The sequence below is a fragment of the Gorilla gorilla genome, chromosome 11 (genome assembly GCF_029281585.2).
Source record: "Gorilla gorilla gorilla isolate KB3781 chromosome 11, NHGRI_mGorGor1-v2.1_pri, whole genome shotgun sequence".
NCBI lineage: Eukaryota > Metazoa > Chordata > Mammalia > Primates > Hominidae > Gorilla > Gorilla gorilla.
This window is the reverse complement of record NC_073235.2, coordinates 126108438-126252616: the sequence shown is the minus strand read 5'-3', so window position 1 is coordinate 126252616 and position 144179 is coordinate 126108438. Positions and strand designations below refer to the sequence as shown.

The window sequence follows — 144179 nt, the reverse complement described above, 5'->3', positions numbered from 1 at the left end:
AACTTCTGACCTCAGGTGATCCACCTACCTTGGCCTCCCAAAGTGCTGGGATTACAGGTATGAGTCACTGCGCCCGGCTTGAACTGTTTTAAATAATGCTGCAATGAATATGGGCATGAAGACATCTCTTTAACATACTGATTTCATTTCCTTTGGATATATATGCAAAAGTGGGATGGCTGAATCCTAAGGTACTTCTTACTATTTCTTACATGTTTTTCCTCTTTAGATTATCTTAGGTCTTGTAGGTAGAGGATCATATCTAAGATAATTAGTTTTTGATTTCATTGTTCCCAAAATGAATTTATACCTTTATATTTTTCCATATTTTTTCCTCTGGCCAGGACTGCCCAGAGCAAAGGTGACAATGGCCATCTTTATTGCCTTACTGATTTTTATGAACGTGCTTCAAATGTTTTACCTAGGTAAAGTGTTTGCTCTCAACTTCCATTAGGTGACATTTATAAAATAAATTTATTTATTTCTTACTTACTGATACCTTTGAAAGATAGAAACAGGTGTTGAATTTTATCAAATACTAAGTAACATGTCTTAAGATCTGTTAAAACAATTATTTGGGTGTCTCCTTTATCTTATTAAGGAATGCAATTTAATTGATTGTCTATAGTTTAATAAATTGATTGTAATTTAATTCATTGTTTATAGTTTTCTTCTTTATGTTTTCTTTTTTCTGTCTGGTTTTGGTACCAGGGTTATAGTTAGTTTCACTGAATGAGTTGGAAAGTATTCTATCAATTATTTTATATTCTGGAATAGGACATAGAAATTTATATAACATAGGTATATTATCTATTCAGATTTGGAAAAAATCTGCCTATGGAATCTAAGTGTGATGTCTTTTTTTGTTTTTTTTTTTTTGAGATGGAACCTCGCTCTGTCACCCAGGCTGGAGTGCAATGGTGTGATCTCAGCTCACTGCAACCTCCGCCTCCCGGGTTCAAGTGATTCTCCTGCCTCAGCTTCCTGAGTAGCTAGGACTACAGGCACGTGCCACCACACCCAGCTAATTTTTATATTTTTAGTAGAGATGAGTTTTCACCATGTTGGCGAGGATGGTCTTGATCTCTTGACCTCATCATCTGCCCACCTCAGCTTCCCAAAGTGCTGGGATTACAGGTGTGAGCCACTGTGCCCTGTCTAAGTGTGATGTCTTTAAAAAATTTTAGTAGTCATTTGACCAAATTGTTACTTTTGCCAGTGTCTATTCATCTTTCCATGTCTTCTACTGCTTATTGAGTGAAATACACATATTTTTAAACTTTCTGAAAAATGCATCCATTTCATGTATATTTTCAAGATTTTTGGCATACATCTGTACAGAGCATTCTCTTATAGCTTAAGAAATCTCTCTCATGTCTACAGTTACAGTACTGAGACCTTTTGTTATTCTGGGATTCTGATGAAAAAACTCCCTTGTTGGTCTGCATGGAGTTTCTTCAAATGTCAACCACCCCATGAGGATGGGAACTCTTTTCCACAAGAATGCAAATGCATTAACAGCAGGAACTTCTGCCTGCCTAACACAGAGTGTGCACTCATTAATATTTGTTGATGAGTAAAAGTTGTAGATCAATATCGATTGTTTCATCTTTGACAACTTTTCTGCATTTTTAGAGCTGTAGTGACTGTATTTTTATATTTCTTCTGGAATTGTAATGGGACTTGGGACAGAGAATACTTATTTAGTTAGCAACCTTGAGCCGGCCGTCTGTGAACATCACTCCGTCGTGTGTGCGGTGGAGCACCATGAGCTCCTTCAGGTGGCATTAATGCCTAGGGATAATGACACACTCTTCCCTCAAGCAGTATTTGCCTTTTCTTTTTCGTTTATTCTTTCCCCTCCCCACAGTTCTTAGATAGTTACATACAAAAAAGGTGACTCCATTGAAAGGTTTAACACTCATTATTACTTAATTCTTTATAGCCCCTAATTGTCTCAGCTTTTCTTGATGATCTTATTCTCACTCCTTTGCAGTAGGACTCTCCTCACTTTCAGTGTTGTCCAATAAGTTTCCTCTGCCCCCAACTTCTCACATCATTCTTCATCCATGTCTTCAAATGTCATGCCCCTTTACAGTGTGATCAGATCTGGATTCCAAACTGAAAAGTGCACGTTACTGATTGGTCAGAACTTCCTGAAGCATTATTCTGTTATTTTTATTGATTTTTATTTTTTTTAACTCCTGGGTCAGAAACAACATAGCTTTATTCTAATCATTAAAGAAAAAACCCCAAATTCACAAATTAGGGAATGAGGACACCAAAAGATTGCATTATTTGAAAAGAAACAACTAACCAAGCCAGTAAGTAAACACACAGACCAAAACCAAATACACAGAAATATAAATGGGTAATGAATTTGGGTATAGTGTATACAGGTGTTCTTTATACATTCTTGCAAATTTTCTGTTCATTTGAAATTACATCTCAGTAAAAAGTTAAAAAACAAGCAAACAAAAATCGTGTAAGCGCATGCATACAGATAATCTTGAGTATATTAGTTATTCTGGAAGAGCTTTTCTTCCTCACCACTCATCCCCATCTTCCTGGAATGTGTTACCAGCTGTTGTTATGTGGTAAGATAGAGGTTGGCCCCGGGCTTCCCAGGTGCAACCACCAGGGAAGCGATCAGGAGACACAGAAAGCTTTCTTGAGAATAACAAGGTTAATACTCCCTGGTAAAAACACTTCCCTTTTTATCTGACCTCAGAAGCATTTCCCTTCAGTAAAAGGAGGTTCTGTGATGAAATGAGAATCATCTGAAATAACAGAATGCATTATATTTTCCCACATATTGTTATTTTTGTGTTACGGATTCCCTGGGTATCACAATACATTCCCAACTCTTCCCATTTAATCTTCCTATTTCCAAAGCGATGAAGCTGTGCCAGAGCTAATGGCTTCCTATGAAGTGCTGCAGCAGCAATTGCTTCCTCAGAGACAAAGCTGTTGGTGGAGACTTGAAGTGGATCTTTTCTGAACTCTTAGCTATATCAAGGAGAAGGCGGAGGTATACATCTTCCAGCACACTCGAAATGTGCCGTACGTGTCTACCCATAGCCTGGGTGGATGTGTACATGTGAAGAATAATCTTGCAAAAGGGCTTTGTGCAAAAATAAAGAAACGGGGATGAGAAGCCACTGGCTGCTAGGTGGCCTTATCTATGGCAGCCGTTCCATGGATCAAGTATCAAGCCACTGGGAAGGGACAGCAGGCACAACCACGCCATCCTTAGAGGTCCAGCAGCAAGGAAAAATGAGATGAATCAACCATAGCTATGGTTCTCAGAGGAACAAAGACAGCTACCTGGGGCTATAAGCAAAGGGTGGCTAAAGAAAACTAAAAGATGGCAGAGGTCGACATGATATCTGAAAGAACGCCAGGGAAAGAAAACAGATGGATGCCAGGTGGTGACAAGGATAACGCAAAGACACCAGGACAGTGAGGCACAATCCAAAATGGCAGGAAAAAGATGGTTTCTTCTGAAAACAAAACAAAGCATAAAACAGAGGTGGCATGGTTCCACAGTCACCTTATCTGAAGTCTAGAAATGAGGAATGAGAAAAGTAAACACGTGGGACTGGCACGTGGTATCCTGTTAGCATCTCTTTCCAACTCTGCATTCAGTGGTGGCAGGTTGGTAGCTTAAAATCGACCACAGTGAGGGTATTTACACCACAGTAATCAGTAAATGTTACAAATCAGGGCTCTCCCACTCCAGAGTTGGTGGTTAAACTTTTACCAGCACACCATGGTGGCAGGGAGGGAGATTAGGTTCAATGAGACGGCTGAATACCGACGTGAAGGGAAAGAAGACCTGTTAAGTGATGACGATTCCTAAGAGGATGTGGGTGAAGTAGAAATTCAATGTCCGTGGGAGAGAAGCAGGGGCTGCCCTTCTCTGAGGCTAAGCCCAAACCTCCAACTCCTTCTGTCACATCCTAAATCGGAGGGCTGAGCTGGAGACAACCAGGGGAACAGAGCCAAGTCCAGCTCTGAGCACGTTGCTTGCCCATCAAATTTCACTGAATTCCCCCTTTGAAGCTCACAAAGTACTGACGGTAGGGCACAGGCCGAATATTGGTTAGAAGATTACTTTCCAGGGAAAATCAGGCTCCAAGTGAAAACTTTCATGAAAAAAATTATTTATTCTTTGAAGCCAATCTAAATGCTGATGTTCTGTTGAGAGTTTTATTTTGACCTTTTTAAAAAAAAAAAAAACAAAAAACTATCCATCAGCAATGAAGAGCTTTCTTTTTTCATAGCAAAAGCAGTCTGATAAACAGGACTTCAAATGAAGAAGGAAAAGATCGGTTGAATGCGTATCACTTGCAGAAACAGCAAAACAAAACACCAAAGCAAGTAGTTAGAAGCTTTTCTTTTTACAGGAGTTTTGGAAGCTAGTTGCCCAAGGGGGTGAACTAATATATGCCTCAATGGCATAGATTTATCCACAATTCACTTGGAGCATTCCCCCAAATCCAATCTTTATGAATGATCACCATTTAAATTTGGATAGCAGAACGCAAAGTCATTGGTTCTCATGAAATTGTATGCTCTATGGTGGTGTTGCCTCATTTGCCTTCTTCATTGCTATATCCCCGGCTCTTTGTACAGTAGTGACTTGCACAAAGTAGGCACCCAATAAATATGTGCTGAATGAGCCAATAGGTTAAGGAGGTTTTCCAGGCTGGAGTTTGACATCAATTGTCTGTGTTTCCCAACTTCAGGGGCATGTGTCAAATGCTCTTGGTAGTCCCACTGAAACTCTTCTCTCTAGATTTAAGGTGATAGACAAAGACTCCCCTTACAGCTCCCTAATGGAGAAGGACACAGGAAATTAGTAGCTTTCGAGCAACACTCGTCTGAAATCCTCCCTCAATCTCCAGTGTTCTAGCCCTTTTTCCCTCCTTATTATGGATGAAAGGTTTAAAAGATGGCTGATCTGGATCTTTAAATTGGAAAGTTTAACAGTGTGGTCTCCTTTGAATTTAATGTTTTCCTGCCTCAGCTAAAACTGACACAGAAACGGTCTCATTATAACATCCTCTTAGGTAATAGCTTAGAAATTTAATTTGCATTTCTCTAATTATGAGTGGATTGAACACTAAAAAATATTGATAGGATTTGTGTGGGTGTGTGTATGTGTATGTGTTTGTGTGGATCACATCCTTGCTCAAATTTTATGTTTTTTCACTTATTGATTTGTAAAAGCTCTTTGTATATTAAGGAATAAGCTCTTTGTCTTATGTCCAGAAGGTATGGAAACTGTATTTTATTCATGTATTCCCAGACATATATGCTGCACAGATGAATGAACAAATTAGTAAGTATTAGAAATATCTTTCCACAGGGAGACTTTCATACAATTCTCCTTCATTGGCATCATAAAACCAGGGTAATAGGGCTATTGGCAATGTGAAAATAGAGATAAAGCCTGTATGTACATTTGAATCAATAATCATTTACAACACTCACAAGACAAACATGGACCTTCTGGTTGCCTTTAGTATCAATAAAGGCAAATTCAACTGACACATGAACATATAGATTTTTTTTTTTCTGGGATGGAGTCTCTCTCTGTTGCCCAGGCTGGAGTGCAGTGGTGCGATCTCGGCTCACTTCAACCTCTGCCTCCCAGGTTCAAGCAGTTCTCCTGTCTCAGCCTCCCAAGTAGCTGAGAATACAGATGCACACCACCACACCTGGCTAATTTTTGCATTTTTAGTAGAGACAGGGGTTTCACCATATTGGACTTGAACTCCTGACCTCAGGTGATCCACCTGCCTCGACCTCCCAAAGTTCTGGGCTTACAGGCATGAGCAACTGCATCCAGACTTAGATTTTTCATAATTTGACTTAGTTTGAAAAAGTGTGGGGAAGGAGAGCCTTCCTCGAACAAATACAGAATATTATTATTAGTACTAGCTGCCATTATTGAGCACGTTCTGTGCCAGACACAGTGCTAAATGCTGTACATAAATAACAAAGAAACTCTACTTTGGAACTTCCCTTATCAGTAAACTGGTTCCTTTCTTGTTCCCCATGCACTTTTATGGCCTCAGAGAAGTGGGCCTGTTGGATGCCACTACCAGAAGAAGGATATGACATTGCAACGTTCCTTCCAGACAAAGAAAAGAGCCTGTGTGAAGACAGCATTGTTGGAAAACAACAAACGTTTGTGTTTTTTTTTTATTTGTTTGTTTTGTGTGGGCATCTTTTTTTTTATTTTTAAAAAACTTTAATTTTAAGTTTGGGGTCTAATGCAAGTTTGCTGCCTAGATAAACTTGTGTTACGGGGGTTTGTTGTACAGATTATTTCATCACCCAGATGTTAAGCCTAGTACACATTTGTTATTTTTTCCTGATCCTCTCCCTCCTCCCATCCTCCACCTTCCAAACGGCCCCAGTGTGTCTTGTTCCCTACCATGTGTCCATGTGTTCTTATCATTCAGCTCCCACTTATAAGTGAGAACATGTTGGTATTTGGTTTTCTGTTTCTGTGTTAGTTTGCTAGGGATAATGGCCTCCAGCTCCATCCATGACCCTGCAAAGGACATGATCTCATTCCTTTTTATGGCTGCATAGTATTCCGTGGTGTATATGAACCACATTTTATTTATCCAGTCTATTATTGATGGGCATTTAGGTTGATTCCATGTCTTTGCTATTGTGAATAGTAGTGCTGCAATGAACATACACGGGCATGTGTCTTTATAATATAATGATTTATATTCCTCTGGGTATATACCCAGTAATGGGATTGCTGGGTCGAATGGTATTCCTGTGTTCAGGTCTTTGAGGAATTGCCACACTGTCTTCCACAATGGATGAACTAATTTACACTCCCACCAACAGTGTATAAGCATTCTTTTTTTTTCTCCACCATCTCACCAGCATCTGTTATTTTTTGACTTTTTAATAATAGTCATTCTGGCTGTTGTGAAATGGTATCTCATTGTGGTTTTGATTTGCATTTCTTTAAAGATCAGTGATGCTGAGCTTTTTTCATATGATTACAACAAATATTTTGATACCTCTTTTTGAACCAAAGTTCCAGGGAGGGCCAGAGTAAGGAGAGTGTTATTGCAGAACGAGATATATTGGAAGCAATGGTTCTGATCCCATTCCCTCTTTGAAACCCTGAGAGACAACTGCTAATGCTATTGGCTCCAGTGTTCAGGGGAGTGATAGCATAAAAAGGGAGTAGAGAGGTGGCCACACATGCTAGCTTTGTTGAGCTGCACTTATCTCCATTGGGATATCAAGGGACCCAGCAGTTCCTAAAAGCCTTTTCTGGTGGCAGAAAGGAGAGTAGCTAAGAATTCTCTGGGGGTAGAATTGCCAGGGACAGGGAAGGACAGGAGTCCTGGCACACCTGCACACTTAATTGGGACCCAGTGGGCAAGGCAAGTCTTGATCGAGCCAAATAAATAGATCATCATTATGTCAGCTGCTGGCTTGAGCAGTGGGCAGCATAGAATGACCACTCCCAACCAGGTACAACCCTGTCACTTGGACCTTCACAGAGCCCAGGCCAGGGCAGAACCAGACCAGCCACTCTGCAGTAGAGATCAGTGAATACCAGAGTTGGCACCTGGAGTTGTAACCCTTTTCCCTGCAACCGTTAAGTCATCCTAGCAATCCTCCTTGCAGAAGAGAAGTAGGGTGGAAGATTTGACAAGGTGAATGTGTACATGAAATACGCGGTGTTACCCCAAGGATACTCTTAACTGGAAGGAATTGAGAGCTCTTAAACGGCAGAGTTTAGGGTTTTGTTGTTTGTGTTGTTTCTTTTTTCTACTCTTGGTGGGTTGGGTGGGAATTCTTAGGGAGAAGATGTCATCAGTTAGAAATAAGAACTAATTTTTCTCAGTACATTGACTAGGGGGCCAGAATACTTATTTGCAACCCTAGTACCTATCAAGTACCTCATTTAAATTTTTACCAAAAAAATTGTTACCTGGGTGTCTAACAAATGAGGACACTGAAATTTAGTGAGAGTAAGTGATTTTTCCTATGGCCCTTCACCAAACCAGGTGGTGAAATCTATATCCAAATAAAACTTGGAATTTGGAGTCTTAAGCCCTATAGTATTAATATTTTGTTAACTGTTAGATGAAGCATTGCAACAGTAGGAAATCCCTTTCTTAAGTTTTGGGGTGCTTTCAGGGTTAGCATGGTAGGAGCAGAGAACCCAGAAATGGTCTGTTCAGCTTAGAGTGAATGTTCTGAGCTTGAGATCCATTGCTGATGCGGCACTGCACTGTGGGGTTATGAATTGCTTCTGGCTTGGCATCAAAGCGGAAATGCGTGGGAATGCACACTGGGTTGGCTGGGCTCCTTCCCTGGGTGAATGTGGTGCAGATGGTCCTACTGAGGATGAAAAGCCCGGTGGAGAGATGTTCAATAGGTTAATTGTGCACGTTCTTGGATGAGTCAGCCTGTAATTGCTGATACCAATATGTTCGCCTTTGCTGCCTCAGGGGCTTGGTGTGTGAGTCAGATGATGGAAATGAGGATAACGTTGGCCTTGTTTCCTGAAATCTTAGAAACTGAATAATAAGTTTTTGAACTTGGTATGTGATCAAAATCACTTTGGGAGAAAGATGAAAAGACAGAATGAAAAACTTGTGAGTAATATTTCTCTATGCATTGTGAAGGTAATGGAATTGAGCAGCTAATTATAATGTAACTGGCTATTAGTCTTTATGAAGGTGAATGCAATCAGCCTAACCTAATTTTAAATCTTAATTCTCCTTCCCCAAGCCATATTTTCTATTCACAGCCTCAGAATGCACCTTAGAAAGCCAAGGAAGTCCTTAAGACTGTATGTAATTGCATAGGTCAATGGTTGCAGAAAAGGTGGGTAAATTCAACCTGCTGATATTTTGCGTTTGTCTGACATGAATTTTTTTGTCCTTTTGATTTAATTTTACTTTTTGAATATGTGATTCAAAAGGTGTACTCATAGAATTCTCATTTCTATCCCTATTCCCCTGACCCTGTTGCTACTCAGCCCTGTAAGTAACAATTTTCATTTGTTTTATCAGTTTTTAAAACATATATACACAAAAGTATCATATTATGCCATATGCACTGTTTTGCATCTTATGCTTATAACTTTGCAATATATATGGAATTTTGAAATTCATTCCATACCCATTTATGAAGCTCTTTCTCATTCTTTTTTATAGCTGCAAAGTACCCCATTGTGAGGATGAACCATAGTTTATTCAATAGGTCTCTAGTTGTTGAATATTTGGATGGTTTTCAATCTTTTACAGCTATCAATGATGCCTACGTGAATAACCTTGTGCCTATGTTGTTTCCTTTTGTGGGAAATAGTTTCAGGTAGGTTTCTAGAAATGGGATTGCTAGGTCATAGGATAAAAATGCATATAATTTTGTAAGATATTTCCAATTGTCCAGCTTAGATTTGTACGATTTTGTACATTCACCAGGAATGACCATAGTGTCTGCTACCTCACGACCTTGCCGGCAGCATGTTTTCTCAAGCATTTGGTTTTCGTCAATCTGTGAGACATGGTATTTCGGTGTTGTACTTTGCATTTATTTTATTATGAGAAAAATTGAGCCTCTTTTCTTGCTTACATGTCAATTTATATGTGTCTTTTTTTCTGAACTATGTGTTCAAGTCTTTTTTCATTTTTTAGGTGCAATGTAATTAATTTTTACTTGTTTATTTTTAATTTTTAACACAGCTTTATTGAGGTATAATTGGTACATAAAAATGCACATACTTAATGTGTACATAAAAATTGATGAGTTTAGGCTGGGCATGGTAGCCCATGGCTGTAATGCCAGCAGTTTGGGAGGCCAAGGCAGGTGGATCACTTGAGGTCAAGAGTTTGAGACCAGTGCAGACAACATGGCGAAACCCTGTCTCTATTAAAAGAGAGACGGGCTAAAGATTAGCTGGATGTGGTGGTGCATGTCTGTAGTCCAGCTACTCAGGAGGCTGAGGCAAGAGAATCACTTGAACCCTGGAGGCAGGGGTTGCAGTGAGCCAAGATCACCCCACTGCACTCCAGCCTGGGCCACAGAGCAAGGCTCTGTCTCAAAAAAAAAAAAAAAAATTGATGAGTTTAGATGTATGTAAACATCCCTGATACCGTCAACTACAATCAAGGTAATAGACATATCCAACATCTATCTCCCAAAGTTTCCCTGTGTGCTTTTGTTTTGTTTTGTTTTTGTAAGAACACATAACATGAGATCCATTCTCCTAACAAATTTTGATGTGCACAAACAATATTGTCAACTACAGCACTGTACTGTACAGGAGATCTCTAGAACTTATTCATCTAGCATAACAGAGACTAGATCCATTGAACAGCATCTCCTCATCTTCCCTTCTCCCCAGCTCCTGGCAAGCAGCATTCTATTCTCTGCTTCTATGAGTGTGACTATTTTAGATGCTTCATATAATAGGAAATATGCAGTATTTTTCCTTCTTTGACTGGTCTTGTTTTAGTTAGCATAATATCATCTAGATTCATCCATGTTGTCTCAAATGGAAGAATTTCCTTATTGTTTAAGTCTGATTAATTTCATTGTATGTCTATACCACATTTTCTGTATTCATTCATTCATTCATTCTTTCATTCATAGACATTTGGGTTGTTTCCATGTACTGGCTATTGTGAATAATGCTGCATGAACTTGGGAGTGCAGTTATCTCTCTGAGATAAAAATTTTATTTCCTTCAGACATATAACTGGCAGTGGAATTACTGGATGGTCATTCTTTTTTTAATTTTTTTGAGAAATTGGAACCCTTGTGCACTGTTGATGGAAATGTAAATGCTGCAGCTGTGGACAACAATACAGAGCTTCCCCTTTTGTCCATTTTTGTATTAGGTTTTTGGTGCTTCTTTTTTCTTATTTTTAGGGACTTATTTACAAATTAACAAGGTTAGTACTTTGTCTAACCAAATTTGTCTAAGCAAATATTTTCTCCCAGTTTATAATTTACCTTCCTACTTTTCTGACAGCATTTTTTTTCCATGCAAAAAGTTTTATTTTACACTGCTATAGTTGAATGTATCAATCTTTTTCTTTCTATTTGTGTACTTTCTATTTCATTTAATTGGGCCCCAGGACCACTCTGTTTTAATTATGCAGCCTGCATACTGAGTTTTAATCTGGCAGAATTCGTCTCTACTCATTTCTCCTTTTTAGGGTTTTCCTAGATTTTCTCGAATGGTTAAAATGCATGTAATCTTTACAATCAACTTATTTAGTTCCAGAAAAGCAAACACCTTAGTTTTTAAAATTGGGGTCTCATTAAATTTATATAATGGGGATACCTGACAAGTTTATGATGTTGAATTGTTTTGTTCAAGAATAAGGATGTCTTTGCATTTGTCCCAATCTAATTTTGTCTTTTGGGGGAAATACTTGAAAGCCTTCTTCATTTGACTGTTTCAAATTTTTCATCTTTTCTTTTTTTGCATGTGTGGTTATAAATAGGGTTATGTTCTAGCTGATTAAAGTTTGTATATATAAGATTACTAATTTTTGTATGCTGGTATTCTATCTAGCTTACTAATTTTTTTTCCTGTTTTTACTAATTTTAGCATTGATCCTCTTGGCCTTTTTTCCAGGGCACTATTTCATCATCTGCAAACATAGATAGTGTAATGTCTTCTCTTCTAATTTCTGTGCCTGCAATTGCCACAGAGTGTTTATTTATTGATATTTGAATTGCTTTCTGTGGTAGAGCATATGTTCTCCATCTGCCTTATCTCTTCCACTGCCTCCTGTTCCTCTCAGCCTGCTTCATTCATTTACGTGGCTTGCATGGCTCCTGAAGGCATTGAAATTCATGACCCCTGTCAAAGGTTCACAACACTGACCTAACCTGAACAGCTGCTGCTGCCCTTATGGTGCAGTTCTTTCATTCCATTGGAGGTTGGTTTGGTCAGCATCATGAGGATGGGTCAGCCCCATAAACTTGAATTGGTTTGGAGAAACTGACTATTTACTGTACTCTTTTGGGATGGATACCCCAGAAAAGTAGAGAAGGAATCCAGAATTGAAGTCAGAGAGGTTAGGTGCATAGGTCATGCTAAAAGGAGCAAGAACAAGATAATAAACAGAAACAGTCGTGAGTAAGGACCCAGAAAAGGGTGGATCAATATAGGATCAGGCCAGAAGTGTGTAGAATGATTTCATTACTCATGGGTAGATGTATGTACCTTACTTTTACGAGGCAGTGGATGCCTGGGTATTTGGGCTTATAGGGCTGACTAAGAGTCTCAAGATCAAAACAGATAATAGTGATCATAACAAATTTTTAATATTGAGTTGTAAAAGGGTTCTAGGATTTTTTTTCCAGGTTGTTTGTTGAGAAGGGCAAGGGCATAGTATCTGCCCTTTTGATCAGCACCATCTACAACTTTCCGTAATGAAAGAAATGTTTTATAGTCTGCATTGTCCAGTGAGGTAGTCACTAGCCCCATGAGGCTACAGAGCACCTGAAATGCAGCTAGTGCAACTGAGGACCTGAATCTCTAACTCTATTTAATTTTAATTAATTTAAATTTAAATGATGTGGCTAGTGGCTGCTGTATTACATACAGCAACCCTAGAATCTTTAAAAGGACAAAGGGTACAAATGCATGGCGGAGGGTGCCTGTGACTTCAGTTTTGTGTCAACCACATTCAACATGCATCATAACACAACAGTGACCTCTCATTTGTAATAGATTTGTAACAAAATGTAATAATAATGTAATATAATCGTAATTTATAATAGAGTTTAATAATTTACATTTTATAAGGCTCTCCCATAGTTAGCTTATGTTACACTGAAATGACTCTGTGAATGATGATAATCCATGTTCATAGACAAGGAAAGGAGTTAAAAAATAATGACAGAATTTATCTAAAGCTGTGAAAATTATTAGTTTCAAATGTGTGCCTTGAATTCCAGGTTTAATCTTCATTCCATTAACATAAAAATGCACTTTCTAGCTCCAAAAATAGTCATTGGCCAGGCATGGTGGCTCACGCCTGTAATCCCAGCACTTTGGGAGGCCGAGGCAGGTGGATCACAAGGCCAGGAGATCAAGACCATCCTGGCCAACATGGCGAAACCTCATCTCTACTAAAAATACAAAAAAATTAGCCAGGTGTGGTGATGCGCACCTGTAGTCCCAGCTACTTGGGGGGCTGAGGCAGGGGGACCGCTTGAACCCAGGAGGCGGAGGTTGCAGCAAGCCAAGATCGTGCCACTGCACTCCAGCCTGGTGATAGAGCAAGACTCTGTCTCAAAAAAAAAAAAAAAAGTGATTAAAAATATGTTAGTTTTATAACACTAAGCACACATTTGCCGTATGGCCTGGAAATCCCTTGCCTGTATATTTACCCAAGAGAAATAAAGCCACATATTCACACAGAAACCTGTACATGAATATTTACAGCAGCTTTAGTCACAATTGCTAAAAACTGGAATGAACCCGTGTCGTGTGATTACCAAATGGGAAAATAAATGGTGGTACGTACACATAATGAAGTACTATTTGGCAATAAAAAAGATCTATTGATACATGCAACCTCATGGAGAAATTTCAAATGCGTTATGCTAAGTGATAGAAACCAGACTCAAAAAGTTACATGCCTTTTGATTCCATTGATCGGATTTGAAACTATAAGCTATAGTTTTGGTTTTTCCAGAATATCAGATTCCAAGCCGAAACTATAGGGAAATAGAACAGATCAGTGGTTTACAGAGGCTGGGGGTAGGGCTGACTACAAAAGGAGCATGAGAATATTTTAGTGGTTAATGAAAATGCACTATATCTTTATTATGGTGATGATTATGTGACTATATGCATGTTATTAAACCCAGAAGTATTCACTAAATTGAGTGAATTTTATTGCAAAATATACCTCAATAAACCCTTACATATTTGGGCTTATTGAGCTTTGTATGCATATATGTATATGCCTTCTTTCATTCCATTGGAGGTTAGTTTGGTCAGCGTGATGAGGATGGGTGAGCACCATAAACTTGAATTGGTTTGGAGAAACTGACTATTTACTGTACTCATTTTCACTGTACACAATTTCATACATTTCTTTCACTGATTCTAGAAGCCATGTACACATTGGCCGGATAACCTTTTATTTTGCACAGAAATTGACGCTAATCTCAATGCATATATGTATATGCAAACAAAGCTCAATAAACAAAATAGATAAATATATATATGCATACGAACCTCAGTAAACAAAATAGATACAAAATATCTGTATAATATGTTAGAACTGTATCCTTGGCTGGTGGGAAAGGGGGAAGAAGATTTGACCAGACATGCTCAGGACTGTAGTAATGGATCAGGAGCAGTTGGCCAGCAATCTAAAAAGTGATAACTAAAGAGATGTAATCAGATTTCTGAGAAATTGATCAGGTGGGTTGTGGGCTTAGCACGGGACCTCCAGGGCAGTGAGAACACGTTGGTGGAAACTTCTGAAGGGGGGAGTAGGAATAGCTACAGTTGTTGGCTAAAATAGGATACAACCAGCATTAGGGACCATTAGAACAGTGTCTGACCCTGTGGATCCTACCTGTCTCATTCACTACTGAATCCTCAGCCCCTAGCTGAATGCCGGGCATTAGTTGGTGCTCACTATAGGAACCACCTCACTATGAATTAAGGATATCGAAATATCATGTTGTACACCTTACATATATGTAGTGAAAATAATTGTTGAAAGAAGAAATAAATTATCTTAGAAACTGGATAGGACTGAGTTAGTTGGTTGCAGCTTATGGTCAGAAGCTGGCAGGGCTGAGTAGGAAGGGTCTGAGGAACTCCTATAATTGTAATTCCAGTTACCTCAATTGGTGAGCTCTTTAGACTGGGACGTTTATTCTGGCTCTCTATGCCAAAAACCAAGCATGATGGCAAAAGGCTGGAATAGCATTTGGTTCCATCATGTTCCTGTTTATGTAACCAGTACTTGTTTCTCAAGTTTTCACACACAGAAGCTGTTCCTCTCAAGACTGGGGTGTTTTGCAGAGGGGTTTCTGTCCTTCCAAATATGTGCTCATCTTCCCGCTGGTGTTCATCGTGTTTGCTAAGACAGTTTCTATGGCAAAGGCCCACCAGCCAAGTGATAATTACATACAGTAAATATTTCAAACAGATAAACTTGACATAGAAGCAGCTGCTTCTCACCAAACACAAGGCAGGAGTGTGCAGGGATCAGATCAGCGATTTGAGCGGCATTTTGCACCTCCGTTCCTGGAACGCGATGGCTGGCTTTTGCTATTGGCCTTTGTGGCCAAAAAGATCTGAAATCCATCCACAGTGTATATACATTTAGGAATATTCTGAAGTACTGAAAGTAGTATAGAAGATATTTTACAAAATGGAAGGTTAGCAGACATGTTACAATAAAAAGATGATTTTGGAATCAGCTGGAGTCCTGCTACTGATTGCTTGTAAAGTGATATTCCTGTTAGATTTTATATATATTTTTAAGCTGTTACAGGAAAGAAATGTGGGCAGGCTTAGCTTGGCTTGATGGCTTATCATGAAGACCAAAGGTTAGCTTCTTTCTACATCGCACAGGGACCTTAAAACCTTTTGAACGATTTTTTTTGTTTGTTTTTGACAGGACTGGTCATCATTCACTCTTTAGAGGCACACATGTGCCTACCTATTTTTCTTTATGAAATAGAAATTGCAGTCTTCACCTGCCAATTTCATACATTTCTTTCATTGATTCTGGAAACCATGTACACATTGGCCAGATAACCTTTTTATTTTGCACAGAAATTGAAGCTAATCTCAATTAACATTTAAAGCATGGAACTTAAATGTTTAAGTACTCAGGCCTTATGATCTCCTCAGCTGTGGCTTGTTCACACTAAGCCAAATCTCACCTTCTCTCCAATATCTTTCCTTACAGTATTGAGAGAGAAGTTGCTTTCCTTGTTTTACGGTTTCTTAAGGAGTTTCCATCTAGTAATGCCTGAGGCCTCCTGTTTTCCCCTTTGTCTTCCTTCAAGAGAACTATGCTTTACCCCCAGCTATATGAGGATATAAAGAGCAATTGCTGAAGTGCAGAGCTCTCCAGCTCATGGTAAAGATCACATGTGTCCTCTCTTCCTTCATTCCTTTAAAATCAACAAATGCTTTTGAAAATCAACTATGTGCAAAAACAACAGTGGTAGGGGTTACAGCAGGCAAAGACATCTACAGTGGTTTATAGTGAATCCATGCTCCATCAAATTTGGAAAAATGCTGCAAGCATTTAGCCCAGTTTTTAAATTCTTCCAGGATTTCTATAACTTCCCAGGTTCACTTCAGCCTTCTCTAATACTATATTATGAGACAAAATGCATGGCTGTGTGTGCATGGATGCATGCCAAACGACATTTTGAGTAGAGTATCCAGGGAAGTTGGGACTTGTAGTTTTATTTCAGACATGTCTCTGATTTTGGTGTTAAATAATTAATGGTTATCTATACTAGAAAACACAGTGCAGTTATTTAGAATGAAGATGCAAATGTATATTTAATAACATGAAAAGATGTACATGTGTGTTAGGCCATTCTTGCATTGCTATAAAGAGATAGCCGAGGCTAGGTAATTTATAAAGAAAAGAGGTTTAATTGGCTTATAGTTCTGTAGGTTGTACCAGAAGCATGGCACTGGCATCTGCTTGGCTTCTGGTGAGGTCTCAGGAAACTTAAATCATGGTGGAGGGTGAAGGGGGAGTAGGCATCTCACACGGCAGAGTGGGAGCAAGAAGAGGGGAGAGGGGAAGTGCCACACACTTTTAAACAACCAGCTCTCACGAGAACTCACTCAGTATCTGGAGGACAGCACCAGGTGGTTGGCACTAAACCATTCGTGAGATGTCTACCCCCATGATTCAATCACCTCCCATCACACCCTGCCTCCAACACTGGGAATTACATTTCAACATGAGGTTTAGTACATTTCAAACTACACCAACATACTTCATTGTTGAGTGAAGAAAAGCACATTACAAAATATTTAATACATTTCAAGATGATTCCCTTTGTGAAAAGAATATAAGTAGGTGTATACACATTTATAGGTTTATAGGTACAAGTATATATTGACAAAAGAAAGTCCAGAAGATTATAGCTAAAGCATGAATGATGTGATTACTGATAGGTAGCATCACAGGAGATTAAGCTCTCATTGACTTTTTTTTCCCCAAGTAATTTCTATAACAAACATGTGGTCTTGTGTATAGAGGCATAACCAATAAAAATGGTTAAAGTAAAGGAACATGCAATGGTGTGAGAGGGATTCCATGCCACTGTCAGTCTTTGCACACATGAGTCCTCCTCGGGACACTTTCCCTCAAGGAAATAAAGAGACTGGCATTTGGAAACTTGATTTTCTTTCTCTCTTTCTTCTTTGTTTCTTTCTTTCTTTTCCTTCTTTCTTTCTTTCTTTTCTTTCCTTCTTTTCTTTTCGTTTCTTTCCTTCCTTCCTTCCTTCTCTTTTCTTTTTTTTTTCTCCGTCCTTCCTTCCTTCTTTCTTTTCTCTTTTCTTTTCTTTCTGATGGAGTATTGCTCTTTCTCCCAGGCTGGAGTGCAGTGGTGCGATCTCGGCTCACTGCAATCTCCACCTCCCAGGTTCAAGTGATTCTTTTGCCTCAGCCTCCCAAGTAGCTGGGATTACAGGCACTCACCACCACCCTTGGTTAATTTTTTTTTGTATTTTTAGTAGAGACAGGGTTTCCTCATATTAGCTAGGCTGGTTTCAAACTCCTGACCTCAAGTGATCCACCTGCCTCGGCCTCCCAAAGTGCTAGGATCACAGGCGTGAGCCACCATGCCTGGTCAGAAACTTGATTTTCTTTAATGAAACAATGATATATACAGCCTTTTTAAGAGTAATTACTTTTTTTTTTTTTTTTTAGATGGAGTCTAACTCTTTTCACCCAGGCTGGAGTACAGCGGTGAGATCTCAGCTCACTGCAATCTCCACCTCCCAGATTCAAGTGCTTCTCGGGCCTCAGCCTCCTTAGTAGCTTGGATTACAGGCATGCACCACCACACTCAGCTAATTTTTGTGTTTTTAGTGGAGACAAGGTTTCACCATGTTGGCCAGGCTGGTCTCGAACTCCTGACCTCAGGTGATCTGCCCACTTCTGCCTCCCAAAGTGTTGGGATTACAGGAGTGAGCCACCGCACCTGGCCTAATTACCTCTGTTCTTAAATGGATTTACTTAAATTCAGAGAATATCCACAGTTCTTTCATACTGAAACTTACACAGAAAAAAAAAAATAACAGGATGTGAAATGGGTAAGACAAAGAAATAATCTCTCAAGCTCTTCATACAAAGTTTGATTAAGAGAGAGTGTCTGCAACTCTCTGCTTTGCTCCCAGCTGGGTCTGCTGTTCTAGTGAGCGCCAGCAGTTATTCTCGTTTTCTGCAGTATTCCCAGGCTGCCAAAAGGCTCTGCTCTGTAAGCTGAGAAAGACTCAACAGCTACAACACTGGTGTTCGCAGCAGCAAGGTTTATTTCCTCACAAGATGATATTCCTGGGTTTGCATACGTTTGCTCTTTTCAGTGAACCATGTCCTCTAAATGTCACCTTGCTTCCATTCAGCATGGTCTGTGTTCTGACTGTCCAGGGGCCTCCAGGAACAGCCCACAGATTGATGGCTTGCTGAAAGCTCCCTCGTTATCTTTCACTGTAAATTCCTTTCATCAGTAATCTCTTGTGCCCTGGATGCAGCACTTCTTTGTACGCGTGCTGTGAAATAAAATCTCAGATAATGTGTGTGCTAATTTTCTTTCTTCCCTCCCTACCCCCATTATCCCCACAATGTGACCTCAGAGCTAATTGTTTGTTTGATTGTGAAGAACTAGTTTGGGCCCTGGCATGGGTTTCATGATTTATGATAGAACTCAAGAGACGTTGGTCTGTGAAGAAAAAAATGTCCTCTGTTAACTCACAAAAGGGGCTGTCTTGGCCCATATACCCCTTTTAGTTTAAAAAGCACAGGAAGAATAGGAAATAGAGAATTCTTACCACATACTTACAGAGGGATAGGTAATGTTATGTTTTTCTGTTAGGAGGAAGAGACTTGGTTATCTAGCAAGCTCACAGTCACTGTTGGGAGCCAGCTAGGGCTGCTTTTAAAATACACTTGGGATGTTGGGAACTGGAGGACCCTAAAGGTAGCAAGGATGCAACTATTTTAATACTTTGGCTTCAAACCTTGGATATGTGTGGAAGTTTGTGAAGTATAATTAGCTATTCTAAACACAAACATTTCACTTTATATTTTGCCTTTTTCATATCAGGGCATGCAGGTAAAAGCAGAATTCAGGAACCAGGAAAACAAGAAGTGCTGTAATGTAATACAACCCTCTATTCTGTTATGACTCAGCAGAATCGCAAGATTTGAGCTCTGGAGGTGTTTTCTGTCCATCAAACAAATGAAGCCCACTCCACCAAGGTAGTATGTATATAACAATTATCTTCAGCTTCTCAAACAGTCACACACAAGGCAAAAAAACAAACAACTCCCCTCCCCATGAAACAGGGGCCAAGGTCTGAGAATACACATGACAATTGAATGGCTGCCAACACTGCTTCTTTCTCGGAGTTTGCCTGAAAGTCTTTTTCTCTTTTTGTGTGTGAATAACTAAAGGAGAGGCAGCTGCCACAGCGAATAGGATTCAAAACCCCATTAATATTGGTGACTCATCAGCCAGATTCTTTTCTCCATGTCTGAAAATGTCAGGAAATTAAAAAGGCACCATGGCATCTCCAGGAGACGAATCCCAAATCAGAGCTGTAACCACTTCTAAATATTCTTGGCCTCATTTGGAAATTGGTTGTCACCTGAGACATGGCCTGGTTTGTAGTCCCATCTGTGGGGGGCAGGACAGACTATCAACTCACTGAGTGAGCCACTTAGCCCACCTTCCAGCAGTGCTGGAATTATGGCGTTGGAGGTATTGCTTGTTATTTGTGGAGTAGATAAGGTAACTAGGTGTGGCCTGGGTACTCAGTGAGGCTTCCTTTAGAGAAGGAAAGACAGTGGTAGTCAAAAGCTGAAGCCACATGCACCCTTCACTTAACTAAATGACCAGCTGAATAAGACATAGGTAGAGATAGATATTCAGAAACATCTGGATAATGGCTCTTTAATTTGTAGTCTTTCTCTGAAGATTTAATCCTAACATTTGAATTCCCAGTCACTTAAAACAGACCCTATGATCTCATTTTAATTCAATGAGCTTCCTTAATCTACAATATGGAGACCAGCCACTTTTTGTGTATATAATGAGCAAAAAATGTATCTTCAGAAAAATAAAATTTCAAATCCTTCTTACAACACTGGAATGAGAAAAATATCTAGAAACCATAATGTTGTTTGTAAGTTTGTCAGGTTCTTGGCTAAAGTGAATCTTGGCTAGAATTCATTTATTTAATGAGCTCATTTTTAAGTGGAGTTCCAGCTCTGAGCATGGATGACACAAGTAGCTAAGAAGAGTCTCTGTTCAAAAAGGAAAACATGTCTATGAACATCTGTACTACAGCATGGGCTATGGGAATCAGGGAAGGTTCGAGGGAGTTTATAGCAGGTGAGCCATGCTTTGATGGACAGGTAGCAAGGGGCATGTTGAGATGGTGAGGAACCATCTGGGTAGAGTGCAGGAGGAGAGGCTTAGAGTTCGGAAAATAGCCAGGCTGAGGTTTGGTGTCTAGTGGGAAAAAAAATGAAATTGGAACGGTAAATTATGGAAAGCCTTGAAAGCTAAAAGGAACAGTTTGGATGTCATTTTGTGGTCAATGAAAAGTCACTGAAAGTTTCTCATCAGGAATAAGAGGATTCTTTTGTTTATTTACTTTACTAATATTTATTGAGTACTTACTATGTGCATTAATCACAGGCATGCTTGACTTAGCAGTGTAAAAAGAAGCCCTTGTTGGCCTGTACTCAAGGAGAGAGGAGAGGAGACAGCTAAGAAGCAAAGAGAAAATAGACACAACACAGTAGAGTGAAGAAGTGTGCTATTTTAGATAGGATTGTGGTAAGGGAAGGCCTTTCAGAGTCAATGTCATTTGGTGAACGAGCTGAAACAAGTGACAGAGTGAGTGAATCATGTATGTCTGAGGGAAAGTCAGTCCAGCCAATGTCATTCCAGCAAATGCCAAGGCCCTGAGGCAGGAACCCATGCAAGGAAGACCAAGGAGGCCAGTACAGTAGAACAGAATGAGCAGGAATAAATTAGAAGAGAGTGAGGTCAGAGATGATTGGGAGCTGGACCCTTTCCAGCCATTTGATGGACTTTGGGTTTTACTCTTCATGAGATAAGAGCCATTGGAGGGTTTTGAGTACGAAAGTCACTACGTCTCAGTTATGTTTCTAAGACATCTCTCTAGAGAATAGATTTTAGAAAGACAAGGACAGAATCACGAAGAGCAGTCAGGAGGTTTTTGCAATAATACAAGGGGGAAGTGAAGGTGGGTTAAACCTGGGTGGCAGTGATGAAGGCGGTGAGTAGGGGTCAGATTCTGGACACACTTTGAAGGTAGAGCCAGTGGGATTGCTGATAGGCTGGATAGGGCAAGTGAGAGAAACAAAAAGACCAACAATTGCTGCAAAGCTTTTGCCTTGAATAATAACAGAATGTAGGTGACATAACTCAGTTGGGAAAAACTGTGTAAGGAATGGGTGTGGAGGGATCAGGAGTTTGGCCTGAGCAAATTGGGTATAAGCAGATTAGTAGCTATCTACTAATATTGAATAGATATTAAGTAGAGAGCAGAGGATTTGAATCAGGAGTTTAAGGGGGAAGCCAAGGCTGTACATATACATCTAAGAATTATTAGTATATAGATGACATTTCAAACATGAATGTTGTGAGCTCACTTACTGATTGAAGGAAGATGTAGAAGTTTCCAGAATGGAACTAACAGTACTCTAATGTCTTAAGGCTAAAAAATGAGGAATATCCTTTTATTAATTCTAAGAAGGAGAAGTAGCCATGTAGCAGAGGAACCAAGAAGAGATTGGAGTCCTCACAAATTCCTTGAGGACAGCATCATTGTTACCATCATCACCTCTTTAAAAAGTGGATCCATGTTTCCATAGCTGGTATGTAGCAGTGCCCATGCTACTAACCATTATACATACTGTCTGTCATGAAGAGGTAAGGGTTACCTTCATGAGGTGGAAACACACAAAAGCATTTTGTTTTATAACCGGGTTTTTGAGCTCCATAGTCCAAAGCTATGTCTGACTCATGAATCTACTCCAGTATTTCTGGAAAGGAGGAAACTCAATTATCCTGGTGCTACATCAAGGAGGGAAGAATCGATTTTGAGACTACACGGTAAGATTTTTAACAGCAGAAGGCATTGCAGTATTTTTTATAGACATTAGCTAAATAGTTTACTATTAATGGTTGAACAAAAGAATAATTTACAGTTAATTGTTGAACAAATGAAAATGCTATAGTAGGAAATTCTAGTAGTAAACAGAGATTAATTTTATTCTGATTGAGACAACGAAGATATTGTGCTGCTAATTATATTGGGGAGTGAATTGATGTATCTCATTTTGCTTTTATCATATAGAATAACTGGCTCTATACCTTGTTTTTCTAACAACCTAAGCTACGTTGTTTCCAGTTCTGGCCCTGGATTATTGGACTCACTGAGTGACTTTGGCAAGTCACTAAACATCTCTGGACTCCAGTTTACCCGTCCAAACCTCAGGGGTCACGTGAGTGAGATCCCTTTCAAGACCCCTTTCTATTAGGTTAGTGCAAAAGTAGTTGCAGTGTTTGCTATTAAAAGTAACTTCAAAACCACAATTACTTTTGCACCAACCTATATTTCTAGCATCTAGCATCCATACCTCACTATTTATGGCAAATTTATTCCTATATTGAATTCCTACAATGCAATGCACAACTCCCGAATGCTACATCTTTTGAGCCCTCTAAATTACTTTAAAATAGAAATGCTGAAGGTGGCAGCCCTGTAGATAAAAATGTTAAATACTCCAAGTCAGGTTGAACAATTCCTGAAAACTCATGTTCTTTGTAATTTTTCCTTTTGGCTTTAATTTTCTGGGTAAAGGAAAAATGCCAACCTTTCCCTCCTCTAAACTCTCACAGCACTTTATTTTTGTCCGTCTTAGAACATTGATTGCTTAAAAACTTATTTGCACCTACACACCTTAAGTGTTTCCGTTATAAAGCTGTGGTTGAATCAACCATCTCCTCAGTGTATTCTTTCAAACTCAGTGTATTCTTTTGCAGGGGCTGCCAGAACAAAGTACCAATGGGTGGTTTAAACAACAGACATTTATTTTCTTGCAGTTCTGGATTGCTAGAAATCTGAGATTAAAGTGTTAGCAGGATTGATTTCTTTTGAGGCCTTTGTCCTTGGCTTATAGATGGCCAACTTCTGCTGTGTCCTTATTTGATTTTCCTTTTGTATGTCAATGTCCTATTCTCCTCTTTTCATGACACCAGTCATATTGGATAGGCCCATCATAATGACCTCATTTTAACTTAATCCCCTTGTTAAAGGACCCATCTCCAGATAAAATCACATTTTGAGATACTGGAGTTAGGATGACAACGTATGACTTTTCAGGGGACACAATTCAGTCTATAAGATTCAGGAAGCACAAGTCTCCAATTCCCAACTTGATCTTGTTTCTGTGCACCACTGTGCTTACTGCTCACCCTCCATTCCTGAGAAGTTGCATCTGTACTCAGCTGATTTATAGGTAAGGTGGGATTCAAAAGTGATATTAGTAATACAAGAAATAGAAGCTAATCTTTGCAGTTTAGTCAGTACTTATGCCTACCTACCAAGATGTGCTTCACTCCAACTTTATAGACTTTCTAAACTTTATGGACTTTACTCTGACTTTATATAGACTTCCACTCAATCTTTATGGAACTTTGAGGCTCTAACCTAAAAAACAGATAGTGTGTTTTTGATGAGCAAAATCATTCTTGGCCTTATGGCAACATTTTGCTCTGAATAGGATTCTGTCGGTTTGAAACACAGCATTTCACTTGCTCTTTTGGAAGTATATTCCATATTGTTTACCTGATGCTCAGAGGTAAATGTATAAAAACGCTCGACCCTTCTCATACCTGGAGAAAGCCATGATCCATTCAACATGGTATTTAATTTCTGATAACTATGACAAAAGAAGGCAGAAAATATTGCCTTAACAGCTGTGTTTCCCTGAACAACCCATTATAGCTCTCCCATCTAAGGTTCTTTAAATCATTTTGGAGTCTCTTAGAGAATTTTAAGCCCAAGGAAACTGTTAAGAAAAAGGCTTCCATATTTTGAGTTAAAGGTATTATTTCAATGGCATTCGGGAAACAGCAAATGAGTTTAGTGTGTTCATGTTTCAACTTAGGTCCTACTCTTGGAGCTAGAAGATCAGAGCTTAAGTCACAGGTAGGCTCAGACCTTGGGAAATTAACTCCACCACTTCTGAGTCTTAATTCTTGAAGTCAGCAATTAGTGTAATGATTTTCTGCCATTCTTAACTCTTGGATAGTGTGAAATACAAACCGACAGAATTTGTTATTTTTAATAAGTTTAAGAGTGGGCTGGTCAGCTGCTGTCACCTAGGCTTGCTCATGGGTCTATGGTCAGCTGTGAAAGGTCTAGGATGATCTCAGGTGGACAACTCAGCTCTGTTCCTTGTGTGATCTTGTGTTCCAACAGGCTAGTTTCCTCAAAGACACAGGAACAAGAAGGAGAGAATAGAATCAAGGTATTTGGAGGCCTTGGCTCAGAACTAGTGCCCTATCACTTCTTCCTCATTGCATTGGGCAAAACATGTGACAAGCCAGCCCAGATTCTCCAGCCAGTGTTATGTTGAAATCTCAACTCCAACCCTAAGCCTACCTCTTCCTGGTCATGATCACTTCTGCTGGTTGTAGCCTTTATCACTACTGCCTACCAAAATTCAAATTCAAATATGGGCCCTCCCCTTCTGCTATGTCACTTTCCATCTCTTCTTCTTCCGTTATCTCTACAGCCACTTGCTTCCCTACCACTTTCCCTGTCTTGGAGGAATAGGAAGAGAAGACTCCATTCTTGACTAGAGAAGCTTCAAAATCATTTGAAACTGAGTGTTGACACAAGGCAAAATCAGATTGGGGCCATTTTGCAAACCATCTACTACCACAAAAATAACTGAAAAATTAGGCCATTGTTCCCATACAATTTGTGACCACTGTCTTTCTTAGGATCTCCATGTACACAGTAAAACATTTTCCCATGATTTGATTCTAGTTTCTTGCCCTTTTTAGACGTGGAAACCACGCAGATAAGCTTCTTACTCTGTAAGGTTACTATTTGGTGTTTTCTATCACTTCTAATTGAAAAGATACTGCATTTTTAAAAGTATAAAGTTTGGGATGACTCAGGGGAAATTTTAAGAGTTCCATTAGAAGCCACATGTGGCATACTTCACAGTTGCAATATAAACACAATGAAAAGTGTACACTTTATTCTTTCCCTTCTTGAGAAGGCCATTATTATTTCCATTTCATTGTTTTCAAAATAATTGAAAATGGTCAATTTTATGTTCCTCTATGGTAAACATATTGAGTGGAAAATTTCAAATTTAGCTATTTCTCCTACTTGAGAACATGACTTGCATTGTAAGTCATTTGCAATAAATGAACTGCTTGGACTATTAAACTGGAGGATCTCAGAATATATATATTTGTCAGCTATGATTTAAATCCCACCTTTTTTCAAAAAGAGATCCTAGTCATTTATAATAAAATGAATATATAGTAAATTGTTTAAAATAGTTACAGAAGCGTGAAGAAGAGGGAAAAGTGAAAACAGAAAAAAGTTCAAGCCAACAAAATTACTGTAATTTAGCATTAAATTAGGCTTTATGCCTCCTAATTAGAAAGAAACAATTGAACTTCCAAGTCAGGAAAGTTCAATTTATTCTCTAGAGTAATGCTTTTATCCCAGGGTTAATAACACAATACTGCCACAAATAATTTGCTGTTAATAACTGTTAAAGTTGTTGTGAAGTATTTCTTTTTTAAAATATAGATAGAATGGTGTTTGGAAAAAACTCTCAAATGTTTTTTTCTTTGCCCTCACACCACACAATAAACACAGACTTTTGTGACCAAATGTGTGTGTGTGGGAGGGTTTCTCTCCACCACCAAGTGAGCAATTGATCCTGCATCAGATACCAACTGGATGTCCTCCAATTCAGTGCCAACACTATCTACCTGGAGATAGCATCAGGTCCCACAAATTGAGGGTTCAGTCCCACGAAACTGCTCTCTTCACTTCAGACACCAGTCTGAAGTCTGGGCCTTCAGAATTTCTGACCCACTGGCTTCAAGTTGGGGTTCCCATGACTCCTCTTTGGGTTTCATTAATTTACTGGAACAAATCTCAGGCAAATGCTTATGTTTTACTGTTTTGTTATAAAGGATATTACAAAGGATATAGATGAAGTGTTGCACACGGAGAGGTAGTAATGCATGATTTTTCTCAACCCCTTTATTGGACTTGTGATGGGGATACCCCGTCTATATGGCCCATCATGCTCAACCTCTTGCAGGAGGGAGCTCATGAGTGAGTGTGGGATCTAGCTGGCTGCTTTGGGCACCAGCAGAAGCAAGCTCCATGCAGGCCCCATGGTGGCACCCAGGTGGAGGTGTCTGCAACCCCCGAAACCCCAGAGCGCATGTACAATGTTCTCTTAGCTCCACCATCTGTGGACAGCAGTGTGTTACCAGCTCAGTGGGCCCCTTGCCTTATCACATGAGGCAGCTGGCCTCTGCCAGTGAGGGCAAAGGGCCAGTGCGACTGCCTTTTTTTGGTACCTGAACTTGGTGGGTCCTGAGCTCTTGTCCAGTGTCCAAGAAGAATGAGGTTGCTGGAACACTTGAAGGATGGTGAAGGTGGAGAATTTTATTAAGCAATGGAAATGGCTTTCAGAGGAGAGGAGAGCTGGAGAGAGGATGGGATGGGCAGGTAATCTTCCCCCAAAGTCCAGCCGGCTCTGGCTGGCTCTTCCCTGACATCAAGCCACCTCTCCAAAGTTAAACCATCTCTCCTCTGAAGTCCAGTTGCCCCTCTGAAGTCAAGTTACCTCTCTCCAGTCAAGTGGCTTCTGTCTCTCTACTGACTGAATTTGGGGTCTTTATAAGCACAGGATGGGGAATGCGGAAGGCTGTAGGTAGTTTTGGAAAAGACAACGTTTGATTGGTAAAAAGACATCATTTGGAAAGAACCAATCAGGAGACAGCAGGCAAACAGTGATAGAAGTTCTCACTTTGGGCCACGGGTTTCAGGCTTTTCGGCTTGAAGGTGGGGTCTCACCAGGGATCTGCCCCTGTCTGCCTAGGATTTCTCTGCATCCTGCCTTTCTCAGTAGAAGTGAAAGAGTATGTTAAGGAGCTTCCGTGTCCTCCCTGGAAGCGCCACCCTCCAATAACCTCCACGTGTTCAGCTATTTAGAAGCTCTCTGAACCCTGTTCTCTTGAGTTCTTAAAGAGGATTCATTAGTTAGGCATTGATTAAACCATTGGCCATAGGTGACCAACTTGACTTTCAGCTCCTCCCCTATCCCCAGAGGAGAGATTGGGGAGGGGACTGTCAGTCCCACCCCCCATTCATATTCTTGTTTTTCCTGTGACCAGCCCTCATCTTAAAGCTGTCAGTCAACATTAGCATACAAAAAGATAGCACTTGAGGGATTCCAAGGATTTTAGAAGCTGTATGCCAGGAAATAAGAAAGAAGACCAAATATATATTTCACAATATCACGGATGGATTCATTTTCACCCACTTACTTTTTGAAGTGGGAAAGAAAGGCATGTGTGTACAACTAGGTTGCTGTTTTATATCTATAGGAATCTAGCTATGTGTAAAATGTAAAAGTCATCTGATACACACATCGGAGTGGTGAAAAGATTGAAAGCTGCTGCCCACAAAGATTCTTTGCCTGTGACCAGTTAACGCATATTGGTTCTTTACCTGAATTTGCAACCTTGGGAGAATATAATGAATTTTCAAAATCCACAGCTGTCCAGGGATCACCTATAAGGGGATGGTCATCAGCAGCAAATAGACAAATACTAATGATGTCACCACCACCTAGAATAAAGCACTTTCAAAGGTGTTTCCCGCTTATTATTTCATCTTAGCCTCCTAAATTCATAAGAGGTTTAAGAAGGTATTTTTTTCATTTCACTGATGAGCAATCAGGACCCAGAGAGATGAAATACCTTGCAGAAGTTCACGTCTTTTAGGAACTAGAGCTAGCCTGATTATTTTTGCCCCTGAAATTGCTGGACTGCTCTGAATGACCTGAATTTATCTTGGTAGAGACCAGAGATCTCCATTGAAGGTTCTTCTTGATTGGATAAAACCAACCTTGGCTTGAGAGAGTCTCACACTCACTTTGAACTGTGAGTTATAACCTTACAGCTGGCCAGGGCAAAGACCCCCTGGCTCAAGCTGTCTCTGTGCTCAGTGCATCGAACCATTTATGTGAATATCCCAAGGAGTTGCCAGGACTGAACTGGAAGAGTTAAGGTCTTCCCCAAAATGCTCGGTCTTGCCAGAGCAACTGACTCTAAAGGCTGGCTTGTTACTGCCCCTGGGTTCTTGGACCTTCAATGCAATATAAGTTGACATGAGGCCCAAAGAGTTTTCCCAGACAAGTCTTTATTGGAACTTACACCAGGGCATAAAGGAGGCAGCACGAGAGAGAGAGAATTTTCTGGCTGGCTCCCCAGAGGGAGATGAAAAAGCAGTTTTAAAAGGGCTGCAGAGGGAAAGGAGTGGTGTTTGGGTATGCAGAGGCAGGGAACTGTTAGCACTTGGGCAGTTTGATAACATGCTTCTTCATATGTTGCTTGTCTCATTTGCATGTTAAGTCTCTACCCCTGGGTGTGATTTTTAGTATGTGATTTTTAGTAATGAAGCTGAGGTTAAGGGTTGGTCATCTCCTGGTCTTGTGCATATGTGGGAGTTAGGGTGGACTCTCTTGAGTAAGATTTATGGTGGAAATTGCTTATTTTAGCTTCTTCAAGGTCCTGTAGTCAGTGGCTATGGCACTGTGCACAAGATTATGATGCAGGGTCTGAATGATCTGATTGGGGTCTCTGCTGGCCAGGAGCCCTTCCCCTCACCAGCTTGCAGTCCTTGATGGGACATGGTTGGGGGAAAGTCCCATTCTTATTCTGTCTCAGGCTGATAATTAAAAGGAATACCTGTTATGTCACCATGTATCTAGACCTCATTACTGAAATACCATTAGACAAGAAGAGACTAGAAGACAAAGCATTATGCTGTCTCTGTCTTGTTTTTTTTCACATGATTCACTAGTTAGATAATTATTGAATTTAAAGCATTTTTAAATCCTGAAATAAAAAATTTTATCTAAAGCAACAGAAAGCAGATGGTGTACGTGAATAAGAGAACCAGCTCAGAGTTATACACAGCTGTATTCTCTTCTCTGCTGCCAGAAGTGGAATTTGATTATGTCCGTGATTCACTTCCAAAATGACACATCCTTAACATCCTAATGTAACACCAAGCTTTTGGCAGCGATGAAGCTAATCCTTGTCCTGAAAATAATACTGCCTTCTCCTCCTTACTCAGGAAATTAATTCAGTGACGAATTAGAGTGCAGTGTTCTTCATTAGCATCTAGATTGTCTTTAATAACTAGGAAAAAGCAGTGAAAATAATAAAAGTGTTTACAAAGATAATAATGTCAGAATGCAATAACTGAGATTCTATCAATATCAGGTTCATTTTGGGGTAGAGGTCTAGTGTACTGCTTTAGAGGGTAGCCTCTGGCATCTGACAACTCTGAGTTTAAATTCCTAATTACTGTGTGAGATCAGAAAGTTGTCTCACTTTTCTCCTTTAAAATCAGATAATAATCCCTGGTGTATGATGTTCCCCTTCCTGTGTCCATGTGTTCTCATTGTTCAATTCCCACCTATGAGTGAGAACATGTGGTGTTTGGTTTTTTGTCCTTGCGATAGTTTGCTGAGAATGATGGTTTCCAGCTTCATCCATGTCCCTACAAAGAATATGAACTCATCATTTTTTATGGCTGCATAGTATTCCATGGTATATATGTGCCACATTTTCGGGGGAGGGATAGCATTAGGAGATATATCTAATGCTAAATGATAAGTTAATGGGTGCAGCACACCAACATAGCACATGTATGCATATGTAACAAACCTGCACATTGTGCACATGTACCCTAAAACTTAAAGTATAATAAAAAAAATCTGATAATAGGCCGGGTGCAGTGGCTCACGCCTGTAATCCCAGCACTTTGGGAGGCCGAGGTGGGCGGATCATGAGGTCAGGAGATCGAGACCATCCTGGCTAACACAGTGAAAAACCCCGTCTCTACTAAAAAAAAAATACAAAAAAAAAATTAGCCGGGCGTGGTGGCGGGTGCCTGTAGTCCCAGCTACTCGGGAGGCTGAGGCAGGAGAATGGTGTGAACTCGGGAGGCAGAGCTTGCAGTGAGCCAAGATCGCGCCACTGAACTCCAGCCTGGGCAACAGAGCGAGACTCTGTCTCAAAAAAAAAAAAATTAGATAATAATATTTATCTTAAATAATTGTTGTGAGGATTAGGTAAGATTATGGAAATAAATTTCTCACCACAGTACTAGGCATGTAGTGAGCACTTAATAACTGATACTTGTAAACAAAAACTAATGGACTAAAAGATGGGTATCTTATTGGGCTTTTTTGATAATCACTTGTATAATTCTGAAGACGTCAAGTGAAACACAAGATATCCAGAATACTGTGGTACTTACACTTGGAAATTATATTTCTAACATCAGTACATGGTTGACTTTTTGGTACTTTCTATGGTGCTACCAATTAATGTCAGGAAATATAAATAGTAAGCTCAAACAGCAATTACTTCTCTTTCCAATCTCTCTCTCTCTCCTTTTTTTTTTTTTTATCTCTCTCAATCTTTCTCTGATGACAAGTGGCATTTAATCTACTAGGGCTGCCTGAACAAACTACACAATCTCTAAGCTCTCAGTAGCCAACAGCTAAGTCTAAAAACAGGTGATTAAGCTGCTGGACTTAGAATTTAAAGTATAATTAAGAGTTTATAAGACTTGGATGTCAATAAGGACTCAATCTCATGATTTTCTTTTTAATAAATAAGAGTTTACAAGACTTGGATGTTAATAATGACTCAATCTCATGATTTTCTTTTTAAGGTCACTGTTCATATGGGGATAGAAGGCTGGGATTTTAACATAATGCTCCATACCAAGATTTTGTGCCCCAATTCTTCCACCATCAGGGACTGTTGTTTCTTGGTACTGGAGGTGGTGTTTCAAATGATTACCAGGCAGTTGACAAGAAAACCCAGGTGCCCGATGTTTTATTCCAGCCTGTCTGACTCATTGCTCTGTGAGTGTTAAATGTCAGGTAACAAGAGAGCTGGTGACATCTTATGGAAAGCACAGATATGGAAGTCAGGGACTGATTTATACACTGGGTCTTGCCACTCATGATTTCTTGGACTCCAGTTTTATAATTTCACATCATTGAATAACAGTAAGGAGAGGCTTCTTCCTGAAGAACACTTCTTATCATGAATCAGCCATGTGGCCCAGGTTGAACTTCTTTGCTGGTAAATTGAGACTCTTGGCAGGAAAGTTAGGGGAGGGGAATACCTGCACTCTGGGTGTGTGTTGAGGGGATGCCTTCAGTGCCTACCTTATGACAGACACCAAACATTAGTGGGTAGGAATCCTCACATCTCAAGACTTTGGGATTAAGCAGAATTTTCACTGGGGGACAGGGCCCAGATATACCTCCTGAGGTGTCAGAGAAGGTCAGGTGGATGGGTCAATGGGTGAATGGGTCTCCACAACCCTTCCCTCCTTGACAAGCACAGTTCAGTCACTCTAAGAACACACTAGCATTTCAACCCTGGCTGTTGCCACCACTATCTATTAATGCACTTCATCTGTGTTGGTTCTTGGACTTTCCAAACAATCTGAGACCAACTAACAAGCTGCCTAGGAAGGGATTTCCAGGGTAAACAAGAAAAGCAATTTGTACTTCATTAGTTACCTTTACTGGTATGAATAACCATGTGGCCTTCTCGAGAGTTTCTGCCTCTGACCTAGAGATTTGTGTGTGTCCTACTATTTTATTTGCCTGTACTAAACCAAAAGTGAGATCAAGCCAGATATTGGCAGATAGATTTGAAGAACCACCTCCCATTTCTAATGATAACACCTCCTGTTGGATCTGGAAAGAATGTCTCTTTATTTCCATCATCTGGGCATCTTTTATATTCTAAGTCAGTAAACTAAATATACTTCACCAAAATGGGCTGAAAGAAATGACAGCAGCACACAAGCTACGAAGGCCCAGCATGTCCTGAGAGGGCATATGTTCAAATTAGCCATCTTTTACAGATGAGGGACCTGAGGCTCAGATCATCATGGCTAAGCATGTTCCTACAATGCACTTGGTTATAATTTCTTATTTAAAAAAAAACCCAACAGTTATGTTGGAATAGTTGAAAAAAATGTCACAACATGTGAAAATACTACAGATAGAATATATGATCATCACGAGACCTCAGTGAGATTATTTTCACTATTTTATTGTTAAGGATTGGATTCCAATCTTGGCTCTCATACTTATGCACCTTGAGTCGTTGTTCAAATCACTAACTTCTCTGGGATTCAGTATGAGGAGGTTAGACCATATTATATCTAAAGTTTCTCCCTGGGCTAAAATCATATGATTTGAGGGTATCATATAGCATAAAGTCTGTGAAAAGCATGGTGAATTATAAAGCAATATTCAAATATTGGTTGGCGTTATTATCTCTCCATGTTCCCATCACAATGTAACCTCAAATGCCTTCAACAGAACATCATTTGTCTGAGTTTAAGTTTGGGGCACAAGCAGGGAATTAGATTATTCAGCAGAAATAATGAACCTGAAGATACCCTTATTGAGTGAGGAAAGACACATTTTCACAGTGTAGTTAGGACAAAACAATACTAGTGTTTATTTTTATAGGTAATTCATTTGCTGAGCAATCCTATAGAAACGTTTTGATATATTTTATTCTCCATTGGCTATGATGGCATTAAGTCCGACTACATAATATTATTCTCAGAAATGGAACCAGATATCTGAATACTAAAATGAAATGGAGAAGAAAGAAATAAAGCTGAAATATAAATTGATTGGTCCAAAATTCTTTATTTTAAAATAATTTCACATGTAAGTAGAATTAGAGTAATTGTTGATTTACTTACTGTGAAATTAAAAATATACTATGATATATTCTACTTACATTTGTAAAGTAACAAAACTCAGATGATACCTATTTAAGCTGTTGGTTGGATAATCTGTATTGAGAAAGCTGGACATGGTTTGCTTTTGCTGGCTTTTTGCTAGTGCAAAACTTAGGGTGGCTCATGGGAAGTAGCCTGATAATAGCATAGTTGTGGAAGCTTGTTCAGCTTTGAAACAAGTCTTTGTGATCTTTGCTTCAATATGGAATGCACTGGTTCTGAGAGGTATGTTTAATCCCTTTTTCAAAAGACAATGTGGATGGTTCAATTCATGTTCCCTGTATAAGGATCCTGATTTACATACAGCCACAGAAGCACTATGAATTCTTTCTGAGATGAGAAGGGATATAAACAAACCCGAAGACCAAGGAAATACATAGTTTTGTTGATTCTTACACTTTACATATGGTTTCCATTCCTTGCTTCAAAATACATTCCCTGAAATTATGAATGCACTCTAGTGTGGAAACACTGATTGAATTCCATGTTAGTTCAGGGTAGCAAGCCAATCAGGAAGTAGCATTATGGACACTATTAACAACCTCAAATAGTGAGTCAAATTTGGCCCACAGTAGTAAGTCCTTAGAAAGTTAAATGCTGATGGAACCAGTGGAAATAAACAACCATCTTCCTCTGATTAGTAGATGCTAAGAAAACAAAAGGCAGTGCTGACAAAAATAGTGATTATATTGATTAGGTTGGGGCTCACATCCTTTACCCAGATGAATTCTGTTGGCCAACCTATACCTTCTTAAGGAATTGCAACATGAAATAAAGACAAGGTATGAGTCATAGTCCTGCGTGGTGTTGAAGAAACTGGCTTTTAAGTCATGATTCATGAGGACTTCACCTTTGGGAATTAAGAAGTCTTTCTTCTTATCTAAAAGTTAAAGAAAGAGAAACTTTGATTCTTAATTGTTGTGATCCCATGGAACAACAAAGCAAGTGCTTTCACGTTATTTTGATCATTTATATTTTGAATTATATTAAATACATGATTAAACTTCATATTCTATTTGTTTTAAATCTAAAGGAGTTAATTGTCTAGTAGTTCTGGCCTTGAGCTAGAAATTAGAAGTCCAGAAAGACTCATTTGTTTGATTTTTAAATTAGCTGCCTTTGCTAAAAAGCCTGGGATAGAAGCACTAAGGCATCATTAAATATAAAAAATATTTAGGCCAAGAGATGACAGTAGTAATACAAACAAGAAACCAGGGCAGTTGAAAAAAACAGCCCTCAGATAATGGTGCTTCATTAGTATATTGGAACAGTCAGGATTTTAAATAACGGTCTAAAACAGAAACTGGGCCACTTGATTGAGACTGGGGTGAGGGTTATAAAGACAAGGTCCTACCACAAGAAAAACATTTTTGAGGCAAAAACTTTGTCTCTATTTCTTTGTGTTATAGACAAAAAATAACAGATGGCAGAGTGCCACAACAAATCTCTACTGTGGAGAAGATAGTAGAGAAAAATCTGATCTCTGAGGTTGCCAGGATTGCAACTACAGTAGCTCTTAAATAAATCCAAAAAAGCACTGCATGTGTGGAGAGAATATTTGGCGTTCTTTGGTTGAATACCCAACATCTAATTTCAATAGTACTTCAGTTTCTTTCAAGGGTGTTACCTTTCCCTTATTCTGCATTTTTTTGTGCGTGCGCAAGGTTAATTCCTTCTGCATGCCTCCATTTATAGAGCTGAGAGGTCCACAACATTTTTCTCTTCATTCTGATGTTTCAGTGGAATAAACTTATGACCTAATCTAGACTGACTGGGGGCTTTCTTTTAGGACTTTGAAACTTGAAAGTGTAAAGCAAGGGCGGAAGAAGTAATAGCTGAATAGAATTCTTTATGGTGGCAAGTATGGAGTAATAACCATATACATTTTGGTATGAGACAATTGTATGCTTCTGGGTCTTAGCCTTCTGATGTTCCTTTACTATCTGGGTCTCCTACTTCCATCAATTTTGTGAGGCCCTGAATTCTTTCCAATAACTTCCCTTTTGCTTAAGTGTCCATTTCTGTTACTTCCACCGTGGAACCACAGCTGTTCCACCATGGATGTTAAATATAGCCAGATTGCAGGAATAAATCTCTTCAATGAGCTCTAAGTTTCCTTGCAGAGTGGGGGTTGTTTGAAAGCTCATGGAGATATTTTAAGAGCGAAAGCACTTTGAAAGGAGATGCATAATGTTAGTATTCATATACCTTAGATGTCTGATAATAATTCTTCCTAGGGATGAATGGCTCCTGGAAAATTTAAGACCTACTGAAATGCTACATAACCTAGACCTTGCAGGGTTGATAATAGAAACCACTTTTGTACCCACAGAAGAAAACTCATAACTGTATGCAGAAACACACTGTGGTCTTGCTTTTATTATTAAATAGGAAATCTTACTGATCCTTGTTCATAGCATTTATGTGGTTAAATATCTACATAAAAGTAGTTAGTAAAATATAATGAATTAGTAACATACATTCAAAATTGGAAGAGACTAGAAATCACGCAGTCCAGTTCATTTCCTGATGCTCAGATCCCTTCTATAACACACCCCGAACAGCTGTGTTGTTGAAATCCCTTCTATAACACACCCTGAACAGCTGTGTTGTTGAGTGAACACCTTTAGTTATTGAGTGTTCACTACCTCGCTAGGCAGCCTACTCTGTTGCTGAATAACTATGCTTTTTTACAATATTTTTCTTGACTTTGCACCCAAATATATTTTTCTTTAAATTGTATGTTTTTAGTAATCACAAAATTGGTCCTTGGTGATACAAAGAATAAATTTACTTCAAATATTTGCTTATAATTTCTTAAATTCTTTTTCTTTCTATATCTGTTCCACTAATTAAAGATGAAAAATGAGGCAACACAGATGATATGATCTTTTATACAGAAAATCCTAAAGAAGCCACCAAAAATAACTGATGGTAGTAAACAAGTTCAGCAAAGTTGCAGGATACAAAGTCAATATAAAAAAATTAATTGTATTTCCATACAATATAAATGAACAATTTGAAAATGAAGAAAACAATTTCGTTTACAGCAGCATTGAAAGGAATAAAATACTAAGGATAGATTTTATGCTTATAAGAAGGGCAAATCTTATACACTGAAAATTAAAAATATTGTTGACAGAAAAAAGAATATCTAAATATCTCTATGTAGTCTTCTGACACCTCATTTTCATGAATCAAAAGATTTAATGTTATTAAGATGACAATATGACCCAAATTGATCCACAGATTTAACAAAATCCCTATTAAAATGATATCTAGCTCTTTGCAGAACTTGTCGATCTAATCCTGAAATTTATTTGAAAATGCTAGGAACCCAGGATAGTCAAAACAGTCTTGAAAAAGAACAAAGTTGGAAGACGCACAGTTCCTGATATAAAAACGTACTACAAACCTGCAGTAATCAAGACAGTGTGTTATTGGGATAAGAACAGACTAATAGATTAATGTAATAAAATTGGAAGTCCAGAAATAAATCTTTACATTTATGGCCAATCAATTTTCAACAAGAGTGCCAAGAGAATTCAACAGAGGAAAAGAACAGTCTTTGTAATGAGCAGTGGTGGTGCCAATGTATATTCACATACAAAAAAATAAAGCTGGACCACTGTCTCACAGCACATACAAAAATTACAAAAAAAAAAAAAAAAAAACAAACCCTCAGGTCCTACACCTAAATGTAATTTTTTAAATTGTTTTTATTTTTTTTATTTTTTATTTTTTTAGTCCGAGTCTTACTCTGTCGCTCAGGCTGCAGTGCAGTGGCGCGATCTCGGCTCAATGCAACCTCCGCCCCAGGTTCAAGCGATTGTCCTGCCTCAGCCTCCCAAGTAGCTGGGACTACAGGCATGTGCCACCCTGCCCGGCTAATTTTTTGTAGTTTTAGTAGAGACAGGGTTTCACTGTGTTAGCCGGGATGGTCTCTATCTCCTGACCTCTTGATCCGCCCACTTCGGCCTCCCAAAGTGCTGGGATTACAGGCGTGAGCCACTGCGCCCAGCCCTAAATGTAAAATTTAAAATTATAGCAATGACTCACGCCTGTAATCCTAGCAGTTTGGGAGGCTATGGCGGGTGTACGGCTTGAGCCCAGGAGTTTGAGGCCAGCCTGGGCAGCATGGTGAAACCCCGTCTCTACAGAAAAACAAACAAAAATTACCCGGGCGTGGTGGTGCACACCGGTAGTCCCAGCTACTCAGGAGGCTGAGGTGGGAGGATTGCTTGAGGCCAGAACGTGGAGGTTGCAATGAGCCAAGATGGTGCTACTGTACTCCAGGCTGCGCGACAGAGCCAGATACTGTCTCAAAAAAAAAAATAATAATAATGATAATAAAATAAAAATTAAAAAAATTTAAAATTATAAAGGTCTAAGGAGAAACATTGGATTAAATCTTTATGATCTTAGGTTGGGTAATGGTTACTTAGATATGACACCAAAAGCATGTGTGAAAAAAGTGAAAATAGATACACTGGACTTCAAATTTAACACTTTTTTTTTGCTGTAAATGATAGTATCAAGAAAACGAAAGGTCAAGTATAGAAGGAAAGGAAATATAAGAGACTTATATTCACAGTATATAAAGAACTCTTAGAACTCAAAAATGAAAACACAAATAACCAAATTTCAAAAATGGGAAAAGCATTTGAATAGCCATTCCTCCACAGAAGATATGCAAATGGCCAATAAGCACATGAAAAGTGCTCACTAGCCTTTAGGGAAATGTGACTCAAAACCACAAGATACCACTTTACATCCACTAAGATAGTTATAGTCAAACAATATCAAGCATTAGAGAGAATGTGGAGAAATTGCAACCCTCATATATTGCTTGTGGGAGTATAAATTATTACAACTTTTTTGGAAAACTATTTAGCAGGTCCTCAAAATGTTAAACATGGGGATATCATATGATTCAACAATTTCATTCTTAGGTGTATATCCAAGCTAAATAACAAAACATATGTCCACACAACAATGTGTACATGAATATTCATAGCAATATTATTCATAACAGACAAGAAGTGAAAACAACCCAGTGCTTATCCACTGATGAATAGATAAATAAAATGTTATATTCACGTAATGAAATATTATTTGACCACAAAAAAGAATGAAAATATTTGTACACTTGTGTTCAGAGCAGCATTATTTTTAATGGCCAAACAACAAGCCAAATGCCCATCAAGAGATGAATGGATAAACATAATGTGGTATGTACATTTAATGACATATTATTCAGCTTTTAAAAGCAATGAAATTCTGATAAATGCTACAACGTAGATGAACCTTGGAAACCATGTGCTGAATGAAAGAAGCCAGACACAAAAGACCACATATTATATCATTCCATTTATATGAAATGTTCAGAATAGCTAAATCTATGGATACAGAAACAAAGTTAGTGGTTTCTTGGGGGAGCTGGGGGGACATGGGGAGTGGCTGCTAATCAGTGTGGGGTTTCTTTCAAGGGTGTTAAAAATGTTTCAAGATTAGATATTGGGGTTTTACTACCCTGGGAATATATCAAAAAGCGTTGACTTGTACACTTTAAATGGGTGAATTTGAAGGTATGTGAATTTTATCTCAATGAGGCAATTTAAAATAAAACAACAAACAAACAAAAAATGGGCAAGGCCAAGTATAAATCTTTTGACAGTTTAGATATTCCTTTTCTGTTATTCTCCATCTCCATCATCCTGTGTGATTTTTTTGCAGCAGCATTAAAAAATTTTGTAATTCTACCATTTGTTTCCTTATTATTGCCTGTTTTGTTTACTAGCTTTTGAGTTTCTTGAGGGCAGGGATTATTTCTAGCTTGTTTACCACTGTATCCTCAGCACTTAATATAGTGCCAGACCCATAGATATTCAATAAACATTTGTTATGGTTGGTGGGCAAGTTGAAAGTCACTTCTAAGCCGAAACGAATACGTTAGGTGACTCATGCGGTAATGTCCAAATGGTTAAGCATTCATCGAGTAATCTAAGCTGCTCTATATTGCTCATGAAAATATTTTGGACCACATCAACAGTCATGTAGAAATCTAATACTTAATATCCATGGTATTGCACTGGAACATTAACAAAATGGAATTAGTTGAGTTGGCATAATGTTCTTGATGAACCTGAAACAGCACAGGAGTTTCACATGATGGAGACGAGTTTATCAAGAGTTCAAGAAGCTCAAGGACCGTGTATCAGCAAAAAGCTTTACACGTAATCCTTGTGCCAATGATTCCCAAAACATTGACATTCCAATAATGATAATATTACAGCATTCTTCAGTTTACAAAGATCTTTCACATGTATTTTCATTTGGCCAATAGCCAAGCGAATATAAGTCCCTCCCAAAATCTAGACAATAGCCTGGGGTCCTCCTGCTAGTAAAGATACTAGTTACCTAATCACCGTGTATAAAAAAGGACAATGCTATCAGATGTCAGTAATAGGAATGCTGGAGTCACTGACCATCTTTTAAATTCTTCAGGGACACTTAAAAATCCTGCAGGGAAACTCCGTGCTTCATTCATCCAGAATCTTGCTCTCTGTTATCTTACTTTCTGGCTTCCCTGCATGGTATCCTTTAATAGATATCACCTATCCACGATCCCCCTCTCTCAAAACATTTTCTTAGGATCCATGGGCTAATTCCCTGCTAACAAAGCTATCACCAGGTAGTTTTCTTATCATCTCCACTTTCCTAAAGTCCATCGTGGACTCATCATTGTTGTGATGACCATTTCCTAGTGGTGGGAACTTTGATCTTTCTATTTGGGTCTTTCTAAAAACCATCTAAAGATATATGTGGTCTTACTTCCTAGTCAAACAGTGATTATCTTTGATCCAAATCAGTCATTACAATTTTTTTCTTTATACTAAATGTTAATATTGATAATTATTAAGAAAAGAGAAAAGAGGATTGGAAATAGGAAGTAAATGAATACTGGAACAAAGATAAAATTTTTCTTTGCTGTCTTAGTTGGGAGAAGGCCAAAATGAAGCCAATATTGCTTTATATTCCTGCCTCTTAATAAAGAGGAATTTTTGCTTTCTGCTTTGGGGACTAATCATTTAATTTTTAAGCATGTCATTGCTTTTATAATAGGTACAAACATTAAAATATTGCCATTTAGAATAAGTAAGTGAAAATGATTACTTGACCCTAACCTTTAAATGGGACAGAACAAATATTTCTCACTCTGAAGACCATTTGATTGACTTGGTAAATGTTTCCTAAGCCTGTGGCTTAACAGGAACAGATTTTATTTTTTTAAATAAAGAACTTCACAGAAACCCACAAGATTTATCTAAGTATTCTCTTCCGTATAAGTAAATGCCCAAGCTCTATAACTGAAACAGATTTATTGCCCCTCCCTCAAAATTATTTTAAAAATTAAAGAAGTGCTTTGAATCCCATGGGAAGGGAAGGCAGGGGATCAGATTTGAATTTCTTCACCAGTTGCCCTTTAGATGGTCATTACTTGCTTGTGTTTTGGCGGAAAAATGTAAGATGAGTTAGAATGATTTCTCCTTGATCATGAACTTAAGACAGTATAAAAAAAAAAACTTTAACCTAGATTTTCTTTCCCAAACACACAAAAATCAAGTTATTTTCCCATTGCAGAATGACTGTTATATGAACAGGAATCAATGAAAACTCCTGCTGAACAGAATTATTTGTTGGGTAGAATTTGCTGTTAAAAAATTCAACAAAGCAATGTTCTTTGCATCATTCCTTTAGATGTGAAAATTGCTTTGTTGTATAGAATGCTTCTCTGCAACGGTTTTTGACTCTACTAGCCCTTCAAGATTCTATTATTCGGTATGTTGTTTCATGGTATTAATATCTCTTCCTTCCTAGAGAAAATGTTAACAAGGTTGAAATTAATGTAAGCTGATCTGTGACTTCCAATATTTCAAGGGATCTGATGATTTTAGGGCGTGATTTTGGTGCATTACTATTTCTTCTCTTGGCTTGATTATTGTATAGTACTTTGGATATTGTTCGGTCTTTTCTTTCATAGTAAATAAAATGATTTAAACTGTGGAAATGAACACTGGATTTGGCATTAAGTGAAGAGAAGTTGAACACTACCTCTGGCACTTACTAATTGTTTGAGCTTGAAAAATCCACTCAAATTCTCTGTATTCTGATTTCCTCAAGCAGAATATGGAGATAGATTGTAGTCCCTGAAATGCAATAATGCAAGTGAAATGTCTAGAAACTAGAAAGCACAAACAAGTATTATGTAGCTTTGTTACTGTGAACTAGTTAACCTCCAAAGGTTCATTTTTCAGTTAGTTATTTATTAATGGCAGAACTATTATTTATTAATATTTATTATTTTATTGAAAACGTACTATACGGAAGAGATTCTCAGATTTATTCAGATGGTGGCACACATGAATGGCATGGTGCTCTTCACAGAACACCATGAAATACTGACATATTTAATTTCATCACAGAAAGTAGTAACATTCAACTAATCAAAAATATGCATTAAGCCTACGGATATAATGTCAAATCATAACCAAGAGCACACACATCCATGAAAATAGTTTTTCCATTTATATCTTAGATTCTTTGTTCATTCATCATTGGTAATTTTTCTGTCATCTGTTAGGCTTACTTGCAGATAAGAAGCAATAGTTGGCAAAGATTTAAGAAATATTAATGAGGAAAATTCTATTTTTCCCCCTTTTTCCTTTTTTTGTAGAGACAGGGTCTCACTATGTTGCCCAGACTGGTCTCAAACCCCTAGGCTCAAGCAAACCTTCCACCTCGGCCTCTCAAAGTGCTGGGATTACAGGGATGAACCACCATACCTGAACCAGAAATTTTTAAATTGGTAATATATTCGAAGAGTATAGATTCAACTCCTCTCTCCCTCAACTCTTCACTGTAATTGAGACAGGACTCACTCATGAATCTTCAGAGTTATGTGGGAGCAGAGATTGAGGATCACCATCATAAAGAATGATTGTGTACCCAGGCCAGCCCACAAACATCTAATTAATCCATAATATGGCTGTTCTAAATATTATCTATTTATCTATTGAGATAGAGGTAGAGATAGGGACAGAAATAAAATTGGGACTTGTGGGACAAATGTCCCAGACTCTGCCCAAATCTCTTTTGAGACTATATTTTGCAACTACAGACTGCACAGACGTAATAAATACCCAATACATGTATGTTGGATAAATTAATGAAAGTATAAAGGAATAAAATGGGATTAGGGCCAGGAACAAGACTTTACAGAAGGGAGAGAAAATTAGGGATAGTGGATAAATTAGTAAAAATGTATTCTGATGTAGGTATAAAGCCCTTCCCATGTCTTTTGAGCTTTATCTACATTTTCATGCTCGCTATGCAGGAGAGGAGGATTTCAATGAATAAATACAGGGTTCATTGGTAGAGACAGTGTACTTTGAAAAAGTGAGGGGCCGTGTAAGAGAGGAAAGAACTGAGTGGATGCCCCTGGAGGGAGGCTCTCTTACATGCCCACTGAGAAGATGGGGATGACTGGTACAGCTGGGATGCATGGGAGATTGTGAGGTTGGACCAGCCCTGGGCTCCTGCTCTTTCAAGAGCAGTGAGAAAGCATGAAAGCAAGTGTCCAGGGCCTCTCACAGCGTATGAAGCTAAACAAGCCCTGATGTGTTTTGGATCTCCGTCCCCACTCAAATCTTATGTTTAATTTAATCCTCAGTGTTGGAGGTGGGGCTTGGTGGGAGGTGATTGGATCCTGGGGTGCGGTTTCTCATGGTTTAACAACATCCGCTTTGGTGCTGTCATCAGGATAGTGAGTTCTCCCGGGATCTGGTTGTTTAAAGGTGTGTGGCACCTCCCCGCTTTCTCTCTGTCCTATTCTGGCCATGTAAGGCAAGCCTGCTTCCTCTTCACCTTCTGCCAGGATTGTAAGTTTCCTGAGGCCTCCTCAGAAGCTGAGCAGATGCCACCACCATGCTTCGTGTACAACCTGCAGAACAATGAACCAATTAAATCTTTTCTTTATAAATCACGTAGTCTCAGGTATTTCTTTATAGCAGTGTGAGAACAGACTAATACAAGCCCCAATAGTCTTTTGTGCCCTAATGTGACTCACCAACCACTTTGTTTGTTTTTTTTCTCCATCTGGCAACAGGAACTTAGCAAGCCCATGGATCCCATGAATCCTTTGGTTCTGAAGTATAGAAATGTTTTGGCTCCTTGAGGCCATACCAATAGGGGCTGGCTAACAAAGATGGCAGTAACAGCACAGGTCATTTATAAACTCAGTGTTTTTAGATTAGAAAAATGCTGTTTTTGAAAAGTCGATGAAGGTAAGTTCTAATCATCTTTATGGGTGCTTTTAGGATTAAAGAAAAGCAGCTTATAGATTCTTCCTTTACACAATAATGAAAAACACTGAGGCTGAAAGTCCTAAGAAAGCTTCTGTTGTTGCTTATGTTAGAAAGAAATAGTCTTACTACTCCAGCGAAGACTTGTTTAATGTAAAAATTGCACTGTTTCTCTTCTTCTCTCTTTCCCTATTATCTCACCTAACCTTATCTACATAATCTCAGAAATGTATGCTATTGCCCAAAATCTGTTGGCTATTTGGCCAAATAATTCCCTGAACTAGGAGAGTCAGGCTTAAAAACATGCCCTTGATTTAGGAAAATTTGATAATGTGTCTTGCATCTTCTACTGACACATGCTGATTAATTACTAAATCAGAAGTGAGAAGTTAAATTGTTTTCCTTGGAAATGTCTCTGTTTCTATGGCTTGTGCATGAAATTTTCATCAGGCTTTTACCTTCTTCTCCTCCTGACCATAATGCATCACGGCATAAAGCACCTTATGCTCACTCAAAGGTCACCAAACTCGGGGTCAGGGGACTGAATTCTGATACAGACATGACCCCATTGGATAAGTAACCCTACTTCTGTGGACTTTTATTTCCTCATCTTTAAAATAAGAGAATGAGATGTAGGGAATACTGTCATACTCTGAGCCAGAACTATGCTCCATCTTCCATAGGCACCAGGGTCCTGGACCTGGCAGAGCTCAGCTACCCTCCTCTCTATTGTGCTTAGAGGCTGATGTGTATGTATAGATGCCCTAATTTCCCTAAAGAATTGGCAATGCATGTGTTATTCATGAATAAATTAATAAAGACAGTAGGGATTTTCACGCTCAGTGCAAGATGGCTCATTATGCTGGCAATGTTAAATTTGCCAAAAAAGCAAAAAGAGAAACAGCTTCCCTCAGGTAGTGCTGAAAGAAGGACAAAAAATAAAGATAGCAACTTAGTTATGGGCAAATATACCTCATGGAAATTGTGCAGGACAGAGTGGCATCATAGCCATGACATGGTGTTCTGATGAAAGATAAATGGTCTGATGTGTTGCCCCCAGCTCCTCTCAACCTATTTAGGGGCACTCAGGAGGGTGGCTGGCTCCCATGATTATCTGCATATCCATGATTATCTGGAAACCAAAGGAAATTAAGAAAAGCAGATTTTTTTTTATTTTTTTTTGAGACGGAGTCTTGCTGTGTCACCCAGGCTGGAGTGCAATGGTGCAATCTTAGCTCACTGCAACCTCCGCCTCCCAGGTTCAAGTGATTCTCCTGCCTCAACCTCCCCAGTAGCTGGGATTACAGGCACCCGCCACCATACCCAGCTAGTTTTTGTATTTTTTAGTAGAGACAGGGTTTCACCATGTTGGTCAGGCTGATCTCGAACTCCTGACCTCGACTCCTTGTGGCCATAGCTGACCAAAATCCTTAGAAAGCTGTGCTTAATGTGTTATGAGATGAGAATAGTCACTAAATTGGATAGTAAGTCTATCCATTTTCCCTTTCCTTCTCTCTTTCTGTCTCTTTGAGCCCTTTCCTTCCTCCTTCATTCATCTTTTCTCTCCCTCCTTCCGTTTCTTCCACAAATATTTATTTAAAGTCTACTATGTGTCTAAAAGTGTTTTGGTGCTGAGAAAGGAGACCAACACAATCCTATCCTTATGAAACCTGATGGCTAGGATGAGTGTTTTAAAGAACTGCAGTGTGACAGGCATACCCCGAGGAGGTTAACCTAGGCTGGAGTGTCAAGGAGGATTTCCCAGAGGACAGTAGAGTTAAAGATGGAAACGCTGAGTAACCTGTGTGGACCGAGGAGTGGAGGGCTGAGAAAGGGTGGGAGAGGAACTTTCCATGAGACATAAAAGTGTGCACAAAGAATCAAAGACAGGGAAACGTAAGCTTTAAAAACAAACAAAACAAAACAAACATCATTCTCATCAACCACAACAAAAGCAGTAGAGTGTAAGGCAGAGATTGAGGGAAAGTGATGCGAGAGAAAAGATGATGCTAGTGGACATTATCACTTACCTGGGAATAAAATTTAAGTCTTTATAATTAGTAATCACTGAGAATCAATTTAACCCAAGAGTCATATAACTATTATAGGAGAATGAGAGATAATAGGAGAACTAGGAAGAGGGCAAGAGAGAATTTAATAGATAACATATAAAACTGGAAAAATAGCTGTGTGATTGTGTTATTTGAAAGTTTTGAGATATAGATTTTTAAAAAATAGCTAAAGGAGATGATAGTGAATGTCAACAAAGAGGAGTGGGGAAAAAAGAGGTGATTTTTTTTCCTCTGCCATAAACCCGGTATAATTTAACTTTAGAAATGATGTGCATGTTTTATTTTTGCTTTAAAAAATAATGCTTAAAAAAGCAAAGACAAATGCAGTGGTATGCACTATTTTCTTTTACTGGAATATTCTGGAGAAGCACAAATCAGTAACTTTATCTGACAATCTGGGTTTCAATCATTAAATTCTTCAGTGCAGGAAATAGCTTCTATTTCAGAAGGGCAAGCATGGTAACCAGTGAGCTGGAGTCCTCCTGCTAAATAGTGGCAAAACTTGCCAGAGGTCTCATGAACACCTGCCAGTCAAACCCTGGAGTGCGGTCCTCTTCCCTGGCCAGCCCTCATCTCTTCTTCCTTGCCTTTTGACCCCGACACATGGGAATTTAGTCCAATTCTTCCCTCACTGCTGCCACCTACTTCTCGAGATCAGCAGCCCCCACTGCCCTGTGGCTGTTAGAACGATGGAAAACCTTTCCAGCTTCTGGCCTCCCTGCTGTTTCTGAAGTAAGCAAGCAACCTCTTTTGGTGTCTTGGACTTTTTATATCTCCCTTCTTCAGATAGCAGATGGGGAGTGACAAAAATAACCAACGTTAGGGAAATAACTGGGCTCTAAGCATCTCTCAGAGTAAGTTCTAGCCCAAGTGGTCATGGTGTTCACTAAACAGCAACAGAGCCTGGTTTGATCTTCTCCTACTGCTTCTTAGCTTCCTGTTCTGAGGAGGTCTTAGGGCTGCCTGCTCTGTAAAAAGTGGATCCATGTAATTATCAGTTTTATCACGAAACAATCGGACTCATCATTCAACACACACTGTTATTCATGTGGTTCTATGGGCACTAGCCTCCTGGCTGTTACTAGAACACATCAAACACCCTCCCGCCTCAGGGTCCTCTCTCCCTGGAAGACGCCTCTCACAGATAACCACATGGTGCAAACTTTGATTTCTTTCAGATCTTTTCTCCAGCATCACCTTGTCCGTGTGGCCTTTCCTGACCACTTTATTTAAAATTACAACCTTCTCCAAGCAGTCCTTGTCCCCAGTCCTGCTTTTCATTTTCTGTAGCACTTATTGTCATTTAAAATGCTGTATTTTACTTATTTGTTCATTGCCTGTCTTTCCCTTCTAGAAGGAAAGCTCATGACAACAGGAAATTTTATCTCTTTTGTATCCCAGGTGTCTAGAACAGTATCTGGCATATAGTAAGTGTTCAGTAAGTATTTTTTGAATACATGAAATAATAATATCAATCAATAGTAGATCTTAAGCTCAAGTCCAGTGAATTGTCCAATTTATTGAGCATTTTCCATCAAATAAAGACCAAAAATGTGAGAAATACTTTTGATCAATTCAACATTTTACCTCAGGTCCAAATAATGGATAATGTAAGAGGGAGGAGAGTTATGATCATTTTCTAATAGAGTAGTGGGTATTCAATAAATATTTGCTGGATGACAGCTATGGATGGCAGAGGACATGGTTCCACTGAAATATATATTCTCATGTTGCCCCTAAAATTCAAATAAATTCATTGTAAGTGAAGAGTCTTAGAAGCTGAGCATAAAGGATGTGTGAGGTGTAAGGAGAGGAAGCAGAGGCTAAGCAGCTGGCACCAGATTATGTTTAGTCCTTTTGGCCATGTGAAATATCTGTGATCTTTAACATGAAGTGATTTGGTCAGGTTTGTGCTCTACAGAGAAATCTCCCTGGTGGAAGTGGGGAAGATGGATCGGCAAGCCTGGGCAGCAATGGCTAGGTAAATCAGTTGATGGTCATATTTCAGGTTAGAGATGATGAGGACCCGAATAAGGCATTGATAGTGTGATGGAGAGGAAGGTGCAGAAATTTCAATATTCATCAAGTCAAACCTTCATACACTTCCGGTGGGGTTGTAAAATGGCACGGCAACTTTGGAAAACTGTTTGGCAGTTTCTCAAATATTAAACTTGGAGTACCCTGTGATCCAGAAATCTGACTCCTTAAGTATCTACCCAATAGAATTGAAAACACGTCCATACAAAAACATGCATATGAACGTTTATAACAGCAGTATTCATAATAGCCCAAAGTGGAAACAACCTAAATGTCCATCAACAGATGGAAGGATAAACACAATATGGTATATCCTCCTTACAGTGGAATATTATCAGCCATAAAAAGGGATAAAAAGCTGATATATGTTATTATGTGGATGAACCTTGAAAACATTATGCTAAGTGAGAGAAGCCAGTCACAACAGACCACACATTGTATGATTTCATTTATATGAATTATTCAGAATAGCCAAATCCTGGAGACAAAATGTCAGTTGACAGGCACTTGGGAGAGGTACAGGGACTGACTGTTAATGGGTACAGGATTTCTTTTTGGGGTAATGAAGAAAATGTTCTGGAAATAGAGAGTGGTGATGGTTTCACAACTCTGTGAATATAATAAGAGCCACTTGACTACATTTTAAAAGGGTGATTTTTGTGGTATATGAATTATGTATCTATAATGCCATTATTTTAAAAAAGGACATTCAGCAAGTAAAATGGACAGATCTTAGTGACCTCTGGTTGTGGAGGAGGAAGGCAAAGGTAGAGTAGAAGAAACTTGAGCCTTTCAGTTTGTATAGCTGATGAGCAGATGATGCTCCTTTCCCAAATAAAGCATTTTTAGGAAAAATTGGGGGGATAGGTAGGGAGATGTTAAGAAATAAATAGGAGGCTGGACAAGCGGTGCCCAGGGAGGGAACCAATGGATGGAGTAAAAAGTAAAGATTTTTTTGTTTTGTTTTTTAGAAAAACATTTAAAAAATATTTCTGGGGAAGGAGAAGTGATGGAAAGAGTACACTGCTCTTTAAAAATATAACCAAAGAAATCAAATTTGATTAAGATGACAAGTATAAATTGGTCAACCAAGAAATACTAAGAAGTAACAAAAAAAACCAGTCATTTGGAAAGAAGAGGTTAGAAATGGCACAACTTTAACAAAGAGATTTATTTTGGCCCATGAAATTTCGTTCATATTTTACCACATTCCACTGGATAAACTGCATGGCCAAAATGGAAAAAAAAGTTGAAGTCAAATCTGATCTTTAAAGACTTTATGGGCTTAGAGGTCCAGAAGAAACATTCTCAGACATAAACATGCAGATCTTATTTCGTGCCAATTCTGTCAACTTTAGAATCTGATAAGAGCATGAATACTTAGAATAAAACTGACTTTCTTCATAGGCTGCACAATTATCAGCACTGGCTTCTCCTGACCCAGCTCACTACCGTTTTCACTGGTGCAGGGACAAAGTAAAAGGGTTGGATCTCAGGCCTGTCTCCACATCTAAGCTCTGAGGCTAAGCCTTCCTCCCTAGGACTCCTCCATGTTGCCATGGTATCTTTGAGTCACCAGTACCACATCTCTATCCTTTATGGCACAGGATAGTTTGAGTTAGAAGGAGTTGGAGATGAAATTCCTGTTTTTATGCAGGATACTGTGTCCCCTTCCAATCAGGTGAGATCATTCATGCATTAAAGTCCAACCCCAAAGAAGTGTGGGAGAACCATGTGACTTCAAACCATTGCTCTATGCACTGAAACCTATGTTTAAAGTCATATTAATAGTTATCAGTATTTGGATATCCACTAGGTGCCAAATTGAATATAAAAAACCAAAGCTTAGTTATTCAGATGGAATAAGCCACATGGCTGGTAAAAGGTAGAATCAGGATTGGGCATAGGGCCACCCATACCTAAATCACACTTTTTTTTTTCACTGCATTAGTATTTTCCCAATCCCCTTCATTAATAGCAAACATTATCAGTTTCCCCTGTGCATTTTTTCCTGAACATTATCCCAAGGCTTGGATATCATAATACTCAGAGTCCCATAGCTCTCTGTAGCTCTCAGAAACACCTTATTGGTCCCAGAGCCCATCAGCAATGCTGCCTTTAAGCACCGTGTCATCTAAACCATTTTATATATATTATATATATATTATATATAATATATATATTATATATATATTATATATATAATATATATATTATATATAATATATATATAATATATATAATATATATATAATATATATATTTATTATACTTTAAGTTCTAGGGTACATGTGCACAACGTGCAGGTTTGTTACATAGGTATACAACCATTTTAAATAGACAAGATTATATCCTGCTATCCATTCCATCCATCTTTTGAGAAATTGCTTCCTTTTCTTTCCAAACTGCCCTTTGGCAGCCCAGCCTTGCATAGCTAACACCCCTCCTGTTTGGTAGAGCCACGCTCACATTTCATTTAGGAATTACTTTATTCAGAAGTATTTAAGCTCAACTTTCTGACTTTGGAGACATGAAGCACAAAGAAGAAAACTTGAAGCAATACCTGATTAACGCTGAATAATTCAGAATTAATCAACGTGTATTCTAAGCTGAATGCCTAAGCTAACACATTCAGAATGTGAGCCATCTGATCACTCAGAAAAAAAGAAGAGAAACTGAAGTTCAAACAGATTTAGAATCAACATTTTAATTGTAGCAACACTTCATAGTCTTCTCATTTTCTTTGTTTCTACAAATGCATTTTCTCCCCAGATCCTTATATTTTATTTTATTTTTCTCTATGATAGTGTTTATTTTAAGCTGTACTATCATGTTGTTACTCCTCAGTTCTCCACATCAACAGAGAGGTATCTGGCAGCATGAGCCAACAGAGTTATAGGCAGGGCCAGAGGTAGAGTGAGTAGCCATTACTGAGAACAAGAGGCTTTGTGGAGGAAAATGCAGCTCTAGAAATTGATGAAAACTCAGAAAGCAACAGGTGATGTCATCCCATAAAAGTCAAGGCCTTGTGGGATACAAAGAAGTACTATCAGGCAAGCAATAGTCATAAAAATAATTGCATTATTTACTTATCTTTTAAAAATAATGACAAAGAGGACTAGTTTATAACCCACCAACGTATTATGTAATGTCCTCTTTATCACATTAATCTTCATTCTAGAATCCTCTCACCTCCTACATTTGTAGCCACATCTTTTTTCTCTCCATTAATTCTCAGGTCTTCCTCTCTGCCCACCCACGAACACTCAAAAGTTCTTGTTAAATGATACTTTCTTTTTATTTTTCTCCCCTTCCCTCTTCCTTTTTGAATCCTTTCTTTCTCCCATCCTTTCCTATTTCCACAAATTTACATCACATATTTACTACAGAGAACAACTGTACTTATGCGGGTTATGAGAGTGAAGTACTTATGCCATGGGGGCTGCCAAGGTTGGAGGTGTCTGATATAATTACGTCTGCTTTTCCCCATGGTCCTTCCTTCTAGTGGGCAACACTTTGTCCTCAGAGTATCAACAACTCAAGCGATTCTAAAAAAACCTCTTTTGATGCCTATTTATGCTCTAAAGAAATGAAGAGCTCAAGGTTCCTCTACTCACGTGATTGCCTGAAATCGTAGCTTATTTATCCAGTTTGAAGCAGTGCTGGACCTTCGGTGAGAAGAGAGATGTAGCTGAACATGTTTACAGAAGTGGAAGCCCTTCCTACATTTTTCAGAAACCCAACTTACCCATATCTCATCTGCAAAAACCCAGTGATTAGGTGAGTTGAGATTTAAGTCAGAAGTTCAATATGTTAATCCATTTTGTGTTGCTATAGAAAAATACCTGAGACTGGGTAGTTGGCTCATGGTTCTGCAGACTGTACAAGCATGGCACCAGCATCTGCTCAGCTTCCAGTGAGGCCTCAGGAAGCTTCCAATCATGGTGGAAGGTAAAGGGGGAAGATGGTGAGAGAAGGAGCAAGAGGAGAAGGCGCCACACTCTTTAAACAACCAGCTCTCACATGAACTAATAGAGTGAGAATTCACTCTTTGCTGTGAGAATAGCATGAGGGATCTGCCTCCATCACCCTCACCTTCCACTATTGCCCTACTCCAACACGGGGGTAAAAATTTCAATATGAGACTTGGAGGGAACACACATCCAAACCATATCTCTCAATGAAGTCTTTGATCCTAGCTATGAGCCCCTCATTCTCCAACATGCTAAAATATTCAGAAATTAATTTAAAAATATTTCACATATGTTAAAATAAGGTCATAAAAACTGGATGAGCATGACTGGGAACTTACTAAGCAATTGTGATCAGGCTCTAAGGCAAGTATAGTAAAATCAGTTATTGGGGAGTAGATTAGTTACCTGTTAGCTGTGCGAACTTGGGCAAACAACTCAGTTTCTTCAGCTTTAAAATGAGGGATTATGTAATATAATCTCTATTAATCTTTTCAGCTGTAACACTTCAAGATGTTAAGTTACCTACCTGGGTTGTTTTCATGTCTCATTTTCATGTCATCTCATAAACTTCTAAAGTTGTCCTACTTTCTCCTCTATATAGTGTTGGTCTGAAGAGACAAAGAGAATGTAATCCACATTTATTATGCCAGAGGAGACTGCAAGATTAATACTATCTTCTCTAATTACTTTAATTAATACTATCATCTGTAATTACTTTAATTAATACTATCATCTCTAATTACTTTAACAAATGTTGTTTATTTCTCCTATTTTTCTGGACTACCTCTAGCTTTTTATATTTCTCATACCATTTAATTTTAAAGCACCCGACATTTTCTAAACCTTGAAGGTTATATTTTCTCTCTATGTGCATCTTGAAGAATTGTCTTTGTTTGCATTATGTATTTATGCTGTTTAGTTAAAAGCATTAGCAACTGTCTTGTATTCATGAGGCCTTTTTCAAAAAGAGTCTTGACTTTGTAGTTGGTGGACTGATAGATGTGGTTGCTAAAACGCGGACGTTCTAAAAATAAATCTTAGTTAAATTTACGATACAATTACATAACACCAAAAGGGAGAGTTCCAGAGGTATCCATTGAAAAGGTGTTTTTACCTTAGTTAATGATACTATGTTATTGGGTTAATGCACTGAATTACTGAAGCTGTCCTCCTCTCCACCCTCTCCAATGTGGGGAAGTACTTTATGAAGTACTACAAGGCCACAGTAAACAAAACAGCGTGATACTAGTACCAAAACAGAGATATAGACCAATGGAACAGAATAGAGGACTCAGAAATAATGCTGCATATCTACAACTATCTGATCTTTGACAAACCTGAGAAAAACAAGCAATGGGGAAAGGATTCCCCATTTAATAAATGGTGCTGGGAAAACTGGCTAGCCATATGTAGAAAGCTGAAACTGGATCCCTTCCTTACACCTTATACAAAAATCAATTCAAGATGGATTAAAGACTTAAATGTTAGACCTAAAACCATAAAAATCCTAGAAGAAAACCTAGGCATTACCATTCAGGACATAGGCATGGGCAAGGACTTCATGTCCAAAACACCAAAAGCAATGGCAACAAAAGACAAAATTGACAAATGGGATCTAATTAAACTAAAGAGCTTCTGCACAGCAAAACAAACTACCATCAGAGTGAACAGGCAACCTACAAAATGGGAGAAAATTTTTGCAACCTACTCATCTGACAAAGGGCTAATATCCAGAATCTACAATGAACTCAAACAAATTTACAAGAAAAAAACAAACAACCCCATCAAAAAGTGGGCAAAGGACATGAACAGACACTTCTCAAAAGAAGACATTTATGCAGCCAAAAAACACATGAAAAAATGCTCATCATCACTGGCCATCAGAGAAATGCAAATCAAAACCACAATGAGATAACATTTCACACCAGTTAGAATGGCGATCATTAAAAAGTCAGGAAACAACAGGTGCTGGAGAAGATGTGGAGAAATAGGAACACTTTTACACTGTTGGTGGGACTGTAAACTAGTTCAACCATTGTGGAAGTCAGTGTGGCGATTCCTCAGGGATCTAGAACTAGAAAAACCATTTGACCCAGCCATCCCATTACTGGGTATATACCCAAAGGACTATAAATCATGCTGCTATAAAGACACATGCACACGTATGTTTATTGTGGCATTATTCACAATAGCAAAGACTTGGAACCAACCCAAATGTCCAACAATGATAGACTGGATTAAGAAAATGTGGCACATATACACCATGGAATACTATGCAGCCATCAAAAATGATGAGTTCATGTCCTTTGTAGGGACATGGATGAAATTGGAAATCATCATTCTCAGTAAACTATCACAAGAACAAAAAACCAAACACCGCATATTCTCATTCATAGGTGGGAATTGAACAATGAGATCACATGGATACAGGAAGGGGAATATCACACTCTGGGGACTGTTGTGGGGTGGGGGGAGGGGGGAGGGATAGCATTGGGAGATATACCTAATGCTAGATGACGAGTTAGTGGGTGCAGCGCACCAGCATGGCACATGTATACATATGTAACTAACCTGCACAATGTGCACATGTACCCTAAAACTTAAAGTATAATAAAAAAAAAAGTTGTGTGTCACACTTGACAAAACTAAAGCAAGAGCAATGATATGCAAATAATTTATTATCTATATTCTTAAAGAATTGTTAATTTTCACCTAATAGTAGGAAAATTAAGGATCTCTCAGATTTTCCAGTCATATGGGTTGAATTAGCATGAACCACACACACATGAATGTTTTGTTCTGGCCAGTAATTCCATTTACATGAAATCTTGCTTCACATTAGACAACAGAATGAAATAAGATGCCAGAAAAATAGAAATTATATATATATATTTTAATTTTTATTTATTTATTTTTATTATACTTTAAGTTCTAGGGTACATGTGCACAACATGCAGGTTTGTTACGTAGGTATACATGTGCCATGTTGGTTTGCTGCACCCATCAACTCGTCATTTACATTAGGTATTTCTCCTAATGCTATCCCTCCCCCAGTCCGCCACCCCCGACCAGCCCCTGTGTGTGATGTTCCCCGCCCTGTGTCCATGTGTTGTCATTGCTCAACTCCCACCTATGAGTGAGAACATGCGGTGTTTGGTTTTCTGTCTTTGTGATAGTTTGCTTAGAATGATGGTTTCCAGCTTCATCCATTTTAAGGCTATGAGGGTCCCAGCCAATTTGCAAAATGAACTTTGATTCTCTCTGATTTTGATGGGGCCTTCTTCAGCCTTCTTCTTGCTAACATAGGAATGATGTTGGCTACCCATGGTAGATTGCACATTTGGACCACTAATCCTTCCTTTGGCTCTCTCCTCATCATTTGTGACATGACTTTGCAGCTCCTTCCATCAAGTGTTGGAGTCTATTTCTCCAGTCCTGGAGTCTGCACTGGTCTTGTGACTTGCTTTGATCCAAGAAATGCTGTGGAAGCATTCCAGTGCCCATCCTAGAACCGAAAATATTTTGTAGGCCTCCACTTGCTCTTGGCTCCCTGTATGCATCATTTGAACAAACTCAGGCCAGCCTGCTCTATGATAAGAGCTCATATGGAGAAGTCAGCCGAATTGTTCCAGCCAAGCCTCCAGAAATGTGACCTAAGGCAGCCAAGAATGTCCCAAACTAGCCCAGATCAGAAGAATCACCCAGCTGAGCCCAATCTACTTTGTCACTCAAAAGATGTATAAGCTGGGCTAACGGTTGTTGCTTCATGCTTGTAAGTTTTGGGGAGGTTTTTTTTTTAAGCAGCAGGAGATAAGTGACATACTATCCAAATTGCTTCACTGAGATGTTCTCTCATAATTTTCACCTAAGATTTCCCACGTTATAAACTTGTAGTTCATATTCCTTAATAATCCAAACTCTCCAAATGGCTTCATTTAAACAAACTGAACAGGTAAAGTACATTCTGAATAGATGCGAATGATTCTCCTAGAGATAAGTTGCATTAAAATGGAAACCACCCAAATTAGGAATTTGGGAATGATACCTAGATTGTTCCTCCTTACCCCAAAACACTTCCACGTTGGACAATGACAAGTAGTGAATGGAAATATTGGCCTCTTTGTCATCCCAGTTTTAATTTCTCTTAACATAGAGTTTCAGTAGGGAAGGTAGGAAATATTTATTTTTAACATTTAATTACCTCCTTCACACCTTTTGGAATTGAAGCATCCTCTTTTGGTGCATTAGTTTTTAACACAATTATTCTTAATCTTTATTGAAAAAGAGTAACATATGCTCCCCCAAGAAAAGCTAACTAACATATGCTCCCCCAAGAAAAGCTAACTAATATACTTTTCCAGCTTATTTGATAAATAAAAGTTGTATATATTTAAGGCATACAATGTGATGATTTGATTTATGTATATATTGTAAAACGATTACCACAAACAAATTAATGAACACAAACAAATCACCTCAAATAGTTACCGTGAGTGTATATGTGTTGATAAGATCTACCTTTTTTTTTTTTAAGCAAATTTTAAGTACACAATGAAGTAAAATTAACAATGGTCATCATACTGTATACTAGATACCCAGAATTTATTTATCTTATGATTGAAACTGTAAAAGCTAAACAACATTTATTCTTTTTGCATTCATCAAGCACTTATTTTAGGCTATGCATTGTTCTAAACTTTTATATACATTGATTTAGTTCATCTTATAGCAACATTATCCAGGAGATACTATTTCCACGTTTTGCAGATGAGGAAACTGAGACACAGAGAAGCCAGATGGCTTGCCCAAGGTTGCACAGGCTGCATAGACCAAGCTTCACCCTGGTGTTCTACTATGTACTCCAAGGAGACACTTGGTATCATTATTAACAGCACATACTTCACTTATTTAAAATGCTTTGGATTTTTATATGGTAAACACAGTCGTAGACAAACATAATAAACATATTGCAGTATTTAGTACATAATCATATTTTATAAAACAAAGTCATTTATAAAATATATTGGCCTCAAGTATCTCTCCCCTAATTTTTATATATCCTTTAATAAATCAGTTTGTGTGACCTAGATAGTTTCTAGAGCCATTCTCTAACTTAGAGCTTCACTGTACCTTTAATTGATAATAGAGTAATAGCTCTTTGCTATATAAGTCTTGGAGGACTGATGAGATAATTTTGCAGAGTGCTTTTCAAGAGCAGAAAAATATAGTGTTATATTTCAACACATCTTTTTCTTTGCACTATTTTTATCACTGAGTTTGAGCAGTAGGCAGATAATGAACTTACCCTTAACATGATAAAACTCAATCATGTATTTTAGACAATGAATCAGTCATTCTGTAATGTTCAATGGATAATTTAAATGCAGAATTTGCTACAGAAGGAAACCTTCTCTGCCTATATAAAAGCAAAAACATTTACCAGTAAAACAGACCTTTTATCCAAGAGCTGTAAGGCAAGCGGATTCACCAATGTTGCAGCATCACAATATTCCTCATGAGAAAAATTAAATTCAGCAAATTGGTTGCATTTACAGTCCATGCAACATCTGCACTTAAATTATTAAGCATCACTAATGTTCTAGAATCTCCCCAAGAAAGCCAGAAACCAGGCTGCTTTGTAGGCTTTCTGTGATGACTCATCTTAGACTTAATGACAGAGACACAGAAGGTAAAAATCTGGTCTCACTTTACCTGCTTCCAGTCCTACTGCTGGACCAACCTATCAGCAGTACTTGGGTTAAAAATCCAACCAACCACAAAATTCCACAGAAACTGAAGTACTTGGCAAATACCGTTCATGTGTCCTGATCTGCAAGAGTTTGTGAATTTGGAACATATTCTAAGATTAAAACAAAGCTGTAAGTGATACCAGTGTTTAGAGAGCTAGTAGCATTATATAGCTCTGCGTAAACACCACCAGCTTCCTAACTATTGTACTAAGCCAACCTGCAGGACTAGCACTGCTTTAGTAGATTTATATTCTACTACATTCCTCAGTTAGGATGGGTTGATTCAATTGCATTCACTTCTGATTTGAGCCCTCACGTTCTAAGGCCATAGGTACTCATATCTAGATCTCAGGCATTTCACTTGACCTTGACAAACTTCGGACACCTCAGTGACCAGAGCTGGTTAAGAGACTAGCATTGTAGTTATGGCCGGCTCTAGAATGTGGTTAAATCTGGCTCTACAGCTGGATTTCCCAAGTGGAATCCTGGTTCTGCCACTTACTAGCTATATGGGCGTGGGGCCAAAGAATAAGCTCAGTGTCTCTGTTTCCTCATCTGTAAAATAAGGATAATAATAATACATACTGTATAGAGTTGTTTGTAGTATCAGTGCATGCAGAGTGCTTGGAACAGTACTGACCATGCAGAAAATGCCCAATTTTTTTCATCACATTTATTATTATGGACAGAGTAGGAGTGAAAGTCCCTGCATTGCAGTGTCATTTTGAGGGTTAAATGAGAACATATGTGTGTGTCAATGTGTATATATAGCACAATGCTGAACAAAAATTAAGCATCAGCAAAAGTGATTAATAACAGCTGCCATCTGTTATGAGCTTACCTCATAGCAAGGACTGTGAAAGCACCTTACGCATGTCCTCCAAGCAACTCTTTGAGTTAGAACTAGTAATACCACTATTTTACTGAGGAAATAATTGAGGCATAGAGAAGTAACTTGACCAAAATCCGGGAAAAAACTGGCCATATTCATTACAATATTGTGTGCTGCTATGAAGGATAAACCCGTAACTCTTAGTGGCTTAATGTAATAGAATATTATTTTTCATGTAAAATCCAAAATGGGTGATTCTAATTGGTGAGAAGCCCTCCTCTAAGCAGCGATGCAAAGATTTAGGACCTTTCTCTGTTGTGGTTTTACAGTTTTTTACATTTGGTCTCCAAGGCCACCATTGTTTCTCTGCCTCAAGGAGGCAGAAGGAGAAAGAACGTGAAGAATTCCCTATGTTATACAGGCAAGGCTAAGCTGCACAGCACTTGTGTTGATGTTTCATTGACTAGAATGTAGTTATGGTCACACTTATCTGCAAGGGAGGCCAGGAAATATAGCATTGTTGTGTGTTGAGGAAGCAGAGGATTTGGTGATAGGTCAGTTGTCTCCATCATGGTGGCAGGGATGGGAATCAAACGCAGGATGTCTGATCCCCATCAATTGGCCAATATACTCTCTTTCTGCGTTTATGTCCCCTCTTTTTCCAAAAGCAGCTTGGAAGCCATAAAACATCATAAAAATGCAAATTGTTATCCCTATCATCTCCCTGGTATGCACTCAGCCTTCATGGAGCTGAATCCTCTGAGCCCACTGTAATATAATTTGTATTAAAAATACTTTTATAGAGCTTGTATCATAAAAGAACAGCTTTAATGATCTGATTCATAAATATTCCATTTGTTTGGCTGTTAATACTCCTTAGTATTAGATCAACATGTGCCATTCACCGAAATTCACTCTTTGGATCTGTCATCTACTGGGCATTTCTGTATTTTTCAGGTTCTGTCTGCTGAATACTAAGTTAATTGAATCAACTATATCAAAAATTTCACCTTTTAAAGCCTCTAACTGAAAAATAGCAAACAGCCAATAGTGACTGAATTTTTGATTGTGTAGTTTAGAGGCTTGTAATTCTAGTCTATGACATTTAGATTTGCCCAGAATTAGATTGTCCTTCCACTGAAATTGCTTTTTGAAAAAAAAATTTTTTTAGCTTCAGGCTGCATTAGCTTGTTTGAACATGCAAAAATGTCTAAAATATCATGGACAATTTCAGATATCAAATAAGAACATAGCACCCAGTTGTGTGTAGTACTAAATCTCCCTAAATGAGTTACACATAACAAGGCTCTGTAAGAGCGGGTGAATTTTCAGTCATCTGATTCCACTAGCTCTATATCACCTATGATAAGAATCAGGACTATCAGGTATTTCATACTTGGTAAAACGTCTCTTGATTACTATTCAACATAAAAGCAGAGCTTGAGAGTATTGAAATTCTCTCCTCTTCTAGTGTGTGACATTTTGGAAAAGGTCACTTCATATGTCACAATATAGCATAACATTCTTCCAAGGAAGAACAGGCTCAAACTTCCATCTAAATGAAGACTGAAAGTGAAAACAAAGACGGGTGATTCTTCAGAGTTAACCCTAGTATCTGTGGCTGGTAGATTTTTAGAAGGAGAAATACAGATAAGGAAGCATTCAGTCTCAGGGACTCACATGAGGTCAGGAATTATATAGCTATTCCACTCTATGGTAGACCGCTTTCACCCTCATTTTGGTCACTGCTGCTGCTACAAGACGTCCTCCTTACCCTGGAATAAGCAGAGGACAATTCAGTGTCAGTTATGCTTGGCCTAAGGAGTTTCCTACCCGCAGTAGGGGATGAGATCAACAGAAACCTGCCCACACCTAGAACATTTGCCCTTAGAAATATTGAGGGAAAAAAATAGTGTAAGAAAGGCTCCACGATTATTGCCAGATGGGCAGTCTCTATTCATACCAACCATCTTCAATTGTTGCTGTTTTTTTAGGGATATTAGAAAATGGCATAAGTGGAGATCTCCTGGAAGGAGGAATATATCACACCGGCCACCTATCCTGGAGATGCTGGCATACCCTCCTGTACTGGGCACACCTTCACTGTCCACACACACTGTCATTTCCACACCTTCTAACTGGGCCACGTTGCTGTCCCTGAGGAAAATAGACAGGAGGTAGGAGGCACTACAGGTTGTTCTCATATCATTGCTAATTCAGAACTTTTCATTGTTTCCCACTTGAAATAATAAAATTCTTGAGTAGCTCCTATTGAGAGGCAACATAATGCCTCTTTTCTACCAGGGTTCATCCTTAGCAAAATCAGGTAGAATGAAAAAATGTGTTCATTGTCCTTCATTCATCATTCCCAGTTTTTGGCCTGGTTTGTAAGAGAGACGACCTTCTACTTTCAGTACTGGCTATAGAATTATGTGAACTAAATGCCATAAGAGTCCACTGAAAGGTGTTATTAAGTGGGGCACGAGTACTTGTGGAAAACCTCAGAGAGGAGGGTTTGAGGCTGAGCTATTTGAGTAGATACAGGGGAGAGGAAAGGGCACCCCAAACCCATTCATTCTATTGGCCATAATCTTGAATGGATGACCAACTGACTGACTCTCAGATGAAAATGGTGAAAAGCTTTATAATGATATCTGCAACTAATGATATCTGCAACTAATATTTAGTCTTTGGAAGCACAACACATTATAACAATCTCATTTTCATGTTTCATAAAGTGTCATTCTTGCCATTATGAAAAAGAAAGCTATTTGTGCCACTGTGAAAATAATGTCTGGTAAAGACTACTGAGCCAAATTCTGATCTCTTTTGTCCCAGTGTTTTATAAAACTAAGGATATTCAAGTAAGAGCTCCAAATGCAAAGGCTTGAATAAGTTAATTTTTTTATAGTAACGTTTAACAATGATATTCTGATTGTACAACAAAATCATACTAGAAAAAGGAGTGTACTCTAATGTATTTTTAAAAGAGAGAGAGTGTCGGGGGTGAGAGGAAGAGAAATCACTGGTAATTTATCATCATTGGAAATGAGTGCTCATAGAAGACACTATAGTAATCTGCTCAGAACCCTCTGCCATGGCTATGCACCCATGCCTCAGCTATGGAGAATTTGGCTGCAGACAGCTCATAGCTTTGCTCCAAACTGGAAATTGCCCTTAGCTGCAGGGTATTGCTTCACCAAGTTCACACTCTGTCTTAGTCCATCAGAGTGCCAGTATGGTTAGGTTCTGGTGAGGGCACTCTTTTAGGTTTCAGGCTGCCAACTTCTTGCTGTGTCTTCACATGGTAGAAGGGGCAAACCAGCTCTCTGGGGGGTCCTTTATAAGGGCAGTGATCCTATTCATGATGTATTCACCCTCATCATCTAATTGCCTCCCAAAGTCTCATCTCCTAATACCATCATCTTTGGAGTTAAAATTTCAACATACAAATTTTGGGGGGACATAAATGTTCAGTCTATTGCACATACCCTGTAGGGGTGGCTCTGGTTAATGGCTGGTTGGTGTAGTTATAAAAGTTCTGGTGTAGTTATAAAAGTTCTGGCTTCAGCCAGGTGTGGTGGCTCATGCCTGTAATCCCAGCATTTTGGGAGGCCGAGGTGGGTGAATCACAAGGTCAGGAGATTGAGACCGTCCTGGCTAACATGGTGAAACCTCGTGTCTACTAAAAATAATTAAAAAAAAAAATTAGCCAGGCATGGTGGTGCGTGCACCTGTAATCCCAGCTACACTGGAGGCTGAGGCAGGAGAATTCCTTGAACCCAGGAGGTGTAGGTTGCAGTGAGCCGAGATCTTGCCGCTGCACTCCAGCCTGGGTGGTAGAGTGAGATTCTGTCTAAAACAACAACAACAACAACAACAACAACAACAACAACAACAACAACAACAACAACAGTTCTGGCTTCATTGTCTAAATTTGGAGAAACTCTGAAGGGCCCTTCCTGTTCTGGAACACCCTGTGGAACTGTCTGAAGCATCCATTGCAACCACATTGCAGCACAGCTTCTCCCCCTGCCCAGTCTTGCTTCCCTCTGTTCCATGATGACTAATCCCAGAGATCAATTCCAAAAAATCTCTGTGCAGGCAAAGCCTATCTCTAGGAACAGCATCCTTTATCATTTTGGTATATCTTTCTGTATTAGTCCACTTTCATATTGCTATAAAGAACTGCCTGAGACTGGATAATTTAAAAAGGAAAGAGGTTTAATCGACTCACAGTTCAGCGTGGCTGTGGAGGCCTCAGGAAACTTACAGTCATGGTGGAAGGCTAAGGGGAAAGCAAGGCACCTTCTTCACAAGGTGGCAGGAAGGAGAAGTGCTGAGTGAAGGGGGAAGAGCCCCTTATAAAACCATCAGATCTTGTGAGAACTCACTGACTATCATGAGAACAGAATGGGGGAAACCGTCCCCATGATCCCATTACCTCCACCTGGTCTCTCCCTTGACACGTGGGGATTGCGGGGATTATAATTCAGGATGAGATCTGGGTAGGGACACAAAGCCTAAACATCACTTTTCCAGTGTATATTTTGCCAAATTGGGATCACACTCAATATATGCATTTTGTAATCTGTTTCTTTTTATTTATATTTTAAACATTTTAATTTTGTTGATTCATTTTTAAAGTACATGTTATTTAGTAATTTCATCACATTTCTGTTTTTTTTTTTTTTTTTTTGAGACGGGGTCTTGCTCTGTCACCCAGGCTGGAGTGCAGTGGCATGATCTCAGCTCACTGCAAGCTCCACCTCCCAGGTTCACGCCATTCTCCTGCCTCAGCCTCCCGAGTAGCTGGGACTACAGGCGATCGCCACCACGCCCAGCTAATTTTTTGTATTTTTAGTAGAGACGGAGTTTCACCATGTTAGCCAGGATGGTGTTGATCTCCTGACCTTGTGATGCACCCTCCTTGGCCTCCCAAAGTGCTGGGATTACAGGGGTGAGCCACCGCGCCCGGCCAATTTCATCACATTTCAATAAATGGATGTGTCATAATTTATTTAACCACTCTCTAACTCTTCAATATTTATGTTGTTTCCAATTTTTCCATACCCAAAATAATACCATGATGGCCTCAAACAGCTTTTTAAATCTTTGACCACTTAAGCTTATTTCATGAGGTTATATCCTCAGAAGAGGAATTACTGAGTCCCAGAGCATAAAGCCTGTCAAGAATTTCAACATATGTTGCTAAATTGCTTTTCAGAAATGGTTTCAATATTATGTTTTAATGGATTTATATTTCTACTACTATATAGGATAGTACTGATCTTATCATTTTCTTGACGGAATTGAGTATTTATCCTTAATTCATTTTGGGCATTGCTCTTTAACACCAACTTGCTGCTTGTGGGTTGAAGTCTAAAATTAGCCATTTCATTAGACGTTACCTTCTCTTCCAAGATTCATGCAAACTTGCTACCTCACTATTTCAGTACTTTGATGTAGGCCCATGCTATAAAATCTGTACATCAATGTCATGCTAAGCACTTCCCCTTACTTTGAATTAGAGTTATTTTTGGAGACACCGATTATTAATTTCTTTTTTTATACTTACTGAATTAGAAAAAACATGATGACTAATTTCTTTTTTTTCATATGCTCAAATTCAGGCCCAGGTGACTCATTTCTTGATCTCATTAATCTCTATATTTTCCCTAGCACCAAATATGAGTCCTTGTATATAACAAGTATGCAATAAAAGTATTTTGTAACATAATTCATTGTCTGTGGTCGTTCATCAGCGTGTAAACTATGCAGTTTTTCACTTGGTGGGGCAAAGAATCAGTGCAAATCACTGAAGTATCCAGTTAACTACCCATCTTCCTCCAGTATAGATGCAATAGTCTTCTACAGAGCAACTGTGAACCAATTTGATGAACAAATCCTTTGATGCTAATGTATTTTGTTTTGTAATTTTGGTGCTGAGATCAGTTGACTCTTAGTGCTTAAAGAGTTCAAAGCAGAAGTCACAAAGAATATGATTTTCTCATTTACTTTTTAAAATTAATATTTGTATTTCTATAAATATATGTTCCTAAAGCTATAGTCTTAGAAATTAACAGTAATTAATATATTAACATAGCAAAGTAAATATCTAATGACATTTGTTTGACAATGAAGTAAAATCTATTTTGGGCAACACAAGTAGGTGGTTATTATTAATAATTAATCTGAATAAGATTAATGATTTAACCAAATTGTGGTGACTGTTTTGTTCAGTCCACATGGAACTGTATTTTAAGTAGCTTAGACCAGATTCTCCCCCTATGCATTTCTATTCAAGGGGAAAATCCAAAAATCTGTTCTGTTTTAGAGAACATAAAATTGCAATTTCCCACTCTGACTCATATCTCCCATTTCTATTCACTTACTGAGTTCTTTATAGAAAATACATGTTGGCTAAAATCAATGAAGCAACTCTAAAACTCCTAAACAATACGCTGGTACAAAATAATTAGCTTGGGAGCTCTAATGTTTCAGTGGGTAAGCAGGCCAATTTTCTCATCCAATACTCAAAAACTCTAAAATGTTGGGTAGTAGGCATTCATTTTTGAAAGGCAGCGTTGAATCTAGGGTATTTTCATTTACAAGTTTACCAGTGGTTATATGGCAGTAAAATTCATTTATAGAGAAAGGATTTTCTATTCCCTCCAGTTCACAACGTAAAACTGCAGTGGGCCATTTTGTGATAAATTTAAGATGGGTAGGAGTTTAAGAGCAAGGCGAAAGTGAGGAAACTCAAGGATAGCAATCATAACCATTTTCTCAAAGTTACTGCCATGAGTCTGCAAGCACCAAGATTAAATGCCTCTGCTATAAACCCCTCAAGGCTCTCTTTCTTGATTTCCATGCAAATAGAAACAGGCAAGAGAGAAATGAGTTGCCTTCAATAATCAAAACAAATCAATGTGCTAATGAGAGAAAGGGTAAAAAACATAGATAGCATCTCCATCCCAGGAAGGTAAATGGATGTCATCATAAAATCAAAATACGATTGCACTTTATTAATCTAGAGCCATCAGTAAAAATCTTCCAATAGTAGCTACCTGCAATTTAGTAAGATAAGTCTTAATGCTTCCACCTCTTTCAAAGAGAGGTAGAGAGCAAATCCAAGATTGTATGATGAATGCTCATATATTTCTTCACATTGGTGAGATCTAAATAGGATACTTAAAATGAGAATGTGACATGATTATAGAATGTAAATTGACTTACTGCTAGGATTTGCAAGTAGGTAAAATCTTGTACAGGCATCAGTACAAACCAATGTAGTGTCTTATGAGGGATATGCCTAACCATAAAATAGTGGATTAAAGGGTTGAACTATTTCTTAAAGCTTTGGCAATTAAGGAATAGCTGCTGGCTCACACGATGTATTCATGATATTACTCAAACACATGGTAAATACAACTTGTTATCTTAAAACATGACTAAGTCTATTCAAAATATACTGTATCAGAGTATATAAACAAACTTGGGTTAGTTGAAATTAGTGGGTAATCATGGCTAAATTATCAACACTATGCCACATTTGGTTCCAGTTGACTATTACACATTCTGAACCTAACATATTCTGAATTTATGGACTTTTGCACTACAGGTGATTTTCTTTTTCATTTCTTTTTCTCTCTCTCTTTTGTGTGTGTGTGTGTAGTTTTGCTATTATCACCCAGGCTGGAGTGCAATGGTGTGATCTCAGCTCACTGCCACCTCCGCTGTGGTGAATCAAGCAATTCTCCTGCCTCAACCTCCCCAGTAGCTGGGATTACAGGTGCCCCCCACCATGTCCGGCTAATGTTTGTATTTTTAGTAGAGACGGGGTTTCACCATGTTGTCCAGGCTGGTCTCGAACTCCTGACCTCAGGTGATCCACCCACCTAAGCCTCCCAAAGTCCTGGGATTACAGGCGTGAGCCACTGTGCCTGGCCCAGGTGATTTTTAAATACTATTACTGCTTTTTTGTTTGTTTGTGTCAGTTAATGTGTTTTTAAATGTAGGGTAGAACCAAATAGAAATAGGAATATTTTTGGGAAAAAAATCTCTCTTTACTCTTAACCTACCAAATTTGCAATAAGTATCCACTATTTGCCTGGGAAGAGAGGGAAAAATTATAGAGGCAGAGAAACGTCTAATTTACCATCAATCTTTAGAGAGAAAGCATTTGGATTGCTAAAAAAACAATTTAGATTAAATTATGTTAGGTACAACAATCACTGAGGATTGACCTTTGAAGAAATCTGGTAAGTGTGCTTCTCTAAAACATCAGAATTTTCACTCTGACTGCTAGCCAAATTTAGCTTTGTAATTCCTTTGTCTAAATGTTTCTAAACTCTGCATTACACACACACTTAAGCATATGCGTTCCAGGAAACCAGAACAGAGATTGGAGAGGAGAGACTTAAATGTGGGGAGATGTCTTTCGGAGCCCTCAATTGTCAGTTGAAAACATTCTACTATACCTCCAGGGAGACCTGGAAAGTTGGAGCATTCATGACTTGGAATTTGATAGAATAGATGTTGTGGTAGGCAGGATAATTACCCCCACCCCCAAAGTTTTCCATGTCCCAATCTTTGGAACCTGTAAATATGTTCGGTTACATGGCAAAGGAAAATTAAAGTTGCAAATGAAATTAAAGTTGCTAATCAGCTGACCTTAGATAGGGAGATCATCCTAGATTATCCAGTTAGGTCCAATGGAATCACAAGTGTTCTTAAATGCAGAAGAAGGAGGCAGAGGGGCCAGAGTCAGACGAGGAGGTGTAATAAAAAAGTGAGGTCAGAGTAATGCAATGTGCAAGGTGCTAAACCCTCATTGCTCACCTTGAAGATAGAGGGAAGGGACCATGAGCCAAAGAGTAAAGGCAGCCTCTAGAAGCTAGAAAATGCAAGAAAACAGATGCTCCACCAAAGCCTCTGGAAAGGAATGCAGCCCTGCTGATGCACTATTTTAGCCCAGTGAGAGCTATGTCAGACTTGTGACAAACAAAATGGCAAGATAAAAAATTTATATTAAGTCACTAACTTTGTGCTAACTTGTTATGGCAGCAACAGGAAACTAAAATGAACAGATCGGGGTGCTGCTGGAACACATGTCTACAAATGCCAAAGTGGCTTTGGAACGGGGCAGCAGGAAGAGTCTGGAAAAATTTTGAGGAGGATGATAGAAAATGCCTACATTGTCTTAAACAAACTAAATATGAGTCTATATGTTAATGACTCTGCTAGTGAGGGTGTGGAAGGAAGAGAGGCACATGTTACTGAAAACTGGAAGAAAAGGGATTCTTGTATAGTGGTAGAAAGCATATCAGGATTGTGTCCTACAGGTGTGTGGAAAGCAGAATTTATAAAAGATGAAATTGGACATTTGGCTGAGGAAATTCCAAATGGTACATTAAAGGTGTGGCCTTGTGACTTCTGCAGCCTCCAGTAAAATGCAAGAGGACCCCGGTGTATATTGTTCTCCTCCCTGTGTCCATATGTTCTCATTGTTCAGCTCCCACTTATAAGTGAGAACATATAGTCCTGCATTAGTTTGCTGAGGATAATGGCTTCCAGCTCCATCCATGTCCCTGCAAAGGACATGATCTCATTCCTTTTTATGGTTGCATAGTATTCCATGGTGTATATGTACCATATTTTCTTTATCCAGTCTATCATTGATAGGCATTTGGGTTGTTGGGGGGTTAGGTGGGGGAAGGAGAGCGTTAGGAAAAATAGCTAATGCATGCTGGGCTTAATACCTAGGTGATGGGTTGATAGGTGCAGCAAACCATCATGGCAGACGTTTACCTATGTAACAAACCTGCACATCCTGCACATGTACCCCAGAACTTAAAATAAAAATAAAAATTAAAAAAAGAGGAAAAAAGTACACTGAGAAACCAGGATTGATGTTCATGAAATTCTCAGCCTATTCATATTGCAAAAAGTCAGAATGTTCACTTACAAAAAAGCTATTTGAAGAGATTAAATGTATGACTTACTTATCTCCTCAGGCATCTTAGCAGAAGTTAAAAACAGAGATGGGATTATCTAGGAAAGATCTGTAGAGAAGCCTCTCATCTAATGAAGTGAATCTCTGTGATATACATAGGAAGCCCACAAGTTTCTTAAGGATTTTCTATCGGTAGAAACACAGCTTAGACTTAAAAATACAGACAGTACATAAAATAAAAGTGGATGGTCAAGAGAGAAGGAAGAGGCAATTCAGTAGCTTGACAATAAACAAGCCAGAAACACTGGAGCAGATGTTAGTTTAAAGTAGAATTCACCCAGAGAAGTTCTTTTATTTCTTCCTGCAAGAATTGAAAGAATTAAAGACTCTTGGAAGTAGAAAATACTAGTAGGTAATAAGAATTCAGAGCTATTCACAAAAACTTAAGACACTGGTGGGGACAAAGTAAAAAGTAAGTTTATAAATGTTTGGATGATTATATATTGATGCTATTTAATATAATAGCAGTTATATAACAATTCCTTTGGTAAGATGTATATAAAAGCTTTTAGTTTGACTAGTATTACAATACTTTTTGTTAAAACAGACCATTCAAAGATGGGACTCTTCTGTAATCAGTCCAATATATGACAATCCAAAGTCACAAGAATATGTACAGATTGACCAAAGTTGTGATGACTTTATATTGCTAAATCCTTCAATTAATAGAGAGACAGTCTTGATTTGAAAGAACAGTGGAGGGCAATACTTTCAAATAGTTCTGCTTATTTAACCTTTCCCGCTTTACCTCTTAAATTCCTAATATAAAAACAGCTAACATTTGTGAAGGATTTATTATATTCCAGGTTCCATGCCTTATGCCACTTAAATAAATTATTTCTGACCTTTCCACAAGACACAATAAGGGAGGTATCTTTACCATCCCTATTTCTCAGATGAGGAGATTGAAGCACAAAGAATTGAACTAATTTGCCCAAGTAGTAGGTTGAAAATTAGGGATTCAGATTCAGCTCTACAGGACTCCAGAAACACAGCTGTTAGTCACAACATTATGCCTTTTAAGTATCTGAAAATTAACAGCTCATATTCAAAGCTCTCTGATAAAATTGAAGAGGAGCATGCCATTCTAAAGCACAGGTTCTTCAATATAGTAAATAGGTATAGCATCTTCATTATAATCCTCCTGTCTGTGTTTAGGGAGATAAAACGGAATGCAATAGAAAATGCCCTCTCTATGTTGAGATAATTGCCCATGCACCTCCAGAAAGGAATGGCCATCATCACTAATATTGATTACGTACATATTTTGACCCCAATACTGGGCCAAGTGCCTTCCATACTTTGTCTTGTTTAATCCTCACACTTGAGAGAGCCTGTTTTGCAAGAGGAAGAAACTGAGGCACAGAACGCTTACCAGTTAGCTTGAGGCCCCACAGCTGGTGACTGGTTCTGAGCCAAGGCTCTAGAGTCATCCTGAGACCACTGTGATTTCCAGCTTAGGTGTAACTCTTTCTTTCTTTCTTTTTCTTTTTTTTGCATAGGAAAAAATATGCCAAGTTAAATAACCTATTTATTTTGGGTTCTATTTAAATAAATGTTGGGTGGGATTTGGGAGGGAAAAAATGCAGTTGCACAGCATGGAGAGGGCATGAATGCTTTGTGCCTGAAATATCCTCCGGCAGCTCAAGACAAGTTCTAGATTGCTCCTGATGGGCTATCACCTCATTCTATCCCAGTGTTGAATACGCCATTCACATTGTTGAATGTTTTCCTCACCTCATTTGTATGAGCCACCTGAAAATCCGGGACAGTTTTCCCCTCATCCATTTTCAACACATTAGTATTGCTGTCTCCCCAGTCTGCTATCTCAAACTGCAGCTGGCGCCTCGGGTCTGTGTGGGCTCCTGAGTCATAAAGAGTGGGTACTTAGCAACTAGATCTGATAAGCACAGGATGTTCTATCTTTAATGGATGATTTACAGTTTGAGTTTGGCCTTCTGTATCATTTGTTAACATTTTAGACTGTAAACTGATCTAAAAACAGTCTAGATTGGGGAATAGACAGGAAATCATCTCTAATCAAGGTCTAACTGACAAATATTGTGGTCTGAAATTTACCCTAACATTTTAGTATGTTTTTTTCCCCCTTTTTAGCACTGATAGTAACTTAAGCTGTATAATAACACATTTTAGAGGTTGACTCAATATTTCCCTGGTCTAATTTTCTTCTTCATGTTGAGGGAAAAAAGAAATGAGTTGTTGCTAAGAAATACTAATAGCTACCAACTGGTTTCCTGACGCTTGAGCAAGCTTAGAAACCTATCAATAGTACATTATGAATTAAAGCCAGTTCAGATAATTTCACAGCCACATCAATCATTGAATATTATTGAAATTTTAAAAATTTGATTCTAACAAAATAATTCTAACTACAGAAAATTCACACCTCTACTTTGATAATACCAAAAACTTGGCAGCCACCAAGCTATCCAATCACAGGTTAATCATTGAGTAAACTGTGTCTATCTTCTTAATTAAATCCTACAAATACTTTGAAAATGATGTTTCAAAGAATATATAACAAAAATGTTTATGATATAAGGTTGAGTTAAAGAAGCAAAACAAAACTGAATACATAAAATAATTGTTATTAGAAAAATGCATGAACACGTTGACTGGGGGCAAGTCAGACTATTTTAAGTAAGTGTGTTTTGGTGATAGAGGTTATAGGAAACTAACCCCTTCCCACTCCATCTATTATTTCTTTTGACAATATATTTCCAAATGCTCTTTAATAAGCCAGTACTGTTTTTGTAATGAGAATTATTTCTTGAGTAGCAACATCACTGTGATCCCAAGGCTAAATCCCAATGCTAGCTAGGTATGTATTAATTTTCTCTGAAAGTCTTGGGTTTAATCAAAGGCCACAGTCCCAGAGAGAAGAGGGATCTCTTGGATTGAGGATATAGGATTAACTCTTCTTCCTTAGCAGAGTCTCTAAATAAGAATCAAAAATTTATTTCCAACATAGGAAAAAAGAACACATTGGGCACATGATTATCAGATCAATTTAGTTGTGTTCTGTCAGATGAAAACTAAAAATGTAGATGAGTTTTGGTGGGTATTGCAATATCTTTAAAATAATTACTCAAAGTTTGCCAAACATTTCTCCAGAAAGGTAGGCCCTGTTCTAAGGGTGATGTGGGGACACTTGAGTCATCTGTCATCTTGAAAGCCCAATACTGGCCGATCTTGATAGTAAGCAGATGAGCGGTTATTGTTACCATAATTGGATTTTGTTAGGATGGGAGACAGAAATAGAGATGAATCTATTTTCTTCTCTTAGAGATTTGACATTTTAAAATATATCCCTGCCAGTGGAGAATTTGGTGAAGACTGCTCTTTTATAGTGGAGCTCTTAAAGAAAAACATGTTGTGTGATGATTCATGTGAGGATGGCAGCGTATTTAAATGAGGACAAGGTATTATTTTAATGCCGAAAGGGGCCTAGGAGTATCTGACACTTCAGAGGAAAAGCATTTGCATTTGCAAATTAAGTTGATTGAACCATCATTGAAATGGAAGGCAGCATAGAGAGAGTGTGGCCAACTTTGGAATTAAACAAAGCTGGGTTTGAATCCTTTATCCAATGCATATTGTCCATATGCAGATAAATCCAAACATATTGCACCTCTTTGAGCCTCAATTTGTTTATAGAAAATAAATGACAATAACGAAAATAAAAATGACCAGGCACCATGTCAAACACTTTATGTTATCTCATTTAATTCTTACATTGAATGCAGGAGGAAAGTACCATTATGAAGAAATAAAACTATGTATGTATATAAAACATCTGGCACATTCTATAGCACATACAGATGGGCACATTAAGTTTAACCCCTTTCCCTTAACAATAAGATTCACAGTCCTGGACCACAACCTACTAAATCGTGAATAGTGAGTGGTTAGTCAGAGTGCATAGCTTTTGCTGTTTTTTACCCATTTGGACATACATGGATAATTTCGGCTTACTAGAAGCAGATCCTGAGACAAGGATTTAAGTGCAAGCTTATTTGAGGAGTGCAGAAGTGAGAGAGGGAAAGGAGAAAAGTCAACAGAGGGTGACTTGATAAGTGGGTCACTGCTTAGGACATTTGGGGCTCAGTCCCACTGGGGATCTTCTATGAGACTGTGCAGAAAATAACTCAAAATTTATTTCCAGGAGACAACGGAGCTAGAAAACTCGTCACTGCTTGAGGGGCACCCCTGGGGCATTAATTTCTCTTGCTTCTGTCTACTCCGTGTTCATTTTGGCCGAGCAAGATCCTACACCCAGAAAGAGACCTATCAGGTAACCTATGAGGTGAACAGAGGGGACGCTGACAGCTTCTGCTATCACTACACGGCACCTTTAGTTTTTTTTTTTTTTTTTGAGACGGAGTCTGGCTCTGTAGCCCAGGCTGGAGTGCAGTGGCCGATCTCGGCTCACTGCAAGCTCCGCCTCCCGGGTTCACGCTATTCTCCTGCCTCAGCCTCCCAAGTAGCTGGGACTACAGGTGCCTGCCACCACGCCCAGCTAATTTTTTGTATTTTTAGTAGAGACAGGGTTTCACCATGTTAGCCAGGATGGTCTCGATCTCCTGACTCTGTGATCCTCCCACCTCGGCCTCCCAAAGTGCTGGGATTACAGGTGTGCGCCACTGTGCCCGGCCAACACGCAGCACCTTTAGTAACAACGGAATGTCAAGTTTACTCTGGAAAGAAAGGGTCACACCAAATTGCAATAATTGTAACTTCCTTCATTTGAGAAGCTCCTGTTCCTAAACGTTTGTGCCTTGCCTAGACTCAGCAGAAATCACACCATGTCTTTGCATATACATGAGCCATAGACACACAAAGGGACCATTTAACAGATTATTTGAGTTGTTCAAACAAACAAATAAAACCTGTTGCTACTTGTCCCCAGCTGTGCACTCCAGGCAATATATGTGACATATAAGGCATGGTTGTCACCAAGAAGAGAACATCAGCAGAGAGATGGTGGAAGGGAAGGAGAAAGGAATTTACAGTGTAGGACCCCCAAAACAAATGGAACTCAGGGACCTGGAAGAACTCAGAGCAAACTGTCCTGCAATAGCATAACCAGCAAGTGACAAATTCACTTTCCAAGTAATGCAATGGCCTAGAGGCAGTAAGTGTTTGGAACTAGGCAGTGAACATGCTGAAAACGATGACTCTTGAAATCTGACCAAACCCTGTGCTATGTCTCAAGGTGATTTGCCGGGACTTACCCCAGCAAGTGGTTCACACATGATATCCACTATGCTGGTTTTCTGGCAAACTGGGCAAAGAGCAGGCCCAGTGTGGGGGATTGAGAAGGAGTTACTAGAGCAACTGAGGGAGAGACACAGGTCCTGGAGAGCAAGCATGGAGATGGGAGGGATTCGGCAGTCCAATTCATTCAACAAGTCTCCAAAAAAGGAAGAAATCATTGGCTCTGCTTTTCACGAGCTCATGTTTTAGGAGGAGAGAGGGATGTGCAAGTCAACAATTCAAATCTCTTCTGGTAAATACAGAATACAGCCACGATACAGGTTAAAAGGGAGGATGCTTTGGGATGACAGAGGAAGCACAGTTAGTTAGGGTCACGGGAGGTTAGAGAACACACCCTGTATTTGCTAATGCCTTTTGGAGTTTGGAAGGAGATTCAGCATGAATATTTAGTCTGGGTATGTGGGATGGATGGGTCAACCTGGAAACAGAAAGGGTATCAAATGTAAGCTGCTATATCAAATATTCTTTCCCTATAGAGAAAGAGAAAACAAAGGCAGGGAAAGTGGGGCAGCAGCCCACTGGCAAGCAAAGTTAAATAAGCCAACATGTAGTACCACATCCTATGGATGCAAATTTACTCTTTAGTAATAAAATTTCTTTATCCTAGCAACTGGTAGTATGTTTCAAAAATTTTATGGACATTTTCTAAGAAAAGAAGGAGTTGGTTTTGCTCATTATTGATTTTTTTCATCTTTAATGTATTTGCACGAGCTTCAAAGCTTTAGAGCTACTGGCATTGCACCACTCTGTGACCTGACCCAGGGATGTTGTCTCAAGAAGGGAAGGGATGTTTGAGAGGGACGTTTGAGAGAGACATTCCTCCCTATCTTGAGAAAGCCTGATGTGTGTGTGTGTGTGTGTGCGTGTGTGTGTGTGTGTGTGTGTGTGTGTGTGTGTGTGTTTGCATGTGGCAGCTGGGGAGACGTCCTATTAATCTCTCTTTCATTGAAAACCTTGTCTCCTCTCTAAAGGGCACTCTGAGAACACTTGCCTTTGTTCAGCCAAGCCCATTTTCCCTTATCAGAGAGATATAAGGGAAGGTCTTTGCTGTACACAGGAGGGACACTTTGGCACCCACTTTTATAAACTGCATCATCTAATAGATGTTGGAAGTGCATTCCACTCAGCTGGCTGCGGTATCAGGACTTGGTTTCTTGGACAATGATCACACACATCCAATGTCAGGAAACCAGAGAACCACCTGGCTACATCTTGAGTACAATCCGATGCTATCACCCATGGCCTGGAACAAACACAGCTATGCCTAACGCCCCTTGGATTCTGGGTGGAGGTGTGAAACGTCCTCCTGCCAGCTTCTTGGCACTGGGAGACAGAACACCCTGGGGATCTATGATTGTCCATTAGAAAGAGCTGAGAAGAGGCTAGAACAGAGAGAGAGAGCTGACAATAGTAACTAAAGGATAAGAATAAAACCAGTTTGATAAGCTTCATTCTAAGGTAATTCTTCCCTAGTCAATTTAGACATGTATTTGGTGATACTTGATTATTAGACACTGCTCTAGGATGCTCTAAATATGGATTTGGATAAAACAATGCTTGTAAACATTTAATTGTTTTGCGTTTGTTTTAACATATTAAATACAAAAAAAATCAATAATGAGTGAAGCCAACTCTTTCCTTCCCTGGAAAATGTTCCAAAAAATTGGAAATATACTATTAGTGACCAGAATAAAGGAATTCTATTTTTAAAAGAGTGGAATATATATAAACAGGCACTAAGAAAGCCTAGAGAAATATCTGAACGCAGCTGAACTCACTTGGAGACCCCAAGTGAATAAAGAAGGAGGCCAAAATTAAGCAGATTAGTGGATGAACACTCCTAAACTGTGTTTCTCAAATTTAGTGTGCATATGAACAACGGGGCATCTTGTTAAACGTATTGCTGGTTCAGTAGCTCTTAGGTAGGGCACAAGAATCTGCATTTTTAACATGGTCAATTTGTTTTTCTTTTTCTTTTTTCTTTTTTTTTTTTTTTTGAGACGGAGTCTTGCTCTGTTGCCTTAGCTGGAGTGCAATGGTGTGATCTCGGCTTACTGCAACCTCTGCCTCCCAGGTTCAAGTGATTCTCCCACCTCAGCCTCCCAAGTAACTGGGATTACAGGCACCCACCATCATGCCTGGCTATTTTTTTTTTTTTTTTGTAGTTTTTTAGAGACGAGATTTCACCATATAGGCCAGGCTGGTCTTGAACTCCTGACCTCATGTGATTCGCCTGCTTTGGCTTCCCAAAGTGCTGGGATTACAGGCGTGAGCCACCACACCCTGCCAACATAGTCGATTTCTAACAGGCAGATGCTTACTGTTTGGGCAGTTACACTTCGAGTAGCAAGAGTCTGAAGTGATAACTGGTTTATGACTCTACGTCATGGGCCTCCAGTTACTGTGCCACTCTAAAAATATGACTTTCTGCACATTCGTCTGTTAAAGATAAAGAACTTTGACATCATCCTACTATGAGGAATCTCTGCAAGCAGAAAATCAATAGTAGGAAGTAAATCTACAAGATCCGTGACTATCCAAGTTTTACACTTAGTAACTGTGTGACCCTGAATGAGTTATTTAACCTGCTTCACACTCAGTTTCCTCAGTTGTAAAATGCATAGAACAATCTCTGTATTGCTATATCTAGAGGTAGTTTCTTTTTTTTTTTTCATTATACTTTAAGTTCTAGGGTACATGTGCACAACGTGCAGGTTTGTTACATATGTATACATGTGCTATGTTGGTGTGCTGCACCCATTAACTCGTCATTGACATTAGGTATATCTCCTAATGCTATCCCTCCCTCCTTCCCCTACCCCACAACAGGCCCCAGTGTGTGATGTTCCCCTTCCTGTGTCCAAGTGTTCTCATGGTTCAATTCCCACCTATGAGTGAGAACATGCAGTGTTTGGTTTTTTGTCCTTGTGATAGTTTGCTGAGAATGATGGTTTCCAGCTTCATCCATGTCCCTACAAAGGACATGAATCATCATTTTTTATGGCTGCATAGTATTCCATGGTGTATATGTGCCACATTTTCTTAATCCAGTCTATCATTGATGGACATTTGGGTTGGTTCCAAGTCTTTGCTGTTGTTAATAGTGCCACAATAAACATACGTGTGCATGTGTCTTTATAGCAGCATGATTTATAATCCTTTGGGTATATACCCAGTAATGGGATGGCTGGGTCAAATGGTATTCCTAGTTCTAGATCCTTGAGGAATCACCACACTGTCTTCCATGATGGTTGAACTAGTTTACAGTCCCACCAACAGTGTAAAAGGGTTCCTATTTCTCCACATCCTCTCCAGCACCTGTTGTTTCCTGACTTTTTGATGATCGCCATTCTAACTGGTGTGAGATGGTGTCTCACTGTGGTTTTGATTTGCATTTCTCTGATGGCCAGAGGTAGTTTCTAAGATCAAATGACATGGCTAACATTAATTGAGTGCTTAGTATTTGTCAAAAATTGTGATAAACCCTTTAAATGTATTAGCTCATTTAATATTTGTAACAATTCAACAAAGTAAGAACTATTATTATCAGAGCCTCTCCAAGGGTATGTGGGGCTCCTGGAAAATATTTCCAATTTGGTTTAAAGCTGTATTACAAAGTTCATGAAGAATGTGGAGAATATAGTTGAAGATTTAGAATTAGGAGTAGAGAATAGGAACGTACATATAGTTATTGCCCAATCAGACAATGTGAGGGTTCTTTGTAGTGTTCAGGCAGGTCCAGGAATCATCTCTTCATGTCCTTTGTTATCAAACGTACTACTCTTGGCAACTTAATATCTCCCACCACAGGAAAAAAATGGCAATGTCATGTGCATTAGTTTTCCAAGCTACATAAAAAATTACTACAAAGTGGCTTAAAACAACACCCATGTATTAGCTCACAGTTCTCTAGGGCAGAAGTCTAGGCAAGGCATAGCTGGGTTCCCTGCCTGGGTCTCACAGGCTGCAATCAGGATGTTGACTGTGGTATAAAAGGTTAGTGCAAAAGTAATTGCGGTTCTTTCCATTACTTTCAATGGTTCTTGCTACTACTTTCAATAGCAAAAACCACAATTACTTTTGCACCGACCTAATTATGTTAGTCCGTGTTCACGCTGCTGATAGACATATCCAAGGCAGGGTCATTTATAAAGAAAAGGAGGTTTAATGGACTCACAGTTCCATGTGGCTGGGGAGGTCTCACAATCATGGCAGAAGGCAAAAGGCACACATGGCAACAGGCAAGAGAGAACTTGCGTAGGGGTACTCCTTATAAAACCATCAGGTCTTGTGAGACTTATTCACTATCACGAGAACAGCATGGGAAAGACCTGCCCCCATGATTCTATTACCTCCCACCGGGTCCCTCCCACAACATGTGGGAATTATGGGAGCTACAATTCAAGATGAGATTTGACTGGGAAAACAACCAAACCATATCACTAATATATTCCTTTCTGGAGGCTGTGGGGACAAATCTGCTTCCAAGAACCTTCAAGTTGTTATGAGGATCACTCCAAAATAGTATTTTTTTGTGGCTGCTGGACTGAGGTCTTCAGTTCGATGCTGGCTGTCAGGCAGGGGTTGCTTATAGCTCCTAGAGGCCACCCATTTATTGCTACATCACTCCTTTCCATAAGCTGTCTCATACTTCAGATTTCTTTTGTTAGGAAGAACTCAGACTTTTAAGGACGTATCTGATGAGATCTGGTCCGCTCAAGATAATCTCTCTTTCTTAAAGTCAAACGTGCCACGTAATATCAACTAATCACGGGAGTAAAATAGATCATTTCCACAGTCTCAGTGGAACAGGAATCTTGGGGGGCCATCTCAGAATTCTGCCTGCAAAACCATACCTCTTTGGAACCATTTATATTAAAACAATAGAGACCTTCTTACCATTATACTTTCCTAATGTCATTTATTTAATGCTGATTATATAATCATTTATAACCATGCATTATCCATGTGCTACCCAAGAATAGTTATTTGCAGTGGCTCTCTAAAAGCTTATCATTATTTGTTGATGATTACAAATACAAGTCTTACTCAGAATACGCAGAAAAATAATGTGAATAATAATTCATTTTCTGGTTATGTTCATTTAACACTCAGAGTTTTGTAGCATAAATGTGCAAAACACATTTTCCAACTATATCTCCTCTTGAAATCTTTAGGTTGTAATCAATGCATTCCTAGACTGTGAACTCTTTCAATGTTGACTGCAGCTCTGCCATCTACATAACCTGAGGAAAGGAAGAGGACTATGCACAGACTGACAAGAGCAGTCCCATTTGTATTAATACAAGGAATGGTCAGTCCTCATCTGGAATGACTTAGGACTGATAGATGTGCATTTACACCACTACATTGATTGGAGGAAAGAAAGGACATTGATCGGAAGGACCCACTGGCATTGCAGAGGAATGGCCTTAAAAAATGAGATGGTCATGACCATCCCTGGAGAATCTGACATATGGAGTGAAGACTGTAGAGAGGATGTGCTGACTGCTCTAAGTGTCATCAATGAGGATATACAGAATAAAAGAATGTCTGCCACTAGCACTACCCCCTTGGGTGCTATAGACCAAAGGTGGCATCATGACTAGAATCCAAATGGCAAGAGCCAATTAATAAGCCCACACACAGAACTTAAAACCAAGGGTTGGCAATAGACCATGCACAGTTCAGAGCCCTTAACTTGTACTCTGTTGGAGGTCAGTGAGAGTTGCCCTGAGGCACCATGAGACTGGTGACCCAGTATCATGGGATCCCATGAAATCAATACTGCTCAGGTCAGCAAAAGCAATCTCCATGCCAGGCCATACTTCTGGAAATGGAGGCCCAGATGACCTCACAGGTGAAACTCCTAGAGCTCTGCATTGTATCTGGTCAACCCCATATGCATGGTAGAGGGCTTGAGAGCTCTCTTACGGGGACAAATGGAGCTTCTGGGTTATATGGATCCTGGTCTAGATTTGGGGTCCCCTGCCTGGATAGCACTGCCAGCCCTGGCCAGTTGTAGGTACTGGAAGGGTACATAAAAATTTTTAAGGAACCCTTTTCCTTCCTACCCTCCGCAAGGCAGTACCCAAGGCAGGGGCTTTACCTGCTTGCATCTAATGGAGGTACTGCTTATTATCATTCTTGTTTTACAGATGAGCAAACTGAGATAGGAAGAAATTAAGTAATTTTTCCAAAGTCAAACTACTAGTAAGTAGCAAGATATACAATCACAGAATCTAGTTCCTGTACTCATAACCAATATACTACATGGTCTCTGAAGTACTGTAGTATACATGAAAGAACTTTTTGAGAATGAAAAATGTTATTTCTCAAATTTTCATAAAATACAGAAGTGCTTCAAAAAATGCATTCTAGTTATAAATGTAAAGAGCTGTGAAGGCCAATTATTACATATAAAAATACCATGAACCCCCACCAGTCATTTAACCAATTAAAAATAAACACTGCAGGAAATATATGGGGAGAAAGATGTAGTAGGAAGAGAGTTCTGGCAGCAAAAACCATGAGCTTTCATGCAAGGCAGGATACTCTGCTTTATTTATGGCTGAGACCTTGATCAAGAAGACTTAGAATAAGACTGAAGACTGTGATTTACATGGTCAGAAAAGAGCTACAGGGAAGCTGGATATTGTTAGCATTCTTCTTGCTTAATGAGGGAGACGAAGAATAAGTTAGAGGTTTTTAGAAACACATCACAAAGGAAACATCCATGGTAGAATCTGGCCTGAACTCAGCAACAGACCGACTGTGTCAATTGATCTAGAGGCAGTTTCATGAAGTGTCAGAGTAGCAGCAACAATTTTCTCCTAACATTAGAGGCCTCATTTGTATGCTTAAAAGTGCTACTGATGAAGAAGTTGTGATTCCGATAGTGATGGAGAAACTAAATCTCACATAAATAAAAATTATCAGCCTTTGAAAAAAGTATTTAAAAACTTTTTGAAGGCACTAAAAACATAAATGAAGTTAAAGGGAATATGAGCAGTAAAAGGAAGGAAATGCATAGAATAAGTTCTACATTTATAACACTTTTCCATAAAGGCTCTTTCCAGTCTACATAATGGGGACGGATAAAATTTATATACAAATCTACAGTCTTATTGGCTTGAGGTATCAGAGAACGCAATTTGGGCTGTCAGAAAGGGTGAAATTGAGAAAGAAGTCCTGAAAAGGGAGAAACAAAGGGAAAAATCACAAATTTGCACATAAACTTTTCTCAAATATCTGTCTGCTACTACATGTGTGCAAAGAAGACGACAAGGAGCACAGCAAAAAAGCACTGATAGGATGACTTCAAAAGCTAAGCAGAAATTTTAGCTAGTGTCCACCACAAGGATTATGGAGTTTGGAGTTTGAATGCTGACAAGGTAGAAGGCCTTAAGTGTAAAGATTATGGTTCTAGGATTGGGATTAAGGGGAACATTAAAATAGATCCTGACATAGTTTGGATCTGTGTCCATGTTGAATTGTAATCCCCAGTGTTGCAGGTGGGGCCTGGTGGGAGGTGATTGGATTATGGGGGTGAATTTCTCTGTTGGTGCTGTTCTCGTGATAGTGAGTGAGTGAGCTACCATAGTAGCTTCATTGCTTATTGTGTTTTATCCTGATTCTCACATCTGACTTTAGCCCTCTCATGTTTTCACAGAACGTGCAACATGGCACCTCCTATTGCCATGAAAGTAAGAGCATGTCAGTTTAAAATCATCATTTTATCCCCAGAGTAAGCACAGTACCTGGCTTCTAATAGTTATTCAATAAATTATCTCAAAACAATTAAATGAATGAGTGTTTTGCCTTAGATGTGTCTAATCACTGCTCCCATACATTCTATTCTATGTCTATTGCCTAGCCTACATTCCCTCTACTTCTTTACACCTTATTCATCCTTCATAGCCAGACTCAAGTGTTAACCCCTCTGTGAGTTTTTCCCAGATGATAATTCTGGTCTCTCCCTTCTCTGAACATATATTTAACTTTCAGTGAGATCGTTACTCATTACTGAGGTAGGAGGCAGGGCTGGACTCTGGAGGCGGGGCTTGGGCACTGGACCAGATTAAAGACTAACTGAAACAGGGAAGAGGCAAAAGCGCCTCTTCATAAGACACACCCACCAATGCCATGTCAGTTTGCTGTTGCCATGGTAAAACCCAAAATGTATTGCTCCTTTATCATGGTAATGGCCTGATGATCTGAAAGTTACCACCCTTTTTCTAGAAATATCTGCATAATCTGCTCCTTAATTTGCATGTAATTAAAAGTGGGTATAAATATGACAGCAGAACTGCCTCTGAGCTGCTATTCTGGGCACACTGCCTATGGAGTATCCCTGTTCCACAAGGCTCAGTACCTCTGCTGCTGCTGTACACGGCTGCTTCAATAAAAGTTGCTGTTTAACACCATGAGTTCACCCTTGAATTCTTTTCTGGGTGAAGCCAAGAACCCTCCTGGGATAGACCAGCCTCAATTTTGGGGTTTGCCTACCCTGCATCATCTAGCAACCACAAAGGGATGAAGACAGCAAGTGGAGGCAGCAAGACAGCAGAGATTGTGGCAATCAGTGGAGAGATGAGACAACGAGACAGCAAAGATGGTGGCAATCAGCAATTGGAGTGAGACAGAGGTGGTAGGACAGTGAGATAGCAAGAGGTGGTGAGACGATGGGATAGTGAGACAGAGACAGGGAGCAACTGAGAACAGACAATGAGACAACAATCAGAAGCTGCAGAGCTGTAACGCTGAGAAGCTGCTAACACTACAGAGCTGTAACACTAGCCAAAGGCTCTTTGAAGAGCCATCACCTTTCCTAGGGGCAGCAGAGCTGAGTGAAAGGGCAAGCAGCCATCACGCTGCCACCTTGTATGAGACCTGTCACTCCTACCAGCAGGCCTGCAGATCTCTGGTCCTCATGCTGGCCCCCCACATGGCAGCCACGCTCACTCAAGCTGAGAAAACCTGGAGAGACCTTCACCCCAGTCCCACATGGAAGATTGGGTAGCACTATTTTGGCTCTTGCAGATGGGGCGAGTGTCTCGTCTTCCTCCTAACCTCACAATATTGGGTAGGCTAGGGAATAAAAGCCTCTGGCTAAGTGGTCATTTAAAAATCCCTCATTATTTGAGTGCCCTAAAACATGTCCTTGTCACTCCTTCCCATGGTCCTTTGTCCTCTGACTCCGTTTTAGTGCTCCAACAACCAACAACCATTTTATTTTTAGTCTTAAAATGTATGTTATGTTCACAGTTATTTTATTTTATTCTATTTTATTTTTATTTTGTTTTATTTTATTTTATTTTATTTTATTTTATTTTATTTTATTTTATTTTTTGCTTTCACTCCGTGGGCAACTGTTTAAGGCAGGACAATTTGTTGTGAGAGGTCCCCTGCTGTGCTGATTCTGGGATGCCAGATTCACATTGCTCTGTGTCCCCAGCCAGACCTCTCTGGTTCACTGTTGGCTGTCCCTCAGATGCTCCTGAGTTTTCTGCCTTTGGTCAGTCCCAGGTACTCCAGGATTTCTGGCATTTGATGCGGGTACCCTCATGGACTAATACTCAGATAGTTTGGGATGTTGCCATTTGGTATTGTTGGCTGCCCTCCAGATGCTCTAGGGTTTTTGGCACTGGCATTCCTTCTAGGATTGTGGGTTGGAAGCCCACCCTAGGAGAATCCTGGTCTTGCTCTTTCTTATTTTCCACCCTAAAGTTATTGTTTTCTGTAACAGCATACGCTTTTTTATTGTCACTTTATTTACTCTTCCTTCTATACTTTGCTTAATAAAAATACATCTTTGGTTGTATTTTGTTCCCTGGCAAACATTTATAATCCTTATAATCGTTAACACCTTGCTACCTATACTTAGACCTTTTCTGTGGGAAGTGGAAATCCAAAAGGGAAAAATAACAGGGGCCCAGTTGCTCTCCCTCTTGCTACATTAAAAAAACTTCTATGTCCAGAAAAATCTCTGTTAGTCATGGGGACAGTGACAAGCATCTCAGAAAACTCACTACTAAAGCGTCTCTTATGCTATTGGAGCAAATTTTTAAAATTCAGCTTAAAGAAAAAGGAATTCATTTTCTATTGCATCATTATTTGGGTTCAATACAACTTAGAAAACCAACAGATTTAGCCTAAACATGGTTCTATATGTTATAATGATATTTCACAATTGAACTTACTTGGTAAAAAAAAAAAAAAAAAAAAAAGAAAGAAAGAAAAGAAAAGAAAAATGGAGAAGGTCTCTTATATATAGGCTTTTATGGTCCTTTACTGGCTCACATTACTTCCAGGCACCAGGAAAGCAGCAGTCGCCAACGTTTTTGGCACCAGGGACTGGCTTCATGGAAGACAGTTCTTCCATGGAGCGGGGCTGGAAGGGGATGGTTTCAGGATGAAACTCTTCCACCTCAGATCATCAGGCATTAGTTACATTCTCATAAGGAGCACACAATGTAGATCCCTCACACCCTCAGTTTGCAATACAGTTTGCACTCCCGTGAGAATCTAATGCTGTCATTGATCTGACAGGAGGCAGAGCTCAGCACATAGTGCTTTCCTGCTGCTCCTGTCATTCATCTCCTGCTGTGTGGCACAGTTCTTAACAGGCCACAGACTGGTACCAGTTCACAGCCTGGGGGTTGGGGACCCCTGGCCTAAGAGATCCTCTCCTAGCTGCTCCCCCTAGAAGGCCTACATTTTCCCCAGAGTCTTCTCAGATCCCCAGTGCTGAGGGGGGCTCCCACCAGTTTTCTAATGAAGGATCCCACCTCAAGATTGTCAGGCACACCTCTTCCTTATTCAACTAGTTCCACCCTATACCCACCTCTGTCTGAGAAAGTAAGCTCAACAAGTACCACTGGAAGTGGAACCCCATATCAGCCCCTAAATTCAATCCTGCGTCCATGTGTCCATTGAGGAAGATAGCTGATAGAATGAGGGAACACTCTAAGTACATGTGCCATTTTCTCTAAGTTGGCTTAATAAAAGGAAAAATTTGGTCAGCTTTCAGAGGATCTAGAAAAATTTGTGGAGGACTTTAAGCTGACCATGTTCTTTAACTTGTCATCACTTACTAATATTGTCATCCACTTGCTGTGCTGTGAGAAAAGAGTGAAGAAAAAAAGGTGTGATTAAGCCAATCAATTATGACAAGGTTAGAGAAATAACTGAGGGAAAAAATAAAAATTTTCCTCTGTTTCAGGGTCATTTGGTTAGAGCACTCAGGATATGTATTAATGCAGGCCTAGGCTCTCCAGAGGGGCAAGCTCTCTTGGTTATACATTTTATTACACAATCTGCCCCTAACATTAGGAGAAAGCTATGAAAAGCGGTAATGGGACCTCAAACCCCTATGGTCAACTTTTAAACACAGCCTTTAAAGTTTACAACAATAAGAGGCCAGGCACAGTGGCTCACACCTGTAATCCCAGCACCTTTTTCCCAGCCGAGCAGGTGGATCACTTGGGGTCAGAAGTTCGAGACCAGCCTGGTGAAACCTGTCTCTACTAAAAATACAAAAATTAGCTGGGCATGGTAACATGTGCCTGTAATCCCAGCTACTCGGGAGGCTGAGGCAGGAGAGTCACTTGAACTCAGGAGGCAGAGGTTGCAGTGAGCCAAGATTGTGCCACTGAACACCAACCTGGGCAACACAGTGAGACTCTATCTCAAAAAAAATTAAAAAAAAGTTTACAACAATACATACAGGGCAAAAAAGTGAAAAAAAGATAAAAACAAGTAGACAAAAAGTACAATTGTTAGCAGTTGCATTAAACCCCCTGCCACCTCAGAATTACCCATCCCAAAAAAGTGTTATGAGATTGGCATTTGGGAGGCCGAGACAAGAGCCCCTGACTTGGTGGCCACTAGGCCAGAATCAGCATGCCTACTGTAAGCAAAAGGACCATTGACAATGAGAATGTCCTAACTGTTCCCTGTGATCGAGAGAAAAAGACTCCCCATTAATACTATAGCTAACCTTCTTACATTAGCCCCAATGAGCTACCTTGCTCAAGTAAGTTTAAAGAGGTCTTGGACCCTTGACCAGACAGACAGCTTCTCACAATGGCAGAGAAGTGGCCACCTGAACGTTTTTCTTCAGTGTCTTCACTGCTGGGTAAGCTCTATGGCAGCTTGGGGACTCCAGGGTGTCCTTTTGAGCAACATGGTTTACCCTGTCCCTTCCTTACTTGATGCTACAGGATTCTCTTCCCTGCTTCTTCCTGTCTTCCGTACCTACTGGGGCAAGCAAAGTTTCTGGATTTGTCATCAACATTCCGTCTTTTGATCTATCCAGAAAATCTCACAGCCAACTCCCCAGACCTCCTAACTAACCATAGTGATCCCAAAGTACCCAAATCCCTACTTGTTATGTGGAACTCTCCACCACTTAATGGATTCCACATGAGCACCCTCTGCTGCTATTACCTGGACTTGGGAAGGTGGGTATCTATATCTCCAGTTGATATGGTTTGACTGTGTCCACACCCAAATCTCATCTTGAATTGTAGCTCCCATAATCCCTGCGTGTCATGTGAAGGACCCAATGGGAGGTAATTGAATACTAGCGGCAGGTTTTTTCCATGCTGTTCTGGTGATAGTGAATAAGTCTCAAGAGATAAAATGGTTTTATAAAGGGCAGTTCCCCTGCACGTGCTCTTTTGCCTGCTGCCATGTAAAACATGACTTTGCTCCTCTTTCACCTTCTGTCATGATTGTTAAGCCTCCCCAGCCATGTGGAACTGTGAGTCCATTAAACCTGTTTTTCTTTCTAAATTACCCAGTCTTGAGTATTTCTTCATTGCAGTATGAAAATGGACTAATACACAAGTGCACTAATGATTCTATCTTTTGCATCCACTGTTGTGTTAATGACCCAAAATGGAAGTTTCTCTGTGATGCTCTAATCCAACTCTAGTTGCCAAGTTCCCAAGGCTGCAGCAAAGTAAATGGGATTCCACTTGTAAGTGAGACCATATATAGTGCCTTCTCCTGGATCAGAACATAAAGGGGAAAAATAACTGCCTAATCTGAGATGGTGGAAGTACCAACCCCTTCTGAAAAACAAAGATTGTTCCACCACCCCAATTGGAATAGGGAAAGAATATATAGACCCAACTTGGCAGTGATATATAGACATCATACCCTGTAGGGCCTCTATTTTTGCTTCAAGTGGGCTCATTTTTGTTGTGGCCATGAATGGAAAAAGTCATACTCTGTAACCACTCCCAACTACATAGGGAGACACCTGTTATTTTAGGAGTAGCTCTCCCTGTATATAAAGAACTTGGAACAGAGGTGCATTTACATTGACTACCCTTGCCCCTTAAGGGGTCACAGTCTAACCCCATAGGACCCAGGAATACCAGAAGCAAGTGAACAATTGGATTAATTCTGGCAGGAACTGGGGTAGCAATAGGACTAGTAGCACCCTGGGGTGGCTTTGCCTATCATGAGTCAACCCTAAGAAAACTTAACTCAAACCCTAAAATCCTTAGCCACAAACACAAATCAGGCATTAGAGGGAATTGAAGAGTCCCTTGACAGTGTGGCAAATGTAATTCTCAATAACAGACTAGCATTGGATTATTTACTAGCTACACAAAGTGGACTCTGTGCAGTTATTAATAAAACCTGCTGTACTTACATTAACAACTCTGGAAAGATCGAGGTTAACAGTTAAAAGACCTATGAGCAACCTACCTGGTTATATAAATATAACCAGGGCATTGACCTCAGCAATATCTGGTTGACTATCAAAAGTGCCTTCCCTCCCAGCACTTTGGAGGCTAACTCAGGTGGATTGCTTGAACTCAGGAGTTTGAGACCAGCGTGGGGAACATGGCAAAACCCCATTTTTACGAAAAACTTAGCTGGGCACGGTAGCATGTGCCTGTGGTCCCAGCTACTCGGGAGTCTGAGGTGGGAGTATTGCTTGAGCCTGGGATGTGGAGATTGCAGTGAACCAAGACTGAACCACTGCACCCCAACCTGGATGATAGAGTGAGATTCCATCTCAAAAAAAAAAAAAAAAAAAGAAAAGAAAAAAAAGAGTGCCTTCCAAATTCTTATCTGGATTTTACCTCTCCTAGGTCCTCTGATAGTTGCCTTCTTATTACTAATCTTTGGCTCTTGTTTGTTTAACTTCTTGGTAAAGTTTGTGTCTTCTAGATTATAACAGTTCCATGTAAAGAAAATGCTGGCACAAAGTTTCCAATCCATCCCATCTACTGATCTGAAGAATGAAAATGTCCTGATCCTGGACCCCTTAGATCAGGTGTTCAGAGAGTTTTGCTCCTCCAGTGCTAGGCAGGGCCACTCTTTTGCACCTCTTAAGGTTAAGGAGGAGGAGTATCTAATCCTTTAGGGGGAAATAAGGTCAGAGGCAAACTCAACTCTGGAGGTAGGGCTTGGGCTCTGGACCAGATTGAAGACTAGCCACAACAGGGAAGAGGTGAAAGCACCTGTGCATGAGACATGCTCACCAGTTCCATGTCAGTTTACCATTGCCATGGGCACGCCCAGAAGTTACTGCCCCTTTCCATGGCAACAACTTGATGACCTGGAAGTTACCACTCTTTTTCTAGAAATGTCTGCATAATCTGCCCTGTAATTTGCATGTAATTAAAAGTCGGTATAAATATGACTGCAGAACTGCCTCTGAGCTGCTACTCTGGGTACACTGCCTGTGGAGGTAGCCCTGTTCCACAAGGAGCGGTACCTTTCCTGCTACTGTGCAATGGGGCTTCAGTGAAAGTTACTGACACCACCGGCTCACCCTTGAATTCTTTCCTGAGTAAAGCTGAGAATCCTCCTGGACTAAGTCCCAGTTTTGAGGCTTGCCTGCACTGTGTCACTACCATTTCTTATTTTGTCTTGGTTAATTCTACCTCCCCACTGAGTAGAACGTTTCTTAATAACAGGTACCTTGCCTTGGGTCTCTCACAGTGCCTAGCACTGGTGTTTTTGTTTTTTGCAGCACAACCCTTGTCCTCAACCTAGTGAAACCAGATCCAGGTAGTTCATTCCTCCAAATAAAAGAAAGATCTATTTTGAATATGCTATTCTTTTCCTTCCCTGTGGCTCCTCCTTCCCTTCCAGAGACTCATGAAAAACAATAAATAAGGTACTGAAAAGCCCTGACCTTGTTTTCTAGACTCATCTTAGGGTTTTTAGGGCTTGTTCATGTGTTTCATGTTTGGTGGTCTACGACTTACTCTTGCACTGAAGGTCTTACTGGTTACATCAAAAGTACCAAAAAGTCAGACAATGTCCAATTTAGACACAAAGGATCAAAAATCCCAATCCTCTCCTCCAATCCATGAGGAATCTAGGACATGACTGATTGCCCCAAGAAAACATAGTTCATACATGTGAGGAAGATAATGTTTTAAAACACATTTCAATGGTTTTTGCCCTTTTGTATTAACTTCAGTATGACCTTCCCCTGCTCCAGACCTATTCTTTCTGAGACATCTATTTCCTTCAGAGGATTAGGATTTTTAAAGTAAGCTTGCAAAAAGAAAGATGATCCATTCTGTTCTTGCATACAAAGTGGCATTTTTGAGTCTGCAATCATAAAATTGTTTCTTAGAAGCCAGGTTTCACAGAAAGAGAAAATTATTTTAAAAATTCCTATAGCTATCATTAACCTATGATGAGCCAAGCCTGATGTTTGAATGACAGAATTTCTTCCATAGTGTTGACACAAGATTTATCCCACCATTAAGACTGCACTGTGAGGCCTGGTGTTCCCAGGAGATAAATGGGGACTGGGGATGTGCTTAAGCACAGTCTGTAACAGAAAGGGAGATGAGGTGAAATCTTGCCCTTTTGTACTGGCGAAGTGTGGGAAAGAGACAGTGAGAAAAGAATCAGCTTTTTCTACATGAAATGCCACCTCAAAATTTACTGTCTTTAAACCAGCACCATTTATCTAGGTCATGATTCTGCAGATCATCAAATTGGGTTTACTGCTGCTAAGTAGTTTAGTCTCAGCTCGGCTTGCTCCTGTGTCTGGGATCAGCTGCCTGATAGACTGGTGGCTGCTAGACTAGGGTGATCTCAGCTGGGCCTGCTGGGGTTGCTCTCCTGGGACTGCTCATGTGGTGGTGACCGTATTCTGGGAGAGAAGACTGAGGGACACGTGACCTTTTAAGGCCTAGAGGCAGAAAGACATGACATCACTTCTGATGAATTTTGTTGGTTAAAGCCAATCATCATGCTAGCCAGAGTCAAAGGGTAGAGAGAGAGAGAGAGACTCCACTTCTTGGTGGGAAAAACTGCAAAGTCACATTGCAAAGAAGCATGAAAGAAAATCATCGTGGCCATTTTTGTTAATGATTTTCCACAAGGATCATGGTTTGTCAGTACCTGGTAACTCTTCCTTCTTCTATTGGAAGGTGTTACTAAATAGAATGAGAGGAAGATAGAAACCAAAGGAACCTGTCCTGACTCAGGTTTGGGTCTCTAGGAGGATTCCCCGGCATTGTCATTGGGAGAACAAAGGGTATGACCTGCTGGTTCAGAGGGAAACTTTGAGTCTAAACTCCTGAGTTTTCTCCTGATTCCTTGGTGATAACAGTGGAAGGTGTCCAAAAGTGTCAGCCTGCTCTGTAGAGGGCAGCTGGTGATGCTGGACAGTGACCTCTCAGATAGGTCATTGTGCTGGGGTCAAAATGAGTCTGTGCCAAAGACTGCAGGGAGAGCACCTAGGCCAGGAATCAACTGAGCATCACAAGCAGACCCCAGGTGATGCCATGGTACCTGGCCATACTGAAAGAGGATAATCCACAAACCCTCTGTCTATAGACCTTAGCAACAAATTCCAGAAAGGTGAGCAGTATACATTGGAAAACTCCATTGCCAGAAATCCAGCAAGTATCCAAAGAATAGCCTAAGAATCCCCTTTATTGCCACAAAAGGACACAGAGTGCTCCCCATTCATACATCTTTAGAAGAGTGGGAAGGAAGACTGAACATTTATCTGAAAGGCTGATATGGTTTGGCTGTGTCCCCACCCCAAATCTCATCTTGAATTATAGCTCCCATAGTCCCCATGTGTCATGGGAGGGACCTGGTGGGAGGTAATTGAATCATGGGGCCTGTCTTTCCTGTGCTGTTCTCGTGATAGTGATTAAGTCTCACGAGATCTGATGGGTTTATAAAGGGGAGTTCCCCTGCACATGCTCTCTTGCCTGGCACCATGTAAGATGTTACTTTGCTTCTCCTCTGCCTTCCGCTATGATTGTGAGGCCTCCCCAGCTATGCTGAACTGTGAGTCCGTTAAACCTCTTCCCTTTATAAGTTACCCAGTTTCAGGTATGTCTTTATTAGCAGCATGAGAACAGACTAATACAAAGGCATTGTTCAAACCAGAAGAAACTGAGATTTTGTTAAGAGTAAATTTTTTCTTCCCTGACTCAGAGAAAGCTATAAAGATTTTGAATGTCCTCATCACAAAGAAATGATACATGTTTAAGGTGATGCATATGCTAATTTCCTTGATTTTATCATTACACAATTTACACATGTATTAAAATATGTTGTATCCTGTAAATATGCACAATTATGTATCAGTTGTAAAAAGAATAAAAGTAAAATAAAAGATGACTCTCAGAATGTTACCTCAAAATCAAAACCAAACCAAACCAAAGCAACAGCTATATTTTCTTTGTGCAGCTCCTTTGTCAAACAGCCTGAAACAGATAAGGTACAAATGTGACAAAATTTGATTTGTCTCCAACCATTACCCTCAACCACACTCAGATGAAACAGCCTTCTAGGTAGAACTGATAGCTTTCTTGTCACTTTCAATTAATAAAAAGTCTAATCCAAATAACTTCATTGTCTTGGAGGTGCCAAAGATTTCTTAAAGGAGACATGAAACATATAACCATAAAAATATTAATAAATTAGACTCTATTAAAATTAAGAACTTCTGTTCGTCAAAAGACATCATTAAAAGGGAATAAAAAAGTAACTTACAAAGTAAGAGAAGATATTCAGTTATGAATATTGAGATTCATATGGATTCATATCCAGAATATATAAGGAAGCCCTATATATCAGTAAGACAACTAAAAAAAAGGATGAAAGATTAAACAAATATTTCAAAAAAGTAAGTATTGAGATGGCCAATAAACATATACAAAGTTGTTTAACTTCATTAGTCATCAGAAAAATACAAACTAAAACTATGAGATATTATTACCCAACCATTAGAATAGCTCAAATGAAACAGAAACTACCAAGTATAAAATTAAGATGTGAAACAATAGGCCTTCCACACAGTTCCTTAAAAAACTATTTGATAACTGATATAGTTTGGATGCTTGTCCCCTTGAAGTCTCATGTTGGGTGTGATTCTCAATGTCGAAAGTGGGGCTTGGTGGGAGATATTTTAGTCATGGGAGTGGATCCTTCATGAATGGCTTGGTGACTTTCTTGCAGTAATGAGTGAGTTAATGTACAGTTTAGTTGTTTAAAAGAGTGTGGCACCTCTCCCTGTGCTCTTGCTCCCCCGTCACTATGTGATGTTCTGGCTCCCCTTGGCCTTCCTCTGTGATTGTAAACTTCCTGAGGTCCTCACTAGGAATAGATGCCGGCACTATGCTTCCTATACAGCCTGCAGAAACTCGAGCCAAAATAAACCTCTTTTCTTTGTAAATTACCCAGTTTCCGGTATTCTTGTATAGCAACACAAATGGACTAACACAGTAACATATGTCCAAACTGAAGATATGACCCAAAATTCCACTCCTGGGTACATATCAACCAGAAAAGTAATCATATTTTCCACAAAGTACACATAGTAGAATATTCACTGTAAGTACTATTGTTGATACCTCTAGGCTAGAAGTTATTTTATGCCCATAAACAATAGAACAGATAAATTGCAGTGTAGTTATATAATAGAATATTTTACAAAGGTGCAAATACATGATCTACCAATACAAGTAAAAACACAAAAACGATTCTCAGCAACATAATGTTGAATGAAAGGAGTCAGACCCAAAATATACTATGTGATTTCATTTGTATAAAGTACAAAAACAGGTGAAACTAATGTATGTTGTTTAAATTCATGATATTGATTACTCTAGAGGGAGCAGGCTTTGAGAGTGGAAAGGAATAAGGGAGTATCTGGGGATTGGTAATATTTTGCTTCTTATCTGGATGTTGGTCACATTGGTGTGTTCAGTTTGTGAAAATTTAGCAATCTATACACCTCAGTGTACTTTTTAAAGTAGGTGTATTATATTTCAGTAAAAAGTTTTCAAAAGTCTGGTTCAGACCAATTTTAAATTGTAATCTCATACTTCCTTATCCCTTCCCCAACACAGCTTTGTCTTACTTGAGGCTAAAAGTTCTGAGTAGGGATAGAATTTGGATGACTTTCTAAAGGCACCTGTGCCACCCTTTCTAGTATTAACTTCTCTGGGGAGTTGGAGAGATGGAAAATGAGATAGAAGTAAAGAGAGCACCACTTTATTTTCCTTAACTGCCCATGTGATTGCACTATTGTTGATGGCCATTACTCTTCTGGCCAGTTTGACCTTTTCTGTTACCCTTGGTGCAGCAGGGAAAGTGCTGGTTCTCAGAGGCATGCACATGAGTCAATTTGGAGGCACCAAGCCATGAGGTTTTCCTATTGCACAAGTTCCCTGGCACAGAAGACCTAGCTTTGCCTCTTTCATCATCACCCCCAACTGTTATCCCCAGAGTCACACTCCACAGCCTCTTGCCTCACCTACCAGGGTTTCTGGCTTGCAGAAAGACACTTCGTGCCTAATTGTCTTCTGCAGTTGTATTAGTCTGTTCTCATACTGCTAATACAGACATACCCAAGACTGACTAATCTATAAAGGAAAGAGGCTTAATTGACTCACAGTTCCACATGGCCGGGGAGGCCTCACAATCGTGGTGGAAGGCAAATGAGGAGCAAAGGCACATCTTACATGACAGCAGTCAAGAAGGCTTGTGCAGGGGAACCTCCATTTATAAAACCATCAGATCTCATGAGACTTATTCCCTACCATGAGAACAGTAGTGGTGAGACTGCTCCCATGATTCGATTATCTTCACCTGGCCCTGCCCTTGACATGTGGGGATTATTACAATTCAAGGTGAGGTTTGGGTCAGGACACAGTCAAACCATATTAGCAGTTCTGGTTAATCCACAGAAAAGGTGCAGGCTGCTCCCTTTCTCCAGCTTGCCATTGATCTCTAATTTTCTTATCCTCTGGTAGGAGAGACAATGGGTCTGAGTAGCCTAAGCTTATGTCCAATTTGAAACTGATGCTACCCCTTCTATAGGCACTGCAAATATTGATGAATGGATAAAGAATGGCACTCCAGATACTTATGAATGGATATTTATGAATGGATACTTATGAATGGAGAGCTGTTTCTTCAAGCTCTTCTGTGGTAGAGAGAATAATTCTTTCCTTCCTCCTTACAAAGAGATCCATATCCTAATCTACAGAACCTTTGAATATGTTATATCACATGGTAAGTAGAAATTAAGGTTGCTAATCAGCTGACCTTAAAATAAGGAGAGTATCCTGGATTATCTGGCAGACCTAGTGTAATCACAAAGGTCCTTAAATGTGGAAGAGGGAGGCAGGGTAACTAGTGTCAGAGCAGTGGAATGTGAGAAAGACTTGACTGGCTATTGCAGGTTCTGAAGGTGAAGAAAGGGCCCATGGACCAGGGAATGTGGGCAGCTTGTAGAAGCTGGAAAAGGCAAGTAAACAGATATTCCCCTAGAGCCTCCAGAATGCAATGCAGCTCTGCCAACACCTTGATTTCAACCCAGTGGACCCATCTTAGACTTCTGACCTCCAGAACTGTAAGGTAATACATTTGCATTGTTTTAAGCCACTAATTTTGTGGTTGGTTGTTACAGCAGGAATGGTAAACTAATACACTCTCTTTTAGTTTGCAGGGAGAATGGATATAATCCCCTCCCAAAAGCTATGCAATTTCCTATAGGTGGGGTAAAGGCCCAGGATTCCAATATGCTTTTCTCTTCTTTAGCCTCTGGCCTCAAGTTCTCCCATGTTTATCTCCTAGAGGGGTGTATTAGTCTGGTCCCACATTGCTATGAAGAAATACCTGAGATTGCGTAATTTATAAAGAAAAGAGGTTTAACTGGCTCATGGTGATATGGGCTGTACAGGAAGCATGGTGCTGGCATCTGCTCAGCTTCTGAGGAGGCCTCATGAAACTTACCATCACAACAGAAGGTGAAGGAGAAGCCAGCACTTCACATGGCTGGAGCAGAAGGAAGAGAGAGAGGGTGGGGGAGGTGCTGCACATTTTTAGACGACCAGCTCTTGTGAGAACTGACTCACTATACAGTACCAAGGGGAGATGGTGCCAAACCATTCATGAGAACTCTAACCCCATGATCCAGTCACCTCCCACCAGAACCACCTCCAGCACTGGAGATTACAATTCCACATGAAATCTGGTAAGGAAACAGATCCGAACCATAAACTTCTATCTCTGCCCCCCCAACTCTAAAATCTCATGTCCCTCTCATTGTGAAATACAATGATGCCTTCCCAACAGTCCCCCAAAGTCTTAACTCATTCCATCATTTACATAAAAATCCAAACTCAAAAGTCTCATCTGGGACAAGGCAAGTCTTTTCCACCTATGAGCCTGTAAAAATCAAAAACAAGTTAGTTACTCCCAAGACATAATGGGAGTACAGGCATTAAGAAATACTCCCATTCCAAAAGGGAGAAATTCACCAAAAGAAAGTGGTTACAGGCCCCATGCAAGCCTGAAACCCAGCAGGGCCATTATTATACCTCAAAGCTCCACAATAGTCTCCCTTGACTCCATATCTCACATCCAGGGCACACTGGCATGAGGGGTGGGCTCCCAAGGTCTTGGGCATCTCTGTCCATGAGGCTTTGCAGGATTCAGCTCCTGTGGCTAATCGCAAGGGCTGGTGTTGAGTGCCTGAGGCTTGTCCAGGTGCAGGGGGCAAGCTGTCAGTAGATTGTGACAGACCCCATTGTGGGGTCTGGAGGATGATGGCCCTCTTTTCACAGCTCCAAATGGCAGTGCCCCATTGGAGACTCTGTATGGGGGCTCCAACCCCACATTTCCCCTCTGTGCTGCCCTAGTAGAGGTCCTCCATAAGGGCTTCTGCCTGGACATCCAAGCTTTTTCATACATCTTCAGAAATCTAGGCTTCCAAGCCTCAGCTATGACACTCTGCATGCCCAAAGGCTTACTACCACGTGGAAGCTGCCAAGGCCTATGGCTTTCACCCTCTGAAGCAGTGGCACGAGCTGTACCTGGGCCCCTTTTAACTCTAGCTGGAGCTGAAGTAGCTGGGATGCAGGGAGCAGTGTCTCAAAGCTGTGCAGGGCAGTAGGGCCCTGGGCCTGGCCCACTAAACCAAACTTTCCTCCTAGGCTCCTTAGCCTGTGGTGGGAGGGGCTGCCTAGAAGTTCTCTGAAATGTCTTCAAGGCCTTCTTCCCATTGTCTATTAGCACTTGGCTCCTCTTTACTTATGCAAATTTCTGCAGCCTGCTTGAACTGCTCCCTTGAAAATGGCATTTTCTTTGCTATCACATGGCCAGGCTGCAAATTTTCCAATCTTTTATGCTATTCTTTTCTTTTAAATATAAGTTTCAGTTTCAGGTCATTTCTTTGTTCACACATATAAGCATAGGTTGTTAGAAGTAGCCAGGCTATCCTGAATGCTTTGTTGCTTAAAATTTCTTCTGCCAAAAACCCTTAATCATTACTCTCAAGTTTAAAGTTCTACAGATCCCTAGAGCAGGGGCATAATGCAACTCTTACGTGCGTCCATGTGAAGATACCACCAAACAGGCTTTGTGTGAGCAATAAAGCTTTTTAATCACCTGAGTGCAGGCGGACTGAGTCTGAAAAAGGAGTCAGCAAAGGGAGGTGGGGTGGGCCAGTTTTATAGGATTTGGGTAGGTAGTGGAAAATTACAGTCAAAGGTGGTTTTCTCTTGAGGGCAGGGGCGGGGGTCACAAGGTGCTTTGTGGGGAGCTCCTGAGACTCATTGTCCAGGAGAAGGAATGTCACAAGGTCCATTGATCAGTTAGGGTGGGGCAGGAACAAATCACGATGGTGGAATGTCATCAGTTAAGGCAGGAATTGGCTGTTTCACTTCTTTTGTGGTTCTTCAGTTGTTTCAGGCCATCTGGATGTATACGTGCAGGTCACAGGGTTATGATGGCTTAGCTTGGGCTCAGAGGCCTGACAGCAACTAGACTCTTTGCTAAAGCATAGCAAAAGTGACCTTTACTCCAGTTCCCAATAAGTTCCTCATTTCCATCTGAGACCTCCTCAGCCTCAACTTCACTCTCCATATCACTATCAGCATTTTAGTTACAACCATTCAACAAGTCTCTTGGAAGTTCTAAACTTTTCCTCAACTTCCTGTCTTCTTCTGAGCCCTCCAAACTGTTCCAACGTCTGCCTGCCCATTATCCAGTTTCAAAGCTGCTTCCACATTTTCAGGTATCATTATAATAATGCCCCACTCTTCAGTACCAATTTTCCATATTAGTTTGTTCTTGCATTGCTATAAATAAATACCTGAGACTGGATAATTTATTAAAAAAAGAGCTTTAATTGGCTCACAGTTCCACCGAATGTACAGGAAGCATGATGCTGGCATCTGCTTGGCTACCGAGGAGGCTTCAGGAAACTTACAATCATGGCAGAAGGCAAAGAGAGAGCCAGCGCTTCACATGGCTGGAAAGGAGGAAGAGAGAGAGGGTGGAGGGAGGTGCCACACACTTTTAAACAACCAGATCTGGTGAGAACTCACTCACTATACATTACCAAGGAGGCATGGTACTAAACCATTCATGAGAAGTCCACCCCCATGATCTAATCACCTCCCACTAGGCCCCACCTCCAAGACTGGGGATTACAGGTCAACATGAGATTTGGTAGGGACATAGATCCAAACCGTATCAAGAGATTGGAGAGGAAGAAGATAGGTATTGGACATAGTGGCTGGGGGTAGCAGTATCTGTTTACATCTTTATAAGCTCTGGAGAGGTTGTCTCGTCTTCATTTTTTGCAGCTCTTTTTAGGATGCAGTTACTTTCAGTATTTCAAGCCTCACTTTGGCTCTCTATGTCCAATTCCAAGGCAACAGAATAAGTCCAACAACAAGCTGTCACTTGGCATAACTGAGTAGCGACATGCACGTTAAAATTTTTCACTATATACCACATATGTAATCTCTATGGCTTGGGGCACTGATTCAAATCAGTTTTTTCCTGCTATTAATAATTTATTATTATTTTTTAGTGATAAATATGTATATATAGTTTAAAAGTCTAATACTAGTATGAGATTAATAACTTAAGAAAGCAGTGTCTTGCCTATATCTCAAGAAGAATCAGCCAATATCCAGTCCAGGGCTTGAGAGCTGGGTGGGGCAGGAAGCTGACTGCCTGGCTCTTTGATATACAGATTTCCACTCATTACCCTTGTTTTCAGCCCCATGATACACTGCTCCCTCAGCTTGCCTCTCCAGGAAAGTTACCTTACTCAGTGTCTGGGGGTGCAAATTTAGGGGTGTGAGTGCTCAATCAACTAGGTCTTGTGTTCCCAGCTCCACATCCTAGGCTTATTCAGAAGATTCTAATCCCTCTTATCACTGCGCCTTTGAGGGTCTATGGCATGAATCAGCTTGCTTGTTATTGTCATTTCCTCCACCCCCAACAGACAGTTTGGTTTCAACATTTCTGCTCTGTAAGTCAGTTATGACTCATCCATCTATTTTCCAACTTCCAAAATTCTGTTGACAATCTGGCCTTCCCTCTTCTCTTCTCCTGCACTCTTGTCTTTGTAGACAGGCATAAAATTATTACCTTATGTCCTTTAACTGGTATTGAAAGAGGTTCTGGGGTGGAGCAAAGAATAAGCACATATGATCTGTCTGTCATATTCGTCCACAAATCTCTTTCGTTTGTTTCTTAAAATCCTTAAATTGTGTATGAATATTACCTGCAGGAAATAATGCATGCATAACAATTCTACTTCTTTGGATTAAAAACAAGCTATTCCTCTCCTTTTGAACCATTTCAAAATTGCCTATAATCTAATGTGATTCAATAAATCTATAAAGCTTGTGTGCTCCCAGTAGCAATTGAGATAAAGCAGGAAGTGTGGCTGCCATTGGGGTCAGTTGGCAGCACCTGGTTGCCATGGTCACGGGCTCTTTAAAAATGGAGCAAATACTTAATGAAACACTATATCCTTCTCCTCAGCACTAGTCATTTATAGTATTCAAATATTTACAGGTATAGCAGACTCACTGAGTTTCAAAAATATAAAAATGGTCCTGCTTCCTAAAAAGCATATATTTGCTACTAGCAGTAAAAAGGACTTAAATAAATCAAATTCTTGCTTTTGACAAGCAGATGCTAAAAGAAAACTAAAATATCATCTTCTAGGACTTGATTTTAGTTTACTTTCAGAGATCATTCATTTCCCTACCAAAAGATTGACTTCATTTTTAAAAATTAGTTATGGATTACATCCATTTGGTGAATAAGGGTCCTACGATCTTTCTCTCTGCTTATTTACACTTAATATTAGTGACTATTAACATTAAATATAGATGTATTTTATGTCACCACAGATGGAGATTTCCATTTGAGATATCTTAGACTTTCAAATGACTTAGCAAACATCAAGCAGCCAATCGTTTTTCTCCAAAGATCCTTCTGCTGTGCTTTGACTCAGAGAGCCTAGAAAATTCTGAAGTGATGCTTCATTAGAAAAATGTGGTAAATTCCAGAGGGATACATGAGGAAAATGTAATTCTCTAGGTAGATTTATTTTTCTCTTTTCATTGGGGAAAGTTGTGAGGAGGTAATAAATTGGAGAACAAATTTGTGGTTGATTTCTCTGCTGCTTTCTGAGACAACTAGAATAGCTCAATGTAAACACACATTCCAACATTTATCCCAGGCAAAAATTATATATTTTAATACTGAAATTAGGAGAACAGTCGTTACTTTGTAGTCTATTGGTCTCTAGATGACAGGAAAAGATGAGCTCCCTCTGGTGGTGAATTTAACAATAATAATAAACAAATGCTATTGTTTAATAACTAAAAGACCTGATCGAATTTAAAGGATCATTCGGTTGTCAGCAAGAGGCATCCTCCAAATTACCATTTTAGATTCTTTCCCAGGCTCTGGTTGAGGGAAATAGGTCAACACAGAATATTTATCCTTTTATTTGGCTAGAGTCATCTGGGATTTGAAGTAAAAAGGTGACTCAAAAATCCAGGGGTAAATGTTTTGTCATCTAGTGCCTCTTTCTCATTCACTCACTCTCTCATTGAGTGTCCCATATGGGGAAATACAGGAATCTTGTGGGCTGAAGCTGCAATGCTGAGAAACTGACCTATTCTCCACCATCATTGTAGTTCATGGTGAATTGGCATATCCTTCTTGTCTTTGTGGTAGTTGGAGGAGGGATTCGTTGGTATTAACTCTTCTTCCATTATGTGCAGCAAGCAGGATTTTACCCTGTTCTCTTGACTTTGTATAAAGGCGTAAAATTGTATACATTATATAGTTTTGCTGTTATAGAAGGAGATTCTGGAATGGAGTAGAGAAAAACAAATGTGATCAGTCTGCTTTGTATACCATCTCTCCCCATTTTAATTAAAAAAGTATTTTTATACAGAATTGCAAAGAGGCTTAGATGTGATACATACTTTATATTTGGCTTTGAAAAATATGAAATTGGAACATCGAATAGAGGCTACCTTATAAAGTAATTATCTATAGTAAGTCCTCCCTCTGGGCAGCAGCTTTCCTTTTTAGTTCTAAATTTAAAGCCTTGAATGCAGGTTTTATCACTCAGTTTTCACATATATAAAATAACTAGAATGAAGACTATGAATTCACAATTACCCAATAATCTATTCTTCTTTACAGCTTCTTGGGTTAAATTTTTTAATTTATTCTATTAATGTAGTTATTAAAATAAAAGTTTTTAGGCTATCATTGAAAGGAAAGAATAAAAATTTTAAGGCACCAATATTTTTGTGAAAATTAAATTTCAATGAGGAGTATATATTACTTTGCGGCACGATTGTGCATACATGAAGCGTTCAATAAATGATCTTCATTTTTTTAAAATTCTAACAGCAAAAACATTCTGGCTACCATGATGTTTCTTTCTCAAAATAATATTCTTGAAGTTACAGTTTGATCCTGTCAAAATAAGATAAACAAATAAAAAACACCTGTCTTTGATATTATTATGACTTGAAGACTTAAAGTCGATTCCATCAAACTAAGACAGACATATGAGGAATCATATTCTGTCAGAATTATGGGAAAAAGATAAAGTCCTTTTGATGAGAATTGAAATGTGGTTTTCCTTTTTTTTTCCTGTCAGAGTAAGGAAAAGACTGAGAGGCATATAATTTGAAATTTCTATATATCATACCATATATATCAGAAATGTAAACCATCAGGGCTTGAAGCTGAATGCAGTGGTTGCAAGAGCTGGCTGTGCATCAGAATAACCTGGGGAGCTCATTAAAATCACAGAATCCTAAAGCTGCCTCCAGAGGGTCTAACGCAGCAGGTCTAGGGTGAGGCCAAGGTATCAATGCTTTTGACAAGTGTCCTCCCATGACTCAAGCAGGGGCCCACCAGCAATATCCCAGAACCATTCCTCTCCACGGCTACCCCTTCTTGACTCTGAAATTCACATCCAAATAACAATAACTGTACTGCTATTGCCACTTTGTAAGAGGACCCTTCCTTGGCCATCCTACATGAGGAGCACTGCCCCATTACTCTCCATTGCCTAATCTTGTGTATCAGTCAGGATAGGCTTGGCTATGCTCCAAATTTTTATTGGCTTTAAATAATGAAAGTTATTTTTTTACTCACATTAATTTTCCAAGTATGGCAACACTTTAGCTAAGGCATCTTCCATGTGGTGGCTCAGCACTTCAGTTTTCTTCATCTCATATCTTCATCTTCAAGTCAACATATGCTTTCCTGATTGCCACATCAAAGGAAGAAAGAGCTGGAGAGCTGAACACCTGCCATCCAATACTTTAGCTTGGCAGTCGCATTGCCATTCTACTCACATGTTACTGGCTAGAACTAGGCAAATAGCGATGAATGACCAAGAGGGTGGAGAAGTACAACCCACATATACTCAGAAGTACAGGAAATCCAGATGTTTATTAGCAATGTTTATCCCATGATGTTTTATTTTTGTCTATCACACCCACCTATTTCTCATATCTTCTCCATCAATTTGTTCTTTCGATTTGTTTATTCTTGTCTGTCTTCTCACTAAATTGAAAAGTTTTTGAGATCAGAATCTTTATTTTATCACCAATGACTGTTACTCTGCCTGGGTTACAGTGAGCACATGAAGAAATGGATGAATACATGCAGAAGGAGGGTTACCGAATAGAATTCAGTTAGTCATTTAAATTAGGACAATAAGGGGGAAAACATCCCAGATACAATAACTGTTTGTTTCTTTAGCCTGTTTATTTCTTTAATTAGTTGATTAAACATTCATTGAGTACCTACATTCTTCAAGGCACACAAAACTGATTGTACCAATACAATCATAATCACACCTCAGATTTACAGTATCTTCTGGAAAAGAGGATTATAAAACACTAGAATCTTGTCATCTAATGATAAACTAGCAGTGATTACCTGTCTTACAAAAGCTTCATTATTTTCTAGACAATCCACACTAGGATTCCTCTCAACAGCAATCTCCCCAGAACTTACAATATGATTCAATTACATACAAGCTCTTAGGAATATATCTATAAGTCAACCACGGTTTAAGTAATGCTTTTGTTCTAAAGAGGTTCTCAGTGGGAGTAAGGAAATCCAGTCAGAGAGCTTTAGGAGCCATATTGGTTCTTCAGTGTATTTTCTCTCATTTCTAAACTCCCTCTAGTGTCCAAAAAGAATACAGTCCATTGATATTGGTAGTGAATACCATGCCATCAATTTGAAAGTAGCAAATGAAACATTTTAAATATTCTTTTGAAAAACACAAGATAAATCTTTTAATTGAAAACTGTGTTAAAATGATATTCCTAATTTTTTTCAAACACAAAAAGTATCTGAAAGGAAATAAACACAAATGGCTCATTAGCTCACTGTAACCACCTTTGCCATTAAAAAAAATGCATACAATGTATGCACATGGTCAGAAATTCAAACAGTATGGGAAGGCACGAAACAAAGATAGAAAGCCTCCTTTCTCTCCACCTTCAGTCTTACTCCTCTAAAGTAATTCCCATTAAAATGTCTAATGATTAATTTCAGGAAAAGTAGACAATCATATGTATCTTTAAGCATGTATAGATCTATATATTATGTTGCCTTTTTATAAATTATACAAAAGGTATCAAATTATATAAGGAATTTTGCGCCTTAATCTTTCTGCTTGGTCTTAAGTATATTTCCACATCACTACCTACAAATATACATGTTTTTTCACAGTTCCATATTATTCCTCCATTTGGTTACACTCTAGTTTCCTAGTCTCATGTTGATAAACATTCTACTACTAGAAATAATCCTGTATTGAACATGCCTGTAAATATGTTTTGTGAATGAAGTTTTTGGGTATACCTAAAGATAAATGGAAATTTCTGAGTCAAAGAGTACAATATCCACAGTGGGGTTTTTTTTTTGTTCTGTTTTTTGTTTCGTTTTGTTTTGTTTTTAGAAACAGGGTCTTATTCGGTCATCCAGGCCAGAGTGCAGTGCAAGATCATAGTTCACTGCAGCCTTGATCTCCTGGGCTCAAACAATCCTTCCCCATCAGCCTTCTGGAGTAGCTAGGACTGCCCAACAAAATTTTAATTTTTTTGTAGAGACAGGGCCTCACTATGTTGCCCCAGGCTCATCTTGACTCCTGGCCTCAAGCAATCCTCTCATCTTGGCCTCCCAAAGTTCAGGGAGGCCAAAAGTGAGCCACACCACATCTGGCCAAGATTCATAATTATCAAAATATTACTAAATTCTCCTCTAAGGAAGCTATACCAATTATTTTTGGAGGTGTTAGCTTTTTATTGCCTATTTCGCTATCTTAAACATGAAATTAATGGTAGTGGAGAAATAAAGAAATGTTTAGTTAATTTGGAATCCCAAGTCCAGAAATTTTTGTTTGTAATAGGTTTTCCTGAAGTTTTAATAAATGAAGTCTCAATTTAGAGCTTTTGTTTAGAATGTAAGTAAAGTAGCCTATATAATTCTGGGTGGATCCTTGGTACAATAAGGTATATGATTGTCTTTTATTCAAAGGTACAGACTTTTCAAACATAAAAGGATGTTTTAAACTTTTCAATAAATCAAAGTTCTTGACATTAGTTTAATTGAAGATATGTTTAGTGATAAAAAACACAATTCCAAGTATGGTAAATTTTTTTTTTGCATTTTTACATGAGATATCAAAATATTCCTATTTAAACTCAAAATCTATTCACTGGGAATTTTTACCTACTTAATGTTACATATACTTTGGAAAATCTTGTTTAGTAGAAAAACATAATTCACTTAAATTTTCACCAAATCAACTTTTATAAGGCATACCAATTTAAGTGCATATATATTTAATACTTCTCTGAAAAAAGAAAGCTCATATTACTATTGTGTGCATATGCTTATTTATATTTACCATTGTGTGCATTTATTTTACTTTTGTTAAAGTCAAACACTAATACAAAGTGCCTAGTCATTATATTAACTAAAGCAAGTATGAAGATTTACAAGTGAAATGAAACAAAGGTTTATTTCAAGCAGCTGTATGTAATTTTTATTCACAAATATCAGCAGTAATCCACCTAATAATATTATCCTCTGCATACATTAGGATTCAGTGCCTGAGCAGAATAATGTCTATTGCTAGGACTTTATCCAGATAATATCCATGCACTCATGCTCACATATAACAGTCAATCAAAATTTTCTAGTCCAGACAATATGAAACAGCCTTATTTACCAGCTACCTGAAAAACTTACTTTTATGGGCTGCATGTCTGAAACTCAAATATTAAAAAGAAATAAAAATAAAAAATAGATTGTATATGACATCCATACACAGATCTATATACCCACAAATAGTTTATCAGCTGTACTAATCTGTTAGGGCTTCCGTAACAAAATACCATATGCTGGGTGGCTTAAACAATAGACATTTATTTTTCTCTCAGTACTGGAGGCTGGAAGTCCAAGATCAAGGTGTTGGCAGGGTTGGTTTCTTCTGAGGTCTCCCTCCTTGGCTTGCAGACAGCTGCCTTCTTGCTGTGTCTTCACATGGCCTTTTCATGGTGAGTGGGCCTCCCTAGTCTCTCTCTCTTATGTCTTAATCTCCTCTTCTTATAAGGACACTCATCAGATTAGATTAGGGCCCAGTCAAATGAACTCATTTAATCATATCTTTAAAGGCCGTATCTCTAAGTACAGTCATATTTTAAAGTACTGGGGGCTAGGGCTTCAATATACGAATTTGAGGGGAAGCACAATATCAATTTACCTCAAAGCCCATAACACCAACCTACCTCAAAAATTATCTATGGTATTACAAATAACATGAAGAAAGGAATTTGCCTACACCAGAAGTTTAGGTAATGTTAATGAACAAGAATGATCTGGTGAATAGATAGGATAAATTAGGAATTATTCACACTTGTTCTATAGTGTATAGAAGAGTATAGTATAGTATAGTATAGTATAGTATAGTATAGTATAGTACAATACAGTATAATATACTTTCAACAGTGGCTGAAAGCCCAGGTTCTGGAGCTATTAGTTATGATTGTGAATTACACAATTTATTAATTATGATCTTAGGCAAAATACTAAAGGAACCTTTTTTTTCCTGTTTCCTACCCTTGAAAATGGGAATAAAATTCATGCCTCCCTCATGTGGATTGTGCTGGATTGAGTCCATATATGTAAAATCCTTAAAACAGTATCTGGCATGTGGTATCGGCTATAAGTCTTTGCTAATTTTGTTGTTGCTTTTAAGAATTAATTAACCTGCATTTGATACCTGGAGAATTTCTGTAGATTAGAGCGAATCAAGCAGAAAAAGATGAGCAGGAATGATATAAAAGAGACCAACGTGGTACATATAAGACAATTTTTGCTTTTGTCAGGAACATGGTGATATTTTAGGGGTGCAAGAGTGAAATCTTGAAACTTGGAGCAGCCTGACGTACAGTAGGACATTTAGATGAGGTCATTTTGACATGACATTTTGATAGCAGTGACATTTTAATGTGATCATCTTATCTTGGACACATAAAGCAGCTGCTTCAAAATGTAAAAGCCCTGTTTTATTACCAAATAAAGGTGGCAAAGCAGAAACCCCTGACTACTCCTCACCTTTGAAAAACATTAATCCCTGACACCCATCCCTCCCTTCTTGGCTTGTCCCTTTCATGGACATGTCGATGTTGTGCTTATTTTTATTCTTCCTAATTTAACTCATAATAAGTACTTATGCCATTGCAATAAAAATATAAAAAATATCAAAGATTCTTAGGATGTTTTCCACTTTTTTTTTCCTCAGAGGATATTTTGGAACACAAACATTGCTAGATGTGTCAGGTTTTTTGCTCTTGCTAACCTGCAACCCTTCAAAACAGGTATTTCAAGGAAGTGGCAGTCAGGTGAGCTGCAGTTCAGTTCAAACTCAGTAAAGCTCTGAACCAAAGATTAATTCTCGACTAGCCATTAATCAAAACCAAAGACAACTCTGCTACCTTTCATAGGAAATTGTCAATTGCAAATTGGCACAAGCAAAATCATTAAATCACTCTTCTGCCTCTAAAGAAAATATAATAAAACATAATTTCAGAAAATGATACTCATTAGAAATTGGACAAAAGATTGATGGGCTGAATTTATTTAATGACTAAACTGTAGGAAAGCTGTCATATCATTCTTATGAATTTTTACAATAAAATACCTAGATTACCCTGGGACAGTATACACATGAGACGGCATTTTTTGGAATTGTGTGCTGCGGCAGCCTAAATGCAAGATTTGTATACCACTCGTTTGTCGCTGATACTGTGGGGTCTCTGCAGACCCTCATCTTACGCATTCAAGTTCTCTCCTACTTGTCAGGGTGGGTTTTGAGGTGGACAGATCTGAGAATCAATGTTCATAGGAAAACCGCATGTCTCTGGTTTAAGGTGATGGTAACCCTTCATGTGCCAAGACTTCTTTTGTATGTGTTTAACGCAAGGGAAATGTTTTTAAAACAATAAGAAAGGATGGGTAGGCCAATGTTACTTCATTGCCCATTTTAAAAATCAGTTGATTCCAGAGCAAATTTTAAGGCAAAGCTCAGCAGAAACGTCTCTAAAACCCGAAACACACCTTACTATGTTTGTTTCTGCTTCTGAAGAGACCAGAAAGCAAAAGAGGGCACAGAAATCTGAAATGATGCAGCCTGGCTCATGGCACAGCGTGGGGTTAGCAAGTCTTGTGGGTCACAACCCGCAGAGCCACAGACAGAGGCTTTGCTTCTTGCCTAAGGTAAAAGACCACAGAATCAGGTCATGCCTTCTTTTTATCCTTACATTGTTTTGGCCTAAGCCCCTCCTGACCTAAATGGGCCAGAAAAAATAAGTCCCTTCCAGATGTGCCCCCAGCTTTCTCCGGGAGGTGGTCAAAGGCCTGCCCTGGCACCCGGGGACCATTGTCTCATCTTTCTCTGCTCCTACCTTGTTGTCTTGCCGCCCACTCCAAGCTGCCCCTGTGCCTGTGACTCTGCGCCAGCTCTGCCTGCAGGGGACCACTGTCTCTGTTGGAAATTGCCCTTATTCCTCCTCTGCAGCTTCCAAAGCACGGGACTGGCCCTTCTAATTCTTCACATCACAGTTCAAAGCTGGTGCATTATAAAGACTATTAACTATTCACGAGACCCTCTGAAGGCTTGGAAGAGAGATAGAGGAGGGCCAGGGGAGAGGAGAGAGAGAGAAGCATCCAAATCCGCACCCCTCCAAAAACAGCACACAAGAAGCATTTGAAAAATTACCCACATACGGACCAGGTGCGGTGGCTCACGCCTGTAATCCCAGCACTTTGGGAGGCCGAGGTGAGCGGATCACGAAGTCAGGAGTTTGAGACCAGCCTGACCAACATGGTGAAACCCCGTCTGTACTAAAAATACAAAAATTAGCACGGCGTGGTGGAGCGCACCTGTAATCACAGCTACTCAGGAGTCTGAGGCAGGAGAATAGCTTGAACCCGGGAGGCAGAGGTTGCAGTGAGCGGAAATTGTGCCACTGCACTCCAACCTGGGCGACAGAGCGAGACTCTGTCTAAAAAAAAAAAAAAAAAAATTACCCACATACTAGTCCATAACAATATTCTAATAAACAACAAAGAATTCGATATGACATGGGCCCCATTCTCTAACCACAGGAAAATACATTTAAAAATCAGAAATAATAAGAACTTTTAAAAAACCCACATATTTCTGCACTAAAAATCCCCAGATATCACTATAAAAATTATGAAATATACAGCATTAAATGAATCACAACAAAACAGCACATATTAAAACAGGAGATACAACCAATACAATTCTTATAATCAGCCTTAAAAAAATGAGCAACCTGGACTTTGCAGGCCGTGGACAAACTCCTGCTTCACTTGGAACAGGCATCAAATTGTTAGAAATTTTTATGGCCATGTTTTACCAAACCTTCTAGAACTGATAATCTCTGTTTCATACGAATTGTTTCTGAGATCTACACAGGTTACACTTTATCTCCTTTCATTATCATTTCTTCTTTAAGCCTTTCTATGATCTCTTGGTTTAGAGAAGCCATACTGTATTAAGTTATCTGGTTTCATGGAGTGCTATTTATTGAGTATTTTTATTTGTTGAGATTAAATTAAATCAATTGAATTCAGATCATATGTATCTTAGTCTTTGCTTATTATGTTTTCTCTCTTCCATTTTTGAAATATTTTTTCTTATGTCCTAACCTCTTTTTCTTTTTTTTTTTTTTTTTTTTTTGTTGAGACAGAGTCTCGCTCTGTCACCCAGTCTAAAGTTCAGTGGTGCCATCTTGGCTCACTGCAACCTCCACCTCCCAGGTTGAAGTGATTCTCCTGGCTCAGCCTCCCGAGTAGCTGGGATTATAGGCGTGCGGCACCACGCCTGGCTGAGTTTTGTATTTTTAGTAGAGATGCAGTTTCACCATGTTGATGGGGCTGGTCTCGAACTCCTGACCTACCTCAAGTGATCCATCCACCTCAGCCTCACAAAGCATTGAGATTACAGGCCTGAGCCACCATGCCCGGCTCCTAACCTCTTCGTGTTTTTTTGTTAATTTTTAATTATTGCTTCTCGTGTTTGAATGAGGGTGGTTTTCCTGGGTCAGTGATTTTCAGGAAAGCAGAGCAGGGGAGCTACCAGAGGATGCTGCAGAGTAACAGTCAGCTTAGACTTTGGTCTGTTGGCTCTGAACATTTTTCTGTCAATATTTTTCACCAGAGATTTAATTATCTTCCAGGAAGATAGTCTTCCCTGCTCAAGTTCAAGTCCCACATGTGTGACCAGTCTCGATCAGCTGCACAGCACCTGCCATTTCTTCACCCTTTGGCTGCACCATCAGCTGGCTTCTTGCAGAGATGCCATGTCTTCCTCTCTATTCTTGCAGCCCTAGCTCTCCTGTCCTTCTTAGATTTTAAGTAGAATTCAGGGAAGTCCTCATAGTCTGCCCATGGTCCCTGATGAAGTCAGAGGCTCTGCCCCAAATCTGCAGTGGCAGGCTGCATACTCCCACACTTAGAGTCAGTATTTAGTACACTTAGCCACCCATCTTTATTTGTGTGGTGTGAGGTTATGGGTACTTCATAGTCTCATGTGAAGAAGAAATTTATTTGTTTTCTTTCCTAGTTGCTTTTGGGTGGATTCAGAGAGGAGATGTGAGAAAAGATGTCTTCACACCACTATTTAAAACTGGGAGACCCCAGCATTGTTTTAGTCATTGAGGACTATAGGGCAGACAGATTTTCTGGCCCACACATCCACACCTAGGTAATTTATTACAGGGAGTTGGTGTCAAAAATTCCAACTTTGGAAAATGAGTTAGGGATGAGTATACATTACTGCTTTAAAAATATTCTCATGGCTGGGTCAAAACAGCCTCATCATAACATCTTTGACATTAAAGCAGCTGTATGAAAACAGAGAAGCATCCAAGTGTCATGTGCCTGCTGATAAAATGCTGAGTAGAGACCACGGAGGGAATGAACTTTATTCTTTGGTGAGGATGAGGATTTTATGCCAAAGTTGGCTGACAGTCTCAAGGTAGGTGTCAGAAAGGTTACTTGTCACACATTTCAACTTGTCCAAACTCCCATTGGGGTTGCACAAGGCTTTGAAAAGAATAGCAACCATGACTCTAATTGTGCTTCAGCAGCCACTGGTGAGAACTCCTGTGTTTCTCCTGAGTAGTCCTGAAAGGTCCTTAGACTCACATTTCCCTCTCCTACTGCAGGTCGGACTACTGACATGTTGGAGGTCGTTTTTCAGGGTTAACAAGAGGTAGGATTGAGGTTAACCTGGGCAGTCATGATTGGCTATGAACTTGGAAATCACCATCCCCATTGGGAGGGTGGGCTAGTTTTACACATGGTTAATATGGGTAGTTTATATTCAAAGTCTGTAAGAAGCTCCTTGGGTCATAATATCTCCCTCACTGGATTTCTCCCTATGCCTGAAATCTGTGAACTGATAATTCCTTTAATTATTGGCATCTGAATGGTTCTTTGAATTGAAAGGAAAGGAAATAGTGAAAGGAAGAGGAGCTTACCCTTTGGAGACAGATCCTGAGTTCTAATCCTGACTGTGTTCCTTACTAATTGTTTAACCTTGGCAAGATACTTAACTCCTTGGACCTGCAATTTTTCCATTTGTATAGGGTGCTAATAATAACAGCTATGTTGTAGGGTTGTCAGGAGGAATATGTAACATAACAAAAGCATCTAGCAAAAAAGTAGGTGCCCAGGAAATGGACACTTTAGTACTGAAACATCTGAGACAGCACACAGAGCTGTAAAAGAGATGTCACTATCGTAGTTTACTAGTTCCTTGGAGAAAGATGTCAGAGAAACTAGGATAAAACACAAGTTTTTCAAGAAGAGAGAGACAAAAACTAGTATGGGACACTTTCAACTAGTAGGAATTTCTGAACCTCATAAAAGACCCAGGGTTGTTTTAGTATTTGACACCAGGGCCAAAGGGAAAGCATTAGAGAATTAAGCATTGACCCAGGAATGAATGAGAATGCTTTTGGGAATGTTTAAAGTAAAATACTCTGAGTCCAAAGGGAAGAGAATAGGAGAAGATTTAAACAGCACAAGTTATGAGACCACAAGCCTTGTGCTATGGGCAGGATGACTGACCAAGGGACAAGCTATTGATTGGGAAATGCTGCCTCTAGGGTTTGGCTTCCCTGATCAATAACATCTAGAAAGTGTGGCACTTCCAGATTTTTTTCTCTCTTCCAAGTTCCACCCAGGAAAACGGGTATAAATTAGGATCGGCTCATGTGAACAGCTCACAAGTCAATAAGATGTATTTTGGAAAGAATATTTACCTCATTTCAGATAAACTACCACTCCCAAGGCATGGAACAACGCACTGGCAACCTGCAGGGAACATCCTGCCTTCCCAGTGAATATCCAGATGATCACATATTCTGACGCTACTTGACTACAAATGCTTATTTACAAACCATACCAATGTATAAATTATATAGATTTACATAATTTTGCTCATAAAATGCAGGTTTTAGAAATGTGACTCCATACATTCATAATTCTTTTACAATGCACACTATTCCTCTGTAATTCCTGATATCCATCATGTCTTAGGCTTGAAAAATAACCTTATTCAAATCACATTTATTTTATGGTTGTCACTTTCTTCATCTTTAAAGTGAGGTATTTAACATTATAATTTCCTACCTTCAACTCTTGTACCCTGCAAGACTGAACTTCATAGATGGTTGTGTATGTTCATTATAGTTAGCCGTGAAAATGTATAAACATTGTCACATACATACACGGTTAAGAGCATAGCTTTTATGTTGCTATAGTAATACCAAAATCATATCTGTAACAAGGTCCACAAACACAATTACTCTGGCAAAACCCTGATGTGATTAGGCTTTACTTTGAATACATGCAGTTGATGCCTGAAGGGTCTTTAATCAAAAGTATTTTTTAAAGGATGTATAATTTCTAATAGAGGTGCAAAGTCTTCTCCAATTGTTCCTCAGGAAAGATGGAAAATGATTCAAAACATCAAATTTTCACCACACTGTGGCAAAGATGGAATAAATTGTATAAATGTCTCTGCCTAGAAGAAGTTTTTTAAAAAGTAGAGGAGTTAAATGAATGAAATTATGAAGCTTGAAATGAGGCTTTCAGAAAAATCACCTTTTTTTCATAGTTAATTTCCTCTGATACAAGTTTCTTCCACCAGGTACATCTTCTTTCCTTTAAAAAGCTTATATAAATATTGATAGAAACATGAAGTTCCAGGAATATTTAATGTGATGAGGAAAATGACTGGTACTTCTTAGATATTTAGCAAATATTATTCTCTTTCCTGAGGATTTGACCTTCTTATTTACAGTTTCCATTTTTCAGAATGGAATTTTTAAATATCAATAAAAAGTTAAGAAATTTGATGTTGTAGATCTATATTTTAGTTAGTTGCCTAAGGATTAACATTTACCATTTAGAAGATCTTTCTAAAAAAATCTGTGTTAACATCTTAGTAAAACAGTAATGCGAACTTAAGTTTAAAATGGAATTGAATTGTTATTATTGAATATGTCTCAGGCTGTAGACCATCATTCAAAACCTTATAGCAGTACCTGTTAACACAGAACATGGGAGAGGTGGGGAACAAATATGCATTGTACTATGAATAATACTCCTATGAAAAAATACCTGAGACTGGGTAATTTATAAAGAAAAAGAGATTTAATGGACTTACAGTTCCACATGGCTGGGGAGGCCTCACAATTGTGGCGGAAGGTGAAGGAAGAGCAAAGGCACATCTTACATGGTGGCAGACAAGAGAGAGTGAAGGGGAATTGCCCTTTATAAAACCATCAGATCTCATGAGACTTATTCACTATCACAAGAACAGCTTGGGAAAAACCTGCCCCCATGATTCAATTACCTCCCACGAGATCCCTCCCATGACAAGTGGGGATTATGGGAGCCACATTTCCAGATGAGATTTGGGTGGGGACACAGCCAAATCATGTCATGCGCTTATGTCAGAAAATAATCTAAAAACAAAGGGATTTTAAAAAATATAAGGTTGCAGTGAGCCAACATCGCACCATTGCACTCCAGCCTGGGTGACAGGAGTGAGAGTCTGTCTCAAAAAAAATGCATATATATACATATATATGTGTATATATATGTGTGTGTGTGTGTGTGTGTGTGTATATATATATATATATATATATATATATATATATATATATACACACACACATATATAAAATAAGATCAGGTGCAGTGGCTCATGCCTGTAATCCCAGCACTTTGAGAGCCCGAAGCAGGAGCATCACTTGAGCCCAGGAATTCAGGATCAGCCTGGCAACATAGGGAGAATACATCTCTACAAAAAAATAGAAACATTAGCCAAATGTGGTGGCATGCGCCTATATAGTCCCAGCTACTCAGGTGGTTGAGATGCGAGGATCAATTGAATCCAGGAGATCGAGGCTGCAGTGAGCCATGATGTTGCCACTGCACTCCAGACTGGGTGACAGAGTGAGACCTTGTCTCAAAAAAATTTAATTTAAATTAAAAAATTAAAAAATAATAAATATCTTGTTTTTCTTATTTGTTCTAAAAATTTTAAATGCATTTATAAATTGAAGGCTCAGATTAATTGGTTTAGTTAATTGATGCTTAACTGTATCATAATAGAAAAATATTTATTTTATTAGTAAGCATGACAACAAGATTCAGTGAATTAAATCTGAAATAAATTTGATTTTCATGTTTTAAAAATAATAAGTATGAATTGTAGCTTATAAAAAAGGAGTCAATATTTTCCTTTTTGGCATAAAGAGAATAGTGTTTATTCTATTATATATCATGTTACTGACTAACTTTTATACCTATGGTAGAACTTACTCATAAATAGAAAATGAGAATTGACTAGGATGGTCCAACTAGTCTGAATAGCATTTATAAACACTCCCTTGAGATTTGAAGTCAATGGCAAAGCAGATCGCCAAGTTAAATAAACACATCACATCTTAGGAACTAAAGGATAGATGATTCAAATAGCTGTTTTTTTAAGAGAGTCAATATTAGAAATATTGGCTTTTTTTTTCAACTATCGGGATTTATATGAACTGGAAGCATTTCTGTCTATTCCTAAAGGAATATGTTGCAACTCTACAGAAACACCATAGTGAATTTTAGCAAAAAAGCTTTTCACTGTTTTCATGTAAGACATTTTATTTAGGAAAAAATAATTTATAAAATATAAATGGAAGTTTTATTAGAATTGGGAATATTTTTTATTCAAATTGAGTATCTTATTAAAACCATTTTCCATCCGTAGTCAGAGGCAGGGATGGCTTCATCAGTCAAGGTTTATTTAATCTGCTGGGCTCAGCCATGGTCAGGAAGGATTTAAAAGTGGGTACAGCAGCATCTCACCATATGCCACTTCTCTAATAAAGTCAATTATCTAAGCATAGCATGACCGAGAAAATGCTTTTTAGAATTCCTTAGGACAAGAAATTAAAATTAAAATAAAACAGAAATCACAAAATCCTCTTGTATAGTAAAGGAGCATATTCATTTTACTATAAGGGATGACCCTTAGAGCCTATTTATTTATCCCCATTTTGGGTGAAATTCTAACGAGCTTTGAATTGTGCAACAAGGGAATTTTAGTGATTAAATGCAGTAACTTAATTTAGAGAAGGGTTAATAATAATAACAACAAAATGATGAGGGTGATGATGCTTTTCCTTCTTTAATTCATTCCAGGTTTGGAAACTGAACTTTAGAGAACCGGTAACTTGCCCAAGGCATTCCATTAAGTGTGTATGAAGCACCCACTCCACTCTAGACATGTTCTGGGTGCCTGAGTTTTACCAGTGGGCAAAGTGGACAAAAATCAACACTCTCACAGAGCTCACATTTTAGGAAAAACAGAGGATACATAAGAATATAATTAATAAAGAAAATATTTGGTGTGTTAGAAGGCAGTAAGTTATAGACAAAAAAGAAATGTGGAATAAGATAAAAAGGGAGGGGTCAGGTGTATTGAGGTGTGGTATGATTTTAAGAGCCTCAGGGGTACGAATGAGATTTGGCAGAATTGAAATTCAGGGAGGAGTTGGCCATGGAGATACAGAGGAAGAGACTTGCAGGCTGAGGGAAACTTGTGGCAAAGCCCACAAGACTGGGATATGTCTTGAATATTCTGAAAAACAAGGGAGCTTTGGCTGGCATAGATTGTGAGAAAGGTGGAGGAATGGTAGGCATGAGGTCAGAAACAGGCCAAGTCAGATGATGTTTCTAGGCCACTGTAAGGTCTCTGGCTGTTACTCTGAGTAAAATGAGACTGAGCGTTTTCAGTAGAGGAGGGCATGATCTGATCTACAGTTTTAGGTCATTCTAGGTTGCCAGCTGAGGACAGACTGCAGGAAAGCAAGGGTAGAAGCAAGAAGACTAGTTAGGAAGCCACTGCGGCAATTCAGTTGAGAGATGATAGCAGCTTGGATCAGGGAAGTGTTAAGAGTCAGGGCATGGATCTATTGTGAAGGCAAATTCAATAGGAATTTCTGGCAGATTGCACATGGGGTATGTTAAAAGGTAATCTTAAGCACATTAAAATTTTAACGAGTTTATTTGCACAAACAGTGCTTCTTGAATCAAGCAGCATCTGATTGCAAGCAGTTCAGGGCTCCACTGAGGGAGCCCAGGGGGAACACTATCAAGAGGTGTTAGAGGAAGCAAGACAAAGAAAATATTTGATTGGTTAAAGTAGCAAGTTCCTAGTTAGATGTTAGTTGGTGGTTTCTGATTGGTTAAGCTTAAGTTTTGTCTTGTTGTTTGCATTGAGTTGGGATTGGGTTTGCTTATTAGCAACACAAGGCTCTGGAGCCAGCTCAGTCTAATGACCTCACAAGTATAATTGTAATGCTGTGAAGAAGTGGGAGGAGTTACTGATGGCAAAAATGCTTTGGCCAGTCAACTGGAAGGATGGTGTTGCTTTCCCCTGAGATAGGTTTGTGAGAAAGGATGAGTTCAGCTTTGGGCATGTTGGATTGCGCTGACATTCAAGGGGGAATGAAGGCTGGAAATTGTACATGTGAGTCTAGAATTGGACATAGAAGTCTGGGCTAGAGATGGAAGTTTGTGAGTCATTAGCAGGCTGATGACTTACCAGTTACTATTTAGTAACTAGAGTGAGGATTTAAACTTTGCTTGGTTGCTTTTAGTCTCTTATAATTCATAACCACTTTTTCCAATTAATAAATAATTCAGATCGAAGTCTTTGGCTATTAATCACCACTTCCCCCACCCCATCGGTACCTTCTAATCAAGAAAATGAAAATGTATTAAAAGAAAGCTGTATGACAGCAGGAGTTATATTCATGCTGAAACCTTACTGCTAAGTGATTAAATGCACTTTCACCCTGAAGTTTGAGTTTGCTTAAATTGGCTGCTTCACAACAGTAAAGAATTTAGAGTCGGTCAGTCTGCTTCCTGGAATTCACATTCTGATTTACAGTTTTTAATCTTGAAGCAAAAATCTAAAGACAGTGGCATAGAAACCTGCTGTTCTGCTTCCAGTCTGCAGACATGGTAATGACATCACTGCCCTGCTTCACTCCAAGCCAGGCACGGATGAATTTGTGGAGACACAAAAGATGCACATCTTAAAAGACCTCCCAGGCATTATTCAGAGTCCCCATCCTGATGAAGGCACCTCTATTTATAGAGTAGGGTCCTGCCATCTGGTTGTGAGGGAAAATCTTCACTATCTCCCCTGATAATATAGAGGACATAGTAAAAAATGTCCTTTTCTAAAAAGTTAAGTTGGAGGAAAAAAATTTAACTGGTTTTGCAGCTGATTTTTTCATCAAAACTTACAGAAATGAGAGTCCAGTAAAGGTTTCTAAGGGTTTAGTGAAGGAATGCCCTGCAGCTTCATGCCAAAAGCAGACAAAATACAGCACAGTGCCTGGACCGGGGAGTGGCTGGATCTAAGAGAGGTTTAGTTTCTCCAAGACAGAGAAGACAGCAGGGTTCCTGCAATTTCTGCTTTAGTACCAGGGCCTCTGAGTTCCCTGGTCATTATATAATGAACCTTTAGAGATGTGGTCAGTCCTCCAAAGAATGGCCTAGACTTGGGGGCTGGGGCCCTACACACTAACACAAAGCCCAGAGGGAAAGATGATTAAGCCCCAGGCTGGCACAGAAGAGCCACCATCTTCAAGTGCATGTGGACACAGGCTCAGGGTACCTCAGGGGTGAGCTGTGTGCCCTGGAGCTCAGAGAGCCCACGTCCAAATGTTCTAACTTGCACTGGTTCCCTTGGCATGTGCCATACCCTGGGATAGACAGAAGCTCACAAACATGTCTGAGATTCAACTTCCTTTGACCAGGTGGGGCCTGAGAAACATAGAATTGATTTTTTTTTTTTTTTGAAACGGAGTTTCGCTCTTGCTGCCCAGGCTGAAGTGCAATGGCACGATCTTGGCTCACTGCAACCTCTGCCTCCCAGGTTCAAGTGATTCTCCTGCCTCAGCCTCCCAAGTAGCTGGGATTACAGGTGCCTGCCACCACGCCTTGCTAATTTTTGTATTTTTAGTAGAGACTGGGTTCCACCATGTTGGCCAGGCTGGTCTTGAACTCTTGACCTAAGGTGATCCACCTGCCTCTGCCTCCCAAAGTGCTGGGATTACAGGAGTGAGCCACTGAGCCCGGCTTATTTTATTTTTTATAGAAATAAAAGAATGTGACACATTTGCACTCTGGAGTTATGTACTGAAATGCATTTATCCTCCACAAAAGGCTCCTTAAATATTCATTGAAAGTTATTTCTTTAGTGCTGTTATTCGCCATTTCCTTTCCCCATTCCCTCTCCCAACTCTGTATTTCTCCCAGTCCCTTTAATGCACATTTCGGTTTCCCACATCCATACTGTTTGTACACCCTTCAAATATTAACTCCTCAGTAAAGCCTCCCTGATTTCCTCAAAATAATTGTCCCCATCCATTTCTATTTATGTTAGTTAGAGCATTATATTTTAACACTTTTATGGAAAACGTTATATTAAGTTCTGCACGTTTATGATCCTTACTAATATTATTACTTCAGAGCAGCAACCAAATGTTTTTCATCTTTCTCAGCCCATTACTTAGGTTAGTGTCTTGCTCATTTCAAGGCTCAATAAATATACTGTTGTTTGTTTAATTAAAAGTCTATGGAGGCAAGGCAAGGAAATAAAAGTCAGAGAGGTTGGGAAAAAATTAAATTATTCCTCTTTGCAGCTGACTTAATTTTATTCAAAGAAGATCATAAGAAACCTACAAGAAAACTTCTAGAACTAGTCAGTGAGTGTAGTGAGATTGCAGGGTACAAGGTCAACAGCAAAGAAAATCAAATCATATTTCTATATGTGAACAATTAATCATGGGAATCTGAAATTTAAAACATAATGCAATATATAATTGCTCTAAAATAAAACACTTAGTTACAAATCTATTAAAATATGTACACGATTTGTATGCTGAAAACTACAGAATAATAATCAAAGAAATAAAAAAGACCTAAATAAATGGAAAGACATACCGTGCTCATGAACTGGAAGACTCAACATAGTAAAGATGTCAATTCTCCTCAAATTGATCTACAGGCTTAATGCAGTTCCTATCAATATTCAGGATTCTTTGTAGGTATAGACAAAATGATTGCAAAATTTATATGTGTAATGCAAAGGAACAAGAATAGACAAAACAAATTTGAAAAAGAAGAATATGGTTGGAGAAATCACACTTCCCAAATTTAAGGCTTCTACAGTTATAGTAGTCAAGACGGTGTGGTATTGACAGATGAACACACATAAATCAATAGAAGAGAAGAGAAGAGAAGAGAAGAGAAGAGAAGAGAAGAGAAGAGAAGAGAAGAGAAGAGAAGAGAAGAGAAGAAAATCCTGGATAGACCCACTCAAGTACAGCCAACTGGTACTTGACAAAGATGCAAAAGCAACTCAATGGAGAAAAGATCATCTTTTCAACAATTGGTATTGGAACAATTGGACATTGAAAGGCAAAATAATGAACTCTGACTTAAACCTCACATGTTATGCAAAAATTAACTCAAAGTGGATTATAGACGTAAATGCACACATGCAACTTTAAAACTTTGAAGAACAAATTTTTATTGCTAAGCACTAGGGAGACTTCTTAGAATTAAACCAAAGTCAAAATTTACATAAGAAAATTTGATAAATAAGACTTTATCAAAATTAACTATTGATTTTCAAAAGACATTGTTAAGAGAATGAAAAGAAAAACCAGAGAGTGGGAGAAAATATTTGCAGGTTATATATCTAAGTGCTTATATCTGTAATATATATGAAACTCTCTAAACACAAAAATACCAAAACAAAAATTTAATTAACTAATGACCTAAAGACTTGACCAAACACTTCACAAAGGAAGATATGCAGATGGAAAATAGCCACATAAAAATGTAGTTAGCATCATCAGCCATTAGGGATATACAAATTAAAACACCAATGAGATACCAGTACATGCCTGCTAGAATGGCTAAAATAAGAAATGGTGAATAAAATTAAAATTATAATGTACCAAATGCTGTCAAGCAATTGCATCTCCCATGCATTGCTGATGCAAATGCAAATGGTACAACCATCTGGAAAATACATGAATGTTCAGAGCAGTATTATTTGTAATGGCCACAACCTGGAAACCAGCCAAATACTCTGCAACAGATGAATAAATACATAAGTTATGGTACATTCATATAATGAAATATTACTCAGTAATAAAAAGGATGAACAATTAATGCACACCACACTTGGATAGATCTCAAGGACATTATATTGCAAGAAAAAAGCCAGCCTCAAAGTGATACATATTCCATAATTCCACGTATAAAATATTCTCAGAGTGACAAAATTATAGGGATAGAGAATCCATCAGGGGTTTCCAGGTGTTAGGACTGGATGAATAATGTGGGTAGAAAGAAGTAGTGGGGGGGAGTGTTTGTGTGTGTGTGTGTGCACATGTGTGTGATGATGGAACAGTTTTGTATCCTGATTGTATTGAATGTTACTCAGATCTATGCACAGAATAAAACTTTATAGAGCTGCGTACAAAAAAAGAGTGGATACAAAAACTGGTGAAATAAGGTCTAGACCTGTGTTAATATTTGGTTAGTGCAAAAGCAATTGTGGTTTTTTGCTATTACTTTTAATGGCAAACCCGCAATAAATTTTGCACCAACCTAATAGTATTGTACCAGCACCGATTTCCTGGTGTTGAAAATATACTACGGTTATGGTTATGTAGGATATTATCATTGGAAGAAGCTAGATTAAAGGTACATGTAAATCCTCTGTGTACTCTGTGTACTCTTGTGAATCTTGAAATATTTAAAAATAAACTGTTGGTGAGAATGTAAATTAGTTTAGCCACTGTGGAAAGCAGTCTGGAGATTATTCAAAGAACTTAAAACAGAGCTACCATTCGGCCCAGCAATCCCAATACTGGAATTCTATGCAAAAAGAAAATAAATCATTCTACCAAAAGTCACATGCAGTTGTATGTTTACCGCTGTGCTATTTACAATTCGCAAAGACATGGAATCAACCCAGGTGTCTACCAATGGTAGACTGGATAAAGAGAATGTGGCACATATACATCACGGAATACCACACAGCCACAAAAAGAATGAAATCATGTCCTTTGCAGCAACATGCATGGAGTTGTAGACTATAATCCTAAGCAAATTAACACAGGAACAGAAAAGCAAATACTGCATGTTCTCGCTTATAAGTGGAAGCTAAGCATTGAACATATATGGATATAAATATGGGAACAATAAGCACTGTGGACTACTAGAGGTTGGAGGGAGGAGGAGTGAGTTAAAAAAAAAAAACTACCTTCAGGTGCTATGCTCACTACCAGAATGACGGGATCTGTACTCCAAACCTCACCATTATGCAATATTCCCAAGCAACGAATCTGTTCATGTGTCCCCTGTATCTAAAAATAAAAGTTAAAAATTTTTAAATTAATTAATTAATTAATTTATTTTGAGATGGAGTCTTGTTCTGTCACCCAGGCTGGAGTGCAGTGTGTGATCTTGGCTCACTGCAACCTCCACCTCCCAGGTTCAAGTGATCCTCCTGCCTCAGCCTCCCATGTAGCTGGGACTACAGGCACATGCCACCACGCCCAGCTGAGTTTTGTATTTTTAGTAGAGATGGGGTTTCACCACGTTGGCCAGGCAGGTCTATAACTCCTGACATCAGGTGATCGGCCCACCTTGGCCTCCAAAAGCGCTGGGATTACAGGCATGAGCCACTGCATCCAGCCTAAAAATTTCTTAAAAAGTCACGTTTTTAAAAGTTCATGAAGGTCAGGGCGTTTATGGGAACTCTGTATTTTCTTGTCAATTTTTCTGTGAACCACTCTAAAAGATAAAGTCTGTTGAAAAAAATAAAATAAAATAAAATAAAGGTAAAAATAAAGCTCCAGCCACAACAACAAAAAGGTTTATGGAAGACCTGCTTCACTGGATGGTAAATGTTGATAGCAGCATAGTTGTCTTGTACTGCTCCAAGAAAAGGCTCAAGTTATGCATGAATATATGTCACAGAAATAACAGATTGTCTCTTAATAACAGCTCATCCATAACACACGACCATAAAACTCTTGTTGACATGCCAAATGTCCCATCCTGTAATTGCATTTTCCAGAATATTTGCAGATCGATTCAGACTATCAGCCACTGCTTAGGTTATAGTTAATGAGGCGGTGTTGGGATTATAAAACTCAAGTGAGCCTTCAGAAAATATACTCTTTTTTTCTTTTTTTTTTTAGATGGAGTTTTCATTCTTGTTGCCCAGGCTGGAGTGCAGTGGTGCGATCTCGGTTCACTGCAACCTCTGCCTCCCAGGTTCAAGTGATTCTCCTGCCTCAGCCTCCCAAGTAGCTGGGATTATAGGCATGTGCCACCACACCTGGCTAATTGATATATTTTTAGGAAAGACGGGGTTTCGCCATGTTGGCCAGGCTAGTCTTGAACTCCTGACATCAAGTGATCCACCAGTCTTGGCCTCCCAAAGAGCTGGGATTCAGGTGTGAGCCACCATGCTGGCCAGAAAATGTACTTTCAAATCCATTCAAGGGAAGTCCAGAAATTAGTGTAGCCATTCACATAAACTTGCATTAGGAGCATTAGAAGATTTGGGCTATTTGTGTGAGTGTAGAAATCAAATTCAAATTTATATCGTTTAGTTAAGGTTGCGAGACTTCAGAATTCTTTAGGATTTACAATAGCTCCTGAGAAATGGCTGCAATTACAAATGAAAGGCATATGTCTAATGATACCTTTTACAATATTTCCTTGAGAGAGAACCTTTGCCAAAGGTGTTAAGATCTCCATGCATCCTTCTAGCTTATTCTGATTACAGGGCTCCTGGTGTCAGAAGCTGTTTTGTGAGTGCTCATTTTGGCTTGTCTACAGAAGTTTCTACTAGTTAACAAAAGGGGGTAATAAAAAACACCTCTTGGCAAAGATCCGGCTGTTTTGAGACATATTCACACCATCAGGAGCCCATCCACTCATTTCCCAAGGAATCTGTCAAAGCATCTCAAATCGAACTAAGAAAAGCAAATAAAATTCCACCTGGATCTAGCCAATGAGTCCATTTATTACAAGTTAGAACCATAACTTCACCTAGAAGAGAAAATATTTAAGAAAAATGGAAGTACATTTATCATTTATCATGTAAGGGGCCCTTGAGTTCCCTACACAGATGCAAGTTGCTATACAAATCATGCTGGTGCTGAAGCTTAATTTTAGAGAGAAATTTTGAGGGGACTACTAAAAACCACACTCATATCAGATATCCACAGTCAATCAATACTGTGTTTGGAAGAAGGTCTTAAAACACTTAACCTTCCACAAGCTTGACAGCAGCTGGGATTTGAGGTTACTTCTTTACACACCCATGCAAAAGCCACCCATCAAGCGACAATAAAAGGAAAGCACGCTTAGCTCTCAGATTTCCCGTACTTTAAATAGACCCTGAATTCAAGGACCCAGGAATAGGAACAGCTATCAGAATTGAGAAAGGCCTTCAAAACTAGTTCACATCATTTTTATACATTAAGATTCTTCAAGAAAATAAGATAAATGTGAAACCAAAACTTCTGGTGCCAAGTTTTTCAGGTCTTGCAGTGATGCTGGAGCAACATTTTTCCAAAAGTAAAAATATTGTAAGACTTTCCTAGCGATAATCAATGTACCCCATGTTTTTGTTCTTTTCCACCCCAACATACTATCTACTCAGGTACATCCTCATCTGCTAGAAAATGTTGCTTCATAACCCTGGAATCACCCATGGAGATATTTTCTCAAAACCTCCTAAGTTATTGACTTCTTTCTTAGAATGCAAATGAGTCATTGATTTCCAATATGTGCCATCATGTTATGATAGACATGAGCTAATCTTTCAGATTCTCAATGCTTCTTCACCTTAGCATATTACTCACATTTGCCAGGTGAAACTGAAGTACGATCCATCTCAATTATGTATACATGTCCCTCACTCACTGTCAAAGAAGACCCTGATATCACTATAGGAGCCATGATAATTCACTATTACCTCTCTTTCCACATCTTTTTAACCTGTGTCCATCAGTTTGAGATTTTTTTTTAGACGGAGTTTTGCTCTTGTCACCCAGGCTGGAGTGCAGTGGCATGATCTTGGCTCACTGCAACCTCTGCCTCCCGGGTTCAAGCAATTCTCCTGCCTTAGCCTCCCAAGTAGCTGGGATTACAGGTGCCTGCCACCATGCCTGGCTAATTTTTTTGTATTTTTAGTAGAGACGGGGTTTCACCATGTTGGGCAGGCTGGTCTCAAACTCTTGACCTCAGGTGATCCGCCTGCCTTGGCCTCCCAAAGTGCTGGGATTACAGGCATGAACCACTGCACCCAGCAGAGATATCTTATTTTTAAGAGTATTCTCTCTTAATTGTATCATCACCAATGCATTTGGGGGGGTCTTGTTTTTAATGTTTATAACTAAGCCTACATTTATAATCCCAGAAAAGAATTGGCTGTAAATGTGAGATGTGGTCGAGTTAATTTTCACTACAAATAATGATTTACCTCTTCAGTTGATAAAGTTGTATAACCATGTTTCTTGACTCACTGGACAAGTTGGATATGAAGGGAATGCTTGGTGTCTGATAAGGACATAGCTTAAAAATTCAGACGAGGAATATGAACTCTGTGACCAGAAGAGTTGACTCTCATAAGAAAATAAGGTTGCTATATAGAAGTTTTTTTGTTTTGTTTGTTTGTTTTTCACATTACCGTCATACTAGATGCAGCACATTTGGGAACTGTACATAATACAAATGAACGTTCAGTATAAATATAATCTACAGATGCTTCAGAGTTTCCTTGTGTCCTAGAACTAATTGTGATATTGAAACAGTCGCAGGGCATAAAGCATGTATTGTATTACAACTACAGTGGGTTTGTAGTAGTACAACTGCATATGGGTTTGTGCAGTAGGCAGGCTAAGGGGTTTTGCTATGCATTGTAGTACAACTGAAACACCTGTTTTTCCCCGAGAAATGACTAAGGAACTTGGTTAAGGAGCTCCTCAGTTCTAGGCACTCTAAGAATCTATCATTTCAACTTAGTTGCAAAATCTTTTGTAAATGTAACTCTCTCTCAATGTGGTTTTGAGGGCTGAAAATTTTTATATTGGTTCTTTCTTTGAGTTGTGCAAGCATGGTTAAGTCCACAGGCGCTGTGTAGCACATGCGGACTCCATGAAGTCTTAGAGGAGGATGTGATCATGAACAGCACAGACTTAGGAGAAACATTGCCCGGGTGTGAATCTTAGCCTGCCTATCTCATAAACCCATAGTTAACTTCCCTGTGCTTCGGTTTTCCCATTTTCAAAATGAAGGATAATAAAACCTAATTTACAGGGTTGCTCAAAGAGTGGAATGAATTGGTATGTTAGTGTTTAGAACAGTCCCTACTATGCTTAAATGTGAAGATAGTAACAGCATTCCGTTAGGATGGCTGTTTACTTTGTTTTTCCTACTTAAGACACTAGAACTTTTACATTGGTATTTACATAAAACTAAACTTGAGTAGTGAGAATTTCAAGTAGAGGAGCATCAGAAATGTTAAATTTAGAAGGTCAAACCCACATCATAGAATAAGAAACATATCTGTATATTTATATCATTTACCGTTATGGATATTGACACATATACACATCCACATACATGTGCTAATATATATCCTAACATAATCATAAAGCATAAAGCTAACTTATGCCTACATTATTTTTAAAATATGAATATCACATATTAAGTTCTTCTGTCAACATTCAATCTATCTCGTTTAGACACTGGTCTGTCTGATCCTTCCACATGGAACATTAAAAAACCTTCAAAACCATAATTTAGAGTAGAAACATCATATCTCACCTTACAGTTATACCTTAATTTATTTGATAATGTTTAACATCACTAAAAATACAAGCAAATTTAAAATAATTAAATAATATTTTCATCGATTAAATTAATTTTTAAAAATCATAATACCTAATTTTGTATGTGTATGTTGTAAAATAGCATTCACTTAACTTTTATGGAGGACAACTTGAAAATATATACCAAGATTCTTAAAAAGGTTCATAGCCTTTGTTCTAATAATTTATTCTAAAGTAATAATAGACTGATGCATAACACTTTGTATACAAGGATATTTATCACATTTTTTTTGCAAACTATATGCCCAATAATACAATTGTGCATTCTGTCCTTCTCACTTTTTTACTTCCCATTATTAGTGAGAAAATTGTGTAGTCAATATTGAGACCAGACGCTTTGATTTACTTCTCTCTAGGTCCTTACTCTCCCCACTGCTTGCATGAATGGCGAAATAGTTTCTATTGCCATAAAAGTTGATTGCATGTGATTGCCTATTGATGTCATGAATCTCAGCAAACCCTACCCCCACCAACAGAAGCCTTGGATAGAAAGTTCTCCCTTGATGCTTTTGAATTAGAACTGAGAGTCATTCAGTGAGTTCACCATGTTTTATGTTTTTGTAAGGATCTTTGTTAGAGGATTTTATCAAAGTGATTATAATTGAATAATATTGCTTTCAGGGATACTTGCAAAATGATGATGACAATGATTATTCAAATTAGCAAAAGGCTTCTCTACATTACCTTTGAAGTACAAAAAAACCCAAAACCAAATAAAAATATCTATGGCCACTTCCAAGAACCAATAATTCCTTGTAAAAATGGATGGGAATCAAAATGAGATTTTTAGTGCTACCATAATAAAAATTAAATACACAATGCAAAACTTGAATAAATATATTGTCACATATTGATTTGTAAACATTAAGTAAGTTCACTAAATAAAAACAGTTGATTTGAGAGAAAGAGACAAATGATATAATTTCATAAATATCTGAGTTTTACTAAATTGTAAAAGCTCTATGAAAATAATTTTCTAGCCTAGTTTACTTAGATATAATAGAATAGAAAGGAAAGTAAAAAAATATGGAGCAAACATTTTAAATAAATATACACGATGAACAATTAATGTATACTGTACATGTAGGGAAATTAAAGTTTAAGAATGCATTTATGTGCCTCATCATTATCCCCCAGGGTAATGTAATGGAAGACTTTCCCAGAAATATGAAAAAGAGATACTGGTAAACGAGGTAAATTAATCTACAAGAGAGACAGAATTGTTTGGAGAAAGATCAATAGCACACAGTTCCAGTCTTAAAAATTCCATTTACAGAAATCTTCAGTGGCTGCTATTGCCTCCAAGGGATGTACTCCCAAGGGATCAATACTAATGTTCAAAGCCTCGACAATATGTCCCCAAGTCATCTGTCCAGCTTCATTTCTCACCATGTGCCCTACTCTGTTGAACTTAACATATGTTCCTGACTTCATAGCATCACTCATATTAGTCCTCTGTCTAATATGCTCTCTGCCAATTTCCACACTCTCCTGTAATGACACCTGTTAATATCCTACCCAACTTCCAGGCTCAGCTGAAAGACCATTTTGTCTATGAATTCCCTTAATTACTCCAACTAGAAATGATTTGAGCCTTTTTGAATCCTCCATATAACCCTCTTAGTGCAACTCCTTTCCCTTTATCCTACTGTATTTTGTGTAGTCATTTCTAATTTTTTCTATCTCCTTCTAAAGAATAAATTCCTGAGGGATAAAGAATTTTACATACTCCTCTGCAGTAAAAGGTTTATTTACTGTAAGGTTTTCAAAACTATTATATGCTTATTTGTATTATTAATCTCCAAGAAATGGTGATTAGGACATAGTATTTCCTAAATTTTTTCTTCACTGAATCGTTTTCTCCTTGAATGATTATTTGTATCTCTTGAAAAGTGTTCAACAAAATCCTTCCAATATTAATAATCTCACCATTTCAGATTTTAAAAACTATTTGGCTGTACTCTCTAAGCTTTTAGTAATTCCAAGCACTTGAAATTATCTATAAAATTCAAAATTCTTAGCATTGTCTTTCCATTTTATTATTATTTTTGGTGTAAAGCTTGTTATAATATCTGAATAAAAGGTGGTCCTGATATTTTAGTTAAAAAAAAAAGAAAATAGTTTTCCAAAAATTTAGGAAATCCAGTTACCAGTTATTTTAAACTTAAGAAAAACCAAAGATCAAAACTGATTTTATAAGTTCACTCACTCACTCATGAATAAATATTTATTAAATGTCTAAGACCTTCCCAACATTGTTTTAGATGCTGAAGATATTGGAGAAAATAAGTAAAATCTCTGTCCTCATGGAGCTTATATTTTGGTGGTACATTTTTCTTTTAAGGAAATTAATAGGAAAAGAAAGGCTAGATTTTTCCGTTAGCCTGTTTACTTATTGCTTCTTCTGTTCTTCATTATTTTCTGCATATTTGGTTTTTCATGTAGTGTCATTTTTACAGCTTGAAAAATTTTCCTAATTATTTTGTGTAGTGCAGGTGTACTTGAGACAAATTCTCTTAGTTTTTGTTTGTCTGAGTACTAAGTATTTCTCTCTCATATATGAATGATATTTTTCCTGGATATAGAATTTTAGGTTGATATTTTTTCTTCCAATGTTTTAAAGTTGTCATTCTATTGTTTTCCCTATTATGTTATTTCTAATGAGAAGACTTAAAATCAAATACTCTGCTCTGTATGTAACGTTTCATGTATTTCCTGGCTGACTTTAAGATTTTTTTCATTTTGGTTTCAATAGCATATGTTTTCAGCATATATCATAAAACATGTACTATATCAGATAATGATAAATGTTAAAAAATTAAAAGAGAATGGGAATAAGAAATGTAAGAGAGATGGTATGTTAGTCTGTTCATGGGCTGCTAATAAAAACATACCCAAGACTGGGTAATTTATAAAGGAAAGAGGTTTAATTGACTCACAGTTCCACATGGCTGGGGAGTCCTCACAATCATGGTGGAAGGCAAATGAGGAGCAAACTCATATCTCACCTGGTGGCAGGCAAGAGAGCTTGTTCAGGGGAACTCCCATTTATAAAACCATCAGATCTCATGAGACTTATTCACTATCACGAGAACAGTATGGAGGAGACTGCCCCCATGATTCAATTATCTCCACCTGGCCCTGCCCTTGGCATGTGGGGATTATTACAATTCAATGTAAGATTTGGATGGGGACACAGCCAAATCATATTAGATGGTGTGTGTGTGTTGAAGTTTTAGATGGAGTTGCCTGGAAAAGCCTCATTGAGAATGTAATAGAGACATGATAAAAAGAACACTGAGATTTTTAGATGTGGTATTAGATAAGTCATTCAAATTTATAATGTCTCAGTTTCCTCTGTTTGAAATGAGTGGGTAGAGTGAAAATCAGGTGAAGTGAAAATCAGGTTAATTTAATAAACATTCACTGATAAACAAAATGTAAAACTAAGCCTTGTCAGGATCATAGTGCCAGTAGTAAATTAACTTCTTGGCAAAATAAAACACAACCTTTTAAAGAAAAAAACTATAATCCAGATGTTTTATAACATATCATCTGTAGTATCCAGACTACAATGAGAAATTATTAGAGATAAAAAGAATTAGAAATTGTGTCCTATAATCAAGAAATAAAGCTGTCAATTAAAAAGTAGGCCCCAGCATGACAAAGTTGTTAGAATAAGGAGACAAGAACCTTGTAGCAGGTATTCTAAGTATGCTCAATGACTTAAAATAAAACTTTTTAATATATGAAACAATTACTACTAGACCAAAGAAATGAGACAGACAGCCACACATTAATAATGGGGGACTTAATACTCCACTGATAGCACTGGACAGGTCATCAAGACAGAAAGCCAACAAAGAAACAATGGACTTAAACTGTACCCTAGAACAAACGGACTAACAGATATCTACAGAACATTCTACCCAACAACTGCAGAATAAACATTCTATTCATCAGCACATAGAACATTATCTAAGGTGGTCCATATGATAGGCCACAAAATACATCTCAGTACATTAAAAAAATTCAAAATTATATCAAGTACTCTCTCAGACAACAGTGGAATAAAATTAAAAATCAACTCCAAAAGGAACCCTCAAAACCCCACAAATACATGGAAATTAAATAATCTGCTCTTGAATGATCATTGGGACAAGAATGAAATCACGACGGGAATTTAAACATTCTTTGAACTGAATGATAATAGTGACACAAACTATCAAAAGCTCTGGGATACAGCAAAAGCGGTGCTAAGAAGAGAGTTCATAGCATTAAATGTCTACATCAAAAAGTCTTTAAGAGCACAAGTAGACAATCTAAGGCCATACCTCACGGAACTAGAGAAACAAGAACAAACCAAACCCAAACCCAGCAGAAGAAAAGACGTAACGAAGATTGGAGCAGGACTAAATGAAACTGAAACAAACAAACAAAAAAAATACAAAAGATAAATGAAACCAAAAGCTGCTTCCTTTTGAAAAGATAAATACAGTTGATCGACCATTAGCAGGATAAACCAAGAAAAGAAGAGAGAAGATCCAAGTAAGCTCAATTAGAAACAAAATGGGATATATTAGACTGATGTCACAGAAATACAAAAGATCATTCAAGGTTACTATGAACACTTTTATGTGTATAAACTAGAAAACCCAGAGGAAATGGAAAAATTCCTAAAAATATACAACCCTCCTAGGTTAAGCAAGAAGAAATGGAAACTCTGAACAGACCAATAAAAAGCAGCAAGACTGAAATGGCAATTAAAAAGTTACCAACAAAAAAAGTCCAGAACCAGACAGATTCACCACTGAATTCTATCAGACATTCAAAGAAGAATTGTTACCAATCCTATTGGCAGTATTCCAAGCGATAGAGAAAGAGGGACTCCTCCTTAAATCATTCTATGAAGCCAGTATCTCCCTAATAACCCAAACCAGGGAAGGACATAATAAAAAAAGAAAACTACAGACCAATATCCCTGATGAACATAGATGCAAAAGTCCTCCTCAAAATACCAGCTAACCAAATCCAACAACATATCAAAAAGATAATCCACCATGATCAAGTGGATTTCATATCAGGGATGCAGGGATAGTTTATTATCCTCAAGTCAATAAATGTGATACACCATATAAACAGAATTAAAAACAAAAATCACATGATCATCTCAATAGATGGAGAAAAACCATTTGACAACATTCAGCATGCCTTTATGATTAAAACCCTCAGCAAAATTGGCACAGAAGGGACATACCTTAAGGTAATAAAAGCCATCTATGACAAACCCACAGCCAACATTATACTTAATGGAGAAAAGTTGAAAGCATTTCCCCTGAGAACAGGAACAAGACAAGGATGTCCACTTTCACCACTTCTATTCAACATAGTACTGGAAGTCCTAGCCAGTGCAATCAGACAAGAGAAAGAAATCAAGGGCATCCAAATTGGTAAAGAGGAAGTCAAACTGTTGCTGTTTGCCAATGACATAACTGTATACATAGAAAACCCTAAAGACTCATCTGAAAAGCTCGTAGAACTGGTAAGTGAGTTCAGTAAAGTTTCAGGGCACAAAATTAATGTACACACCTGTTATACACCAACAGTGCATAACCTGTTATACACCAACAGTGACTAAGCTGAGAATCAAATCAAGAACTCAACCTCTTTTACAATAGCTACAAAAAACATAAAATACTCAGGAATATACTTAACCAAGGAGGTGAAAGACCTCTACAAGAAAAACTACAAAACACTGCTGATAGAAATCATAGATGACACAAACAAATGGAAACATATCCTATGCTCATGGCTGGGTAGACTCAATATTGTGAAAATGACCATACTGACAAAAGCAATTTACAAATTCAATGCAATTTCCATCAAAATAACACCATCATTCTTCACAGTACTAGAAAAAACAACCCTAAAATTCATGTGGACCCAAAAAAAGGGCCCTCATAGCCAAAGAAGGACTCAGCAAAAAGAACAAATCTGGAGGCATCACATTACCTGATTTCTAAATATACTATAAGGCCATAGTCACCAAAACAGCATGGTACTGGTTTAAAAATAGGAATATAGATCAATGAGAACAAATAGATAATCCAGAAATAAATCCAAATACTTATAGTCAATGGATCTTTGACAAAGTGAACAAAAACATAAAGTGGGAAAATGATACCCTATTCAACAAGTGGTGCTGGGATAATTGACAAGCCACATGTAGAAGAATAAAACTGGGTCCTCATCTCTCACCTTATACAAAAATCAACTCAAGAGAAATCAAAGACTTAAATCTAAGACCTGTAACTGTAAAAATTCTAGAAGATAACATTGGAAAAACCCTTCTAGACATTGCCTTAGGCAAAGACTTCATGACCAAGAACCCAAAAGCAAATGCAACAAAAACAAAGATAAATAGATGATATCTAATTAAACTAAAAAGCTTCTGCACAGCAAAAGAAATAATCAGCAGAGTTAACAGACAACCCACAGAGTGGGAAAAATCTTTGAAATCTATATTTCTGACAAAGGATTAATACTGAGAATCTGCAAGAAATTCAAACAAATCAACAAGAAAAAAGCAAACAATGTCATCAAAAAGTAGATTAAGGATATGAACAGACAGTTCTCCAAAGAATATATACAAATGGCCAACAAGCATATAAAAAATCCTCAACATCACTAATTATCGGGGAAATGCAAATCAAAACCTCAATTCAATACCATCTTACTCCTGCAAGAATGGCCATATTCAAAAAATCAAAAGAAAATAGATGTTGGCATGGTTGTGGTGAAAAGGGAGCATTTTTATACTGTTGGTGGGAATGTAAACTAGTGCAACCACTATGGAAAACAGTGTGGAGGTTTCTTAAGGAACTAAAAGTAGATCTACCATTTGATCCAGCAATCTCATTCCTTGGTATTTTATCCAGAGGAAAAGTAGTGGTTATGCAAAAAAAAAAAAAAAGACACTGGCACATGCATAGATATATAAAATGTGATATATATATGTATCATATATATCACATTATATATATATATAAATGGAATACTACTTAGCCATTAAAAGGAATGAAATAATGGCATTTGCAGCAATCTGGATGGAATTAGGGACCATTATTCTAAGTGAAATAACTCAGGAGTGGAAAACCAAACATCATATGTTCTCACTCATAAGTGGGAGCTAAGCTATGAGGACACAAAGGCATAAGGATACTATGGACTTTGGGGATTGTGGGGAAAGAGTGGGAGGGGGTGAGGGATAAAAGATTACACATTGGGTACAATGTACACTGCTCTGCTGGTGAGTGCACCAAAATCTCAGAAATCACCACTAAAGAACTTATCCATGTAACCAAATACCATCTGCTTTCCCTAAAACCTATTAAAATTAAAAAAAATTTTAAACAAATGGCCAAGAAACATATGAAAAAAAAGCTCAGCATCACTAATTATCAGGGAAATGCAAATCAAAACCACAATGAGATGCCACATTATTCATGAAGAATAGCCACCCTTTGATTTGAAAATAAAAAAATAACAGATGTTGGAGTGAGTGCGGTGAAAAGGGAACACTTTTTACACTGCTGGTTGGAATGTAAACTAGTACAACCACTATGGAAAACAATACAGTGATTCTTTAAAGAACTAAAAGTAGAACTACCATTTGATCCAGGATTCCCACTCCTGGGTATCTATCTACCCAGAGGAAAAGAAGTCATACAAAAAAAGACACTTGCATATGCATGTTTATAGCAGCACAACTTGCAATTGTAAAAATATGGAACCAGTCTAAATGTCCATTAACCAATGAGTGGATAAAGAAAATGTAGTGTATATATATACCATGGAATACTAATCAGCCATAAAAACGAATGAAGTAATGGCATTCAAAACAACACGGAGGGAGTTGTAGACTATTATTGTAAGTGCAGTAACTCAAGAATGGAAAACAAAACATCATATGTTCTCACTTATAAGTGGGAGCTAAGCTTCATAATGGCATAAGAATTATACAATGGATTTGGGAGGGGTGGGAGGGGAGTGAGGGATAAAAGACTACACATGGGGTACAGTGTACACTGCTGGGCTGATGGGTGCACCAAAATCTCAGTAATCACCACTAAGGAACTTTTCCACGCAACCAAACACCACCCTTTCCTCCAAAACTATTGAAGTAAAAGTAAAAATTTAAAAATATGGTTTTAGGAAGAACAAATTTGGAAACTCCATATGGAAATGGAAACTATAAAAGAACCAAATACAAATTCTGGAGCTGTAACTTTTAATATATGACATAAAAAATTCAATGGATAAGCTTAATAGAAAATTGAAGAGGCAGAACAAAAGTTCAATTAACTTAAAAACAGATCTATAGACATTTTTCAAGATGAAGAACAGACATTAAGAAAAAGAATTGAAATAATAATGTGCAGGCCATGGCCCGGTGCGGTGGCTCATGCCTGTAATCCCAGCACTTTGGGAGGCCAAGGTGGGTGGTTTACTTGAAGCCAGGAGTTCCAGACCAGCCTGGCCAACATGGAGAAAGCCTGTCTCTACTAAAAATACAAAAATTAGTTGAGTATGGTGGCATATGCCTGTAATCCCTGCTACTCAGGAGGCTGAGGCACGAGAATTGCTTGAGCCCTGGAGGCGGAGGTCACAGTGAGCTGAGATCATGCCGCTGCACTACAGCCTGGGTAACACAGCGATACGCTGTCTCAAAAAGAAAAAAAAAAGTTCAGGTTTCAGTGACTTGTGGGAAAATATCAGTTAGTTTCATGTATGTGTAACTGGAGTTTCAGAAGACAGGATAAAGAGAATGGTACAGAAAAAAAGTCTTGATGAAGTAGTTCTTAAGGCCAACTCTTCATCAGAAATATATGAAAGAAGAAAATAAAATGAAAACTTTAAAATACTGAGAGAAAGAAATGTCAATCCAGAATTCTGTATCAAAGAGAAATACTCATGTACAACGTAAAATACTTGGTTTTTAGATAAACAAAAGCTGAGAGAATTTGTCGCAAACACACTTTCACTACACAAAACAGTTGTGTATTTCAGACTGTAAAATATGATACTGTTTTAGTTGGTTCTCGCAGTGCTATAAAGAAATACCTGAGAATGGGTAATTTATAAAGAAGAGAAGTTTAATTGGCTCATGGCTCTGCGGGCTGTATAGGAAGCATAGTGGCTTCAGCTTCTGGGAAGGCCTTGGGAAGTTTCCAATCATGGTGGAAGGCAAAGTGACAGCAGGCATGTCTTACATGGCAGGAACAGTAGCAAGAGAGCAAGGTTAGGGGTACTACGGACTTTTAAAAGACCAGATCTCATAAGAACCCACCCACTATCATAAGGGCAGCACCAAGGGGATGGTGCTAAACCATTCATGAGAAATCTGCCCTCATTATCCAATCACCTCCCACCAGGCCCCACCTCCAACGTTAGAGATTACAATTGAACATGAGATTTAGGTGAGGACACAGTTCCAAACCGTATCAGATGCCATATGTAAAACCACATATAGAGGAAATAATGAAGAACATAAGAAGCAGTAAATAAATGAGTTAGCATGAAAGACTAGCCTTAAAGTCTCCTATTAATTTCCTTAAAATAAAAATGCCTGTCCAAAACAAAAAACTTATGTCATAGTAGGAAGTAAAGTAAAATGTAATACCACATTTGCAGAAAGAAAGGAGTAAATGGGATTCTATTATTATATGACTGTTATTGAGGAGTGGTAAGAGTACTATGAAGTGTAAAGAGTGAATTTTGAGTAGAAAATTATTAATTGCAAGTATATTTTGTTAAGTGAAGGATGCGTATTATAGTCCCTAAGTTGACCATCCCCCCACCCCCCAAAATTCATGAGTTTAAAATATAATAAAAGAAACAAACAGAATAATTTGAAAATTGATTGACCTAAATAAAGGAAAAGGGTAACAGTGAAACAGAAAATAAAACAAAAACTATGTATTTAAACAATATATAACAGAACAATAATAAAATAAAAAACAGATGGAACAAATTAAAAACAAATAGGAGGATAAATTTAAATTCAGCCCTATAAACAATTATATAAAATATATATAGGCTACACATTTTAATGTAAAGGAAGAGATTGTCATATTGGATAAAAAATAAGACCCATATATATGTAGCTACCCAAGATGCTCCTTAAATATAATGACACAGAGGAGTTAAAAGTACAAGGATGAAAAGAGATAGACTGTGCATATAATAAGCATTTGAAAGTAGGCAGATATGGTTATATTACTATCAGACAAAGTAGGCTTCAAGAAAAGCGCCATTACCACAACATACATAATGATAGAAGGAAAAATATAACAATCCTAAGTGGATATGCCCATAAAGATGATTAAAATACATAAAGAAAAACTGAGAGAAATAAAGGAAGAAATAGGCAAAACCACATTCATGACTGAAGATTTTAACCATCCTCTTTTAGTAAATATTTATAAAATAGGTAAGGATATAGAAGTCATGAATGTACACTTAGAAGACTTGATTTAATAACATTTCTAGCACACTATGCTCACAACTTCAGAATAAGTATATTTCTAAGTGCATATAGCGTCTTCATAGTCTTTATGGATCATAAAATTAGTCTATATAAAAAGGTGAAATATTGTCTGTAGTAAAATTATATTAAAAACAAAAAGTAAAGTAACCAAGAAACACTCCAAATATATACGAATAACTCATAACTGAAAGTAGAAATCACAATGGAAATTTTAAGATATTTGTAATTAAAATAAAATAAATGCACAATATTCAAAATGTGTGGGATGTTGCTAAAGGGGTAGTTAGATGAATATTTATAGTTTTAATTGCCTATACTAGACAACAAGAACTTTTTAACAACAATAATTTAAATTTCTACCTCAGGAAGCTAGACAAAGAAGAGTAAATTAAACTCGAAGTACACAGAAAGAAGGAAATAATAAATATAAGAGCAATAATTAATAAAATAGAGAAAAGACCCAAAAATGGAGAAAAATCAACCAAAACAACTGTTGGTTCTTTGAAAAGAACAATAAAATTGATCAACCTCCAGTGAAATTGATGAATCATCTAGTTGTTATAAAAATTTCAGCAAAATAAGAGAACTTTCTCAATCTTAAGAAGTTATCTGTGAGATATCTACACCTAATATCATATTTAATCATGCTATATTAAACACTTTCTTACTAACCTTAGGAAAAGGGTAAGGATATCTGCTCATTTAGTAAACGTTGTATCAACAAGAGAGCTATACCAATTTCATATATTTGAGGACTCAGTAATGCTAAGATATCCTTTTTCTCTAAATTGATCTATACATGTTGCACAATCTCAATTAGTATCTCAGCCAATTTTACTAGAATGTGGAAATGCAAAAGCCCTACCATAGCCACAATTTTGAAAAAAAAAAAATAGGAGTTGGAGAACTTATACTACATGATTTTAAGGCTTACTATAAAGCTTCAGTAGTCAAGACAGTGTGGTACTTACATAAAGTTTTGCAATTAGATCAATGGAACAAAATCAAGAGGCCAGAAATATATGATAAATTGATTTGGACAAAATTGTCAAAGCAATTCAATAGGAAAAGAAAAAATCTCTCCAGCAGTGAAGCAACAGCTAAATATTCACCAGGGAAAACAAGAGCTGCAACTTCTATTCCATACCCAACAATTAATTCAAGATGAATCATAGACCTAGAAGTAAAAGCTAAAATTATAAAACTTCTAAAAGAAAGCTTCTAAAAGAAAACACAAGAAAATCTCTGGAATATTAGTAGAGGTAGATATAAACAGGCAATACATGCACTGAACAGAAGAAAAATGATAAATTGGACTTTGTCTTGGTAAAATTGATCATCAAAAGACCATTAAAAATGAAAAAGCAAGACACAAATTAGAAGAAAATATTTTCAATGCAGGTATCTCACAAATACCTGTATCCAGAATATATTGAGAACTCTTACAATTCAAGGGTCTGTTTTGTGAATAAATTCTTCACAAAATATATGAATGATTAACAAAGTGCACAAAAAGATGCTCAATGCCAGGCGTGGTGGCTCATGCCTATAATCTCAGAACTTTGGGAGGCCAAGGTTGGCAGATCATATGAGGTTAGGAGTTTGAGACTAGCCTGGCCAATATGGCAAAACCCCATCTCTACTAAAAGTACAAAAATTAGCTGCACATGGTGGTGCATGCCTGTAATCCCAGCTACTCGGGGCGCTGAGGCATGAGAATCGCTTGAACCCGGGAGGTGGAGGTTGCAGTGAGCTGAGATTGCGCCACTGCACTCCAGTCTGGGTGACAGATTCAAACTGTTTCTCAAAAAAAAAAAAAAAAATGCTCAGCATCATAAGTTATTGGAAAAAGTGCACATTAAAACTACAATAAGGACATCACACACAAATTTTAAAATATGAACAACAAATATCAAATGGTAAAGAGGTGAAACATCTGGATATCATATTGCTGGCGGCAGTATAATAATAAAACTACTTTTGGAGAACTGTAATCTATTTCTTACAAAGTTCACATATGCTATCCTATGACCTGGCATTTCCACTTTGAGGTGTTTATCTGAGAGAAATGAAAATATATCCACAAGAAGAGTTATACATGCATGTTAATTGTAAGTTTATTTATTATAGTCCTAAATTGAAACCAACCCAAATGTTCATCAACAGATGAACAAATAGACAAACTGTGATATATTCATATAATAGAATACTTCTCAGCAATAAAAAATCAAATTGCTGATACATGGAAAAACATGGATGCATTTTACAGACATGTTGAACTAAAGAAGCCAAACAGCGAAGTGTACATACTGTATGATTTCATTTTTAAGAATTTGTGTTAGTCCATTTTGCGTGACTATAAAGTAATACCTAAGGCTGGACAGTTTATAAAGAAAATAGTTTTATTTGGTTCATGGCTCTGCAGCCTGTACAAGAAGCATGGCACCAACGTCTGCTTCTGGTTAGGGCATCAGGAAGCTTTCAATCATGTAGGAAGGCAAAATGGGAGCCCGCATATCACATGGTGAGAGAGGGAGCAAGAGAGAGGGGAGGAGGTGCCAGACTCTTTCAAAAGATCAGCTCCTGTGTGATCTAATAGAGCGAGAACTCACTACCATGTGAAGGGCTCCAAGCCGTTCATGAGGAATCTGACCCCACGACCCAAACACCTCCCATGAGCTCAGCCCCACCTCCAAATCTGGGGATCACAATTCAATATGAGGTTTGGAGGAGACAAACATCCAAACTATGTCAGAAGTACTAGGACAGATGAAAGTCGTCTATAGTGATAGAAATTAGATTAATAGTGCTTGGGGCAGGGGATAGGGTGAGGAAGTAGTAATTAATTTGCCAAGGATAAAGGGGGGACTCTCTGGGTAATATAAACAGTCCCTGTGCTGATTGAGTTGGTGGCTACATGGTGTACACATATCTCAAATCTCATCAAACCTCATACTTAAAATATGAACAATTATTATATGTAAATTATTATACCTCAATGTAGTTTATTAACAATTAAAAATAGAAATTAATCAAAGAATACACAGCACAGTAGCTGGCACACAGTGTTAATAAATTTTTAGTAATTGCATGACTGCCTTTGCTAAGTGTTGGCAAGGTACAAAAAAGGGAAAAAAAATTCAGTCTTCCCTGTTCTAGCACGTCTTTCTGGTTCTAAACATTTTGGGCACAAAATGTTGTCACATGTTCTACATTGCATTATTCTCACAGTGTAAAAGTTATACAGACTAAAAGAGAAGAGTCAGGATCATTTTCAGAACAACTCTGACCCAAATTTCTTTGAGAAATACTACCAAATGCATTAATAATAACGTTTTATTTACCTCTGTGTCTCTGGCACAGATCAGAGAGTCCCACACATAATGAGGCTGATCAATTTTGGTGAATGATGAAATGAATGACAATTCATAGAGCTAATATTAACTTTGGATCTAACGAGGCAAAGCCATGGCTGTTAGGCTGAGTTCCCAAACTCTGTTAGGGCATGTGTCTAAGCCTTTAACCAATTTTGCTCTATTCCTCACTCATCTTGTCTGTGGCAACATGTAAGCATGGACAACAGAACTTACTTTTCCTTTGGTGGATTTTCATGGCCTATTTAATATGGTTCCTATAGAGTATTAATATATCACATTTTGTCCTTGTGCCCAGCTTGCTCTGAATAAATAATCTTTCGGAGTTAGAATAGGCCTCAGGGACTAATCCAACTGCCTCATTTTCAGATTTAAAATATCTTGGCCCCAAAAGTGATTTGCTTAGGATTATGCAGAATGTTGATGGAAAATCCAATTCTGTTCAACTCTTAGTTTGGTATGTTTAGTAGCCTAAACATCTCACTAACTAAGAAAATTAAAAAACAAAACAAAACACTTTTATTATCATTTAGAAAGAAAAAGGAAGGAGACAGAGAAAGAAAAGGAGGGAGGAAGGAAAGAAAACAAGAGGGAAGGAAGGGGAAAGTGAGGACGCAAGCTCATCCTTCCTAGGCTTGCCAAAACTCTATCGCAAAGAAAGAATCAAAGGCCCATGAAATGAAAATGTGGTGGTCACACCAGATTCTCGTTTTCACGTATTTTGCTTGCTTCCAGCTGCTTTTCTTTCAGGCTAGTCCAAATTCTTTTCAGGCCTGTGTGTCTATGCTAATTAATTGTTAACTTTAACTTTCTATTAAAACTCTGCAGGGCTGGCCGCCAAAAGTCGAGTGTTAAAATATTTAAAAGCCCTTAAGCCCGGGGCACAAGCTGATCAGCAGCAGGAGGCAGAAAGACAATTTCTCCCCGGTCCTGGATGGCTAAATTAAGGACGCTGAGTGCGCTGTGCTCCTTTGGAAACTTTTCTTCTGACTTGTTTCCATTTTCAAAGCCCGGACATCAGAGAATCAGGGCCCACTGGTCTGGCCGGTGTGATTTTGGATCATCCAGCTCCTTATCATACGTACTCACAGTGCCTTGAGAATGACATAATAGTATCCAAATGAGGCCAAGCTTCGTTAGATTAAGTGAAAGTCTTGGGGTAAAAGAGATTTAATGTCACCCTTTGCACACAGCTAAATTACAATTGAAAGGCCAACTAAATAGGCCCAAATGTGGCTACTTTGTAACCAGTGGTGGATATTACTAAATGACAATGGATTGAGTTTGATTAATTAACTAGGAATATCATTTGTCTTCTTGCTGGCCTGGCTGGTAAGTTACAAATCAGAGGGAATTTGGGCTGAGAGAGAGACAGAAAATTGATTCAGCAAAGACAGTTTGATGCCTTTGTTCTCATACAATCACATGTTTTGAAAATTGTGTTGGGGACTAAGGGAGATATTTCAATAACATGAAAATGTTGATTGGTGTGAATCATCGTTCTCTGCACATCATTAAAAGCCAGTGGGTGGAAATATACAATGTCTCTCTTGCCAGAGACAAAAGACTTAGAAGAGATAACAGTATGTTCCACTCGTTCTAAAAAAAAGAAAGGTAAAAAAGTATTATAGGGATCCTTAAGGAGTATGGACCATGTTCTCAAAAAGGGGTTCCATAAGAATTTTAATCTCACCTTTGACAATACCTCTGTAACCATGTTCTGAGCACATTTATAAATATCTATTGAAAAAAAGCTAGCTTATTTTATTTTTCATAAAGTAAAATAAATGTATTCCCAGAATAGAGAGATGCAGTTTTCTTAGAGAACACATTCACTCAATAAATGCGAGCTACAAGAACTTCCAAGACACATTTCAGAGAAAAAGTATGATTTTTTTTTTCTCTTTTTTTTTTTTTTTTTTTTTTGAGATGGAGTCTGGCTCTGTCGGCCAGGCTGGAGTGCAGTGGTGCCATCTCGGCTCACTGCAAGCTCCGCCTCCCGGGTTCCCGCCATTCTCCTGCCTCAGCCTCCCGAGTAGCTGGGACCACAGGCACCCGCCACCGTGCCCAGCTAATTTTTTGTATTTTCGGTAGAGACGGTGTTTCACCGTGTTAGCCAGGATGGTCTCGATCTCCTGACCTCGTGATCCGCCCGCCTCGGCCTCCCAAAGTGCTGGGATTACAGGCGTGAGCCACGGCACCCGGCCAAGTATGATCTTTAAAGCACTGTAAATGTCAGTCTTTCTGCAATAGCTTTTTCCTACGCCTACCATGTACTCCATGATCTGTTATGGGCACTCCTTTAGGTGCTTTACTAATGGTAAGTCATTTAATTTTCATAACCATCCTATGAAGTGAAAATTGCTATTATTCCCATATCACATTGTAAAGTGAGCCTCATTGTGGATCATGAACTTGGTCAAGTTGCACAACTAGGGAGGGTTGGAATACGCATCCAGACCCATGCTCACTGGCTCCAGGTTCCATACTCTTTTTTTTTTTTTTTTTTTTTTTTGAGACGGAGTCTGGCTCTGTCGGCCAGGCTGGAGTGCAGTGGTGCCATCTCGGCTCACTGCAAGCTCCGCCTCCCGGGTTCACGAAATTCTCTTGCCTCAGCCTCCCGAGTAGCTGGGACCACAGGCGCCCGCCACGGCGCCCGGCTAATTTTTTGTATTTTCAGTAGGGAAGGGTTTCACCGTGTTAGCCAGGATGGTCTTGATCTCCTGACCTCGTGATCTACCTGCCTCAGCCTCCCAAAGTGCTGGGATTACAGGCGTGAGCCACTGCGCCCAGCCCAGGTTCCATATTCTTAAGCAAAATACTTTCCTATGCCACTTTAGGAAGTAGGTTGGAAAGAATGAAACTCCTTGCATTGACAAGTTTTGAATCTAGGATTCCAGGGAAGTCCAGCTATCTTTAGAATCACTCACACAGATTTTGATGACTAAATGCTTGAACTTGCATCTACCCATTTGAAAACCAGAATAATAACCCCTATGTATAATATTACTGAAAAATTAAATAACTTTGCATGCATGTAAAGTGTCTGGAACTTAGTTTACCAAATTGTTGTTAGTTGTATTCCCTGATTGATGTTAGGGGTACAAAGTTGAGTACAGCATAAGCCCAAAGGCCTTGGTTTCCAAGAGTGGTTCTCAGACCAGCATCACCAACATCACCAGCATCACCAGCATCAACACCAGGGGGCTTGTTAGAAATGTACAGTCTCAGGCACTAACCCAGGCCTCTGAAGTAAAAACCTGCCTTTTAACACCATTTCCAGAGATTTGTGAACACATTAATGTTTTAGAAGTACCACATGACACGCACACAGGTTTCACTACCTGAAATTTTGCTCCCTTTCTCTGTAACCTACATGTACAATGACCTCCCAAACAGAATTCTCTGGGAAAGTTGTAATTTCAAATACTTCTTCCTGTTATCAGATATGAGTGGATTAGACCACATGTTCTGGTCTTGGGTTTGGAAAAAATGATCTGTGTATATGTTTTGTGTTTCAACATTTTTCTATTTTTCTATGCTACAAAAATGCCTTTAATCTTAACTCCTAGTTCCAGCATCTGCTCCATCTGTCTTGGTTCTGCCTGTCCACATTCCTAAGGGGTTGTTCTTGGGGCAGGCTGTGGGCTGCTGTGCCAGATTTCATGGTGCGGTTACACAATGCAGCGTTCTTTGGAGCACTCCATCTCCTCCTCCCAGAACCCCTCAAAGGGGCAGAGAAAGCTAGAATCAACTATGCACAGTTTTAAAAGCTAAAATTTAGTCAGAAGACTGAAATACCTATTTGTACTAAAAAAAAAAAACAAAGAAAGAAAGAAAGAAAAGAAAACCCAGACCAAAAAAAAAAAAAAAAACAAAACAGTTGACAAGCGGGTTAAGAGGCAAAAAAAGGAGCCATAGAAATAGATACGAAACATAGGAAGGGATCTTAAGATAATCACAGAGGAGACTTCAGAAAAGACCGTTTCTTAGGAAACGAAAACAAATGCTGTTTCCTGGTAGACGATGGTGTGAATGTGAACGTCAAAACAACCCACAAGATACTTCTTAAAGGTAAAATTGCTCCATGGATGGAATTGCATTTGGTTTAACTTAATTACAAAGGATATCTGAAAGCTACTATTGATAATAAATTGCAACAAATGGCAGGTCCACAGACAAATGCACCACGCCCTACAGTCGAGGATCCCATATTTCCCCCTGTGCCTTTAAAGTACATTCCGGCAGGGCACAGTGTCTTACGCCTACAATGCCAGCTCTTTGGAAGGCCAAGGCAGGCAGATCACTTGAGGTAAAGAGTTTGAGACCATACCTGGCCAACAGGGTGAAACCCCATCTCTACTAAAAATACAAAAACTAGCTGGGTGTGGTGACGAGTGCCTGTAATCCCAGCTACTTGGGAGGCTGAGGCAAGAGAATTGCTTGAACCTGGATGGCAGAGGTTTCAGTGAGCTGAGATTGCGCCACTGCACTCCAGCCTGGACAACAAGAGCAAAACTCCACCTCAAAA

The 144179-nt window shown here is 38.7% G+C and overlaps 1 long non-coding RNA gene across 1 annotated transcript; it reads right to left on the bottom strand.

Annotated features, from left to right (window-relative positions):
* Positions 1–42737: 42737 nt before the first annotated feature.
* LOC129532185 (uncharacterized) lies at positions 42738–70331 on the bottom strand. The gene is made up of 6 exons (XR_008677830.2): positions 70218–70331; positions 60143–60237; positions 52407–52488; positions 51752–51838; positions 44770–44929; positions 42738–43436 (listed from the first exon to the last, which is right to left on the bottom strand). It is a non-coding gene; the product is annotated as an uncharacterized lncRNA (long non-coding RNA).
* Positions 70332–144179: the final 73848 nt, after the last annotated feature.